The 122,011-nt window shown below is 40.4% G+C and overlaps 9 protein-coding genes and 1 long non-coding RNA gene across 12 annotated transcripts; all 10 read right to left on the bottom strand.

The window, feature by feature from the left end:
• Positions 1-13,293: 13,293 nt before the first annotated feature.
• On the bottom strand, positions 13,294-21,892 carry LOC125314210. The gene is made up of 4 exons (XR_007197773.1): positions 21,767-21,892; positions 15,230-15,503; positions 14,110-14,225; positions 13,294-13,423 (listed from the first exon to the last, which is right to left on the bottom strand). It is a non-coding gene; the product is annotated as an uncharacterized LOC125314210 (long non-coding RNA).
• Positions 21,893-21,915: 23 nt separating this feature from the next.
• Positions 21,916-49,528, bottom strand: LOC115733176 (disease resistance protein RPV1-like). Its single transcript, XM_048275609.1, has 7 exons — positions 49,374-49,528; positions 25,741-26,241; positions 23,463-24,579; positions 23,061-23,348; positions 22,839-22,978; positions 22,023-22,769; positions 21,916-21,934 (listed from the first exon to the last, which is right to left on the bottom strand). Exons 2-7 carry the CDS (start codon positions 26,235-26,237, stop codon positions 21,916-21,918), a joined length of 2,808 nt encoding a protein of 935 aa, XP_048131566.1. The 5' UTR covers positions 26,238-26,241; positions 49,374-49,528.
• On the bottom strand, positions 41,464-65,977 carry LOC125314209. Its single transcript, XM_048275831.1, has 5 exons — positions 65,828-65,977; positions 43,337-43,369; positions 43,168-43,249; positions 42,779-42,936; positions 41,464-41,563 (listed from the first exon to the last, which is right to left on the bottom strand). Exons 2-5 carry the CDS (start codon positions 43,343-43,345, stop codon positions 41,498-41,500), a joined length of 315 nt encoding a protein of 104 aa, XP_048131788.1. The 5' UTR covers positions 43,346-43,369; positions 65,828-65,977; the 3' UTR covers positions 41,464-41,497.
• Positions 43,915-94,852, bottom strand: LOC115732622 (disease resistance protein RPV1-like). The gene is made up of 11 exons (XM_048275823.1): positions 94,748-94,852; positions 73,856-73,858; positions 69,807-70,402; positions 67,930-69,046; positions 67,528-67,815; positions 67,309-67,451; positions 66,810-67,239; positions 44,918-45,486; positions 44,677-44,881; positions 44,351-44,446; positions 43,915-44,032 (listed from the first exon to the last, which is right to left on the bottom strand). Exons 3-10 carry the CDS (start codon positions 70,328-70,330, stop codon positions 44,351-44,353), a joined length of 3,372 nt encoding a protein of 1,123 aa, XP_048131780.1. The 5' UTR covers positions 70,331-70,402; positions 73,856-73,858; positions 94,748-94,852; the 3' UTR covers positions 43,915-44,032.
• Positions 47,245-94,854, bottom strand: LOC115731775 (disease resistance protein L6-like). The gene is made up of 3 exons (XM_048275827.1): positions 94,755-94,854; positions 48,842-49,399; positions 47,245-47,375 (listed from the first exon to the last, which is right to left on the bottom strand). The coding sequence occupies exons 2-3, from the start codon at positions 49,369-49,371 to the stop codon at positions 47,369-47,371; spliced, it is 537 nt and encodes a 178-aa protein (XP_048131784.1). The 5' UTR covers positions 49,372-49,399; positions 94,755-94,854; the 3' UTR covers positions 47,245-47,368.
• LOC125314208 (peroxisome biogenesis protein 1-like) lies at positions 57,515-64,199 on the bottom strand. 2 transcript variants are annotated; one of them, XM_048275830.1, is made up of 4 exons: positions 64,002-64,199; positions 63,846-63,907; positions 63,113-63,151; positions 57,515-57,634 (listed from the first exon to the last, which is right to left on the bottom strand). In XM_048275830.1, coding segments are annotated over exons 1-4 (300 nt in total). In that variant the 3' UTR covers positions 57,515-57,633. The 2 variants fall into 2 exon arrangements, with proteins under 2 accessions (XP_048131787.1, XP_048131786.1); XM_048275829.1 differs by lacking the exon at positions 63,846-63,907 and having other exon boundaries at positions 57,551-57,629; positions 63,109-63,221.
• LOC115728741 lies at positions 84,553-88,710 on the bottom strand. Its single transcript, XM_030659111.2, has 5 exons — positions 88,679-88,710; positions 88,510-88,591; positions 88,113-88,270; positions 86,592-86,767; positions 84,553-84,698 (listed from the first exon to the last, which is right to left on the bottom strand). Exons 1-5 carry the CDS (start codon positions 88,685-88,687, stop codon positions 84,644-84,646), a joined length of 480 nt encoding a protein of 159 aa, XP_030514971.2. The 5' UTR covers positions 88,688-88,710; the 3' UTR covers positions 84,553-84,643.
• On the bottom strand, positions 89,253-94,894 carry LOC115728742 (disease resistance protein RPV1-like). Of its 2 annotated transcripts, none has more exons than XR_007197769.1 (6): positions 94,781-94,894; positions 94,053-94,726; positions 91,848-92,964; positions 91,448-91,732; positions 89,743-91,372; positions 89,253-89,371 (listed from the first exon to the last, which is right to left on the bottom strand). XR_007197769.1 is itself a non-coding variant. In XM_048275822.1 (6 exons), exons 2-5 carry the CDS (start codon positions 94,574-94,576, stop codon positions 89,831-89,833), a joined length of 3,468 nt encoding a protein of 1,155 aa, XP_048131779.1. In that variant the 5' UTR covers positions 94,577-94,726; positions 94,781-94,894; the 3' UTR covers positions 89,259-89,373; positions 89,822-89,830. The 2 variants fall into 2 exon arrangements, 1 of the variants encoding a protein (XP_048131779.1); XM_048275822.1 differs by having other exon boundaries at positions 89,259-89,373; positions 89,822-91,372.
• Positions 94,895-102,684: 7,790 nt separating this feature from the next.
• LOC115732186 lies at positions 102,685-103,125 on the bottom strand. Its single transcript, XM_030662851.1, has one exon. It carries the CDS (start codon positions 103,123-103,125, stop codon positions 102,685-102,687), a length of 441 nt encoding a protein of 146 aa, XP_030518711.1.
• Positions 103,126-106,813: 3,688 nt separating this feature from the next.
• On the bottom strand, positions 106,814-112,210 carry LOC115728740 (probable prefoldin subunit 3). Its single transcript, XM_030659109.2, has 6 exons — positions 111,910-112,210; positions 111,506-111,563; positions 110,454-110,525; positions 107,815-107,934; positions 107,631-107,732; positions 106,814-107,302 (listed from the first exon to the last, which is right to left on the bottom strand). The coding sequence occupies exons 1-6, from the start codon at positions 112,047-112,049 to the stop codon at positions 107,222-107,224; spliced, it is 573 nt and encodes a 190-aa protein (XP_030514969.1). The 5' UTR covers positions 112,050-112,210; the 3' UTR covers positions 106,814-107,221.
• Positions 112,211-122,011: the final 9,801 nt, after the last annotated feature.

Raw genomic sequence — 122,011 nt, 5'->3', positions numbered from 1 at the left:
GCTCTAGATAGCTCTGGAGGGAATCACCCTAGAGGGATCTCACTGTTCTTGGGCTCTAAAGTGGTGGATTTTGAGCCTTATCGTTAAAATCCGGGGTGATTTCGTGGACCTTATTGCACAGATCAATGCTTCAAATGTATGCCTTCAATTATGAGAGATTCATGGGCAATTAGCTCAGCACGATGGTGATGTCATGTCACTGTCAGTATCGTCCGCGGGCGAGAAATAAGTGCATCATGCGCGGAAGGCCATGACCAACCCGAATAGCATGGTTTGGGGTTGATCACGAGCAACTTTTTTTTCCTTTTTCAAAGTGGTGTTTCTATAATCTGCTGAGAAGTCATTCCTCGAGAGGTTGAGAAGTGATCAGAGTATCGTACGCTCCAATCATTTCGGAAGCGCTTTAAACTTCTTGAGACTCTCGTGACTTTTTTGTAAGAAGTAAGAAAAAAAGGAAAATGGTACAATTGCTCGCTGAATCATGACCTAATGTGTAATGTGATTTTTGAACTTTCAGTTTGTTCAATGTGGTTTTTGAATTTTAGTCAAATATGTAATGTCGCCCCTGAAGTTTCAAATTATTCAACGTGATCTTTGGACTTTTAGTACGTATTTAATTTTAGTCTTTAAATTATATGAAAATGTTCAATAGGGATAGTTTTGAACATTTTTCATATAGCTCAAAGACTAAATTAAATATGCGTGAAAAGTTCGGATACCATATTACTTATTGAGGTAAAGTTCATGGATTTGATTGAACGGATCAAATATTGCACAGTGGGTTAGTGACCATCAATATCATTAACCCTAAAAAAAAAAAAATGTACGAGATTGAAACGGAGAAAAGATTGTCCTCTCGGGAGATCATAGAAGCTACCTTTCAAAGGTTCCTTTTCTCTTGTCAATGCACAATTGTCTAAGCAAAACCCATTGGAAGCGGAAGCAATGTGCCGTTATAAAATATTTTATGATCCAACGGTGCTCAACCAATTTCAGCAACAAACATTGGGGCACTCTCATACAGGTTGTCACATGATCTTAGAAAATTAAGGATAATGACACAAATGGTCCATGAAGTTTTGTTCAATATGCAATGTCGTACCTAAATTATTAACCTGTTCAATGTCGTCCCCGAGATTTGGCCCAAATGTATTCCCTTAACTTTTAAACATATTAGTATAGTAAATGAGCACACTGACCAAATTAAAAGTTTAGGTACGACAGTACATATTCGGTCAAAACCCGAGGATCATACTTGTCATATTAAAAGATCATGAACCACATTGTATGTTAGAATGAAGCTTATGGGCCATTTGTGCTATTATTAGGAAATCAATTATCAAAACCATGCCAAGGAACTTCTACCGACAATGTTTAATTATCACAAACATCATCTAGTTGATTTTAACTATGATGAAGTCAATTCTGCGATTCACTGATTGGATTCATCATATGTATTCATAAGAAATTTTTTTAATGACTATAATTCACCTCATCATGATATTGTGAAATATGACAGGTACTTATAAAGACATCGATAGTTTGTGGTGAGTTTACCATGATTAGGAGTTATAATATGAGTGTAACTATATTTATAACCAATTAGGATAATAAATACACGTTCGATGGAATCTTTTTTTTGTTTTTACCATTTTGGAGAACTAAGCAAATTGTCCTCTTCAATTTTTCATGCCGGGTGCTTGAACGAGTGCTCAAAGCAAAATTCTGAAATAAACCGAGATAGGAAAGTAGCAATTTATTGACCGTTACCTAATAAAAGTGCTATTAAATCGATGAAGGATAGGTACTGCTTTGACACCAGTTGATGAAAAAGGGAAGTGCTAACAAGATAAACTGAGAGAATCGTCGAAACGGGAGGAAAATCCGATAGCAAGAAAGGGGAAAGACCGCAGAGAAAGAGGAAAAAGAGACAAAAGGCCAAATTTTGGCCAGAGTGAAGAAACGTTAAGGCAATATTCGATAGTCAAATGATCGTCTAACCTTATGAAACAATTGTTTTGGGACTAGTTTTAGGCAACCGATCTGAAGTTAGAATGGAAAAGTAAATCTAACTAAGGGTGTGTTTGTTTTGCAAAATACTCCACGCTGAATGAAAACACTTTCTGAAAAATCACTTTTCAAGAAAATATTTAGTTTTCTTTGTTTGGTTTGGTGAAATGTGATCGAAAATGTTTTCCGGTGTTTGCATTTTATTTGAAAAATGATTTGAATTTAATGACTTCGCAAAAAAAAAAAGTTAAATTTTTAAATAATTCTATTCAGTTATTTAATTTTTATTTCCAATTATTTTTAATTATTTTTTTTTCTGTTTTCTTCTTCTTGGTCGGTGGACGGCCAAAGGCGAGGGATGAGCTCGCCCGAGGCCGATGAACTCAAATTTCGCCGAAGGTTAGTGAGTTGCGGCAAGCTCGACCTCGCCCGATCTCGCGAGGAACGAGCTCGCGGGAATCCGGCAAGGCTCTAGCTAGTTGGAAATGGCGAGCCGGAGCCTTGCCGGTCGGTGCCTGTGGCCGAGGAAATGAAAAAAATAAAAATAAAAATAAAAATAAAAACCAAATATTACAATATTGAAAAATTCAAATATTAAAAGAAAAAGGAAATAAAAAAAAAATCCATGTTCTATATTTATATTTCAAAGAACGAGGTTGATCTCCTTGCTTCTCTCATGATACAATCCCATGCTAGATTTACAGATTATACCCGAGTTATACACCCCAAAAAATATGTACTAGTAAATCGCCCTTATTATCGATTGGAAGGATAAAATCCTTTTAAGAATTATTAAAATATTGAAATCTTAAAATATTAAAAAAATAAAATATTAAAAATTGAAGAGGGATGATTTCGAAACGTTTTTTCACCTCTCGATTTGAGGAATTCATTTTCTTGAATTTATACATGATATATTTATTGACCGGAAAGTTTTTTTCATTGACTTGTCATTTTCGGCAAACAAATGGGCGAAAGTCCGGAAAACCAATTCCCGAAAGACACTTTTTCTAAAGCAAACACACCATAAGAGAAATACATTAAGCTAAATAGCATATACAAAATTACCAAAAAAAATCCCGAACTCGTTGCAATTGTGCGAATTTAGTCATATACGTTATTTTTTTGCCAATTCAGTCCTAAACCTTTTTCAATTGTATCAATGTAGTTCATTTAGCCAATTTTGGCTGCCGGCCGTCCAACAACATAATTTTTAATATTTTTTTTATGTTTTCATTTTCATTTTTCCTTTTTTTTCTCTCTTTCTCCCCGTAGCTAGTCACTGGGCCTTGGCGACTAGCCGGAGGTGACAATAAGCGAGATCGATCTTGCTAGTCTCGGGCGAGGTCAACTTCCCTAGCCCGGATCCGGTGAGGTTCTGACCTTGCCGGTGGCGGTGGGGGCGAGCTTTGCTCGAGCCTCTACCCGGTCGTCGAGGTCCAAAGACCGGTTGGAGAGAGAAGATGGAAGAAAAAAGAAAATATAAAAATGAAAAATAAAATAAAAGAATTCCAAAAAAATATCAAAATATTATGTCGTCGGACATCGGTCGATCAAAATTGGCTGGATGACATGAATTGGCATAATTGCAAAATATTTAGGACTGAATCGACAATAAAAAATTTATGATTAAATTGGCACAGTCACAATAATTGTAAGACTTATTTGGTAATTCTCTCCATCATTGATCATACCTAATGTCCGATATAAAATAGAAAAGTAATTCAACATTGCAGCATGCGCATCGATGACTAGGCCATGTACACTAAAGTGCATGATCATAACCAGCGTTCCCCCGACAAGTAACGACGCATGATTTTGACTCCAACCCATGACAAATGGTCAAAGAAGTGGGATGGAAGAGGCCCACCAATCAATCAGAATCCTATTTGATTTTTTTGACCACTGACTTGTATTCAGCTCAAATTGTGCAGTTCAATCATTGCGTGAATCACGCGATCCCAATCGAGACGCTTTCCCCAGTGCCTTTCCATTCAGACAAATGGAAATTAACATAACATAAGATGACTGGCATGATTCAAACAAAGAAGACTCTAATTGGCGAGCTAGCTGAATCTCCTTGCAAAGCCCAAGACTAGATTTTGTCTCCCACCCTTCGTGGAAATATATGCAGGCTTTCATGGTAAGAAATGCATAAATTGTGGAAAAATGGGGACAAACTTTCTAATTTCCATCCTATGTGCTCTTTGTAGATGCTTGCACTTCTCATCGAATGAAGCGTGAATAAAATATACACTCAAAGGTGGCATGGTTTTACATAGGAAATGACAGAAATTCGCAGTGCTCGCGTTAATTCTGGGGCGCGAATGTCATACATTTTAGAAGCAGTTAAATGAGTCTATATACGGTCATGGAGAAGTATTTGGATATTGTTTTTGAACTCCTTCACGACGTCACATACCAAATATGAGGTAGCTATTCCTTGAAATTGGTCAATTCCACCATCGGACTCACGTAATGGACTAGCCTAATCATCTCCAATTGGAACTTGGAAGACACGCAAATCGCATTGCATATCTTTGGTAAAAGGAAAAAGAAAAGAAAGAGAGAGTGAACATGCTGGACAGGCATCAAAAGACTATACCTACCTAAAGAATGTTCAATGCAACTCTATTTAGCATGTTAGCGGAGCAATGAACATGAACCATAATTTATCTCTACAAGAAATTTTATTATGAGAGAGAGAGAGAGAGAGAGAGAGAGAGAGAGAGAGAGAGAGAGAGAGAGAGAGAGAGAGAGAGAGAGAGAGAGAGAGAGAGAGAGAGAGTAGGCTTGGCTCCTCGTACGCCACCAACATAATGGCCAACCTAAGATGAAAGGTTGGAACATGTTTGTGGCATACAGGGAGCCAGGCATAGCCCGGCCACATCGAACTCTTACCAGCTTCATCTTCAGCTAGCGGCTTTTCAGCAGGAAATGACACCCAAGTTTCTCTTCTAGGGTTTCTCAGTCAACCAACTCTGCCAACTTCTACGCCCTAACATTAGAGAACGAGAATCACTTCCCTTTATATATAGAGAGGTTAGACAACATTACAGATTATTTTATATTGTGTTATTTACTCGTCAAACCTTCCAAAAATCATAAAACCGCATGACTCGCCTGAGTTTGATGTCGTGATTGAATGATTGATTGATGGCGATAAATTCAAAAGAGGACTCCAACTTGGATCTAGTTAGGCCCACACCTCAATTTGTATGCATCTTTTCCTCTTTAATCTGGTCTTTTTCACTAAGTGATATTATTCCAGTTTAATCTAAAAATGTCGCGCTCAATTTCACTTTCTGATATAACCGAGAATCTGTTATCCTCTTAGAATAAAGAGATATATGTCTCCGCAACGAAAATCTTATTTAGAGTTCCATCCTAAAATTACGTCAACAGATAAACGGTCCGATCTTTGGGCCATTTTATGGCGCAAAAACTTTAAAGTGAGCGTCCGGAAGTTTTGTTTTGCATGACGATTTCATTATTTTACTTTCAAAAGCATCATGAATTTCCACGTGTGGTTCTAGGTAAAGCATCCGATTCCTTTATGTTGTTTTAGAATATACACCAAAGTTTAGTGCCATGCAAAATAGAAGTTACCCAAAATTTGGCGTGACCACAAAGGAAGCATAATGGATCCCCCTTAGTCTTTATATTTGTTATTTCTGGTGAGAAATCTCTTCATTTATCTATAGGCTAGAAAAGACAGATTTTAATTGCTTTTGTTTTGCTCATTAAACTGAGAAGGATATTGCCTAGCTAAACAAAGCAGACCTTCTAATGCTTAATCCGAATTCGAACTAATTGGCACCATCAATGAATTCTTGCCTTTATTCTACTTACTACTCTCTTTCTTTTGTCATGACAAAATTGTGAATATGAAATTGGCACGAGGTCGCCTTCCGCACCAAAGAGTTGTAGATCAATCGTAACGCATGATGTACCGTTAAAAGCCAATTTCTACTGCAAACACATAATTTTTCCAAATCGCTTATGCATTTTATCATCTTGGTGTACTCATGATCGTAGAGACAATAGCATGTGTAATAAGTATGCCTTTTGTTTAGTATGTCTTGAATTCTTTAAGCATTTGGGCCAGCATTAGGGCTTGGAAGCAATAATATAAATATTGTGCTTTATCAAATTATTAGGTTAAGAAGCAGAGACGAAAAGAATCTTTAATTTTTTGAGCTGCCTTTTGTAATCCTTGAATTTTCGTAATGGATTTTGCTTCTCCTCTCCACGTGATTTTTATTTCCACGTAAATCTTTGTGTTTGTTTCTTCTCCTCAATTTTAATTTCATTAATCTCTTATGCATTGGTCATAACAATCTATTAACAGAGTCTTGGGGTTTTTCGATCTTCCGGTTATGGCTTGAAGTTCAACAACAAAATTTGATATTGAGAAATTTGATGGGAGCGGCGGTTTCAACCTATGGCAAGTTCATATGTTAGCTATTTTTATGTAGCAGGGTTTGAAAAAAAATCTATTTAGTAAATGGAAGAAACCAAAAACCACGTCGGATGAAACGTGAGAAGAATTGGATGAAAAAGCTTTGCCCACTATCCAGTTGTGCCTCACGAATGAAGTTTTACGAGAGATACTAGATCAGAAAATAGGTAAAGGTTCATGGATCAAATTGGAGAGTTTGTTTCTAACAAAATCTCTTACCAATTGATTGAGGCTCAAGTAACGACTCTACTCTCTTCATATGGCTAAAGGTGCTTCTCTTAAGTATTGAAACTTTTTTTTTTAATGCATAGGAAACGAAAAAAATGTAAATAATAATAATAATAATAATAATAATAATAATAATAATAATAATAATAAAGATTAGGAAACTAAACTCAAATAAAAAGGGAGGAAAATAGAGCACCTAATGATTTATTTTTATCTTTTACCTTTTCAATTTCTTGTATATGGTTACAATTTATGTCACAAGATTATATATATAGAAGAGAGAGATGAGTGGAGTAGTAATACACATAAAGGAGTTGAAGATCTCCCACGTGCAGGTTGAGGTCTTGACATGGATACGCAATGTGTTATCGCTCCTCGATTCATTAACGGTGGGGTAGGTGTCCAATTAGATCGGCTGCTGGTAAACTATCGTGTTGGCGAGGGCCATCATTTTTCGCCAGGCGCCTCCACCTTGAAGGAGGACAGCATAGTTGGGGGCGAAGCCCATGTGCAGGCGCTTGGCAAAAAAGATGGCCCCCACCAATACGAACATGTAGCGGCAGCCGATTCAGTCGGATATCCATCCTATGACATTTCGAATTTTCCCACATTAGAAATAATTAAAGGGTAAAATAAATTCTCTCGACATTTCTTTGAGAAATTTTTAGAAGGGTTTATTCCGTAACTTCTCAATAAATTTATTTTGAAATTTCTTAAGAAAGCTATTACTTAACTTATTTAGGAAGCTTTTCGGAAAAATTAGATTAGAAAATATAATATGAGGAAATAGTTCTTGAATTGATATCAAATAGAATAGGGAAGTCAATGCTAAGTCAATTAAGTCAATGCGAAGTTAAGATAGAATAAATATCATTTTCAATAAGACAATGCGAAGCCAAGATAAAATAAGTGTCATTTTCAATAAGTCAATATGAAGTCAAGAGGTAACTAACAAATAGAAATGACATTTTCAAGCATTTAATGTTATGATAAAATCAATGTCACTTTCTATGGAAAAATTAAGAAACTATAAATTCATTCACATGAGCAGAAAAACTTAACGAGCAAATCTATTTATGAAACTTGGGGAAGAAGTCGAAAAAAAGTCAAGAAGTAATAAATGCATTTCACATTAGAAACTTAAAAAAGAAGTTAGAAAAAGTCAAGAAGTAATAAATGCATTTCAGATTAGAAACTTAGAAAAAAACTTAGAAAAAGTCAAGATGTAATATTAGAAGCTTGGAAAAGAAGTTAGAATAAGTCAAGATGAAAAACATGCATTTCACATTAGAAACTTGGGGAAGAAGTTAGAAAACTACTATAAATTGGGATAAGGTTTCTTTAAATTCCCATAACCAACCATTCTCTCTTCCTTTTCTCTCCTCTCACGTGCTCTCCCTCTCCTTTTTCCTTTTCATGCCATCTCCCCCTCCCTCATGCCATTTCCCTCTCATGCTTGGCCCTCTCATTTCTCATGTGTTCTTGCACGTTCGGCTATGATCTCACTCGTCCCTCGTGTGTTCTCGGGTAATTCTACATCGATAAAGGTAGAGGGATTACTAGTTTTGATATAAGGATGTTAGTTTAATGCTTGTTGAAGTGGATGCATGGTTATTCTTTATGGATGAAGTGTGATGCATACTGAATCGTATGCATAAAACTTGCAAAAGATAGGTTGAGTCAAGCCATTCTCATGTTTATAAGTATGTATTGCATGCGATATAGGAATTTTCTTATAATGTGTGGATGATATGATAATCCTAACCAAAGATAATAAAGAGATCATGCGTGTGCAAGTATATGATTACCATTAAAAGACATCAACGCGCCACCGTTAGCAAAAAGCAACCGTGTAGGGGCTGGGGGGTAACGACGTAATCTTATAAACCTCTAATGACCGTTGTTAGCGACAATGGATGGATCTGCCGCCATTCGTCAAAGGTTCTATTCGAGATGACAGCGTAGACGTTGTTATTTAATGATGACGTGAATTCGATGTCTTGTCATACACGTACAGTGGTGACGTTGCCCGGTACAGGAAATTCAGATCAAAGGCTCGGGAGAGGATGCCCAAAAGTGAAAAGAAAAGAATGAATGTTGTATTTATGAAAAGAAAATAATGCATGTTGTATTTATTTTTTTTACGCTTGACATTGTGAAAAATGTCGTACAAAGATGTCATGAATGACGAAAGGTTCGGGAAATGAAAATCTAAAAGTGAAAGGAAAAGCTTATTACATTCATCAAGTGTATGATTGATATTATAACTAACCTCGTACTTGATGAATTTGAATAATGGATCACATGATAGCTTTGTGATTCACAACATCATGTGTTGTTCTATCTTGGAAGTAATGCTTCATCCTACTAGGCTGTGTGTTCATCCGTTTATTTTTCAGGAAACTAAGATGGATTAGGCTTGTGCGCCATTGTTTGGGTTGCCGACTCGCACGAAATATTCCCAATAAGAAGTTGTGAATGTAGAAACTAGTGTCGAAATATAGGTGGAAAAATGCACATTGGTCCTATGCGCAATTTCGATGGACCATCAAGTTTCTAAGGTGGGGTGACGTCTTAGTAGAGTACTCGAGTCAAAATGAGAAAAGAAGTTCTAAAAGTTTAGTAAGAGTATAGAAGGCTGAGTAGCCATAGTCGATGATAACTTTCGAAATTTCGATTGTACATAGTAAGGGAGGACGCGTATATTGAAAATACACTTGAGGCAAATGTGCAGAGCTAAGTATGTTTATAAATATTTTTGAAGTTGCTATGTTTGTTAAAATAAGTTTGCTACTAACGTTTCTGCAAATAGAGAATAAATGTTGGCAGAAAATAATAAACAAATTAAACAGAGGTAGAATAACGGGATATAGGTCCTGGGTCGCCACATGTCCCGCCATCAATGACCCGAGGAGTTGTAACACGTTGAGGATCCATGTCAGGACGTCAACCAACACGTGGGACATCTTTAGATCCTTTATGTGTGTTAGCGCTCCGCTCATCACTCCTTTATCTGCCAAAGTTCAAAAAAGAGAAAAAAAAAACCTTGTTTATCATCATACTATTCCCGCATAAATTTAACCATATATAAGAAATTGAAAAAAATAAAAAGCCCATTTTCTACTATAACAAACCCATTTTCTATTGTCTCTCTTTCTCTCTCTTTTTTTATTTTTTTATTTTTTGCATTTCAGTTTTTCTCCTTCTTTTGTTTTTTACAGGATCGAGCGAACTTACTCATGATTCATCTATTTGAAACAAATGCAAGCAAGATCAATGTTCAAGCCGCCAGCTACTTAGCCAGAAGCATCCGTACGTTGTCATCCACTACCTTTGGCCGTCACCGGACTAGTTCTGTCGACCACCATCTCAACTACCGATCATTCAACACTCACACGCCCAGCCGCAGCATAACCGAAACAAACCATTAACAAGGAACGCGATGAGCGAACCAGTGCAAATGAGTTCAGAGATTCCAAATCAAATAGATCGTGTCTGTGAGGATTCAATTTCTGAGTTGGCCTAAGGGTAGAGAATCGAAATCGGAACAGGCAGAAGATGACGTATAAAAAATAAATCAAATAAAAAAACAGATAGACCAATTTCGCATCCGTGGCCTGCACCCGGACCCTTTTCGGAATTAAAAAACGTTTAAAAATGGCTTAGAAATAGGCCATGATTCGGTTGTATGATATTAGCACTTGATTTAGCCTAATTTCATTCGGTCAGGATGCTTATTATTTTTAGGGCTTTTAGATATAGCTTAGGTTTAGGTAGATTGATCTTTTGGATAAGAAATAGGACTCAATTAGAACTTAGTTAATGGGGTTTGTTGTCCTGGGGCTTATTACCTAGGCCATGTGTATTTTATAGTTGGTGTTTGTCTACTTTTATCTTATTGATTGCTTTTTGCTAAGCCAAACAAAGCAGATCTTCTTGTTTCCAATCTAGATTCGGGCTAATCGACATAATCAATTGATTCTTGCCTTTGTTCCACTTACTATGCAATGAGGTACCGTTGACAAAGCCAAATGACATGATGCAAATCGAGCTCCGCAACGCCACGTTAACTGCCTTGGAACGTCGACTTCTAACTCAATCCAACTTTGTCCACCAAATCTCCACGAACTCTTCAAAGGAAAATGCATGCTGCCGAGTACCTTCAATAGCAAATGGAAAGTAAAAGGGGTCTTCAACGAGCAGACCAGACCAGTCATTTATAGAGGAACAGGCACTGTCTAATTGCACGTCTTGAGACAGCATGCCATTACGTTGCTACGATGTCGACAGCTCTAATTCAAGTTCTTAAAGACAGCATGCCATTACTTAATATGGAAATTGCGATTCCAACAAAGTTGAAACTTTTCAAACGTTTTGTTCTCGAAGGTGGGAATTTTATGATTCTTTTGATAATATCAACCTGAGTTTCCAGGAGCCGAAATTTCGAAACACGTTGTGCGTGTGAAGACACGAATGGACTAGACAAAACATGGTTCCGTGCTTTCTCTTTTGCCTTCACAAAAGGGTCAGACAATGACTTGGAGGATGGATTTGTGTATAATATAATAATATAAGAGACTAAGGCAAGTCCATCTTCGTTTCTCAAAGAAGTTCATTCTCTCTCCTAACTCAAACGGGGTCGTCTGGATTAGACTTGCCAATGGTCCACATTGACGGAAACGAATTCCACTTGTAAGACGAAGAACGTGCAGAAAAACATACAAAACGTGCCCAACGAATTACAAACTTGTATCACTGATCAGGATAGGCAATGAAACGTACCCGCCATTGACTGATTAAATATCTCCGAAATGCGGCCTTACGAGAAATCGTCTTCGATTCGAGTGCGAGAGAGTTTCAAGAGAGTTTTCTATTTGGAGAGTGCCTGGAAGAGAAGTATAAACAACGTAAGTTCTTCTTCTCTTTTATTCAAAAAGGGTAACCGCCGAAGGAAACCACGATGCGGTTATTAGCCCATTATGGACAGATTAATTAATTCCAAGACACATAATTTGCATCTATCAAAACCATCACTCATGTATATTTCATGTAGATCTCATAAGAATCAATGGATGTGATTGCATATTGTCCATTGACCATGATCCATGCAACTATTTCCCATCTATGACTACTCGATGGATCAATCTTTGTCATAGCACCTTGTAGGTATGCCCAAGTTATCATGTTTTATAATGCCAACTGCAGTAATATCCAAAAGTCGAAAAGTTTTGAAGTTCCGGTTGAGATCCATTATTTTGTGATTCGATATATAGTTACCGGCCCCCTCTACTAGAATGCCTTTTGGTGAGATGGTAGAAGCATCCGTGTAAGGAACAAAGAGTTCTCAATTTCTTCCTTAGTATATTTTCTAATTTTCGTTAGCACAATTTTCTTTCTTATTAATGCCAAGCCCAATCCTTGACTTAATTATGGTTAAATCGACTATTTTTCGCCAATATAAGGAATTTAATCCTAGCGATAACGGCTCTAATGGGTCGATGGGTTTGAGCCTTTGATGCCATTATACTATAACTGTAGTTGGTTGTCCAAAATATTCGACCAAATAAAATAAGATAGACTGTAGTGGAAAATGATAAGGAATTGAGATTCACTACATTTAGGGAGGTAAATATACATCTTAAATTTTCTGCCTCTAGAAGTTGACACATCCCTAGCTCCAGTGGGTCGGGTCTAAATATATTATACATTTGCCCTGGTAGTTCGCGAGCGTATGCAGAAATTCATGACGCTATCGCGTCCTGAATTTGTTATTATGTAATTTTCAAGGTGGACACCAAGTTTGGAATCCAACATTACTCCGATTAGACAAGCATGTGCATGTTTTTATGTAATTTATAAACTGTATTCTTGTGCCTCAACATACTCATGATTATTTGAGTTACTCCGATCAGACAAGCCTTATAGAAAGACTCTCGTAGGCTAAGAACATAAAGAGGAAAAAAAAATTAAAAAAAAAGACTCGAGAAAGACTCACTATCACAATACTGATGAGTTGCGATTCTGAGGACAGTTCTTGAACGGTTTCATCCAATGATAACAAATAATGTGAAAGATTTCGTGAGAATTTCATTAATGTGGAGTTTCTGGAAAATAGATGGTGAATCGTACTGTTGACTTGCTGGAGAGATTGTTCTACTAGGCTAGCATTACTCAGGCTTATAATTTGCCATGTACATTTGATGGGCTGGGGCAGAAGTTAATTATAATCAGAGATGAAAGGTTATAAATATGGGGTTCCACAGAGTTGGTCGATTTTTGCTCGGGGGTAAAATTGTCTCCCCGCTTCCAATGCAGTGCTCAAAGCCAAAGAAGCCGTGGAAAAAGCAATCTTTTCATCCACATTTCTTTATTTTCTAATGTAAAGGGATCGCCTCAGCAACTGTTCGAAATCCGTGACTGGAAACTGAAAAACCAAACTGAGCATGCCATCTTATTGATTTGCTCGCTGAGATGACCATCCTGTACACGTCATATAAACTATGAGGCCAGGTAGACTACTTAGAGGATCTACTGATGTACAAAGATGCATAACATTTAATAAACAACTATCAGAATCCCCAGTTGAATTTTCTCAGCATCTGAGATTGACGTGCTCGCCTTTGAAGCGACGAACTTGAGAAGAGAGTGTTATAACTGGCTCTTTCCCATGCTGATCACTCTCTCCGCTTGCAGCCGTGCATCTGGAAGCAGAGCTTGAACAACCTTTCATTGTGATTAGATAGATTAGGTCGTGAGCTATAGCGTCCAAGTCCCCATAACAGGCCAATGGAAGCTGCATAAGGGCATTGAAGCAGACACTCAGCAAACCGCCAGCGATGCCCAGTTGTTGCCATTTGAACAGCCTGATTATACTGAATTAGAACAGCTTGATAATTTAATGAATTCACCCAATATCTTCCTAATTAGTCCCAAGAAAAGAAAAGGAGAGGGCTGACAATCATGCTAAATGATACCCAAAGGAAAGTCTTAGTCCAGTTTCATGAAATCAGCTATAGGCTTGTTTCTTTTCCTTATAGGCAACATTAGTAGGTGTTAAACCTACCAGTCATTGACAATTGGACATCTAAATTTACCTGAGCCTCAACTGAGCAGGTTGTAGATCCAAACCACAATGCCTCAATATTAAATGTATTGTGTCAGATGCCGTAAGTTTTAAGTAGGATCTTTAGCTGCTCAGATTGACCCTGTTTGTAACTCTCTCTCTCTCTCTTAACAATTATGTTCATATGAAATCTTTTTATGCATCTTATCGAAAAGCAAGATGATGGATATATAGTTCATTAACGAGTAATCTCATATATTTCGATCTGTACAACCTGTTTCGGACCATGTTAGAAATGAAATGCTTAAAGCAAGCACTGGCAAATGGATGGAAGGTGAGTTTCTACCTTTCTTGTATCAACTTTAACGATATCCAGCCTCTCATGTTAGAAGAAACACGACACAACAGAAGTCTTCAAGCCTATCAGGTCTCGGAAGTGCTGCATCAAGTAAGTCCAGAATACTGCTTCACATCAAATGCAACTTCATTAGAACTAAAAGCAAATGACTAGACAAACATAAAATACGGAAAAAGGATCCCAAGAAAGAAAAGCGAGTTAGAGTTTTTTGGAGATAGATGAACCCATGCACCCTGAGCAAAACAAAAGACCACCTCATGCAGCAAAGGCGTCATGATATAAATGAGAAATCGCGCTATGCTTTATTTCGAAAGACTGAAACGATCAGCATCCATTGATGCTGTTGTAGAGGCTCAAGACCAGCTTAATACACTTCTTGTAAGCTACTTCAGCAACTAAAAAGTAATTCATACAAATCCCAAGTTTTGTTACCTCCTTTGATACACACGAAGTTTATCCAATACTGTGTATTCGAAGTCAAACAGTTCTAAATCAAGAAAAAGTCATATCCAGCATTTTATAGTCTACCTCAGAGGTTATTAAATAGTTTAAATAGTTTCCATACTAAATGCTTGGTAGAAAATGTTTGTCGAAGCATTCATAACAGCCATTCAATTTTCAATAGTAGTTTACAGTTAGCGTCCTATTGGAAGAGAGAGAACTTTCTGTTACCATGAAAGACAAAATTATCACCGTGCTTCCGCAAACACAAACACACCGGTTAAAAAACTGCACCAATGAATAACATACCAGTAGTAAGTCAAAGTTTAGTACAAGATTGCACAAATGAATTCAATCAACATCAGTGGAGTTGACAAGAAGCCTCTTACAGCTTGCTGCAGCACCGGCTGTCAATCTTAAGAAGAATTGATGCAGAGGCAAACTGATTGTTGAAAATAGCTCTTGTCAGCCCAAAATATTTTCTGGATCAAAGGGAAATGGTACATTCAGTCATTTTCTCTCCATGACAACCCTCAAGAAGTTTCGGTATTGACAATTGTAGGAACTGAACAAGACACAAGTCAGTGACTCACCTAAATCTCCTAATTAAGGAAGGTATTGGCAAACTCATATCATCGACTATCCTTGCCAATTAGATGATACATACCTTATCCATCTTTGTTGAACCTTGGGCAGCTCCCTAGGATGAGTTCACAAGATTCTGGCACAGCCAACACGCGCTCCAGTGATTCACAATAACAGAGTTCCAATCGTTTCATATTTCTTAAATTAGACAGATCTAAGCTTTTGATGGAATCGCAGGACTGGACACGCAACAGCTGCAATGATTCCAGTTCTCCCAAATCCTGAATCTCAGCAAGCTGAGGCAATTGTTGCAGGGTCAAACACCGGATCTCCTTCAGACAAGGCGGAATGGTCAGCTGAGCAATGGACGGTCGAGCATCCTCGATTCATTGAATTTCCGTTGCTTTAGTTATGCATAACTAATGTATTTACCCATACTTTGTATAGGTTTCGTCCATCGAAATTCACTGAGAAATTTGTGTTTACTAAAATTTCAACGGAAAAATGATGACGATAATTAGTAATTGTGAAATTTAGTAAATGAGACGATGAATGAAGAAAAAATAGAAACATAATGGGAAAAAAATGTAAGTTGCTATTGTAGTATCGTGATTTAATTGTCTTACGGATACTATAAATATGTCTCGGTCACCAAAGACATTTTGCATTGTGACATCACATTAAGTACAATTGATAATTGTACATACTCTCCCCATTACATAACGGGAAGGTTTGTGTCCCACTGACCCCCTCTATTAGAGGATAGAGTTATAAACACAGAACCGGTTTTTCCTATATCCATCATATCCCACGCCTGCCTCTTATAATGACAGACTTAGATAATCCAATTAAATTCAATAAATTAGCGTCGAAGAAAATCATGGATGCAATTTAACAGAACACCTTTCCATTGTGTTAATGACATAATGCCACGTGCAAAATAGAAATCTAACCAAAAAAATAAGAAAAAGTACAAATAATTTTCATCCTTTGATAATAATTTAATTAACCAGAAAATTTCACTAGATATAGTGTTGCGAATACGATTTTAGTAATATATATGGATGTCATCATGGCACGGACTTTGTAACCAGACTATACCCAGCATTGCTCTAATGTAATAGAAATCTCCAAGATCCATGAGCCTTTTAAGGGTTTAAGATAAAGGTAAGATCTGCCAACAAGAGACCCACCCAATTACAGCAATAAGTCACCTGATCCAAAAACACTTGCAGACATGTATTCCACAGTGGCGCTCAGGCAGGCCCATGTTTTTCCCCGTATTCAAATTCAAATTGGTCCTTATTAAACATACATAGTCAAGGTGAGCGAGGGAAAATAGATGGACCAAATATTAACTCAAAACTAGCGCACCACATAAAAAAAGTTTGGTTCTCAATCAAAATCGTCTACATGACGAGCTTTTTCTAATGCAGTATATCTCGCTAAATCTAACCAAAATCACTCTGTCGCCAGAGTCCAACCATTGCGGCGATAGAGCAACACATAATCCCTTCATCTAGCTGAAAAATGGGGAGATCAACGGCATACTTTCATCCAGGAGCAGGCATTTTGCTACCATTATTTGAGTTGAAAAGACATTTTAAGAGAGTCTTTGGCAGGAGCACCCACTTGATGGGTTTAAGTACACTACATGTGCCAAAACTTGTATACGATACTTATTTTAGTGTCAAAACTTTCAAAACGATCACTTAAGTGCCAAAATTTTTAAAGTACTATCACTTCGGTGTCAAAACTTTCAAAACGATCACTTAAATGCCAACTTTTTTTAAAAACGATCATTTAAGTGTCAATTTTTTTTTTAAAACAATCACCTTAGTGTCAATTCCACCGAGCCATGTCAGCTCAAATATTAATAGAAAAAAAAAACACATTTCGGATTTCCAGTAAGCCACATTAGCTGAAATTGGAGTTGGCACTGAAGTGATCGGTTTTTTAAAAAGTTGACATTTAAGTGATCATTTTGAAAGTTTTGGCTCTAAAGTGAGCGTCGTACATAAATTTTGGCACTTCTAGTGTTCTTTAGCCTAGCTTGACGGATTCTCTTTTGGTGAACATCGCAATTATACGCGTGAGCAATCATAACTTGCCAAAACATAATTCACCTCTCAAGGGCTGTGTCCTCCCCCCGAAAAAAGAAAATTTCCAGGGGCCACCAACATAATGGCCATCATATTAACTAAAGAGTATGGCCCTACAGCCGAATCTTTTCAAGTTCACAAGAGTACGACATCACCACACTCCAGGTCGTCACAAATTAGCATGTCTTTGCAATTCATAGCCTGACGCTAGTTACAAACATGGATCTCCAAGTTGAAAAAAAATTTCTGACTTCCCTGCGTGATTGTTGCTTGGTCCCTTAAGAATTGTAGATCAGCAACAAGGACTTCTGAACTTGCTCTAGCATTTTCTGAGTTCTTTTGTAGAAGATGCGTGGCCTGCAACATAAATTATGGAATAAATAAGATACTTGTCATCATTATTGGAGACAAAGGGACATTGCTTAGACTCGAGTACAACCTCGTCACACGAATACTCCAACAGGAAAATTGCTTAATCTCGCCCCATGTTGGTTTCGAATAGCAGAAAACGAGAAAAGACGATCGAATATTTCACATCATGTCAGCCGCACCAAAAGCAGTTCCTAGTGTGGCAAGAATTAAATTAGTGTATCCTCCACTTGCACTGTAAAGATAAAGAGAAGTGATATGATCAGCTAAGAGAGCATCGAGGAGCAAGAAGAATATTCTAAGATAACAAGATTACAGAAAATTTTTTGTTAACCTCACACATGAAAGATGACTGATAGACTGTCAAGGATTCCAGATGAAGAGCAGAAACTGCGAAGGAAAAAATTGGTGGATTCTAAGATAGTGCAAAGAACCCCAGCGGATATAATGAGAAAGAACTCCTGGTTGGAAACATGTGATTTGGTTGCGTCATCCCTCAACAATCAACAGCATGAGTCTGACAGACAAACATTGGTTAAGCATCAAATAAGCTAGTGAATAAACAACTCGGTATTTGTGGTCGAATAAAATGGTGAAGTAACTGTCGCACCAAGTTGCACCAATTTGAATTGTTTGATCAATTCAAATCCTGGATTGTCGTAATTGAGAGAGATATCACACCTTTGTTTATGTACCTTCAGAGGTTTAAAGGTTGTAGCCTCTTTGATGGAGAAAACTCCGGTGCAAATAAAGATGGAGGCAGCACATGAGAAGGAAACTTTGTCTATGGCAGAAATATCGGTAGAATTCACCACTTTTGCAGAGACTGGCAACCAGAAGAGAATGAGATTGCCAAATTTTCATTTCTCTTACACAAGATAGCTGGTAAACAAGATACAGGAACGGACTCTATCCAAAATAGGCTCGCTTTTGAAGCGACCAACTTCAGAAGAGAGTCTGTTATAACTGGCTTTTTCCCAAGCTTATAACTCTCTCTGCTCGAGCTGTGCATCGCAAAGCATATCCTGAAGAACCGTGGATTATGATTAGATTAGGAGCTACAGCGTCCAAGTCCACATCACTGACCAAAGCAAGCTGCATAAGGGCATTGAAACAGGCACTTAGCAAAGCTTCGATTGACTCTGTTTCTAACTATCCTTTTCTTTTTATTTAACAATTGTCCGCCCATATGAAATCTTTCTGATGCATCTTTCGATCTGTACAACCTGTTTCGGACTATGTCAGAGATGAAATGCTAAAAGCAAGCACCGGCAGATGGATGGAAGTCTTTGCACCTACCAAGTCTCAGAAGTGCAGCCAAAAAAGTCCAGACATAAATGAGAAATCGCATGCTTTATGTCACAGGACTGAAACAATCAGCATCCAGTGATGCTGTTGCAGAGGCTCAAGACCAGCTTAATACACTTATTGTAAGCTACTTCAGCAACTCGAAAGTAATTCATGAAATTCCAACGTCTTTGATGCATATGACGTTGATCCAATACTGGGTATCCAACGTTAAACAGTTCCAAATCAAGGAAAAGTCCTGTCTAGCATTTTATAGTCTGCCTTGAAGGTTAATACATAGTCTCCAATGTTTGTCGAAGCACTCATAATGACCATGCAATTTTCAATTGCAGTTCACAGGTAGTGTGATATTGGAAGAGAGTAATTTTTGTTACCATGCAATATGAAATAATTACCTAGTTTCCACAAACACAGACATACCAGTAAAAACTTCAACACCATCTGATTCAGTAAAAAAACTGCACCAATGAATAGCATAACACTAGTGAGTCGTACAATTAAATGTTTTTCACATGACTACCTTATAAGTGTTATTGGATGCGAGACTCGATTAACCACGCGGTCAGTAACCCCTGCATTATCATCCCACCTCTTTGGAGTAACGGAAGCAAATTCATCGAAAAAGTGAAGGCAAGGTGCTGCAGCTGCTGCCTTTGAGAACATATCCGGAATCTGTAATTTTCTAATTGCCGTTACTCTCAAACTCATCAATGGTTTTAACTCGGCCACTTCAGTGGTTATGGGAGGATCCCGGTTGCTGTTGTTGAAAATAATATATTTAGAACACCTTGGCTGCAGTTGGGAGCTCTATTAAATGCATACCAAAGCAACAAAAGAAAGCACAAAATTGTGAAATGTCTAGACATAACAAAGATTAATACAAGATTGCATAATGTAATTCAATCAACATCAGTGTGGTTGAAAAGAAGACTCTTACAGCTTGCTTAGAAGTTCCAATGTACTTATTCAACAGCTCAGCCCTTTCACTGATATGGATTGAAGAGAACAGTCTGCTGCTGCAGCACCAACAATGTGCATCTTGCCAAAGCCCGGACTTCCATGTAAAAGGAACATTTGACCATGGCTTGCGCAAAAACATTTCATCAGCAAAGGTAAGAATGATAGACACGCAGATCAATTAGGTTTATTTAACAAGTTAAAATTAACCACATATTTAGCACAGAGAGAGAGAGAGAGAGAGAGAGGTGAGGAAAGGTGTAATGAGTCACCAGAAAGAATAAACAAAAGCTACAGCTCAGATACAACCAATGCAGTAAAATAAGCTCTCTTGAACAAAATCCAGGCATAATCTCGGTCACTCACAAGAATGCATCAGGGAAACAATGGTAGAAACTATTACACCTGAAGACATTTCAGCATGAATAGTTGATAGCACTCCAGGACTCTGCATAAATAAATGAAGAAAGCTAATAATTATTGCTGGAGAAACATAACTTCAAGAATGGGAATAGCTGAAAACTGCAACTATAACCGTTAGCATCAAATGGTGGAGTAAAGCTGACGAACTACATTCCCCGAACACTGGCAAAACTACAACAGTGTTTCTTCACCGGGCGTTCAGAAACTCTTGGTCACATCAACAAATGAGAAGGCAGCACCTAGTACATTAAGCCTAGAAGACAACAACTGTACAATGCTAGAACATAATAAGGCACACATGAACTACATGCCCCGAACTCAGAGAGACAAAAAAAATCCACCAAGAAAACTCTTGCAGTATCTCTTCCACATCGCATAAAGGGGGGAAGCAGAAGGCCACGGGTATGCAGCGGCAGACACTTCCTCAGAGCTGCTTCTACAGGCTCTTGGGGCAGCATTTGAACTGCCACTGACTGATCGCCGGTCCTTGTGAGTACGCCTAGTGCCCTTCGATTCCTAAAGCTGCTCCAGGGATGTCACCATTTCGTCCATGGTGGGCCTTGCCCGGGCTTCTATGGCTATGCACTGAAACGCAAGCAACGCCGCCTTTTAGGCTTGATCCATGGAGTACTGACCCTCGAGACGGGAATCAATGACGAGGAATATTCTTTGCTTGTTTGTGAGGTATAGCTTCTCTGGAGCTGCAGGAAACAAAGATGATACAAAAGGGAGCAACACAGGTCGTTGCATTTGCCCTACAATAATTCACCGATGAGTCAAGAGTCATCAAATTCCCAGACCTGTATCTAAACAGCAATGGAAAAAGGAAAAGACATGTCAACAGCAGACCAAATAAGAAAAACAAGAATGTAAATGCCTATCATCGGGAAAATTTGCTACATCTACCCTAACTGTGTTCGGTAATTTAAGATGGGCGGGAAACGAATGAATAGCAAACAAACAGAGAAGAAAAGTGTAATTTGACTCTCCTTTGGAGATGAACATTAAAGAGAAATGATGCAGAGGAAAATTGAGTTATTTTGTATACCGTACCCGACATCATCTAATTGGCAAACTCATATCATCGATCGACTATCTTTGCCAATTAGATGATACATACCTTATCCATCTCACTTGAACCTCGGGCAGTTCTCTACTTCGAGTTTACAAGATTCTGGCACACCCAATACGCGCTCGAGTGATTCACAATACCGGAGTTTCAATCGTTTCAGATTTCGTAAATTAGACAGATCTAAGCTTTTGATGGAATCGCAGCGCCCGATAGTCCACTCCTGCAATGATTTCAGTTCTCCCAAATTCTGAATCTCAGCAAGGTGAGGGAATTCCCACAGGCTCAACCACTGGATCTCCTTCAGACAAGGCGGAACGGTCAGCGTCGTGAGCAATGGACGATCGAGCATCCTCGATTCATTGAATTTCCGTTGCTTTCCAAGCGACACCTCTGTGAGCGAATATCCACCAATACACAGCTCTGACAAATTCTCCAAGTTGGAAAAGGGTGACCAATCTATCGCTGACTGGACATCCACTAAAATCAAAGCTCGAAGGCTGGATGGAAGCCTGGTAGCAGGTCCAAAGCAAGCATGACTTATTGAGAGTTCTTGTAGCTGAGAGAGGGAACTGAAATCGGTTGGAGGCGAGGTGATATTTCCAACGTCCAGGGTCAACTCCCTCAGAGCGTGTAGTCTCACAAGCCAGTCTATGTTGTTGGGTTCTTGAACTGGTGTTCCCTCTATAGAGAGATCAACCAAATTGGTTAGGTTTGAGAAGTCGGGGAATGTGGTCAGCGAGTTTGATGAAATGCACAACTCCGTTAGACTCTGAGGAAGTTCCGGCAGCTGTTGAATTGAACAACACTCCACTAAAACAAGTTCGTCGAGATTTGTAAGTTGATTGATGGTTGCCGGCAATCCACTAAATCTGCTACCCTGTAAGTATAGAATTTCCAACGAGGATAGTGCCCCAATCTCACTTGGAATTTCCCTCTCCAGAGCAAAATCGGCGTACAACTCTACCAGATTTTCCAACTTTCCTATGGTTTTCGGAAGTTCCCTTATGCGGCTCCCACTCAGACGTAGTGTCTTCAACTTTTTCAGATTTCCAATACAATCAGGTAATATCCTGATTTTTGAATTCGCCATACCCAACTCGACCAATGATCGGAGCTCCCCAATCGAGTCTGGTAGCTTTTCTAAATTGTGACGTGGGAGCTTAAAAATTCTCAAACTTTCTAGGTTTCCGATGGAATTGGGTAATTCACTAATGCTCGTATCATTGACATCCAGCTTAAGTAGTGATTCCAATTGTCCAATAGAGTCGGGAAGCTTTCGAAGTTTTCGGCATTTCAAGATTAGATGCTTCAGCTTCACCAAATTACCAATCGAGTGAGGCAATATTGTGAGTCTCTGAGAATCTATTCTTAGCTCCGTCAAAGATTTTAGACCGCCGATGGACTTTGGTATTGACTTAATAGCTTCACACTCTATTTCCAGGTAATCAAGATGATGTAGATTGCCGATGGACTCATCAATCCTTCTTAGTTGACGGCATCTAAGAATCAATCTCTCCAGTCGCGAGATTGCAGATAACTCAGGTGTCTTTGTAAGGGATGGACAATACTCGAGTTGGAGGACTTTCAACTGTTCTGATACCTATAAAGCAATTGAGTTGAAACTCGGGAAAAAAAAGAAAGAAAGAGTAAAAGTAAAGCAAAAGTATGGCATGAGATCATACCATCATTTGACACCATCCTCCCCAGTCTTCAGTGATGTTACTCCTAGAAAGCCTGAGAATCACTAGGTTCTCCAACCCAAAGTTTGTAGCTTGAAATTCCAAAGGGCAATTGCTCCAAGAGAGCCATCTTAACTCTGAGAAAATATTTTTAAAGTCTCCTTCGAAGTTTCCGCCGTCCAATTGAAGGAACCTAAGGTTGACCATCCTCTCAAATTCCTCGGGTTTAAATATGTGCGCCGCATGAGATTCAGGTGTGCCAAGATTGAGCGCCACTGTGTTTTCATTCCCCTGGAAGATAAAGGCAGCAATCAGTGAGTGCACGTGTCATTTTGACTCGAAGATAGACTAAAAATTTGTTGACGCTAATGGATGGACTAGAAAACATTTAGAGGTAAAGGTCACCTCTTTTCTCTGCACTGCACGGAAGGCATCCTCGGGAGACCACAATCTACTACCCCTTTGTTGGAGTTCGCCCCTTTTGGAGTGGACGATATCCCTTCCGAGATCTCTAAGTAGGTCGTGCATCCATAGTTTATCATTTTCGATGACCTTTATCAAAGACATACGTATGAGGATCTTGATTTCGGTTTCGGTGGAATACCCAAAAAATGCATCCCAATATTTAATTGCAGTTATTTTCTCTTGATTGATGAAGAAACATGCAATATCAAGATAAATTTGTTGTTGAGGAGGGTCCAATGCCTCGTAACTTATGATCAACTTCTTCTTGACATCCTCGTTTAACACCTGCTTTAACTTCTGTAGAACATGATCCCATCTACTTCGGGTTTTCCCACGAAGTGTGGAACCTATGACATCGAGAGCCAATGGAAGCCTTCCAAGTGCATTGACTAGCTTTTCTGAGATATCCACGAAATCAGGTGGCGGCTTGGCATGACCAAAGGCACGCTCACAGAAAAGTTGAAGAGCATCATCATGATTCATCTCCACCATTTCGTAGAATGAGAAATTTCCATGATGTGACTCTAGTATGCTGTCATCGTCACATTCAGCTTTCAAGAAGTCAATATTCCTCGTCGTTACGACAATTCTACTTCCTCCACCAAACCAGTTGGGCTCGTCTGCAAGTTTCTTGATTTCGTTCGGCTTGTCAATGTCATCAAGAACAATCAAGACTTTCTTGCGACGAAATCTCGTCTTGATCATGTCATCCACTTGAGCATCGGAGAGATGTGTGCATCTAAGATCGAGAATGTCGGATAACAATTTCTTTTGTAAGTCTAATATATCATTCGTCCGAACATCTTTAAGAAAGCAGCAACCATCCTGAAATTTAGGGGAGATTTGCCTGAAGATAGCCTCGGCCAGTGTCGTCTTTCCGATGCCACCCATACCATGAATCACGATATACCGTACATCAACAGCTCCTAGATCTAACCACTTCATAATCTCATCCATCCGATCCTTGATTCCCACCAAATGATCAGGCACGTCCGGCAGTCTTGTCTGTAACAAACTAGAAACCTCTTCCACCATGAGCTCCGTAAGTTTATGCAGGCTGCCAAATACGTAAGATACAATCACCTAACATTGAAAAACCACATATATGGAAACCGCGCATGCATTACGTGGCACTAGAAGGTTATCAACATATTCAAAGTAATTTTCTTTGAAAGCAACCAACATAGAAAAAGCGATCATCAAGCTGTGAGCCGTTTGAAAACCCAAAAGGCAGAAAATCAGTTTTTTTTTTTTCAAAAGAGGAGGAGGAGGGACCTTATTTGCTGTCGAAAGCTATCAAGGTTCTTTGGTCCAGTGAATGATGGGAAAAGGTTATTTCTTGACTTAGGGCCTAATTGGCCTTCGACTAGCAGTCACTCCGGCATATTGTCACCTAACTAGGGCCACGCGCAGTTGGATTTGAACAGGTTGGGAGCCTCCCTTTCATTTCAGAAGAAAATTATTAATTCAATTTTTAAATCTATTACGTGGATGCCAATTCGATGCCGGGAAATAGCATAATAGCAAAAAAATGATGAACAAGAGTACTAGCAGCATTTTTATTAACATACCCGGGGAATAGCATACTAGCAAAAAATGAGGAACACTTTCTAGAATAAATATGAACCCTAATTTAAGTTACAAACAAACAATTCCCGCATAAGTTACAACTAATTCTAGGTTACGAATTTTTATTGGGATACAACTAGAAATTAGTTCATACGACACTCATGTTAGAGTTAGTAATTCGGTACAAAACTTGGTAATTTTGAAATGTGGAGTAAATAACATGGTAAGTATTACACAGGTGGTTGCCATGGACCTATTCATGGCCCCAGATCTAAATTAATGCCATGGACCTATTCATGGCCCCAGATCTAAATTAACTTAAAATTGACCTAAGGGACTTCTAGATCGTTGTAATTATGGTCAGAGAAATCTAGGAACCTCTAGAAAATGGATAAGTAAATTTAGCTATTCTATTTATATTTAGATATGCAGGTTTTTCTATAAACCCTGGTGGTTACTCTCTGTCTGCTTACATCCTTCTCCATTAAACCTTACTGTTTCTGTCCTTCTCACTGTATCCTTCAACGATCATTACAGAAAGGTTGGACAGAAGCAAACCGACTCTAGTTATTTAGGTAAGACATTCATAGGAACAAGGTCTCGAAAATGAAAAAAATAAAATAAAGTCCATGGAAAAAGCTGAGAATACCCGTGATCTTTGAGATTCTTTCCCATAATTCTGCCAACCTCTCTTAAAGCCTCCTCCCACTGCTTTACTAAATCCTCCCGGGAGTCGCTCTTGTGGTTTTGGAGGGCTTCCTGATATAAATCGGTCTTAAGCTTGACATCATCCGCATCCACGTCAAAGAAGATAGGGAGGATCGCTTTCCGCTCGCCGTCCACCGATCTTCTCGTGCAAGCCACCATTTGAGCGAGCTCACGGAGGCATGACTTACTCGAAGCGTAGCCTTTGGAGAAAATTGGGATGTAAATTTTGGAGTTGTCGATCCCACGTGAGAGGCCACCTCCGATCCTTTCACCGAATAGGAGCACCTGGTCATCTTTGAAGACACGGATCCCTGCGCGGTCCATGGCATTGTAGAGAGAATCCGCTATGGTTAAGCGGGAGTCAGGTCCTCTGAAGCTGAGGAACACGTCGTAGGCCCCGGATCTACCACCATGGCTACTGCTTGTCGAAGCTTCCATCGCCGTCTCTTCTCCCCCCCTCTTTCTCTTCATTTTGAGAGGACGATGGAGGGATCAATCTCTAAATTGAGTCCGCCCCGTGACCTGGGGAAATCTGAGTCTGATCCTTGTGGCAACTTGACAAAAAAGCAACAGAGTGAGATCACTCGCTTACTCCCGCTGTGTTCGGCTGGAAGTCACCTGCAGCCTTCCTTCATAAGTGAAAAAGACCATTCAGACTTGCACAAAATAGGAGGCTAAGTCGAGGAATTAATTGGACAACTTTCTATACTTTCCACTTACCATTACTATCTCACGGCTACTGCTTGTCGTCTCCATCTCTTTCCCCTCCCTCTTTCTCTTCGTTCTGTGAGGAGAATGGAGAGATTGATCTCTGGATTGAGTCCACCAAGTGACTGGAGAAGTCTTGAGGCTGATCCTTATAACAACTTGAGTAAGAAAGCGACAGAGTGAGATCGCTCGCTCACTTTCGCTGCGTTTGCCTGGAAGTCACCTACGTCCTTCCTTCACAAATCGCTTACTTTCGCTGCGTTTGCCTGGAAGTCACCTGCGGCCTTCCTTCACAAATAGGAGGCTAAGCTGAGGAAATAATTGATCAAAGTCTTGGAATGGGAGGAGGTCGTCTTGGAGACAATACTTTTTCCACATGCCATTACTTTGCCATCATGCTCCACTTGCTTGGAAGTTACCTGGGGCCTTCCTTTGTATTGGAAAAAGTACCATCCAGACTTAGCACCGAAGAGGCGGCTAAGTTTGAGGGAATAATTGGTCAAAGTCTTCGAAGACGAGAAGGTCGTCTCGGAAATATATCTTACAACTTCTTATATTTTCCACTCACCATTACTTTGTTATTATGTTCCATTTGCTGGCAAGTCACCTGCGGCCTTCCTTGATAACTTTTGGAAGAATTACACCGACAAATTCAATTAATATATTCGATGCACGACTGCAGGATTATCCGGGATTATCGTTGAATCATCAGCATGTCCTCAGCGAATCTACAAGCCACACTGGTCAGAATCTAATCACAAGCAAAAAATATTCATGTTCCACGATGTATTGCTTGTTTGTCTATTTTTGTAAGAGAGAGGGAGAGAGAGAGAAGGAAAACGTACATAAGTTTTGTATGTTTCTATTGTTATCTATTCTAAAGTACCCATTCAAATCTTATCTACAGGCTTTCAAACAACACCTCTTCGTGGAGATCTCTCAAACACACCCCATCAATGGACACAATATAACATCTCCCACTATGACATGATGGACTTGATAATCCTCTGTCAAGAATGGGGAAAGTTGTCAAAAAATTTCTAAACCTATTGCACTTTGCCAATTCTATCCTAAATTGTTAGGATACACATATGAATTGTATTAGAAAAGTCTCACATCGGATAATTGGGTGATGTTGAGTTATCAATCTATTCTATTTAGCCCATAACTCATTGGCTTAAACCTTTCGTTAAATGTGGGTCCAACTAAATATGTTAACAAGCTCGAACTTGGGCTCTCTCTTGGCAATCTCCTAGGATCAAGGTATAGGATTTCTGCTGTGCGCTCCGCACATAAATCTTTTAACTTTGTCAATTCAGTCCTAAATATTTTGCATTTGTGCCAATTCAATCCTAGACCTTTTTTTGTGCCAATTCGGTTCTAAACCACTTGCATTTATACCAATTCAGTCCATTCAGCCAACTTTGACTGGACGACGCTGATGTGGATAATTTTTATTATATTTTTTCAAATTAATTTTTATTTTTTCTTTTTTTTTCCCTTTTTTTCTCTCTTTTTTTTTAACAGTCGGTCACCACCACTAGGCCAACGTGGTCGACCTCGAATGTTATTATTGGTGGGGCCGAGCCTCGCCGATGCCAGGTGAGGCCAGCTATGGCAATGCACAACCTCGCGCAGATCTAACCTGGGGGAGATCGGCCCAGCCATGACTCGCCCTTGACAATTTTCCTTGTCGATTCAATCTCTTCACAGGTAATGTTGTCATGAACAGAGGCGAATAGGATGATCCAACTCCATTGTAAGAAGATTCCGGCTAGTAGCTTGTGACGTTAAATCTCGACTAAAAGATGAGAAACGGCTAGAGGAGAGAATGACTAGAGAGATTTGCTGGCAAAATCCCACGCATCCTCTCCAGAAATTTTTGGGAATACGACAATTATAAGGAAGACTTTGTGTTTATTTTATATTTACGAAGATGCTTGAGAATAGTAGGTGCGTTTCACTCCAACCTTCTAGAAAATCCTTAGAGCCCGACAAGGCATATGCTCTGTGCTTTCCTGGTAAATTTACCGTCTTTTCTCTTCTTTTGGTCCATAATGCATTCATTGAAGAAGACGACTTGCAAATGAAGAGAACTGCAGGGAGGTAGACCGAACAGGGGACCAGCGGCCCCAGTTCCAGGAATGGACACGGGAGGCTTCACGTTCACGGCAACAGGGCGTAGAGAAGAGCATATGCTCTTCTTTATGCCTCCCGTTCGAAGAAAACAGACGATTTGCAGCGTGTTTGTCAACGTTATTCAATGAAATATCAATTCATTAAATAACAAGTACAGTACATATTCATTATGTAATGATCCTCAATAATGTTACATATCATATTCTATGCACCTAGAGATGTCATGTGGGTCAAGAACACAACTCTAGAGACAGCCTTAGTGGATGGATAAAAGAATCGATATTCCATAGTGGCTTTCAAGTATCTCAGAATCCTCTTCACTGCTTTCTAGTGTACTTTACCAGTTTGACTAATAACGACTCACTAATCCCATGGCATGACAAATATCGGGCCCAGCACACATCATAGCATATAGCTAACTCCCGACTACACTAGAGTCAAGAACAGTTTTCATTTCTTTCTTTTCTTATAGAGTCTTAGGACACATTTCAAAGCTCAAGCATTCACCTTGCATGATCGGGGTATCAAAGGGATCACAATACTACACATAGAAATGTTCAAGAATCTTTTTAATGTAAGACCTTTGAGATAGAGTAAGAAGGTTCCCTGAAAGATTTCTTTCTATTTTAACTCCCAATATATAAGTAGTTTCTTCCGTGTCGTTCATTTCAAAATAAGAGGACAACTATTTTTTTTATAGTGATAATAAACCCTTATCATTCCCAGCTAATAGTGAAATCGAGCACGAGGCAGAATCTGTGAACTTGTGGCCGAGATGGAGCCCACCAGATATGGGATTGCCGAACAAAACATACTCCTTTTTGTCTGTCTTTAATCGAACCCTGGGTTATAATCCAATTCTATATCTCTAATCGCCCGAAGCCAGATCAATCCGCTTAGCGAAAAATACAAACTGTTTGGATATTTGAATTTCTCTTCAAAAAAAAAAAAAAAAAAATTGGCCGGAGCAACACGCAACTTCGAACAGCAATAGCGAATTTATTAGTCACCATGATTATAGAAGTAAAAACTCTATCATTATGTCCCGAAAGGGAACATAAATTCTTAGTTAGGCCAGGAGAAGTAAAACTCCCGCTGCCCAACGACCAACTGGAAAACCCCGTTGCTAGTGAACTTCCAATTGCAGTCCTCGAAGCACGAGTCCCTTCGCTGGGCGTACGCTGCGAAGTGGAGCACGTCGGCCCCCGGCATGCTCCCGTTGCACAGCAACTGAGTGTCATGGCTTGGGTTCTCGCTGAACTTCCACTCGTACGAGCCGCTGTCCGCGATGGCCTGTTCGCCCATGTCCGTCGATAGGTCGAGCACCTTGAGGGACTTGCCATCGTCCAATTGGTTGATGGTGTGAGGTTAACAAGAGGATGAGGTTGAGCTTCTTGACGACGGAGGTGTTCAAGATTTTGGGACTCGACTGTGATATTTGGTTTTGCGATAGAAATCATTGAGCGTGACTTTTGTTGAGGCAATTGCGGGGAAGAAGGTGATCGTGAACATGGAAAGAGAGTAAATAACTTGCCCTGAGAGAAGGAAACGAGTGGGATTTGTTTCCAAAGTCTCTTACATGTAGGAAGGAATCACCTTATAAAGAAAATAGAAAATTATCTAAAAAAAATTGAATTTATTGTACTTTAGCTACCTTAATCATAAACCTTTCAGTTGTGTCAATTCAGCTATAATATTTTCAAGTCTTGCCAATTGAATCCATCAAACTAACTTTGATCGAAAATTGCTAACGTGGACTAACACCGCTTGTCTTACACCATCCGTCCTACATGGCATGGCCAGCACTAATGTAAATATTTCTAATAATTCTCGAGTGCTTACTATTGACTTGCCTTGCCCACTGTTTTCTAAGAAACTCACGGTTACTAAATGCATCAATATAATATGCAAGTACGTAATCTTCTTAAATATCTCTAATATATACTAAATCGTAATTGATAATAGTTCATACATTGTTATTGTTTCTGTAGTTGCTTTCTGCAAATTCTATTTTATTTAATGTTAGCTCAATCATAAAAGAGATGCTATGAAAAAACAAAATCTTCTACTGATCTTTTATCTAGTAATTATAATTAAATTTGTTCTAAAAAAGTTGAATAATATATTTCCTATTTACGTACGGTGGAATAGTTCGATAACTTCACAAAGTCGATTGATTTTACTCGTAACAAATTTCGGAAAGCTGCCTTCCAAGCAAAGAAACAAGAAATTCTCATGACGCAGCTTATACTTGTGAAGTTGAGCACATTAGTATTACTCTCTTTTTAAAGTCGATTTTCTTCGGGGAGGAAGCACACCGCCCTCATTAAATATAGTCAGTCAACTCGTATTTTCAACCCTCTAAATGTCCATTTGCAAAGAAAGTGGGAAAGATCGCAAAAGACTTCCATTTTGTTTATAGAAGTCGACTGAACTTTGGAAATTTCATTTTTATTACCCGGGCGCACCAACGTGAAGACCTGTCTATCTGAAGACCCGAGAGTACTGTGCAAGCCCCATAAATAGGTCAAGTTCAAAACTTTTCCCCGTGTAAGTGGCCATAGCCAGAGCAACTTGTACGCAATTGATAGTATTCAAATGGGTGGCCTCTAGTCTCCAAGCTGAAATTCCTCGACACCGCAATTAACCGCGCCAACCTTGGCGGTTGGCTCGAAGTTTCAATATTGTAGTTTGCGTTTTACCAAATAACCTGTCAATAGACAATAGTGGTCAAAATAACCAATAAAACGAGAGACATTAGGTGAGAAATGTGGATGTAATTGATGACTAATAAATAACTGCCAGCGTCCACACCGGTGATTTCCAACTAAAATTGGCCGGATTGATTTAATTGGGATAATTAAAAGATTTAAGATTGTACTAGCACAAGTACAATAGAAATCTATAGAACAAACATTGGAGGGGATGTCTTTTGTGCATGCGGCGGCGGAAGCTTTTGGTCTATCTTAATTATGTGATTTCTTTGGGTAATTCACTTGCTAGCTTTAGTTCTGTATAACTAATGTATTTACCCATACTTTTTATAGGTTTCGTCCATCGAAATTCACTGAGAAATTTGTATTTACTAAAATTTTGATGGAGAAATTATGATGATAATTAGTAATTGTGAAATTTAGTAAATGAGATGATGAATGAAGAAAAAGTAGAAATATAATGGGAAAAACATGTAAGTTGCTATTGAAGTATCGTGATTTAATTGTCTTACAGATACTATAAATATGTCTCGGTCACCAAAGACATTTTGCATTGTGACATCACATTAAGTGTTAAAATATATGTCTCGAGTTTGAGTTCGAACGAAATCCGACGATGTATTGTGTGGATGCTCCAGCACGTGAAAGAAAGAAAAAAAGATTGGCACATATATTTGCCGGTGGATATGTGTTCACGTGAAAGGATGAGAAAAGGGAAAAGTGCAATCATTGACTTTGGCCAAATAATGAGGATATTTGGTTCAAAGTGGACTCCTTGAAGACAACGACAAAGAAGAAAAGATATGCTTTCTTGGTTGTTGAAAAAGTTGCATGCAGGAGTAAGAAAGTCCAAGTTTGAGACTTTGTTGTCCCTATCTTCACGGTGGAAATCTGCACACTCTTTGGTGGTGGGTTTAATATAAAATGCTCCTCAAGCTTCCTTTAGAGATGACTTGAAAGAGAGTCCTGAAGCGCCATTCTTTGAGTGCTTGGCAAGGGTTTCATTCGTGGGTTTTGTTCGTGGAATTACATCAAGAATTCAAGTGTCGAAGCCGATTAAATCTTGAGGTTAGATTTGTGTTAATTCCTTTGCGAGAATATCGCTAGGAATTGGGGGCTAAACACTGTGTGCGTTCTTGGATGTAATTGGGGTTTGGAAAACACTGAGAGTGTTTGAGTTACTCGAGTGTGGTTACGTAATCTCCGTGTATCGCTCGTTCTATAGTGGAATTCGTTGCTACTCTTCCCGTGGACGTAGGTCTCTACGACCGAACCACGTATATCCGGTGTCCGATTTATTTTCTTGTTCTGTCTATTTATTGTTCGATCGCTTGTTCCGCGCAACAATTGGTATCAGAGCCAGACTTATCGAGTTGAAGTGAATCGATGGCGACGGAAGAAGTAAAAGTGAAAATCGACGGATTTGAGGGGAAGGACTTTGGTTTCTGGAAGATGCAGATTGAAGACTATCTATATCGGATGAAGCTGCACTTGCCCCTATTTGGGGAGAAACCAGAGACGATGAAGCAAGCCGATTGGGAATTGCTGGATAGACGAGCGTTGGGTGTTATTCGGGCGACGTTGGCTCGTAACGTCGCGTTTAATATCGTCAAAGAGAAGACCACTGCGGGTTTGATGAAAGCCCCGTCGGATATGTACGAGAAGCCCTCTGCGATCAACAAGGTCTATTTGATGCGGCGTCTGTTTAATTTAAAGATGAGCGAAGGTGCGTCGATTACTAATCATATCAATGAATTCAATGTGATCGTTAGTCAATTGAGTTCGATTGATATTGACTTTGAAGATGAGGTATGTGCTTTGATTCTATTATCCTCATTGCCTGATAGCTGGAATACTACAGTTATCGATGTTAGTAATTCCTCCGGGTCAACAAGTTTGACGTTTGATGGTATTCGAGATTTGATTCTAAGTGAGGACATCCGTAGAAGAGAATCTGGCGAATATGTATCTACTGCTTTAGTAGGTGAAAATAGAGGAAGAACCGATACTCGTGGTAGTAGAAGTAGTATGAACTCGAATAGACGCAGTCGATCTAGGACCGGTGGTGCTGTCTGTTGGAATTGTGGCAAGAGAGGGCATCTTAGAAGGAATTGCTTAAAGCTGAAAAACGAAACGGGTAAGGGAATTAGAGTTGAATCTACAGATGATGTTGCAGGTGTAGCAGAAAATTCTGATGGTGTCGATAGTGTCTTGTCATCATTTGAGAATTCGTCATTTGACGGATGGATTATGGATTCTGGTTGTTCTTTTCATGCTACACCAAATAGAAACTGGTTTGCTACTTATCGGTGCACAGATAGTAGTAAAGTGCGGTTGGGGAACAACGCTGAATGCGATGTTGTGGGTGTTGGTGATGTTAAAATCAGAATGCATGATGGTATTGTGAGGACATTGACCGAAGTAAGATACGTTCCAGAATTGAAAAAGAACTTAATTTCCTTGGGTGCCCTAGATTCAGCTGGATGCAGGTATTCTTCACAAGGTGGAGTTATGAAGATTGTTCGAGGTGCCCTGGTGATAATGAAAGGAATCAAGCACGGTGGCCCGTATGAACTTCAAGGTGAGACATTGACGGGTTTCGCTCCGGAGACGTCGACATCCGTTCGAGAGTCTAACGACCGCTCGAGGAAGACACGGGTGAGTGTGTCGAAGCACAAGTTTGATGCTGTTGTCGGGAATACGCGGTCGAGAGCTTTGATCGAGGTGGAGACTGCTAAGTCGATCAAGCATGTGCGAACCGACAGTAGCATGGAGTTTTGCTCAAAGCTGGTAAATAAATTCTGCATGATGAAGGGCATAGTGAAACACCACACGAGTGCCGGTAGACCACAACGGTTTGCGGAATTGATGAGCAGAACATTACTAGAGATGACCCGAAAAATGATCTCTAGTGCTGGTATGGCTAGAAGAGTTCTAGCGGATGCGCTTAGTATGGTGAGCTACCTGGTGAACAGATCTCCATCGATTGCGATTGGATTTCGGACTCCCGAAGAAGTGTGGTCGGGTAACGTTGCTGATTATTCTAATTTTAGAATGTTTAATTGCCCGTGTTATTATCGAGTAAGTGATGGTAAGCTCGATGTGAGGGCAAGGTGCATATTCCATGGCTATGCACGAGGTGAGCGGGGCTATCGGTTGTGGTGCTCGAATATAAATTCATCCTTTTGCAACAGAAAAGTTACCTTTGACGAGTCTCCGGTGCTTCGGGGTAGGAGTGTTTGTGGCAGTATAAATACGGATCCGAACGGTGTTCGGCTTGAGGTGGAGTTGCAACCAGAAACTCCCGAGGTAGCGAGTACTAGCGTGATAAACGACACAGATGGTGCTTGTAGCGAGGTGGAGCCCGTAGAGCCAACGGTTGCTATAACTGGCGATATTGATAAGGTACGTGTTCGATCTCCCGACATATATGAATGCAACGGTGGTTTTGCTTTATCTGCGATTAAGGAGCTTGTGTCAGAATGTCCTTGTAGAGCAGTTAAAGGTGCATGTTCGGTTGGTATTCTGATGAGGTCCACGATTACGGCGAAGTTCAAGCGCGGCTTGGACTTGGATGATATCTCTGGCGGTTGAGCCCATTGGGGCTGTTAGGAGAGTAGCAGATGATGTTCGGATTATAGAGAAGCGATTGAGACTTGGCTCAAACGTCGAGCCAAGGTGGAGATTGTTAAAATATATGTCTCGAGTTTGAGTTCGAACGAAATCCGACGATGTATTGTGTGGATGCTCCAGCACGTGAAAGAAAGAAAAAAAGATTGGCACATATATTTGCCGGTGGATATGTGTTCACGTGAAAGGATGAGAAAAGGGAAAAGTGCAATCATTGACTTTGGCCAAATAATGAGGATATTTGGTTCAAAGTGGACTCCTTGAAGACAACGACAAAGAAGAAAAGATATGCTTTCTTGGTTGTTGAAAAAGTTGCATGCAGGAGTAAGAAAGTCCAAGTTTGAGACTTTGTTGTCCCTATCTTCACGGTGGAAATCTGCACACTCTTTGGTGGTGGGTTTAATATAAAATGCTCCTCAAGCTTCCTTTAGAGATGACTTGAAAGAGAGTCCTGAAGCGCCATTCTTTGAGTGCTTGGCAAGGGTTTCATTCGTGGGTTTTGTTCGTGGAATTACATCAAGAATTCAAGTGTCGAAGCCGATTAAATCTTGAGGTTAGATTTGTGTTAATTCCTTTGCGAGAATATCGCTAGGAATTGGGGGCTAAACACTGTGTGCGTTCTTGGATGTAATTGGGGTTTGGGAAACACCGAGAGTGTTTGAGTTACTCGAGTGTGGTTACGTAATCTCCGTGTATCGCTCGTTCTATAGTGGAATTCGTTGCTACTCTTCCCGTGGACGTAGGTCTCTACGACCGAACCACGTATATCCGGTGTCCGATTTATTTTCTTGTTCTGTCTATTTATTGTTCGATCGCTTGTTCCGCGCAACATTAAGTACTATTGATAATTGTACATACTCTCCCCACTACATAACAGGAAGGTTTGTGTCCCACTGACCCTCTCTATCGGAGAATAGAGTTATAAATACAGAACCGGTTTTTCCTATATGTGCTGGTTAACCGGGTCCATCATATCCCACGCGTGCCTCTTATAATGATAGACTTAGATTATCCAATTAAATTCAATAAATTAGCGTTGAAGAAAATCATGGATGCAATTTAACAGAACACCTTTCCATTGTGTTAATGACATAATGCCACGTACAAAGTAGAAATCTAACCAAAAAAATAAGAAAGTACAAATAATTTTCGTCCTTTGATAATAATTTAATTAACCAGAAAATTTCACTAGATATAGTGTTGCGAATTTGATTGTAGTAACATATATGGATGTCATCATGGCACGGACTTCGTAACCAGACTATACCCAGCATTGCTCTAATGTAATAGAAATCTCCCAAATCCATGAGCCTTTTGAGGGTCTAAAATAAAGGTAAGATCTGCCAACAAGAGACCCACCCAATTACGGCACTAAGTCACCTGATCCAAAAACACTTGCAGACATGTATTCCACAGTGGAGCTCAGGCAGGCCCATGTTTTTCCCCGAATTCAAATTCAAATTGGTCCTTATTAAACATACATAGTCAAGGTGAAACGAGGGAAAATAGATGGACCAAATATTAACTCAAAACTAGCGCACCACATAAAAAAAGTCTGGTTCTCAATCAAAATCGTCTGCATGACGAGCGTTTTGTAATGCAATATATCACATTAAATCTAACTAAAATCACTCTGTCGTCAGGGTCCAACCATTGCGGCGATAAAGCAAAACATAATCCATTCACCTAGCTGAAAAATGGGGAGATCAACGGCGTACTTCCATCCAAGAGCAGACATTTTGCTACCATGATTTGAGTTGAAAATACATTTTAAGAGAGTCTTTGGCCGGAGCACCAACCTGACGAGCTTAAGTACACTACAAGTGCCAAAACTTGTGTACGACGCTTATTTAAGAGTCAAAACTTTCAAAACAATCACTGAAGTATCAAAATTTTTAAAATACTATCACTTCAGTGCCAAAACTTTCAAAATGATCACTTAATTCACCTCTCAAGGGCTGTTTCCTTCTAGTGTTCTTTAGCCCAGCTTGATGGATTCTCTTTCGGTGAACATCGCAATTATACGCATGAGCAATCATAACCTGCCAAAACATAATTCACCTCTCAAGGGCTGTTTCCTCCCCTCAAAAAAAGAAAATTTCCAGGGGCCACCAATATAATGGCCATGATATTAACTAAAGAGTATGGCCCTACAGCCGAATCTTTTCAAAAGTTCACAAGAGTGCGATATCACCACACTCCAGGTCGTCACAAATTAGCATGTCTTTGCAATTTATAGCCCGATGCCAGTTACAAAAAATCACAGCAGCAGTAGTTCAACAACAACAATCCTACCCACAACTGACATAGTAAACAGCTTGAATCAAACATGGATCTCCAAGCTGAAAAAAAATTTCTGACTTCCCTGCGTGATTGTTACTTGGTCCCTTAAGAATTGTAGATCAGCAACAAGGACTTCTGAACTTGCTCTAGCATTTTCTGAGTTCTTTTGTAGAAGATGCGTGGCCTGCAACATAAATTACGCAATAAATAAGATACTTGACATCATTATTGGAGACAAAGGGACATTGCTTAGACTCAAGTACGACCTCGTCACACGAATACTCCAACAGGAAAATTGCTTAATCTCGCCCCATGTCGGTTTCTAATAGGAGGAAAGGAGAAAAGACAATCGAATATTTCACATCATGTCAGCCGCACCAAAAGCAGTTCCTAGTGTGGCAAGAATTAAATTAGTGTATCCTCCACTTCCACAGTAAAGATAAAGAGAAGTGATATGATCAGCTAAGAGAGCATCGAGGAGCAAGAAGAATATTCTAAGATAACAAGATTACAGAAAATTTTTTGTTAACCTCACCCATGAAAGATGACTGATAGACTGTCGAGGATTCCAGATGAAGAGCAGAAACTGCGAAGGAAAAAATTGGTGGATTCTAAGACAGCGCAAAGAACCCCAGGGGATATAATGAGAAAGAGCTCCTGGTTGGAAACATATGATTTGGTTACGTCATCCCTCAACAATCAACAGCATGTGTCACGCCCCGACTCTCGAGCCCGCGACATCCCTACCAAATCGCCACGAGGTCACGAAGGATAACGTCCCAGGCGCGTTATCGACCTTTCAACTATATACGCATGCGAAAACGGTTTACTCCCAGACAACATATAAACAAATAGGGATAGCATAGTAGGAGATACATACCAAGGCAGATAATCAAAAGGTAACATATACAATCACCAGACAGCATATGAGTCTTAACCCCTCTGAGCTACAGAAATATATACAACCCCATACTTCGGGGCAGCTCACTAAGACCTCAAAAGGTTATCGGGTCAGATAAGGTTAACTTCTCATCTACTCCAAAAGACTACTCTCATAACCTGGCCTTGGTATCCGCAAAGCTCCATCACTTGGGACCCGAAAGTGGTTTCCACAACGGGGTGAGATATAAATCTTAGTGAATCAAGCCTAAGCTCGGTTAGGACACCGATTCGCCTATAACATCCGAACCACGAGGATTATATAAACCACGATATAAATATATATCCAGCAATTATACCACAAGGCAATAATCATCCACATGCACACTTACCGGTCTTCAGCCACACATAATGCAATGCTTAACTCAACTCAACAATCACATCGGACGATCAACCGAACACGCATCACACTCACAAGTATGCACCGTACACTACACAAGTCCATTTATTAACGATGATCATGCCCTTGGCGCCACAATGATGAGGATCCACGCGATTGGCGTGATCGACTCTCACAATTAATGCGATCCCACACTCTTTCGGCGGGACCGGGCTACGTTCCTTTTCCCTCTCGGCAACGGCTACTACAAGCGGTGTATCTAGTGCACCCTGCACGGCACGGCAAGTAGGCATCCCTACACGGGGCTTTGGTCCATCACAAGCTGCGACCGGCATCCGATAATCCCTTAAAACCGTACGTACCATACGGGGCATGAATTATCGTGCTTCTAGCAAGTCATGTGGTTCCATAAAAATGGTACGGTGTGTACTATGTGTACAGTACGAACTTGCCAGGAAAACCCATCATCATTCCTTCATATGACCCATACAGCACACCCGACACATCAATCAATTTATTCTCTTTGATTTAAGCCGGATGCTCACACAAACGTGCTCAAAGACTCGGCCCCAAGGCCATTTTCATGCTAAAATATGTTTTTGATCTTGCACACGGTCATATGCATATGCAGACTACCGAATAGACACCGCAAAGATACACGAAACAATTAATTCCCAAGCGGACGCCAATTCACTCAACGAGCATCCAGGATACTCAAATCAACATTTCAACGTGGCAATCCGCCCAAATAAATTCATCAATTCAACACGAATAAACCAATTCGATTAGGCCACATAAGGGCTCAATTTCGTGCCGCAGTCATTAATTAGCCAGTTTGATTTAAAATCGCCAATCGATCGCTCGTCCTTAACCTATCGCTCGCTCGCGATCAAATCACAACATACAGTCAAGTTTGCCTAACATCAATTAGCCACAGACAATTCTAATTTAATTGATTGTGGCCATTTACCCTAAACCGGGTTTCTAACTAATCCGACCATAATCAAATCTATCTAAATTCCTTACCGACTAGCTAACTAATCCTAGGCGCAATTAGCGCCCTAACCAAGGATTAGGGTCAACTCACCAAAAACGGTGGTCGAGGTCGGGTCGGGCACGATTTTTGAGACCGGGGCCGAAAATCACTATTCACGCGGAAAACACTGTTCACGCCGGAAATAGTGTTCACCGCGCAGCACTGTTCCGGAGACACTGTTCACGGCCGAAAATAGTGACAAGTTCGGCTGTGAAATCGCTGCAAACGGTAGCAGCTCAGCGATTGGAGGTCCGGCGAGCGACGGAAGCTGAAAAATAGAACCGACAGAGGTAAAAACAGGGGAAACCGGGCTGAATTTGGGGGAAAAACGATCTCGCGGGCTGAGGCGAGGCTAGGGAAGGCTGGGGGACTCACCTACAGGTCGAGGACGACCTTCGGGACCAGCTGGGGGCGGCGGATGGCGGCCGGAAGCGGCCGAACAGCAGCGGTGCAGAAACCGGTGCAGAAACAGAGGAAAACAAGCAGAACATGGGAGGCTGTCCGGGGCTCAAATCGAGCTCTATGAGCGGCGATCGGCTTCCGAAAACTTCGTGAGACAACTAGAGGTGGAGGATGATGGTTTGGGGTGGTCGGCGGCCAGTGGGTACGACGGAATCGCGGCGGAGGACGGCGAACAGCAAATCGACGCAAAACAGGGCAAGAGGACTGAGCAGGCTGTTCCGGGGCTGTTCGCGACTTCCGGGGCGGCGCGTGGCGGTGGGATGGTGTCTGGAGGTCGAGGGGAAGATGGTGTGGTGGTGGGTGGTGGTCGGAAGGGGCTCAGGACGGCCGGAGCAACTCGGGCACTCCTCGGACGCAAAACAGAGCAGTCCGGCGCCGGGGCTGTTCTGGGCTTTCCAGCGGGTCTGCGGCGGCCGGAGGTGGAGGCGGTGAGGTGACGGAGGAGGTTGGTGGTCGGAGGAAGTGGCTGGAGGTGGTGGTGGCGCAAAACAGCCAAGGGAGGAGGAGTTGCACACGGTGGGGGGCTGTTCTCGCGCAAAACAGAGGAGGGAGAGAGAGCAACGGGAGAGAGAGAGAAGAGGGAGGAGAGAGAGAGGTCACGTGGGCTGCTGAAGATTTGACCAAATTTGACTGAAAGTGGGGCCCACACATCTCATCCAATTAATGATTTTTGTCTCACATGAATAATATCCAAGGACGGTTTCGTAATTTGATAAATCGGGACTGATTGGATTTTTGGCTCAACCGATTGGGAATAAAATGTGGATTTTCACGGGCTAGGTTCGGTCCGGGAAAAGCTTAGGCGCGAGGATTAAAGATTCTAAGTCGCGGTGACCACGATTTCGAGACCCAATCGAAATCGAACGATATTTCGGGAATTGTTCAAAATTCGTCACGTACGCCCTTTCGATCCGAAATTTTATACTGACAAAAGTTCAATAATAATCCTTTTTATTGAACTCGGTCTCTGTACCGAGGGCCTAATTTCCAGGGCGTCACAGCATGAGTCCGACAGACAAACATTGGTTAAGCATCAAATAAGCTAGTGAATAAACAAGTGGGTATTTGTGGTCGAATAAAATGGTGAAGTAACTGTCGCACCAAGTTGCACCAATTTGAATTGTTTGATCAATTCAAATCTTGGATTTTCATATTGAGAGGGATATCACACCTTTGTTTATGTACCTTCAGAGGGTTAAAGGTTGTAGCCTCTTTGATGGAGAAAACTCCAGTGCAAAGAACGATGGAGGCAGCACATGAGGAAACTTTGTCTATGGCAGAAATATCGGTAGAATTCACCGCTTTTGCAGAGACTGGCAACCAAAAGAGAATGAGATTGCCAAATTTTCACTTCTCTTACACGAGATAGCTGGTAAACAAGAGACAGGGACGGACTCTATCCAAAGTAGGCTTGCTTTTGAAGCGACCAACTTCAGAAGAGAGTCTGTTATAACTGGCTTTTTCCCAAGCTTATAACTCTCTCTGCTCGCAGCTGTGCATCGGAAAGCATATCCTGAAGAACCGTGGATTATGATTAGATTAGGAGCTATAGCGTCCAAGTCCACATCCCTGACCAAAGCAAGCTGCATAAGGGCATTGAAACAGGCACTTAGCAAAGCTTCGATTGACTCTGTTTCTAACTACCCTTTTCTTTTTATTTAACAATTGTCTGCCCATATGAAATCTTTCTGATGCATCTTTCAATCTGTACAACCTGTTTCGGACTATGTCAGAGATAAAATGCTAAAAGCAAGCACTGGCAGATGGATGGAAGTCTTTACACCTACCAAGTCTCAGAAGTGCAGCAAAAAAAGTCCTGATATAAATGAGAAATCGCATGCTTTATGTCACAGGACTGAAACAATCAGCATTCGGTGATGCTGTTGTAGAGGCTCAAGACCAGCTTAATATACTATTGTAAGCTACTTCAGCAACTCGAAAGTAATTCATGAAATTCCAACATCTTTGATGCATATGTAGTTGATCCAATACTAGGTATCCAACGTTAAACAGTTCCAAATCAAGGAAAAGTCCTGTCTAGCATTTTATAGTCTGCCTTGAAGGTTAATATAGTCTCCAATGTTTGTCGAAGCACTCATAATGACCATGCAATTTTCAATTGCAGTTCACAGGTAGTGTGATATTGGAAGAGAGTAATTTTTGTTACCATGCAATATGAAATAATTACCTTGTTTCCACAAACACAAACATACCAGTTAAAACTTCAACACCATCTGATACAGTAAAAAACTGCACCAATGAATAGCATAACACTAGTGAGTCGTACAATTAAATGTTTTTCACATGACCACCTTATAAGTGTTATTGGATGCGAGACTTGATTAACGACGCGGTCGGTAACCCCTGCATTATCATGCCACCTCTTTGGAGTAACGGAAGCAAATTCGTCGAAAAAGTGAAGGCAAGGTGCTGCAGCTGCTGCCTTTGAGAACATATCCGTAAAATGTAATTTTCTAATTGCCGTTACTCTCAAAACTCATCAACGGTTTTAGCCCGGCCACTTCAGTGGTTATGGGAGGATCCCAGTTGCTGTTGTTGAAAATAATATATTTAGAACACCTTGGCTGCAGTGGGAACTCTATTAATGCATACCGAAGCAACAATAGAAAGCACAAAATTGTGAAATGTCTAGACATAACAAAGATTAATAGAAGATTGCACAATGTAATTCAATCAACATCAGTGTGGTTGAAAAGAAGACTCTTACAGCTTGCTTAGAAGTTCCAATGTACTTATTCAACAGCTCAGCCCTTTCACTGATATGGATTGAAGAGAACAATCTGCTGTTGCAGCACCAACAATGTGCATCTTGCCAAAGCCCAGACTTCCATGTAAAAGGAACATTTGACCATGGCCTTAGACGAGCTTGCGCAAAAACATTTCATCAGCAAAGGTAAGAATGATAGACACGCAGATCAATTAGGTTTATTTAACAAGTTAACATTAACCACATATTTAGCACAGAGAGAGAGAGAGAGGTGAGGAAAGGTGTAACGAGTCACCAGAAAGAATAAATAAAAGCTACAGCTCAGATACAACCAATGCAGTAAAATAAGCTCTCTTGAACAAAATCCAGGCATAATCTCGGTCACTCACAAGAATGCATCAGGGAAACAATGGTAGAAACTATTACACCTGAAGACATTTCAGCATGAATAGTTGATAGCATTCCAGGACTCTGCATAAATAAATGAAGAAAGCTAATAACTATTGCTGGAGAAACATAACTTCAAGAATGGGAATAGTTGAAAACCGCAACTATAACCGTTAGCATCAAATGGTGGAGTAATGCTGACGAACTACATTCCCCGAACACTGGCAAAACTACAACAGTGTTTCTTCACCGGGCGTTCAGAAACTCTTGGTCAAATCAACAAATGAAAAGGCAGCACCTAGTACATCAAGCCTAGAAGACAACAACTGTACAATGCTCGAACATAATAAGGCACACACGAACTACATGCCCCGAACTCAGAGAGACAAAAAAAATCCACCAAGAAAACTCTTGCAGTATCTCTTCCACATCGCATAAAGGGGGAAGCAGAAGGCCGCGGGTATGCAGCGGCAGACACTTCCTCAGAGCTGCTTCTACAGGCTCTTGGGGCAGCATTTGAACTGCAACCGACTGATCGCCGGTCCTTGTAAGTACACCCAGTGCCCTTCGATTCCTGAAGCTGCTCCAGGGACGTCACCATTTCGTCCATGGTGGGCCTTGCCCGGGCTTCTATGGCTATGCACTGAAATGTGAGGAACGCCGCCTTTTGGGCTTGATCCATGGAGCACTGACCCTCGAGACGGGAATCAATGACGAGGAATATTCTTCGCTTGTTTGTGAGGTATGGCTTCTCTGGAGCTGCAGGAAACAAAGATGATACAAAAGGGAGCAACACAGGTCGCTGCATTTGCCCTACAATAATTCACCGATGAGTCAAGACTCAAGAGTCATCAAATTCCCAGACCTGTATCAAAACAGCAAAGGAAAAAGGAAAAGACATGTCAACAGCAGACCAAATAAGAATAACAAGAATGTAAATGCCTATCATCTGGAAAATTGCAACATCTACCCTAACTGTGTTTGGTAATTTATAATGGGCGGGAAACGAATGAATAGCAAACAAACAGAGAAGAAAAGTGTAATTTGACTCTCCTTTGGAGATGAACATTAAAGAGAAATGATGCAGATGAAAATTGACTTATTTTGTAAACCGTACCTGACATCATCTAATTGGCAAACTCATATCATCGATCGACTATCTTTGCCAATTAGATGATACATACCTTATCCATCTTTGTTGAACCACGGGCAGTTCTCTACGTCGAGTTTACAAGATTCTGGTACACCCAACACGTGCTCTAGTGATTCACACCTCCAAAATTCCATTAAGAAGTTTCCTATTGACAATTGCAGGACCAAGACACATGTCAGTGACTCACCTAAATCTCCTAATTAAGGAAGGTATTGGCAAACTCATATCATCGACTATCCTTGCCAATTAGATGATACATACCTTATCCATCTCTCTTGAACCTCAGACAGCCAATTACTTCGAGTTTACAAGATTCTGGCACAGCCAAGACGCGCTCCAGTGATTCACAACTCCGGAGGTCCAATCGTTTCAGATTTCGTAAATTAGACAGATCTAAGCTTTTGATGGAATTGCAGTCCCTGATACGCAACTCCTGCAATGATTTCAGTTCTCCCAAATCCTGAATCTCAGCAAGCTGAGGCAATCGTTCCAGGATCAAACACCGGATCTCCTTCAGACAAGGCGGAGCGGTCAGCGTCTTGAGCAATGGACGGTCGAGCATCCTCGATTCATTGAATTTCCGTTGCTTTCCAGGCAACACCTCTGTGAGCGAATATCCCCCAATAGACAGCGATGACAAATTCTCCAAGTTGGAAAAGAGTGACCAATCTATCGCTGACTGGACATCCTCTAACATCAAAGTTCGAAGGCTGGATGGAAGCCTGGTAAGAGATCGGGAGTCAGCATAACTTATTTGGAGTTCTTGTAGCTGAGAGAGGGAACTGAAATCGGCTGGAGGCCAGGTTCCTTTTCCAACGCGCAGGGTCAAAGACCTCAGGGCACTTAGTCTCAGAAGCCCCTCTATGTTGGGTTCTTCCACTGAACTTCCGACTATAAGTAGACTAACTAAATTGGTTAGGTTTGAGAAGTCGGGGATTGTGGTCATTGACTTCGATGACATTTTTAACGACGTAAGACTCTTAGGAAGCTCCGGCAGCCGATGAATTGAATGACAGCCCTCTAAATCAAGTTCTTGGAGATTTGTAAGCTGATTGATGGTTGCCGGCAACCCACCAAATTCGCCACCCGATAAGTCTAGAATTTTCAACGAGGATAGTGCCCCAATCTCACTTGGAATTTCCCTCTTCAGAGCACGCTGGGCCCGCAACTCTACTAGATTTTCCAACATTCCTATGGTTTTCGGAAGTTTACTTATGTCGCTACGACACAGACGTAGTAACTTCAACTTTTTCAGATTTCCAATACAATCAGGTAATATCCAGATACTTGACTCCGTCATGTCCAACTCGACCAATGATTGGAGCCTCCCAATCGAGTCTGGTAGCTCTTGTAAAATGTAATATGGGAGCATAAAAATTCTCAACCTTTCTAGGTTTCCAATGGAATTGGGTAATTCTCTAATTCTCGTATAATTGACATCCAGTTTAAGTAGTGACTCCAATTGTCCAATAGAGTCGGGAAGCTCTTGAAGTTCTCGGCATTTCAAGATTAGATGCTTCAGCTTCACTAAATTACCAATCGAGTAAGGCAACACCGAGAGTCTCCAAGAATCTATTCTTAGCTCCGTCAATAATTTTAGACCACCGATGGACTCTGGTATTGACTCAATAGCTTCACACTTTATTTCTAGGTAATCAAGATGCTGTAGATTGCCAATGGACTCATCAATCTCTGTTGGCCGAGAGCATCTAAGAATCAATCTCTCCGGTCTCGAGATTGCGGAGAACTCGAGTGTCTTTGTAAGGGATGGACAATCTATGAGTTCTAGGACTTTCAATTGTTTTGATACCTATAAAGCAATTGAGTTGAAACTTAGAAAAAAGGAAGAGTAAAAGTAAAGCAAAAGTATGTCGTGAGATCATACCATGATTTGACGCCATCCTCCCCAGTCTTCGATAATGTTACTCCCTCAAAGCTTGAGAACCGCTAGGTTCTCCAACCCAAAGTTTGTAGCTTGAAATTCGAAAGGGCAATTGCTCCAAGAGAGCCATCTTAACTCCGAGAAAATATTTTTGAAGTCTCCTTCGAAGTTTCCATGGTCCAATTGAACGAACGTAAGGTTGACCATCCTCGTAAATTCCTCGTGTTTAAATATGTGCGCCACATAAGGTTCGGGTGTGCCAAGATTGAGTGCTACTACGTTTTCATTTCCCTGGAAGATAAAAGCAACAACCAATGAGTGCACGTGTCAATTTGACTTGAAATTAGATTTAAAAGGTAGTGACACTAATGGATGGACTGGAAAACATTTAGAGAAAAAGATTACCGTTTTTCTTTGCACTACACGGAAGGCATCCCTGGGACACCACAATCTGCTATCCATTAGATGGATTTTGCGGCTTTCAAGGTGGACGATATCCCTTCCAAGGTCTCTAAGTTGGTCATGCATGCATAATTTATTGTGGTCGATCTTTATCAGAGACTTATATGTGAGGATCTTGACATCGATTTCGGAAGCATACCCATAAACCGCGTCCCAATATTTAATTGCTGTTGTTTTCTCTTGATTAATGAAGAGACATGCTATATCAAGATAAATTTGTTGTTGATAATACTCCAATGCTTCGTAACTTATCATCAACTTGTTCTTGACTTCTAGATTCATCACCTTCTTTAACTTGTGTAAGACTTTTTCCCATGTACTTGGGTCTTCTCCACGGAGTGTGGAACCTACCACATCAAGAGCCAACGGAAGTCCTCCAAGTGCATCGATTAGCTTATCGGTAATGTCCAAGTAATCAGGTGGAGGCTTGGCACGACCCAAGGCACGTTCACAAAAAAGTTGAAGAGCACCAACCCGATTCATCTCCGGCATAGGGTAGAATGAAAAATGTCCATTATCTGAGGCTGGGTCATTGTCATCTTCGCCTTTCTTTACCAAGAATTCAACATTCCTTGTTGTCACGATGATTCTACTACCCCCACCAAACCAGTTGGGCTCGCCAGCAAGTCTCATGATTTGGTCCCGGTTGTCGATGTCATCAAGAACAATCAAGACTTTCTTCCTATGTAACTCTGTCTTGATCAGGTCATCCACTCTAGCATCGGAGAGATGTGTGAGTCTAAGATCGAGAATGTCTGATAACAATTTCTTTTGTAAGTCCAATATATCATGAGTCCGAACATCTTTAAGAAAGCAGCAACGATCCTGAAATTCAGAGGAGATTTGCCTGAAGATGACATCAGCTAGTGTTGTCTTTCCGATGCCACCCATACCATGAATCACGATATACCGTACATCAACAGCTCCTAGATCTAACCACTTCATAATGTCATCCATCCGATCCTTGATTCCCACCAAATGATCAGGCACGTCCGGCAGTCTGGTCCGTAACAAACTAAAAACCTCTTCCACCATGAGCTTCGTAAGTTTATGCAGGCTGCCAAATACATAAGATACAATCACCTAACATTGAAAAACCACATATATGGAAACCGCGCACGCATTACGTGGCACTGGAAGGTTATCAACATATTCAAAGTAATTTGCTTTGAAAGCAACCAACATAGAAAAAGCGATCATCAAGCTGTGAGCCGTTTGAAAACCCAAAAAGCAGAAAATCAGTTTTTTTTTTTTTTCAAAAGACGAGGAGGAGGGACCTTATTTGCTGTTGAAAGCTATCAAGGTTCCTTGGTCCAGTGAATGATGGGAAAAGGTTATTTCTTGACTTCGGGTCTAATTGGCCTTCGACTAGAAGTCAATGCGGCATATTGTCACCTAACTAGGCCCGCGCGCAGTTGGATTTGAACAGGTTGGGCGCCTCCCTTTCATTTCAGAAGAAACTTATTAATTCAATTTTAAATCTATTACGTGGATGCCCATTCAATACCGGGAAATAGCATACTAGCAAAAAAATGATAAACAAGACTGCTAGCAGCATTTTTCTTAAAATACCCGGGGAATAGCATACTAGCAAAAAATGAGGAACACTTTCTAGAATATATATGAACCCTAATTTAAGTAACCGGCAAACAATTCCCGCACAAGTTACAACTAATTCTAGGTTACGAATTTTTATTGGGATACAACTAGAAATTAGTTCATACAACACTCATATTAGAGTTAGTAATTCGGTACAAAACTTGGTAATTTTGAAATGTGGAGTAAATAACATGGTAAGTATTACACAAGTGGTTGCCATGGACCTATTCATGGTCCCAGATCTAAATTAACTTAAAATTGACCTAAGGGACTTCTAGGTAGTTGTAATTATGGTTAGAAATCTAGGAACCTCTAGAAAATGGATAAGTAAATTTAGCGATTCTATTTATATTTAGATATGTGGCTTTTCTATAAACCCTGGTCGTTACTCTCTGCTTGCTTACATCCTTCTTCATTAAACCTTACTGTTTCTGTCCTTCTCACTGTATCCTTCAACGATCATTACAGAAAGGTTGGACAGAAGCAAACTGACTCTAGGTATTTAGGTAAAACATTCACAGGAACAAGGTCTCGAAAATGACAAAAAGAAAATAAAGTCAATGGAAAAAGCTGAGAATACCCGTGATCTTTGAGATTCTTTCCCATAATTCTGCCAACCTCTCTTAAAGCCTCCTCCCACTGCTTCACTAAATCCTCCCCGGAGTCGTTCTTGTGGTTTTGGAGGGCTTCCTGATACAGGTCGGTCTTAAGCTTGACATCATCTGCATCCACGTCACAGAAAATAGGGAGGATCACTTTTTGCTCGCCGTCCGCCGATCTTCTCGTGCAGTCCACCATTTGTGCGAGCTCACGGAGGCATGACTTACTCGAAGCGTAGCCTTTGGAGAAAATCGGGATGTAAATTTTGGATTCGTTGATTGCTTGTGAGAGGCCACCTCCGATCCTTTCGCCGACATGGAGCTCTTCGTTGTCTTTAAAAGCACGGATCCCTGCGCAGATCATGGCATTGTATAGAGAATCCGCTATGGTTAAGCGGGAATCAGGCCCTCTGAAGCTAAGGAACACATCAAAGTCCCGGGATCTACCACCATGGCTAGTGCTTGTCGAAGCTTCCATCGCCGTCTTTAGTCCCCCTCTCTTTCTCTTCATTTTGAGAGGACGATGGAGAGATTGATCTCTGAATTGAGTCCGCCCAATGACTTGGGGAAATCTGAGTCTGATCCTTGTGACAACTTGGCAAAAAAGCAACAGAGTGAGATCGCTCGCTTACTCCCGCTGTGTTCGGCTGGAAGTCACCTGCAGCCTTCCTTCATAGAATCGAAAAGTATGAAAATAGGAGGCTAAGTTGAGGAAATAATTGATCGGAGTCTTCGAAGTGGTGGAGGTCGTCTTGGAAATATATTATATGATAGAATGTTAGTTAGATGGTGTACGTTCTCATCATGTTGCACTTGCCTGGAAGTTACCTGGGGCCTTCCTTCGTCAGTTGGGGAAAAAAAAAAAATACCATTCAGACTCAGCACCAAAGAGGAGGGGCTAAGTTTGAGCAAACAATTTATCAAAGTCTTCGAAGACTAGAAGGTCGTCTCGGCAATATATTACATGATTGAACGTTAGTTAGGTGTTGGATGTATCGTACAACTTAATACATTTTCCACTCCCCATTACTTTGTTATTGTCTTCCACTTGCTTGGAAGTCACATGCGGCCTTCCTTCATAACTGTTGGAAGAATTACATCGACAAATTCGACCAATCTTTTCGATGCACGACTGCAGAATTACGTAGGAATCACCAGCACGTCCTCAGCGAATCTATGTTGAGGAAACCTTTCTTCAAATATTTTGATTTTGACAAAACCTTTCATTTTTAGAAAGAATTCGGTTAATACTTTGAAACATGTTATTGCCGGTATAACAAGTGAATAAAAAGCTTATATTGTTCCAAACTTGATGTTTAAACTCAAAAAGAAGTCGCCACCTATTTGCTTCTGAATGAGTTGAATCTTATTATTCAGAGATGGAGAGAGATATCGCCTCCGAAGACTCAATCTGGAGAAAACTTACGTGACACATTAGCAAGGACTTTACTGAAGCTCAAAGTCATTATTCTAGTCGGATCAGATTCAAAGAGTTTCTTCTACTTATGAAGACTGCTTCTGAATCATGTTTAGATTCTGCAACACCTATCCAAATTTTGAAGACCGACGTTTGGCGGGTTTCCAATTTGGCCGTGTTATTTATGGAAGTTTATAATCTTTGATTGACATATTATTTTCCAAACTGATTGGGAAAATTTTTTTGATCGTATATTACCTTCCATAGGACAAGAAAACTTACATATTTGAATAAACTCTACTTATGGAAACTGAAGATTTAGTTGTATGGGTGAATGAATCTAGGGGGTTCAGAGTCTAGCTACCAAATCTTCCTACGTATACTCTCTTTCAATCAATATTGATGACGTCCAATCGGTGATTGAAGACCGATCTTTTGAAGGTCTATCCAACGGCTAGTTTGGAAGTTGAGGAAATAATTGATCAAATTCTTCGAAGAGGAGAAGGTCGTCTTGGAAATAAATTACGTGATTGTGTGTTAGATAGTTGTTGGAAGTATTGGACAACTTAGTATTGTTACTTTGTTTTTCGGTTCCGTTTGCTTGGAGGTCACCTGGGGCCGACCTTCATAAGTTAAAAAATCAATTCAGATTTGCACCATATATGCGGCTTAAGGAAAATGGTCCGACGAACCGGATGAGTAAAGTCCTTGAACGTCATCAATCCGCGAACCAAGGCTCCATGTGTTCAATAATATTCGAATAATTATTCTCAAAACACTTGACTTCCATTTTTTTCATTTGAAACGTACGTAACTTCCGTATGCTTCTATCGTTATCTATTCTAATGTAACCCTTCAGATCTTATCTCCAGTCTTTCAAAAGGCACCTCTTCGTGGGGACCTCTCATACACATCCCATCAACGGACATAATATAACATCTCCCATGTGGACACGATGGACTTGATAATACTCTGTCAAGAAAGTAAGGCAATTATCATCATCTACTTCGAAAATAATTCATACTGGCAAATACGTCGTGCGACCAATGAGTATGCTTGTACTTGGGAGCTTAGATTATGCACCTATTAGGGATACATAATGACTACAACCCCAAAAAGAAAGACAATGTCTCACAGTACCCCAGCTATATTTTGTTACATCGGTCTAAGTGCACTTGCCTATTCTTAACTTACCATATATTTGCAATTATATTCGTACCCACAATAGGCGAAATTAGTTGACCAGTATATGCATGTGGTACATGTAAAACAAGAGCAGTCTTCCTTCGTACTCATGTCTCCCTCCATTTTAGAACAACTGCTTTCCTATACACATGGCATAAAGCCATATTAGTTTCATGATCGCCGGTATAATGCTAAAGCAGCGGTATTGATTCGTCACTTTGAAAACATGGTCAGAAGTAACATAAGGTATAAAATGAGGTAATCAATTCAAGAATTACCTCAAGGATTTACAAGACAAGTAAATGGGGTAAATTAAACTCATCTTCCGTAACGGTCGAATAAAGCACATGTAGTATGAATTACATGCTACAACGGATTTCTCTTTCTATTAGAGCGTATGTCATTTATCAATCACATCCATTATACGGATCTTAGCCTAAATATATTTACATGCTTCTCACATACATATGTTTAGCCCAAGTGCTATATCAGCTCGCTCTTTACAACAGCCAATTAAGCACTCGCATCCGGCTATCATCAGTCATTCATGATTGTGGGACTATTGTGTTCGGTCTTATCGCATATAAATCATAAGCCACGTCTTGATTCCAATCAAGGCGATACAAAATTTACTATATACCAAATTTGCTCTTTCACTATCCTTCATACACACTGTCTCATCTCAACTCGCTTACTACAGTCATAAAGAAAATAGAAAATTACCAAAAAAATTGGCAAATACGGGGAAGAAGGTGATCACGAACATGGAAAGAGGGTAAATAACTTGCCGTGAGAGAAGGGAATGAGTGGGATTTGTTTCCAAAGTTTCTTACGTTTTGGAATGAATCACCTTATAAAGAAAATAGAAAATTACCAAAAAAAATTAAATTTACTGTACTTTAGCCACCTTAGTCGTAAACTTTTCAATTATGCCAATTTAGTCATAATATTTTCAAGTTTTGCTAATTGAATCTATCGGGTCAACTTTGGTCGGAAATCGCTAATGTGGACTAACACCATTTGTTCTACGGAATCCATCTTATGTTGCACAACTAGCACCGATGTAGACATTTTTAATAATTCCCGAGTGTATACTTTTGACTTGCCTTGATCACTATTTTGTAGGAAATTCGGAGTTACTAAAAGCGCCAGCGTAATATGCAAATATGTAATTTTTTGAAATGCCTCTAATATATACTAAATCATAATTGATAATATAGTCCGTATATTGTTATTGTTTATGTAGTTGCTTTCTGCAAATTCTTTTTTATTTCATGTTAGCTCAATCAGAAAAGTAATGCTATGAAAAACAAAATCTTCCGCCGATCCTTTTATCTAGTAATTATAATTAAATTTGTTGTAAAGAAGTTGAAAAATGTCTTTCCTATTTAAATACGATAGAATAGTTCGAAATGTAATATCAAAATATGTTCTATTTAAGTTCAGTCTTGTTTTACTTTTGAATGCTGAGGACATAACTAACATGCATTGAATTAATCTAATCTATCACATAGTTTCCGAAATTAATGATAGCTATAAATAGTTTTTTTTTTTAATCGAAAAGAGACCATTTCATTTCTTTAAAGGAATGCCCGATTATAAGGCAAAGAGATACAGAACATAATAGAAATCCAGTTGTATGGAAGGGCTCTGTATTTGTCGGCTTTGACAACCCAATCTGCTAAATGATTGGACACTCTTCAATGCGGGAAAAGTACACTAGAAGTGCCATAACTTGTGTACGGCGTTCACTTGAGTGTCATAACTTTTAAAACGTTCACTTAAGTGCCATAACTTTAAAAAATCGTTCACTTGAGTGCTATGTCGGAGTAAAATTGTTTACTTAAGTGCTACAAGAACTTTTCCAGCGTGCTACGTCAACTTTTCGGCATGTTACAGTAACTTTTTGGCATGCCACGTCGGCTTTCCGACGTGCTACGTTAACTTTCCCGGCATGCCACGTCAGCTTTTCCGGCGTCCACGTCAACATGGCACTCAAGTGAACGATTTTTGAAAATTATAGCACTTAAGTGAACGTTTTAAAAGCTACGGCACTCAAGTGAACGCCGTACAAAAGTTATGGCACTTCTAGTGTATTTTTCCCTTCCAATGCAATGGGATAACTAAAGATCTAAAAGCTGTGTCAGTAGCTCCCGGCATTAGTTGATAACGCACGTCCGAAGCAGAGTAATCCGATCCTGTGAGATAGCTTATCAAGGTGAAATTATCTTAACCCAAAGCCAAATTTGCTTCAAATCCAGACTTGGAGTACCCCGAGGGTTTCTAAGCAAGCAAGGGTTTCAGCATGCGCCACAGAGTCCACCCTTGTGAATTGTGCAAATCCATAGACAGTTTTCCTAGAGACGTCATGATAGACACACAATGACATGGTGATATTGATGATGTACTAACATAATTTGCATACAAATCTGTATATCAAAAGATTTTCAATAAATTCACTAAGTCGATTGATTTTACTCGTAACAAATTTCGGAAAGCTGCCTTCCAAGGAAAGTAACAAAAAATTCTTACGACACATCTTATACTTGCCATCATCCAGAAGTTAAACCACATTGGCATTACATTCTTTTTAAAGTCGCTTTTCTTCGGGAGGGAGCGCACCACGCCAACTCGTATTTTCAATCCACAAAAAGTCCACTTGCATAGCAAGTGGGAAGATTGCAAAAGACTTCCATTTATTTATGGAAGTCAGCTGGACTTTTGAGATTTCTTTTTTATGACCCAGGTGCACGAACATGAAGACCCATCTGTCTGTGATCTGAAGACCCAAGAATCCTGTGCAAGCCCCATAAATAGGTCAAGTTCGAAATTTTTGCTCGTGTGAGTGATCATGACCGGAGCAATTTGCACACACTTGATAACATTCGAACGGGTGACTCCTAGTCTCTAAGCTAAATAGGTCAAGTTCGAAATTTTTGCTCGTGTGAGTGATCATGACCGGAGCAATTTGCACACACTTGATAACATTCGAATGGGTGACTCCTAGTCTCTAAGCTGAAAATTCTCCACGCTGCAACTAACCGTGCCAACCTTGGGGATTGACCCGAAGTTTCAATATTGTAGTTTGTCTTTCACCAAATAGCCTATTAACAACCAATAGGGATCAAAATGCCTAATGAATAGAGAGACACAAGGTGATAAATGCGGTTCTAATTGATGTGGGGACAGGGACACGTATACTAGCCGGGCCAACTTCGGTGAGGGTGTCGTCGCCTTTAGGCGAGGGCCCCAACGCCCTTGTCCAAAATACCGGCGAGCAATGCAGGCGATGGTGGCCCAGCGGTTCCCGTAGCGGGAGTGGGCGGCGAGGATGGCCTTGTCCTCGGCGGCAGAGAAGGGGCAGTGCTCGATGGCAGGGCTGAGCTGGTTGCACGAGTCGGAGCGAGTTGAAAAGACATCTTTAAGAATCTTTGGTAGCACCAGCTTGACGGACTCTTTTTTGGTGAACATCCTAGTTATACACACGAGCGATCGTAACCTGCCGAAACCTAATTCGCCTCTCAAGGGTTGTTTTCTCCTCCCAGAAAAGGAAAATTTCCAGGGGCCACCAACATAATTGCCACGATATAAACTTAAAGAGTATGGCCCACAAGTTTCGAATTTTTCAAGTTCACCTAAGTGCGACATCACCACACTCCAAGTAGTCACAAATTAGCAAATTTAGCATGTCTTTGCAATTTATAGCCTCACGCCAGCTACAAAAATCACAGCAGCGGTAGTTCAACAACAACAATCCTACCACAACTGACATAGTAAACAACTTGAAACAAACATGGACCTCCAAGTTGAAAAAAAAAAAAAATTTCACTTACCTGTGTGATTTTTACTTGGTCCCTTAAGAATTTTAAATCAGCAACAAGAACTTCTAAACTTTCTTTAGCATTTTCTAAGTTCTTTTGTAGAAGAGTTGTGGCCTGCAACATAAATTTACGCAATAAATAAGATGCTTGTCATCATTATTGGAGACAAAGGGACATTGCTTGAACTCGAGTACAACCTCCTCACATGAATACTCCAACAAGAAAATTGCTTAGCCACGCTCCATGTCGGTATCTAATTGGACCTTTGGACATCAAAGCAACTAGCCAAATATTACCGGCGATATTCAGGTGTCCAAATCTAAGCCACCTCGCTAATTGAGATCAGCATGGGCTCTTCCAGAAGTGCATTTGCAAAGGGGAAAAGGCAATCGGATATTTCACATCATGTCAACCGCATCAAAAGCAGTTCCTAGTATGGCAAGAATTAAATTAGTGTTTCCTCCACTTGCATTGTAAATATAAAGAGAAGCAATATGATCAGCTAAGAGAGCATCGAGGAGCAAGAAGAATTTTCTACGATAATAAGATTACAGAAATTTTTTTTTTTTTATCGTCACGCATGAAAGATGGCTGATACAAAGAACTCCAGGGGATATAATGAGAAAGAACTCCTGGTTGGCAACATGTGATTTGGTTACGTGATCCCTCAACAATCAACAGCATGATTCTGACAGATAAACATTAGGTATCCTTAGTTAAAATACATGCACGGAAAAGCGTTCAGCTTGAATTTCAATCATAAATTGCCGTTCTGAGGCCATGGTTCAATCTTACTGTAGGAGAAATGCGTGCTCATTGTGCAAGCACATAATGGCATGCTTAAACACAGGTCACTTTGCTACAGCAAATCAGCCAGTTTGCTTCAGTGATTTATTCAGGCTGCTAGTTAAGTATCAAATAAGCTGGAGAATAAACAAGTGGGTATTGTTGTGGTCGAATAAAATGGCGTGAGTAACTGTCGCACCAAGGCGCACCAATTTGAATTGTTTCATCAATTCAAATCCTGGATTTTCATATTGAGAGAGATATCACACCTTTGTTTACGTACCTTCAGAGGGTTAAAGGTTATATAGCCTCTTTGATGGAGAACACTTCAGTACAAAGAAAGATGGAGGCAGCATAGCGCCGAATAAATTTCGAAGATTCTTGTCCACTGCAGAGATATGGAAATTACAGCACATGAGCAGGAAACTTTGTCGATGGCAGAAATATCGGTAGAATTCACCACTTTTGCATTGACTGGTAACCAGAAGAGAATGAGATTGCCAAATTTTTACTTCTCTTACACAAGATGGTTGGTAAACAAGAGACAGGGACGGACTCTATCCAAAGAAGGCCGACGGGGTATTAGCTGCTTAGGAGATGAAAACCAATTTGGGACCATTCGGCAACACAGGATTTCCATGTGAATGATTTCCTTGGGAGTGTTAGAAAATGGCCAGTCTACAAAAAGAAACCAAAAACAAGAAGGATGCATATAAACAGATACGAGCGATAGCAAAGTGAAAGAGAATCCTCAGATCACCCACTTATTTTTTGCCCTCGGACCAAATCTCCTTGGCACATGGATCTGTCACTCCAAGCATCTCCTCCCCTTGCATAACCGAGGTCTAAGGGTGAAACATACTTTTAATACAACAAAGCTCACAACTTTTATTTGAGTAGTCATGTGAATTCCGAAAGATCCCCTCATTTATTGATGGGTTCATGATCTCAGGGTCGAGATCGGGGATCTTCACCAGGCAACGAAGGCTTGAATTCTTCGAAACATACACCGAAGGTGAATTTCTAATGCAAAGCCCTGGTAATTTTGAGTTACGAAGATGCATGCAGTGTCGTTCGTGTCGAGAAACTTCCCTGATGCATTGATGCCAAGGAGAGGTATGAGAAAAGAACCACAAAATGCTCGGCAGCGGCACGGGCACGTTCGTTCGGGGTGCGAAGTCGTTGCTTACCGTCGCTGTTGCATGTGCTTATCGCCACGTGGCCATGAACAAATGAATTGCTTATTTTGTTTTCAACACAAGAATAACAACCATAAGAAACATTTTTGAAAAAACGAAAAGAGAAAAAGAAGCGAATTCCTGAATTGCTGGATCATAAAATTGATAGTCGTATATTCAGAGGAGGTATGCTAATCAATGAACTTTTGATGTACAAAGATGCCTGATAAGCAACAATCAGAATCGCCAGTTTCGGGGAGAGATGATTAGAATTCAAGGAGTGAAAACAGAGTCGCCTCTCCTTGTCATCTGAGATTGACAAGCTCGCCTTTGAAGCGACCAACTTCAGAAGAGGTTCTGTTATAACTGGCTTTTTCCCATGCTAATTGTTAAATATGTCTCAAGTTTAAAATTGTTATTGGCACCACAAGACAAAATATGGGGACCACGTTTGATCATTACTCAAGATTTTGGTCTGATAGGAAAGAAAGAAGTGCACGACTTCTTTCTTGAGTAATGGTAGATCAAGAGTATGACAAAAGAGAGGGGCTTAAATAATATATTTTATTGTGGAGCCCATGGAGTAAAAGAAAGAGGGTTTTCTTTCTTTTATCTATCTCTAGCAGAAGCCTTCGTAAGATGAGGAGGAAGAGAAAGAAGAAAAAGAAAAAGGGGGGAGGACAAAGAGAGAGTCTTGTTCTTCCGCCGAGATGCTCTTCCTATCTCGCGAAGAAGTCCGAAGAGAGAAGATTTGTGCTTCGTGAGTTTTATTTTGTTATATCCAATTAAGTTGTTTATTTGTAAACACTTTGGGTTTGGGTATAATCTAGGTGCGGGAAACACGAGCGTATTGAGCGATTGTAATTCCGATTCTCCGATTATAGTGAATTGTTCTTGTTGGCTCTCCCGTGGATGTAGGTACCGATATTCGGACCGAACCACGTAATCTCCGGTGTCCTTTATCGTTCCTTGTTATTTCTCGTGGCTTTTCGCATTGACTTATTTGCAAGATCCGGGTTAGTTTCCGCACGTTATATTACAACAATTGGTATCAGAGCCTTGGTTCGGATATTCTAGATTGTGATTTGGGGCTTTTGCTTGTCCGATTATTATATGGATATCCTGTGATTGCAATTATGTCCGGAGTGAAAGCTGAAATTGAGAAGTTTAACGGGAGGAACAACTTTGGGTTATGGAGTCTCAAGATGGAGGCGATATTGACAATTCAAGGCGATATTGACAATTCAAGGTTTAGCAGAAGCATTGGAGGGCAAGGCTGAATTGCCCGAAACGATGACAGATCTTGAAAAGGATGTGGTGATGAGGAAAGCTAGAAGTTTAATCCTGTTGAATTTATCGGATGAAGTGTTAATAGAGGTTGGTGATGAGAAGGATACCGCAGCAATGTGGACAAAACTTCGGGCGCTCTATGTAACGAAGGGTTTGAACAATCGCTTATATATGTTGAAGAGGATGTTCCGGTTCGGATATATCGAAGGTACGTCTATCAGAACCCATCTAGATGAATTTAATAAACTCATGATGGATTTGAAGAACGTCGGTAAGACACTTGATGATGAAGAGCGGGGCATGATGTTGTTAGCTTCCCTACTAGAGTCATGGGAGCACTTTGCTGATTCACATTTGCAGGGGCGTACTACGATTACCTCGGAAGAGGTAAAGTCCGCCTTATTTTCTAAAGAGTGGCAGAGAAAGTTGCGAGATGACGATCTAGCGCAGGATGTAGCGCGAGGACTAGTGATTCGGGGTAGAGAGCAACAACGAGGGTCCAGTAGCAGCAGAGGTAAAAGCAGATCTAAGTCACGCCATAGAAAGTCCAAGGGACGCGTGAAGTGCTTTGAGTGTCACGAGGAAGGGCACATCGGGAGAGATTATCATAAGTTGAGAAACAGAGGTGATAAGCAGAAAGCCACAACCAATGTGGCGAATGTTGTTGAAGAGAGCACTAGTGATGCAGAGGCTGTTTTGTGTGTGATCGGAGGTTCATCGGGAGATGAATGGGTGCTAGATTCGGGGTGTTCTTATCATATGACGCCTCATAAGAACCGGTTTACTACTTACCGGACTGCGTTGGTGGTAGAGTTACGTTGGGGAATAACGCAGCCTGCAAGGTTGTGGGCATAGGGACAGTTCGGATTCGGATGCACGATGGCGTAGTGCGCACATTGACGGACGTGAGGCATGTACCGGAGCTCGGGAAGAACCTTATTTCTCTGGGGACACTCGATGATATCGGGTGTAAGTACACCGCTGAAGGTGGAGTGCTGAAGATCTCTCGAGGTGCTATGACGGTAATGAAAGGGAAGAAAGTGAGTTCTCTCTATCATCTACTGGGAGAGACCGTGACAGGAGCTGCTGCGGTTTCATCGGGTGAGTCAGATTCCGATCTAACTCGTTTATGGCATATGCGTCTAGGGCACATGAGTAAGGCGGGTATGACGATGCTGAGTGATAGAGGGTTGTTAAAGGGTCAGAAGACAAGTAAGTTAGACTTATGTGAGCACTGCATCTTTGGGAAGCGGCGCGGGATTAAGTTTGCTACGGGTATTCATTCGACCAAGCAACCGGTAGAATATATTCATTCGGATGTCCGGGGCCCGTCTCCGGTTCCTTCGAAAGGAGGTGCTCGTTATATGCTGACATTTATCGACGACTATTCCAGGAAAGTATGGGTATATTTTTTGAAGCACAAATCTGATGTGTTTGATTGGTTCAAGAAATTTAAGGCATTGATTGAGAAGCGATCGGATAAACGGATCAAGTGCCCGAGAACCGATAACGGCATGGAGTTACGTGGTAAAGATTTTACCGAGTTCTGCGAGAGAGAAGGAATTGTGAGACACCGCACAATACCCGGGACACCACAGCAAAATAGCGTGGCAGAACGGAAGAACAGAACTTTACTTGAGCGGGCTCGGAGCATGCTTTCGCATGCTGGAATAGGCAAGGAATTTTGGGCCGAAGCGGTGAACATGGCATGTTACCCGATTAATCGATCTCCATCATCTGCTATCGAGTGGAAGACTCCGGAGGAAGTATGGTCGGGGAAACCCGTTGATTACTCCGGATTACGAATATTCGGATGTCCTGTGTATGCTCATGCGAGTGATGGTAAGCTTGAGCCGAGGTCGAAGAAGTGCATATTTCTGGGTTATGCACATGGGGTGAAAGGCTAACGGCTGTGGTGCACCGATCCCAGATCACCCGGTTTTCTAATCAGCAAAGATGTGATTTTCGACGAGATTGCAATGCTTCGACAGAGGAGTTCCGAGACACAACCAGCAGAGCAGACGGATCATGGTGTGAGTAGTGAGGTGGAGCTTCAGGTGGAGACTCCGGAGACCTCGGAGGTAACAGATGTTCGGAGGCTGCGAGTAGCCGCGGTTCTCGAAGTCGGTGATAGTGAACAACCAGTGCGGCCGCAGCATAGTATAGCCGCAGACAGACAGAGAAGGCAAATTAAACCACCGGTACGTTATGCTTATACAGATTTTGCTTATGCTTTAACCGTAGGTGACGAGGTGGAGACAGATGAACCTTCGTCTTACTCTGAGGCGATGGCTAGTTCCGAGTCGTCGCAGTGGCTAGGGGCTATGAGTGAAGAGATGGAATCACTCCATCGAAATCAGACATGGGAGCTAGTTAAAGTACCCAAGAGCCAGAAGATTGTCGGAAGTAAATGGGTCTACAAACGGAAAGAGGGCATTCCTAGCGTCGAGGCAACGAGATATAAGGCGAGACTTGTTGCGAAGGGGTATACCCAATGAGAAGGCATTGACTACAGTGAGGTGTTTTCTCCCGTGGTAAGGCATACTTCTATTCGTGTTTTACTTGCCTTAGTTGCTGCACAGGATCTCGAGTTGGAGCGACTTGATGTGAAAACGGCGTTTCTTCACGGTGAGTTGGAGGAGCAGATTTACATGAGGCAACGGAGGGATTTGCTATTCGGGTAAGGAAGATCATGTTTTCTTATTAAAGAAATCTTTATATGGGCTGAAACAATCTCCTAGACAGTGGTATAAGCGGTTTGACGCTTTCATGGCTAGTCGGGACTATTCAAAGAGTCAGATGGATAGCTGTGTTTATTTCGGGAGATTGAAGGACGGGTCTTTGATATATCTGCTATTATATGTTGATGATATGTTGATAGCAGCGAAAAATATGTTTGATATTGATGTCTTGAAGAGGCGATTGAGTGCTGAGTTTGAGATGAAAGATTTAGGTGCTGCGAAGAAAATATTGGGTATGGAGATTTTGCGTGACGGATCTGCGGGATTATTATGTCTGTCTCAAAAGAAATATATTGAGAAGATTGTAGCACGTTTTAATATGCGATCGGCGAAGTCTGTGAGTACGCCATTAGTAAAGCACTTTAAACTTTCGGTTAAGTTATCGCCGCAACCTGAGGAGGAAGAGGAACATATGTCTCGTGTTCCTTATTCTAGTGCCGTGGGTAGTATTATGTATGCTATGGTATGCACTAGGCCTGATATTTCACAAGCTGTCGATGTAGTTAGTCATTATATGAAGCGTCCGGGTAAAACTCATTGGGAAGCTGTGAAATGGATCCTCAGATATTTGAAGGGGACATCAGACGTTGGTATAGTATACCGAATGGACAGTAATGGTAGTGAGACCGCTGGTTTTGTGGATTCTGATCATGCGGGTGACTTGGATGAGTGCGGGTCTTTAGCCGGGTACGCGTTTACGCTTGCGGGTGGTGCGGTTAGTTGGAAGGCGTCCTTACGGGACCACGTAGCCTTGTCGTCGGCTGAGGCGGAGTACATGGCACTGACCTTTGTAGCGAAAGAGGCGATATGGTTGCAAGGTTTGCTCATGGACTTTGGGTTAGAACAGAAAAGTGTTGATATACACTGTGATAACCAAGGTGCGATTTATCTAGCATATAATCCGGTTTATCACGAGCGAACGAAGCATATCAATATCAGGTACCACTTCATCCGAGATGTCTTAGCGAAGGGTAAGATTGTTGTGAAAAAGATTGCTACGACAGAGAACCCCGCGGACATGATGACTAAGCCTGTTCCTTTGGCGAAGCTCAAGCTCTACTTGAGCACTATTGGCGTCTGTAGAGAGTGAACGCCCGTGGGGGCGTTGGGAGAGCAGCATGGATGATGAGCATTATTAACTTGGCTTCAAACTTCGAGCCAAGGTGGAGAATTGTTAAATATGTCTCGAGTTTAAAATTGTTATTGGCACCACAAGACAAAATATGGGGACCACGTTTGATCATTACTCAAGATTTTGGTCTGATAGGAAAGAAAGAAGTGCACGACTTCTTTCTTGAGTAATGGTAGATCAAGAGTATGACAAAAGAGAGGGGCTTAAATAATATATTTTATTGTGGAGCCCATAGAGTAAAAGAAAGAGGGTTTTCTTTCTTTTATCTATCTCTAGCAGAAGCCTTCGTAAGATGAGGAGGAAGAGAAAGAAGAAAAAGAAAAAGGGGGGAGGACAAAGAGAGAGTCTTGTTCTTCCGCCGAGATGCTCTTCCTATCTCGCGAAGAAGTCCGAAGAGAGAAGATTTGTGCTTCGTGAGTTTTATTTTGTTATATCCAATTAAGTTGTTTATTTGTAAACACTTTGGGTTTGGGTATAATCTAGGTGCGGGAAACACGAGCGTATTGAGCGATTGTAATTCCGATTCTCCGATTATAGTGGATTGTTCTTGCTGGCTCTCCCGTGGATGTAGGTACCGATATTCGGACCGAACAACGTAATCTCTGGTGTCCTTTATCGTTCCTTGTTATTTCTCGTGGCTTTTCCCATTGACTTATTTGCAAGATCTGGGTTAGTTTCCGCACGTTATATTACAACACTAATCACTCTCTCTGCTCGCAGCTGTGCATCTGAAAGCATATCTTGAAGAACCGCGGATTATGATTAGATTATGAGCTACGGCAACCAAGTCCACATCACTGGCCAAAGCAAGCTGCGTAAGGGCATTGGCGCAGACACTTAGCAAAGCTTCAATTGACTCTGTTTCTATCTTTTTCCTTTTATTTAACAATTGTCTGTTCATGTGAAATCTTTCTGATGCATCTTTCGATCTATACAACTTGTTTCAGACCACGTCAGAGATGAAATGCTAAAAGCAAGCACCGGCAGATGGATGGAAGTCTTTACGCCTACCAGGTCTCAGAAGTACACCAAAAAAAGTCATGATATAAACGAGAAATCACATGCTCGCTGTCACAGGACTGAAACGATCAGCATCCGGTGATGCTGTTGTAGAGGCTCAAGACCAGCTTAATACACTTCTTGTAAGCCACTTCAGCAACTCGAAAGTAATTCATGCAATCCCAACGTCTTTGATACATATGTAGTTGATCCAATATGGGGTATCCAAAGTTAAACAGTTCCAAATCAAGGTAAACTCCTGCCTAGCATTTTATAGTCTGCCGTGAAGGTTATCACATAGTCTCCATACTAAATGCTTGGTAGAAAATGTTTGTCGAAGCACTCATAATGGCCATGCAATTTTCAATTGCAGTTCACGGGTAGTGTGCTATTGGAAGAGAGTAATTTTTGTTCTCATGTAGTACGAAATAATTACCTCGTTTCCACAAACACAAACACACCGGTTAAAACTTCAATGCCATCTGATTCAGTAAAAAACTGCACCAATGAATAACATAACACTAGTGAGTCGTACTATTAAATCTTTTTCGCATGACTACTTTGTAAGTGCTATTGGATGCAAGAAACTGACCTGATTGATGACGGGTTCGGTGACCCCTGCATTATCATGCCACCTCTTTGGAGCAACGGAATCAAATTCGTCGAAAAAGAGAAGGCAAGGTGCTGCAGCTGCTGCCTTCGAGAACACATCCGGAACCTGTAATTTTCTAAATGCCGTTACTATCAAATATTCAAAATTTCTCCAGTTTGCTGACAAAATCAATGCCATCAATGTGCGGAATAGAAAATCCAGTTGACATTTGATAACCCATTTCAAATTTCTAGTAGAGAAAAGCTTCAAATGTTTTGACTCAGCCACTTCAGTTGACTGAAGTGGGAACTCCATTAAATGCATACCGAAGCAACAAAAGAAACCACAAAATTGTGAAATGTAGTTCAATCAACATCAGTGTGGTTGAAAAGAAGACTCTTACAGCTTGCTTAGAAGTTCCAATGTACTTATTCAACAGCCCAGCCCTTTCACTGATATGGATTGAAGAGAACAAGCTGCTGCTGCAGCACCAACAATGTGCATCTTGTCAAAGCCCGGACTTCCATGTAAAAGGAACATTTGACCATGGCCTTAGACGAGCTTGCGCAAAAACATTTTCATCAGCAAATGTAAGAATGATAGACATGAAGACTAATTAAGCTCATTTAGCAAGTTAACATTAACCACATATTTAGCACAAAGAGAGAGATGAGGACAAGGTGTAACGAGTCACCAGAAAGAATAAACAAAAGCTACAGCTCAAATACAACCAATGCAGTTAAATAAGCTCTCTTGAACAAAATCCATGCATAAATCTCGGTCACTCACAAGAATGCATCAGGGAACAACGGTAGAAACCATTACACCTCAAGACATTCCAGCATGAATAGTTTGCAGCATTCCAGGACTCTGCATAAATAGATCAAGAAAGCTAATAATTATTGCTGGAGAAACATAACTTCAACTTTAAGAATGGGAATTCTTGAAAAGTGCGACCACAACAATTGGCAAGTAAAGTTGACGAACTACATGCCCCGAACTCAAGCAAAATTACTACACTGTTTCTTCATCGGGCGTTCAGAAACTCTTGGTCACATCAACGAATGAAAAGGCAACACCTAGTACATTAAGCCTAGAAGAAAACAACTGTACAATGCTCGAACATCAGAAGGCACACACGAACTACATGCCCTGAACCCGGAGAGACAAAAAAATCCACCAAGAAAACTCTTGCAGTATCTCTTCTACATTGCATAAAGCAGGGAAGCATAAGGCCTCGGGTATGCAGCAGCAGACACTTCCTCAGAGCTGCTTCTACAGGCTCTAGGGGCGGCATTTGAACTTCTGCGACCGACTGACCGCCTGCCCGTGTGAGTACCCCTCATGCCCTTCCATTCCTGAAGCTGCTCCAGGGACGTCACGATTTTGTCCATAGTGGGCCTTGCCCGGGCTTCTGTGGCTGTGCACTGAAAAGCGAGGAACGCTGCCGTTTGGGCTTGATCCATGGAATACTGACCTTCGAGATGGGAATCAATGACACAGAATATTCTTCACTTGTTTGTGAGGTATGGCTTCGCCCACTCCACAAGGTTCTCTTGCCCGGTCGGTCTGTTCTTGTCTATTGCTCGTTGGCCAGATAGCATTTCCAGAAGAACGACACCAAAGCCATAGACATCAATTTTGGGAGTCAAATGGCCTTCAATTGGAAAGGGAGATTAAATCAGAAACCAGCCACACCTCTTCTAGTTTTTTCTTAAGAATCTTGTAAGGCAAAGCAGAAAGTAGTGGAGAAGTCGACCAAATGCACCAAAGTTTAATTTTTCTCGACAATTGACAGTAGGACTTCCTTCAACGTGAAAATAAAATAATCTTTGATTGCACAGAATCAGATACTCCCTGCTCAATCTGTGGAAACTGCTGGAAACAAAGATGATACAAAGGGAGAAACACAGGTCGTTGCATTTGCCCTAAAACAATTGACCGATGAGACAAGACTCAAGAGTCATCAAATAAGAATAACAAGAATGTAAATGCCTATCATCGGGAAAATTGCAACATCCACAATAACTGTGTTTGGTAATTTAAGATGGGCGTGAACGAACGAATAGCAAACAAACAGAGAAGAAAAGTGTAATCTGACTCTCCTTTGGAGATGAACATTAAAGACAAAATGATGCAGAGGAAAATTGAGTTAGTTAGACTGTTCAGAATACCTCTTGTCAAACCATATTTTGTACATAAATAAGGAAGGTATTGGCAAACTCATATCATCGATCGACTATCTTTGCCAATTAGATGATACATGCCTTAACCATCTCTCTTCAACCTCGGGCAGTCAAGTACGGTGAGTTCACAAGATTCTGGCACACCCAACACGCACTCCAGTGATCCACACCCATAGAGATACAATTCTTTCAGATATCGTAACTGAGACAGATCGGATTCATTTAAGCTTTTGATGAAATTGCATTCCCAGGTTCCTTTTCCAACGCGCAGGGTCAAATCCTTCAGAGCACTTAGCCTTAGAAGCCCGTCTATGTTGTTGGGTTCTTCCACTGAACTTCCGACTATAAATAGACTAACTAAATTGGTTAGATTTGAGAAGTCAGGGATTGTGGTCATCGACTTCGATGAAATTTTTAACGACGTAAGACTCTTAGGAAGCTCCGGCAGCCGTTGAATTGAATGACAGCCCTCTAAATCAAGTTCTTGGAGATTTGTAAGCTGATTGATGGTTGTCGGCAATCCACTAAAGCAGCCAAAGGCTAAATTTAGAATTTTCAAGGAGGATAGTGCCCCAATCTCACTTGGAATTTCCCTCTCTAGCGGCGCATAACGCGCATTTAACTCTTCGAGATTTTCCAACATTCCTATGGTTTTCGGAAGTTCGCTTATGCTGCTACAATGCAGATTTAGTACCTTCAACTTTTTCAGATTTCCAACACAATCAGGTAATATCTTGATTGTTGAATCCTTCATATCCAACTCGACCAATGATTGGAGCCTCCCAATCGAGTTTGGCAGCTTTTCTAAACTGAGACGTGGGAGCATAAAAATTTTCAACCTTTCTAGTTTTCCAATGGAATAAGGTAATTCTTTGATTCTCGTATCATTGATATCCAGCTCGATTAGTAGCTCCAATTGTCCAATAGAGTCGGGAAGCTCTCGAAGTTCCCCGCATGTCAAGATTAGATGCTTCAGCTTCACTAAATTACCAATCGAGTAAGGCAATACTGAGAGTCGTTGAGATCGTATTCTTAGCTCTGTCAATGATTTTAAACCGCCGATGGACTCCGGTATTGACTCAATGGCTTCACACCGTATTTCTAGGTAATCAAGATGCTGCAGACTGCCGATGGACTCATCAATCTCTCTTAGCTGAGGGCATCTAAGAATCAATCTCTCCAATCGCAAGGTTGGGGAGAATTTGAGCATCTTTCTAAGGGATGGACAATACTCGAGTTGTAGAACTTTCAACTGTTGTGATACCTATAAAGCAGTTGAGTTGAAACTCAAAAATTGAGGAAGAGTAAATTTAACGCAAAAGTATGTCATAAGATCATACCATGATTTGACACCATCCTCCCCAGTCTTCAGTAATGTTTCTCCCAGAAAGATTGAGAACCACTAGGTTCTTCAACCCAAAGTTTGTGGCTTGAAATTTCGAAGGGCAATTGCTCCAAGAGAGCCATCTTAACTCTAAGAAAATATCTTTAAAGTCTCCTTCGAAGTTTCCACGGTCCAATTGAACGAACCTAAGGTTGACCATCCTCGCAAATTCCTTGCGTTTAAAAATGTATGTCACATCAGATTCGGGCATACCAAGATTGAGCGCCACTATGTTTTCATTTCCCTGGAAGATAAAGGGAGAAATCAGTGAGTACACGTGTCATTTTGACTTGAAGATAGATTAAAAATGTGATGACGCTAATGGATGAACTGGAAAACATTTAGAGGTGAAGATTACCATTTTACTCTGCACTACACGAAAGGCATCCTTAGGAGACCACAATCTGCTGCCCCTTAGATGGATTTCGTGACTTTCTGGGCAGACGATATGCCTTCCGAGGTCTCGAAGTTGGTCGTGCATCCATAGTTTGTCACCTTTGATTATCTTTATCAAAGACATACGTCTGAGGATCTTGATTTCGATTTCAGTGGAATACCCAAAAACCGCATCCCAATATTTAATTGCAGTTATTTTCTCTTGATTGATGAAGAAACATGCAATATCAAGATAAATTTGTTGTTGACAAGAGTCCAATGCCTCGTAACTTATGATCAACTTCTTCTTGACATCCTCATTTAACACCTGCTTCAACTTCTGTAGAACATGATCCCATCTACTTCGGGATTTCCCACGAAGTGTGGAACCTATGACATCGAGAGCCAACGGAAGTCCTCCAAGAGCATTGACTAAATCACCAGAAATATTCATGTAATCAAAAGGCGGCTTGGCAAGACCCAAGGCACGCTCACAGAAAAGTTGAAGAGCATCATCACGATTCATCTCCACCATTTCGTAGAATGAGAAATTTCCATGATGTGACTCTAGTATGCTGTCATCATCACATTCAGCTTCCAAGAATTCAATATTCCTCGTCGTTACGATAATTCTACTTCCTCCACCAAACCAGTTGGGCTCGTCTGCAAGTTTCTTGATTTGGTCCTGATTGTTGATGTCATCAAGAACAATCAAGACTTTCTTGCCACGAAATCTTGTCTTGATCATGTCATCCACTTTAGCAGCGGAGAGGTCTGTGCATCTAAGATGGAGAATGTCGGATAACAATTTCTTTTGTAAGTCTAATATATCATGAGTCCGAACATCTTTAAGAAAGCAGCAACGATCTTGAAATTCAGGGGAGATTTGCCTGAAGATGACATCAGCTAGTGTCGTCTTTCCGATGCCACCCATACCATGAATCACGATATACCGTACATCAACAGCTCCTAGATCTAACAGCTTCATAACGTGATCCCTTCTATCCTCAATTCCCACCAAATGATTAGGCACGTCCGGTAGTCTTGTCCATAACAGACTAGAAACCTCTTCCACCATGAGGTTTGTAAGTTTATGAAGGCTGCCAAATACATAAGATGCAATCATCTCAGATTGAAAAACCACATAAACGGAAACCGTGCACGCATTACGTGGCACTAGAAGGTTATCATCATATTCGAAGTAATTTTCTTTGAAAGCAACCAACAAAGAAGAACTGATCATCAAGCTGTGAGCCGTTTGGAAGTCGCTCTGGCATATTGTCACCTAACTAGGGCTGCGCACAGTTGGGTTTGAACAGGTTGGGTGCCGCCCATCCATTTCAGGGGAACATTATTATTATTTTTCTTCAAGAGGAGGAGGAGGGACCTTATTCACGTAAAGAAGCTCCTTACTGGGCTCTCTTGTTTTGGGCCTTATTAGTATAACAAGAGGAAGAAAGATCTAACATCAAACTCAATCTAATTTTTCAGGAAACATATTATAGGCTATAGGATCGAGAAAATTGTGCCAAAAGTCCTTAACTTTATGCATAGAACGCAATTGAAGTTAAGAAACTTAAATTTGTTTATTTTTCACAAATATAAGGTCTTTCTATTTTATCACATCTTAGGTTTTAACAGTAATTGTTATCAAAACTTGGTCTTAAAAGTGAAAAGTCAATTGGTGCAAGAAACCTCGCCCTATGAGCAAAATTTCTGCCTCGCTCATCGCGTCAAACCCAACCATACATTACAAAAGGTTGGACAGCACCGAACTGAATCAAATTTTCATTCTTCTAAAGGGACAAGCAATCGAAAATGTTAATAAGAAAATAAAGTCAATAGAGAAGCAAACTGTACCCGTGATCTTTTAGATTCCTTCCTCTAATTCTGGCAACCTCTCTCAAAGCCTTCTTCCACTTCTCTGCAAAATCCTTCCCGTACTCGGTCTTGTGCTTCCGAAGGGCTTTTCGATATAAGTTAGTCTTAAGCTTGACGTCATCCGCGTCCACATCGAAGAAGATAGGGAGGATCACTTTCTCATGGTCATCTCTCGATAACTCCAATATGCGTGCCAGCTCACGGAGGCACCACTTGCTTGAAGCGTAGTCTTTGGAGAAAATTGGGATGTAAATCCTGGACTCGTTGATCGCTTGCAAGAGGCCCTCTTCGATCTCTTCGCCAAATCGGAGCTCTTCGTTGTCTTTGAAAGCACGGATCCCCGCGCGGATCATGTCATTGTAAAGACAATCGGCGATGGTTAAGTGGGTATCGGGACCTCTGAAATTCAGGAACACCTCGTAGCCCCTTCCCGATCCGTCATCGCAGCTACTGCTTGTCGGAACTGCCATCTCCGACTCTTTTCCCTCCCACTTTCTCTTCATCCTGGTAGGACAACGGAGGGTTGGATCTCCGAATTGAGTGTGCCCGGTGACTTGGGAAATCTGAGTCTGATCCTCGTAGAGACTTGATAAAGCAACGGAGGGAGACCGCCACCTTCCTCCGCGTTTGCCTGGAAGTCAGCTGCGGCCTTCCTTCATAAGTGAAAAAACCGTTCACACTGACAAAATGATGGATCAAAGTCTTCTAAGAGGAACACGCGGAGAGAGAAAGAGAGAGAAACACGTTTTACGCGGAGTGGGGACAATCCCTTCCATTTAAAAGCACCTATTCATTTTTAATATTGGACTAATTTACTTTTCAAATGTTGGATTCCTTTTTTTTTGGGCGAAATTTTGTGGGGTTCCACCATAAGTATTGATAGCACAAATTCAATTTTGTTGGTATATATAGAGGTCGAGTTGTTCCTCAAATTAATACAAAATATATATCGTTCCGGGCTCATTAATATTTTTTTTATGCGTATATCATGTTGAAAAGATTCAATAGTTGCTTACGCACGTACGTACCAAACATAATTTATGCATTTTAAAAAGTGAGTTAATTAGGGGTGCAAATCAAGCTGCTAATTTGAGCTCGGCTCAATCTTTGCTGTTTCAAGTAGCTTGTGTGGCAAAATAAGGAGATCTGATTCAAAAGCTGTAGAGACGCAATATTACCAAGCATGATTGAATGCTTTCCTAGTACGACACTTGATTTTATCCAACAAGTCATTAACATAAAAACTTCATTACAGTTTCTGATCGCAACGGGGCACTTTTTCTGGCCAAAAAGTTCCGTTTTTGGTATTTCTTGAAGAATTTCAGGTTTCATAGCGTTTCAGGTATACCAAGATATCAATTTAGCCAAAAATCCAAGGAAGTCTTTAGAGTTGACTTTTTGGTCGGACGAATGAAGTCAACTCTTAATCAACTTTCTCCAGAAAAATAAAAACTCAAAATCAACTCATTTTTATGTTAATTTCGCTTTGACATTGTCAATTCTATAAAATTCGATCAAAAATCGACTTTTCTCCAAATTTGAAATATTTTCGATTTATGGGCGACCAAAATGCCAAACGGGTCCCTCTCATAGAGCTAAAGAGTCCTCACAGAGACCTCAGCTGATTCTTTATGGAAGTTGCGGAACGTATGTAGTTCCTCCTTCACAATGATTCCGACAAAGTTGAGATCTTTGTAAACATTTGATTCTCGAATGCGTTGTCTTTCCTGGTATTTTCCAAGAACCGAAATTGCGAAACCCCGTTGCGCGTAGACAAAACAACCTTCAGTGCTTTCTTCTTTGCCTTCACGAGAGGGTCGGACAAAGACTTGAGGATGGACTTGTATATGTTTTAAGCAAAGAGAAAAATGAGCCCCACATTGTTTCTCAAGGCAGTTCATTCTCTCTCCTAACTCAAACAGGGTCGATTGGGTTAGACTTTCCAATACTTGGGTCCACATAACACTTGAATCTCGCAAAAAATCAATGGATGTGATTGCATATGGATATAATCGTATACCATGAACAATACAGATATTTCCCTTTTATAATTATTTGACAGATCAATCAATATCACCATACGTTGCAAGAATGCGCAAAGTATCATATTTTCCAATGCCAACTGGAGTTACATGCAAAAATTAAAAAGTTTTGAAGTCCTCGTGGAGATCCATTATTTTGTGTTTCGACGATTCTTGGCCCTCTTCAAAATGCTTTCTCAAAAGATTGTAGAAGGATCGATATAAGGACCAAAGACTTCTCAATTTCTCCCTTAATATTTTTTTCTTCATTTCGTTAGCAAATATCTTATTCATTGATGCCAAGCCCAATCCTTAACTAATTACGGTTGAATTACGGTTGAATCGACTATTTTTGTTACCATTGTACTGTAGCTTCCATTGGTTGTCCAAAATATTTGATAGAATAAAATGAAAAATCTTAAGAGATTGAGATTCACTACAATTAGGGAGGTAAATTTACATCCTGAATTTTCTGCCTCTAGAAATTGACACATCTCTAGCTCCATTGGGTTGGGTCTAAATATATTTCTCATTTGTCTACATTGTTCGCTTACGCGCGCGCATCCATAAATTTATGATGTTATCATGTCGTGGACATGTTATTACGTAATTTTTCAAGGTGGGCACCAAATTTGAAATCGAACAGTTGGCAATGGTCTTACATTTTGGTAGGGGAAAAAGTTAATTACAATTAGAGATGAAAGGTTTTAAAGATGGGTTCCAACTTTCCACAACTTTGGTCGATTTTTGCTCAGGGGTAAAATTGCCCCAGCACAGCAACCTGAGCCATTTTATTGATTTGCGCACTAAGATGAACATCATATACATATCGCATGCCCCTTACTAAAATGTTACTACAAGGATTAAGCTGTCTGACATTATTGGATCACAAAAAATAACAGTGGAATAAACTATGAGGCAGGGTAGACTATTTGGAGGAGGTATGCTAATCAATGATCTACTGATATACAAAGATGAATAATAAGCAACTACCAGGATCCCCAACTGAATTTTCTGATAGGAGATGCACAATTGTAGTTTTGGGAAGAGATGATAGAATGAATAGAATTTGCATGGAGTCTTAATCTCCTCAGCATCTGAGACTGACTGGGATTGCCTCTGATGCGACGAACTTCAAAAGAGAGATGTTATACCTACCCTTTTCCCATGCCGATAATTCTCTCCGCTTGCAGCTGTGGATACGAAAGCAGAGCTTGAAGAACCACTGATTATGATTAGATAGATCAGATCATGAGTTATGGCGTCCATGTCCACAACACTAGCAAAAGGAAGCTGCATCAGGGCACTGAAGCAGACACTTAGCCAAACTTCAGCGATGCCCAATTGTTGCCATTTTAACTGTCTTATTAAACTGAATTACATGAATTTGCCCAATATCTTCCTGACAATGTTTTAGAAATGTTATACTACATGATTATTCCTGAGGTACAGAAGCCCTTTTACAATGTTTTCTCCTAAATGTACTATGTCAAATGCCACAATTTTTAAACAAGATCTTCAGCTGCTCAGATTGACTCGGTTTCTAACTCTTTTTTGCTTTCAAAAATTCTGTGTTCATATGAAATCTTTCTGATGCATCTTCTCGAAAAATAAGATTATGGATATATAGCTCTTTAATGAGTAATCTCATAAATTTTGATCTGTACAACCTGTTTCGGACCATGTCAGAGATGAAATGCTGAAGGCAAGGACAGGCAGATGGATGAAAGCTAATTTTCTACCTTGATAAAACTTCAAGGATATCCGGCCTCTCCTGTGTTGATAAAAATTACAGAATGGAAGTCTTCAAGCATCAGATAAGCCTGGGCTACTGCTTCACATCAAATGTAACTCGATTAGAACTAAAAGCACATAACTGGACATATATGAACCCATGACGTCGGAGGAAAATAAAAGACCACCTCATGCAGCAAAGATGTCATGATACAAATGAGAAATCGCACTATGCTCGATGACACCGGACTGAAACCATCAGTATCCATCGACGCTGTTGTAGAGCTAAAGATCAGCTTAATACACTTCTTCTAAGCTAATTCAGCAACCAAAAAGCAATTCATGCAATCCCAAGTTTTGTTACCTTCTTTGATACATATGTAGTTTGTCCAATAATGTGCATGCAAAGTTCTAAATCAAGGAAAAGTCATGTCTAGCAATTTATGGTCTGCCTTAAAGGCTATTCTCCATACTAAATGCTTGGTAGAAAATTTTTGTCGAAGCATTTAGAATGGCCGTGCACTTTTCAACAGCAGTTGACAGTTAGTGTGCCATTGGAAGAGAGTACTTTTTGTTACCATGTAAAATGAAATTATTACCCTGTTTCTGCAAGCATAAATGCACCGGTTAAAACTTTTCGACACCATTTTATTCAGTAAAAGACTGCACCAATGAACAACATACCATTTGTGAGACATACCATTTGATATATTTCACATGACCACCTTATAAGTGCTACGGATGCAAGAAACTAACTTGATTGATGACATAAGTCACACCTTGTGTAGAATTAGCAACCCAGTTTTGTGGAAGGGCCCTATATCTATTGGTATTGACGACCCAATCTGCTAAATGGTTAGACTCTCTTGTAGGGTGGGCCAACTGAAGATCTGAAAGTTGGGTCAGTGGCTCCCATCATTCGTTGACAAGCACAAGCGCGTCCGAAGTAAAGTAATATGATCCCGCGAGATAGCTTATCAAGGTGAAATCATCTTCAGCCAGAACCTACTTTGCTTCAGATCGAGACCTGAAGTACTTGAGGATCTCGAAGCAAGCAAGAGTTTCAGCATGAGCCGTGGAGTTCACCCTTAGAATTGCACAAATCGGCGGTTTTCTTAGAGAAGTCGAGACAGATAAACAATGACATGATGATGTCGATGATTAGATGATGATAACCTGTATAGCAGATGATTATTAATGAACTCACTTAGTCGATTGATTTTACTCGTAACAGATGTCGAAAAGCTCCCTCCCAAGCAAAGAGATAAAAAAAGTTCTCAAGGCACATCCTGTGCTTGCCATCATTGGAAAATTGCAACATCTACCCTAACTGTGTTTGGTAATTTAAGATGGGCGGGAAACGAATGAATAGCAAACAAACAGAGAAGAAAAGTGTAATTTGACTCTCCTTTGGAGATGAACATTAAAGAGAAACGATGCAGAGGAAAATTGAGTTATTTTGTATAGATGGGTTTTTCTTAATGTTGTTTCTTCATTTCGTTAGCAAATGCTGGAACGTTACGCCTATTTGTGGGCAAAATTGATGGCAATATTAATTATTATTTTTATTCCAATATTTATTCTGATAATAAAGGGTATATTGAATTTCCTAATTAATTCTATGAGGAAGTTTTGGTAACTCTTCATACACCCTTCAGAATGTAGGACAATATGTCCCTTTGACGAACTCTAAAAAAAGTCTCCAAAAAGCTCTCTCTTGTTCAAGACTCTCTGTGGGTATCGACAACGAACGATCGGCAGATTCGCGTCGATTTCTCGTATGCAATTGGGCTTTTAATCTGTGGCTATCAAAGTATGTTCTTCTTACGTAATATACCTTTGATCAGTAATTCAAGTCGATCTAGGGCTTGTATTCAGATGTAATCCGCTGCGTATTTATACGCATTTCATCGGGATCCGTTTCCCTCGTTGGTATCAGAGCCTGTTATTTCTTGTTTCCTGATCTACATTAGATGATTGTGCCCTTTACGCCATGTTTCTAGTACTGCTCTCAGAAGTTTTTTTTTTTTTGTATGAACAGTGCTTTGCAGTACGTTTTGTGGTGTTTTATGAAATTTTCGTTCATTAAAAGTGAAATCTGAATACATGGTTAGAAGCTAGTCATCAATACAAGTCGTTTGAGCAGTCGGCCATCACGAGGCGATGCCAGACGACGCCGGACGCGCCATACGCACTGGGATCGGGTCCCTGAAGCAGTGAAGATATGTTGATTTTTCGTGCGTTTTTTCCGAGTAAAAATGGAACATGAATATATCATTAGTCTCGTAGCGTCGAGACGAGTTTTTTGAGGGGTTGATCGCCGCCAGAGGCTGCCGAAAAAGCCCGCACGTGCCGCATGGGCCAGAGGGGTCCAATGCGCGTGGGCCTCACGCACCCACGTGCGCGGCGCGTGCTTTTGTACTGATCCGGGTTTTAACCTATTCTTGAACTGGTTTTAACCTATTCTAGAACCGGTTTAAGCTATTCCAAAACCCGGTTCGGCATTTTAAAAAGTGAGTTAATTAGGGGGTGCAAATCAAGCTGCTAACTTGAGCTCGGCTCAATCTTTGCTGTTTCGAGTAGCTTGTGTGGTAAAATAAGGAGATCTAATTCAAAAGCTAGTACAGAGACGCAATACTACCGAAGGTCGATGCAATATTACCAAACATGATTGAATGCTTTCCTCGTTTGGCACTTGATATTATCCGACAAGTCATTAACATAAAAACTTCATTAGAGTTTCTGATCGCAACAGGGCACTTTTCCTGGCCAAAATGTTCCCTTTTTTTAGTATTTCTTGAAGAATTTCAAGTCTCGTAGCGTTTCAGGTATACCAAGATATCAATTTAGCCAAAAATCCAAGGAAGTCTTTAGAGTTGACTTTTTGGTTAGACGAATGAAGTCAACTCCTAATCAACCTTCTCCAGAGAAATAAAAACTCAAAATCAACTCATTTTTATGTTTAATTTCACTTTGACATTATCAATTTTATAAAATTCCATCGAAAATCGACTTTTCTCCAAATTGGAAAATTTTTCGCGGCGACACAAATGCCAAACGGGTCCCTCTCATAGAGCTAAGGAGTCCTCACAGAGAACTCAGCTGATTCTTTACGGAAGTTGCGGAGAACATGTAGTTCCTCCTTTGCAAAACCCCGTTGCGGTTATACAAAACATACTTCGGTGCTTTCTCCTTTGCCTTCGGGGTCGGACAAGGACCTGAGGATGGACTTGTCTATGTTATAAGCAGAGAGAAAAAGGATGTCCATCGTTGTTTCTAAAGGCAGTTCATTCTCTCTCCTCCTAACTCAAATTGACTCGATTGGGTTAGACTTGCCAACACTCCGGTTCACAAAACACGCGGATATCGCAAAAAAATCAATGGATGTGATTGCATATGCATATAATCGTATACTGTGATCAATACGGCTATTTATCCTTTATGATTATTTGACAGGCCAATTCCTATCGCAATACTTTGTAAGTATGCGCAAAGTATCATATTTTATAATGCCAACTGTAGTTATATGTAAAAGTTGAAAACTTTTGAAGTCCCGGTTAAGATCTATTATTTTGTGATTCGACAGGTTCTGGCCCTCTTTAAAATGCTTATTTAAAAGATTGTAGAAAGATCTGTATAAGGACCAAAGACTTCTCAATTTCTCTCCCTCAATGTTTTTTCTTCATTTCGTTAGCAAATATACTTATTCATTGATGCCAAGCCCAAACCTTAACTAATTAGGGTGGAATCGACTATTTTTGCCAATGTAAGGAATTTAATCCACAATGCCTCTAATGGATCGATGGGTTTGAGCATTTGGTACCATAGTACTATAGCTTCGATTGGTTGTCCAAAGTATTTGATGGAATATAATGGTAGATCTTAAGAGATTGAGATTCACTACAATTAGGGAGGTAAATTTACATATTGAATTTTCGGCCTCTAGAAGTTGACACATCTCTAGCTCCATTGGGTTGGGTCTACATATATTTCTCATTTGTTTAGATTGTTCGCGTGCGCGCGCACATCCACAAATTTATGATATTGTCATGTCTTGAACAAGTTATTGCGTAATTTTTCAAGGTGGGCATCAAATTTGAAATCGAACAGTTGGCAGTGGTCTCACACTTTGGTAGGGGGAAAAGTTAATTATAATAAGAGATGAAAGGCTTTAAAGATGGGTTCCAAACTTTCCACAACTTTGGTCGATCTTTTCTCAGGGGTGAAATTGCCCCAGCACAGCAACCTGAGCATGCCATTCTATTGACTTGCACGCTAAGATGAACATGACATACATATCGCATGGCCCTTACTAAAATGTCACTACAAGGATTAAGCTGTCTGAGACTATTAGATCACAAAAAATAATAGTCGAATCAACTATTGAGGCAGGGTAGACTATTTCGAGGAGGCATGCTAATCAACGATCTATTGATATACAAAGATGCATAATAAGCAACTACCAGAATCCCCAGCTGAATTTTTTGATTGGAGATGCCCAATTGTAGTTTTGGGAAGAGATGACAGAATGAATAGAATTTGCACGGAGTCTTAAATCTTCTCAGCATCTGCGACTGACTGGGATCGCCTCTGATGCGGCGAACTTCAGAAGAGAGTCTGTTATACCTGGCTTTTTCCCATGCCGATCACTCTTTCTGCTTGCAGCTGTGCATCTGAAAGCAGAGCTTGAAGAACCACTGATTATGATTAGATAGATCAGATCATGAGTTGTGGCGTCCAAAGTCCACATCATTAGCAAACGGAAGCCGCATCATGGCATTGAGGCCTACACATAGCAAAACTTCAGTGACGGCCAATTGTTGCCATTTTAACTATCTTATTATACTGAATCACATGAATTCGCCCAATATCTTCCTGACAATGTTTTAGAAAGGTCATACTAAATGATTATTCCTGAGGTATAGAGGCCCTTTTACGATGTTCTCTTGTAAATGTACCGTGTCAGATGCCGTAATTTTTAAACAGGATCTCCAGCCGCTCAGATCGACTCCGTTTCTAACTCTTTTTTGCTTTAAAAAATTCTGTGTTCATATGAAATCGTTCTGATACATCTTCTCAAAAAATAAGATTATCGGTAAATAGCTCTTTAATGAGTAATCTCATGAATATCGATCAGTACAGCCTGTTTCGGACCATGTCAGAGATGAAATGCTGAAAGCAAGAATAGGCAGATGGATGGAAGCTAACTTTCTACCTTGATAAAACTTCAAGGATAACCAGCCTCTCCTGTATTGATAAAAATTGCAGAATCGAAGTCTTCAAGCCTGCTAGTTCTACGTAGTGGAACATCAAGTAAGTCTGGGCTACTGCTTCACATCAAATGCGACTCGATTAGAACTAAAAGCACATAATTGGACATATATGAACCCATGACCCCGGAGGAAAACAAAAGACCACCTCATGCAGCAAAGATGTCATGATATAAATGAGAAATCCCACTATGCTCGATGACACAGGAATGAAACCATCAGTATCCATTGATGTCACGCCCCGATCCTCGAGCGCGCGACATCCCCGTCATCTCGTCCCTCGGGTTAAAAGGATAGCGCCCCAGGCACGCTATCAACCCATGAGATTAACTACGCATGCGGAAACGTATAATATTCTCGAACAAAAATATAAAATAGGGATAGGCAAGTAGGAAAACGCATTAATTCAAAAAAATCATTTTATTGACAAACTTGTCTTATCCAATCAAGATAAGACACCATTTAGCTCCATACTTCGAAGTGGGTAGGGTCAACTCACATCTACTCCGGGTAGAGGACTATGTCAACATAGCCCTCAGCATCAATTCCAACAAAACCCTAAATTCCATCATTTCGGACCTGAAAAAGGTTAACTACAATAGGGTGAGAAATAAATCCCGGTGAGTCAACGCCTAAGCTCGGCTAAGGCGTTGATTCGTTCAGAGAGTCCTAACAATCAATCACATATAACATATATTTATTCCAATCACATGCAGCTCACCTGCTGGAAATCACGCATTATGCAATATTAGACATAATATACCACACATATCAATCATGATTGTCACGTCAATCACACACGTAGACACCACACGTGGTCCGATTATTAACGGCCATCTGGCCCAATTGCACACGACCGGTGTGACTTTACACTACGACCGGCAGTGTCTTCTGGCGGGACCAGGCTTCGTCCCTTACTTCCGGCGACGGCATCCGATAGCCCGTGTGACTCGTACGACCGGCACGACACGGCACTATCGGGAATCCCTGTAGGGGCTTCGGTCCGTCACAAGCCGCGACCGGCATCCGTCAATCCGTATGATCCGTACGACCGGCACGGCACGAATTGACGTGCATCCGACAAGTCGTATGGTTCCGTACGACTGGCACAAGATGAACTTGACAGGAATAATCCATCGTGTGACCACTCAAGCATCCTCAAGAAATAGCCGGTTTATAATCCGCATTTAGTCAAATGCTCATGCGATATGCTCATACAGCAAAAATCTTGAGTAATCACACAAATGCATATGTTGTCCATGCGACCTCGCATCCATAAATCAAGTGATCGAACTCCAACCAATCAATCGGTTTAACTAGCCATCCGTTAAGGCATTTCATCAATTAGTCCATATAAATTATAATCGAACGTAGATCAATAATTTAATGACAGCATTCAATCCAATTGCACGTAATTAAATCCAAATTATCAATCAGTCATATGCTCATTCTTGACCTATTATTCGCTCACGATCAAGTAATGTCAATCAATTAATCACTTATTCTGTCCAGACTAGCCTCAATCAAATTAATCCAATTAATTAGGGCTATTTAACTAAACCGAGTCTCTAGCCTAAACCGGCCCTAATTAATCTACCAAAACATCCCAATAATCTAATTAAACTAATCCAAACGTAATTAACGACTTAGCCAAGGATTAGAGGTCGACTCACCGTTAATTAGACGCGGCAATCCTTGAAAATCCCTTCGCACGAGCTTTGGACTTGGCTCGGAAATGTTGCCCACGGATTAGGCCACTCGGGCTCCAATTCTCGGACACTTGGCCTGTGGTCTCGGTACACGGGCCTGGACACTCGGCCAACTAGGCCTAGGCTCTCGGCCAACTTGGCCGGACACGAGCCAGACGCGGCCCAGGTCAAAACAGGCCATGGCCCAGCTCGGTGGCCCATAAAACAGGGCAGGCGCGGCAGAGCTGTTCCGAGGCTTCCTCAGATTCTTCGAGTGTCCGATGGTTGAGGCGGCAACAAACGAGACTGGTGGGGGTCCCAAGGAGTGTCGAGGAACGTTGCTGGTGGTTCATGATGGCCGGATTGGGGCGGAACAGCAGCAAATAGAAGCTGCAGCTAGAGGAACAGAGCAGGGGAGGTCGCAGAACAGGGGAATCGGGACTGTGCAAGGCTATTGGTGGCTGTTCCGGTGTGCTATGGCTGCGGCTTGACTTGGTGGTCGCTAGATAACATCAAGGAAAGTCTGAGGATGGTCGGAGGTGGTTCGTGGTGGCCGGAGGGAGCTCGGGCAGCAGTGAACAGAAGTTGCAGCAGGCCAAAACAGGGGACTTAGTGCAGGGCAAGCTGATCGGGGCTGTTCTGGGGCTCCAGCAGTGATGCAGCTTCGTGGGACTGATAGAGGAGGTCTGTGGGGGTGTGGGGGAGCATGTGGTGGCCGCTGGTAGTGGAGGGAGATGGCGGAAGGCGCTGCTCCACTGCAAAACAGAACCGGCATCAAAATAGGGGAAATAGGGCGGTTTGGGGTTTACCGGCTGTTCAGGGTTCTTCGGCGGTTTTGCGGCAGCTGCAAGAGGAGGATCAGCGTCGGAGGAGGTCATAGGAGAGGTGTGGTGGTGGTTGAAGCGGTGCTGGTGGTTGGAAGCCGTTGCAGCAGCAGAAACCTAGGCAGGGCAGCAGCGAAAGATGCAGAACAGGGGAGGAAGCAGAGTCAGCTTCAGGGCTGCAGTTCGCGCTTGCTTGCGGCATCAATAGCGTACGGTTGTGGCTGGAGGTGGTCTACGGTGGTGGTGGTGTTCTGGTAGTGTTGCTTTGCCAAAGAAACGAAAGAAAAGGAAGAAGAAAAAAGAAGAGAGAAGCGGTAGAAATAAGGGGGGAAAGAATGGCGGTGGAAGGAGAGAGAGAAAGAGAGGAAGGGGCTGCCATCTGTGACCAAGGAAAAGAGAGGATGATGATGTGGGGTCCAATCCATAAATTCCTTGTCTTGAGCTCATAAATCCTAGGGCGTTACAATTGACGCGGTTGTAGAAGCCAAAGACCAGCTTAGTACACTTCTTCTAAGCTACTTCAGCAACTAAAAAGTAATTCATGTAATCCCAAGCTTTGTTACGTTCTTTAATCTATACGTAGTTTCTCCAATACTGTGCATCCGAAGTTCTAAATCAAGGAAATGTCATGTGTAGCAATTTATGGTCTGCCTTAAAGGTTATCCTCCATACTAAATGCTTGGTAGAAAATTTTTGTCGAAGCATTAATAATGGCTATGCACTTTTCAACAGCAGTTTAAAGTTAGTGTGCTATTAGAAAATTTATGGTCTGCCTTAAAAGAAAAATTTTTCATTGCAACTTGATTTAGCAACGAATTTTGTGGAAGTTTTCGTGGCAAATGCCGTTGCTAAAATCTTGTTTTTTTTTTTTTTTTTGTAGTGTTATTGATTGTAATTGCCTGCTTTTTCTTGATTACGAACATTTGTTTCCATTCTATATTCGGGCTAATCGGTTTGATCAATTGATTCTTGCCTTTGTTGCTCTTGCTATGCAATGAGCTACCGTTGAAAAAGCCAAATGACATAATGCAAATCGAGCTCCGCAACGCCACATTAACTACCTTAGAACATCAGACTTTTAACTTAATCCAGCTTTGTCCATCAAATCTCCACGAGCTCTTTAAAGGAAAATGCATGCTGCCCATTACCTTCAATAGCAAATGGAAAGTAAAAGGGGTTGTTCACCGAGCAGACCAGACCAGTCATGCATAGAGGAACAGGCACTATGTTATGATGTCGACAACACTAATTCAAGTTCTTAAAGATAGCATGCCATTACTTAATATGGAAACTGCGATTCCAACAAAGTTGAGACTTTTCAAACGTTTTGTTCTCGAAGGTGGGAATTTTATGATTCTTTTGATAATATCAACCTGAGTTTCCAGGAGCCGAAATTTCAAAACACGTTGTGTGTGTGAAGACACGAATGGACTAGACAAAACATGGTTCCCTGCTTTCTCTTTTGCCTTCACAAAAGGGTCAGACAAGGACTTGGAGGATGGACTTGTGTATAATATAATAATATAAGAGACTAAGGCAATCCCATCTTCGTTTCTCAAAGAAGTTCATTCTCTCTCCAAACTCAAACGGGGTGGTCTGGATTAGACTTGCCAATAACCGGGTCCACATTGACGGATACGTGCAGAAAAGCATACAAAACATGCCCAACGAATTACAAATTTGAATCACTGATCGGGATACTATCACGCAATGGAATGTACCCACCATTGACTGATTAAATATCTCCGAAATGCGGCCTTGCGAGAAATCGTCTTCGATTCGAGTGCGAGAGAGTTTCGAGAGAGTTTTCTATTTGGAGAGTGCTTGGAAGAGAAGTATAAACAACGTAAGTTCTTCTTCTCTTTTATTCAAAAATGGTAACCGCCGAAGGAAACCGCCATGCGGTTATTAGCTCATTATGGGTGGATTAATTAATTCCAGACACATAATTTATGTCTATCAAAACCTTTAATCATGTATATTTCACGTAGATCTCATAAAAATCAATAAATATGATTGCATAGTCCGTAGACCATGATCCATGCAGCTATTTCCCATCTATGATTCCTCAATAGGTCAATCTTTGTCATAGCAGCTGACAAGTATGCCCAAGTTATCATGTTTTATAACGCCATTGCAGTTAAATCCAAAAGTCGAAAAGTTTTGAAGTTGCGGTTGATGCCCATTATTTAGTGATTCGATGGTTACCGGCCCCTTACTAGAATGCCTTTTGGTGAGATGGTAGAAGCATCCGTGTAAGGAACAAAGAGTTCTCAATTTCTTCCTTAGTATATTTGCTAATTTTCGTTAGCATAATTTTCTTTCTTATTAATGCCAAGCCCAATCCTTGACTTAATTATGGTTAAATCAACTATTTTTCGCCAATATAAGGAATTTAATCCTAGCGATAATGGCTCTAATGGATCAATGGGTTTGAGCCTTTGATACCATTATAATATAACTGTGGTTGGTTGTCCAAAATATTCGACCAAATAAAATAAGATAGACTATAATGAAAAATGATAAGGAATTGAGATTCACCACATTTAGGGAGGTAAATATACATCTTAAATTTTCTGCCTCTAGAAGTTGACACATTCCTAGCTCCATTGGGTCGGGTCTAAATGTCTTATACATTTGCCCAAATAGTTCGCGTGTGCGCATGCAGAAATTCATGGTTATTATGTCCTGAATTTGTTATTAAGTAATTTTCAAGGTGGACACCAAGTTTGGAATCCAATATTACTCCGATTAGACAAGCATGTGCATGTTTTTATGTAATTTATAAACTGTATTCTTGTGCCTCAACATACTCATGATTATTTGAGTTACTCCGATCAGACAAGCCTTATAGAAAGACTCTCGCAGGATAAGAACATAAAGAGGAAAAAAAAAGGACTCGAGAAAGACTCACTATCACAATAACTGATGAGTTGCGCTTTTGAGGACAGTTCATTGAACGATTTCATCAATGATAACAAATAATGTGAACGATTTCGTGAGAATTTCATTAATATGGAATTTCTGGACAATAGATGGTGAATCATACTGTTGACTTGCCGGAGAGATTGTTCTACTAGGCTAGCATTACTCAGGCTCATAATTTTCCATGTACATTTGGTGACTGGAAATTGAAAGACCAAACTGAGCATGCCATCTTGTTGATTTGCTCGCCGAGATGAACATCCTATACACGTCATATAAACTGTGAGGCCAGGTAGACTATTTAGAGGAGGTATGCTAATCAATGATCTACTGATGTACAAAGATGCATAACATTTAGTAAACAGCTATCAGAATCCCCAGTTGAATTTTCTCGGCATCTGAGATTGACGTGCTCGCCTTTGAAGCGATGAACTTGAGAAGAGAGTGTTATAACTGGCTCTTTCCCATGCTGAACACTCTCTCCGCTTGCAGCCGTACTTCTGAAAGCAGAGCTTGAAAAACCTGTGATTGTGATTAGATAGATTAGATCGTGAGCTATAGCGTCCAAGTCCTCATCACTGGCCAAAGGAAGCTGCATAAGGGCATTGAAGCAGACACTCAGCAAAGCGCCAACAATTCCCAGTGGTTGCCATTTGAACAGTCTGATTATACTGAATTAGAATAGCCTGATTTTCTTCCAAAATCACTCTGTCGTTAGAGTCCAATCATTGCGGCGATAGAGCAAAACATAATCCATTCACCTAGCTGAAAAATGGGGAGATCACCGACGTACTTCCATCCAGGAGCAGGCATTTTGCTACCATGATTTGAGTTGAAAAGACATTTTAAGAGTCTTTGGCAGGAGCACCAGCTTGACGGATTCTCTTTTGATGAACATCCCAATTATACACATAAGCGAGTAGCCTGCCAAAACATAATTCACCTCTCGAGGGCTGTTTTCTTCTCTTCCCCCGCAACCCAAAAAAAGAAAATTTCCTGGGGCCACCAACATAATTGCCATGATATTAACTAAAGAGTATGGCCCTACAACAAGTTCACAAGAGTGCGATAATTTCGATGCGAACTTCAAGAACTTCTGAACTTGCTCTAGCATTTTCTGAGTTCTTTTGTAGAAGAGTTGTGGCCTGCAACATAAATTCACGCAATAAATAAGATACTTGACATCATTATTGGAGACAAATGGACATTGCTCAGACTCGAGTACGACCGCGTCACATGAATACTCCAACGAGAAAATTGCTTAATCTCGCCCCATGTCGGTTTCTAATAGGAGAAAAGGAGAAAAGACGATCGGATATTTCACATCATGTCAACCGCACCAAAAGCAGTTCCTAGTATGGCAAGAATTAAATTAGTGTATCCTCCACTTGCATTGTAAAGATAAAGAGAAGGGATATGATTAGCTAAGAGAGCATCGAGAAGCGAGAAGAATTTTCTAAGATAATAAGATTACAGAAATGTTTTTGTTAACCTCACACATGAAAGATGACTGATAGACTGTCGAGGGTTCCAGATGAAAAGCAGAAACTGCGAAGGGAAAATATTGGTGGATTCTACGACAATGCAAAGAACTCCAGGGGATATAATGAGAAAGAACTGGTTGGAAACATATGATTTGGTTACGTGATCCCTCAACAATCAACAGCATGATTCTGACAGACAAACATTAGGTATCCTTAGTTAAAATACATGCACCGAAAAGCGTTCAGGTTGAATTTCAATCATAAATTGCAGTTCTGAGGCCATGGTTCAATCTTACTGTAAGAGAAACGCGTGCTCATTGTGCAAGCACATAATGGCATACTTAAACACAGGTCACTTTGCTATAGCAAATCAGCCAGTTTGCTTCAGTGATTATTCAGGCTGCTAGTTAAGTATCAAATAAGCTAAAGAATGAACAAGTGGATATTGTTGTGGTCGAATAAAATGGCGAAGTAACTGTCACACCGAGGTGCACCAATTCGTATTGAGAGAGATATCACACCTTTGTTTATATACCTTCAGAGGGTTAAAGGTTGTAGCCTCTTTGATGAAGAAAACTCTAGTGCAAAGAAAGATGGAGGCAGCACAGCGCTGAATAAATCTCACAGATTCTTGTCTCCAGCAGAGATATGGATATTACAGCACATGAGAAGGAAAATTTGTCTATGGCAGAAATATCGGTAGAATTCACCACTTTTGCAGAGACTGGTAACCAGAAGAGAATGAGATTGCCAAATTTTTACTTCTCTTAAACTAGATAGCTGGTAAACAAGAGACAGGGACGGACTCTATCCAAAATAGGCTCGCTTTTGAAGCGACCAACTTCAGAAGAGAGTCTGTTATAACTGGCTTTTTCCCAAGCTTATTACTCTCTCTGCTCGCAGCTGTGCATCGGAAAGCATATCCTGAAGAACCGTGGATTATGATTAGATTTGGAGCTATAGCGTCCAAGTCCACATCACTGACCAAAGCAAGCTGCATAAGGGCATTGAAACAGGCACTTAGCAAAGCTTCGATTGACTCTGTTTCTAACTATCCTTTTCTTTTTATTTAACAATTGTCTGCCCATATGAAATCTTTCTGATGCATCTTTCGATCTGTACACCTGTTTCGGATTTTGTCAGAGATGAAATGCTAAAGGCAAGCACTGGCAAATGGATGGAAGTCTTTACACCTACCAAGTCTCAGAAGTGCAGCAAAAAAAGTCCTGATATAAATGAGAAATCGCATGCTTTATGTCACAGGACTGAAACAATCAGGATTCGGTGATGCTGTTGTAGAGGCTCAAGACCAGCTTAATACACTTATTGTAAGCTGCTTCAGCAACTCGAAAGTAATTCATGAAATTGCAACGTCTTTGATGCATATGTAGTTGATCCAATACTGGGTATCCAACGTTAAACAGTACCAAATCAAGGAAAAGTCCTGTCTAGCATTTTATAGTCTGCCTTGAAGGTTAGTACATAGTCTCCAATGTTTGTCGAAGCACTCATAATGGCCATGCAATTTTCAATTGCAGTTCACAGGTAGTGTGATATTGGAAGAGAGTAATTTTTGTTACCATGCAATAAGAAATAATACTGGGTATCCAAAGTTAAACAGTTCCAAATCAAGGAAAAGTCCTGTCTAGCATTTTGTAGTCTGCCTTGAAGGGTAATACATAGTCTCCAATGTTTGTCGAAGCACTCATAATGACCATGCAATTTTCAATTGCAGTTCACAGGTAGTGTGATATTGGAAGAGAGTAATTTTTGTTACCATGCAATAAGAAATAATTACCTAGTTTCCACAAACGCAAACATACCAGTAAAAACTTCAACACCATCTGATTCAGTAAAAAACTGCACCAATGAATAGCATAACACTAGTGAGTCATACAATTAAATGTTTTTCACATGACCACCTTATAAGTGTTATTGGATGCGAGACTTGGTTAACGACGCGGTTGGTAACCCCTGCATTATCATGCCACCTCTTTGGAGTAACGGAAGCAAATTCATCGAAAAAGTGAAGGCAAGGTGCTGCAGCTGCTGCCTTTGAGAACATATCCGAAATCTGTAATTTTCTAATTGTCGTTACTCTCAAACTCATCAACGGTTTTAACTCGGCCACTTCAGTGGTTATGGGAGGATCCCGGTTGCTGTTGTTGAAAGTAATATATTTAGAACACCTTGGCTGCAGTTGGGAGCTCTATTAAATGCATACCGAAGCAACAAAAGAAAGCACAAAATTGTGAAATGTCTAGACATAACAAAGATTAATACAAGATTGCATAATGTGATTCAATCAACATCAGTGTGGTTGAAAAGAAGACTCTTACAGCTTGCTTAGAAGTTCCAATGTACTTATTCAACAGCTCAGCCCTTTCACTGATATGGATTGAAGAGAACAATCTGCTGCTGCAGCACCAACAATGTGCATCTTGCCAAAGCCCGGACTTCCATGTAAAAGGAACATTTGACCATGGCCTTAGACGAGCTTGCGCAAAAACATTTCATCAGCAAAGGTAAGAATGATAGACACGCAGATCAATTAGGTTTATTTAACAAGTTAACATTAACCACATATTTAGCACAGAGAGAGAGAGAGAGAGAGAGAGGTGAGGAAAGGTGTAACGAGTCACCAGAAAGAATAAATAAAAGCTACAGCTCAGATACAACCAATGCAATAAAATAAGCTCTCTTGAACAAAATCCAGGCATAATCTCGGTCACTCACAAGAATGCATCAGGGAAACAATGGTAGAAACTATTACACCTGAAGACATTTCAGCATGAATAGTTGATAGCATTCCAGGACTCTGCATAAATAGATGAAGAAAGCTAATAATTATTGCTGGAGAAACATAACTTCAAGAATGGGAATAGTTGAAAACTGCAACTATAACCGTTAGCATCTAATGGTGGAGTAAAGCTGACGAACTACATTCCCCGAACACTGGCAAAACTACAACAGGGTTTCTTCACCGGGCATTCAGAAACTCTTGGTCACATCAACAAATGAAAAGGCAGCACCTAGTACATTAAGCCTAGAAGACAACAACTGTACAATGCTCGAACATAATAAGGCACACACAAACTACATGCCCCGAACTCAGAGACAAAAAAAATCCACCAAGAAAACTCTTTCAGTATCTCTTCCACATCGCATAAAGGGGGGAAGCAGAAGGCCGCGGGTATGCAGCGGCAGACACTTCCTCAGAGCTGCTTCTACAGGCTCTTGGGGCAGCATTTGAACTGCGACCGACTGATCGCCGGTCCTTGTGAGTACACCTAGTGCCCTTCGATTCCTGAAGCTGCTCAAGGAACGTCACCATTTCGTCCATGGTGGGCCTTGCCCAGGCTTCTATGGCTATGCACTGAAACATGAGGAACGCCGCCTTTTGGGCTTGATCCATGGAGTACTGACCCTTGAGACGGGAATCAATGACATGGAATATTCTTCGCTTGTTTGTGAGGTATGGCTTCTCTGGAGCTGCAGGAAACAAATATGATACAAAAGGGAGCAACACAGGTCGTTGCATTTGCCCTACAATAATTCACCGATGAGTCAAGACTCAAGAGTCATCAAATTCCCAGACCTGTATCAAAACAGCAAAGCAAAAAGGAAAAGATATGTCAACAGCAGACCAAATAAGAATAACAAGAATGTAAATGCCTATCATCGGGAAAATTGCAACATCTACCGTAACTGTGTTTGGTAATTTAAGATGGGCCAGAAACGAATGAATAGCAAACAAACAGAGAAGAAAAGTTTAATTTGACTCTCCTTTGGAGATGAACATTAAAGAGAAATGATGCAGAGGAAAATTGAGTTATTTTGTATACCGTACCCGACGTTACTTAAAATTTCTTTACGGATCAAAGGGAATTCATTCCTTTTTCTCTCCTAATTAAGAAGTTTCCTATTGACAATTGCAGGAACTGAACAAGACACATGTCAGTGACTCACCTAAATCTCCTAATTAAGGAAGGTATTGGCAAACTCATATCATCAATCGACTACCCTTGCCAATTAGATGATACATACCTTATCCATCTCACTTGAACCTCGGGCAGTTCTCTACTTCGAGTTTACAAGATTCTGGCACACCCAACACGCGCTTCAGTGATTCACAACTCTTGAGTTCCAATCGTTTCAGATTTCGTAAATTAGACAGATCTAAGCTTTTGATGGAATTGCAGTTCCCAATCCACAATGTCTGCAATGATTTCAATTCTCCCAAATCCTGAATCTCAGCAAGGTGAGGCAATTCCCACAGGCTCAAATGCTGGATCTCCTTCAGACAAGGCGGAACGGTCAGCGTCGTGAGCAATGGACGATCGAGCATCCTCGATTCATTGAATTTCCGTTCCTTTCCAAGCGACACCTCTGTGAGTGAATATCCCTTAATATACAGCGATGACAAATTCTCCAAGTTGGAAAAGGGTGACCAATCTATCGCTGACTGGACATCCTCTAAAACCAAAGATCGAAGGCTGGATGGAAGCCTGGTAGCAGGTCGAAAGCAAGCATGACTTATTTTGAGTTCTTGTAGCTGAGAGAGGGAACTGAAATCGGTTGGAGGGAAGGTGATATTTCCAACGTTCAGGGTCAACTGCCTCAGAGCGTGTAGTCTCACAAGCCAGTCTACGTTGTTGGGTTCTTGAACTGGTGTTCCCTCTATAGAGAGATCAACCAAATTGGTTAGGTTTGAGAAGTCGGGGAATGTGGTCAGCGAGTTTGATGAAATGCACAACTCCGTTAGACTCTGAGGAAGTTCCGGCAGCTGTTGAATTGAACGACAGTTATATAAAACAAGTCTCTGGAGATTTGTAAGTTGATTGATGGTTGCCGGCAATCCACTAAATCTGCTACCCCGTACGTCTAGAATTTTCAACGAGGATAGTGCCCCAATCTCACTTGGAATTTCCCTCTCCAGAGCAAACGAGGCCGACAACTCTACCAGATTTTCCAACATTCCTATGGTTTTCGGAAGTTCACTTATGCAGCTCTCGCTCAGATCTAGTAACTTCAACTTTTTCAGATTTCCAATACAATCAGGTAATATGCTGATTTTTGAATTCGCCATATCCAACTCGACCAATGATCGGAGCCCCCCAATCGAGTCTGGTAGCTTTGCTAAACTGCGACGTGGGAGCTTAAAAATTCTCAACCTTTCTAGGTTTCCGATGGAATTGGGTAATTCTCTAATTCTCGTATCATTGACATCCAGCTTAAGTAGTGACTCTAATTGTCCAATGGAGTCAGGAAGCTCTCGAAGTTCTAGGCATTTCAAGATTAGATGCTTCAGCTTCACCAAATTACCAATCGAGTAGGGCAACACCGAGAGTCTCTGAGAATCGATTCTTAGCTCCGTCAAAGATTTTAGACCACCGATGGACTCTGGTATTGACTTCATAGCTTCACACTCTATTTCCAGGTAATCAAGATGCTGTAGATTGCCGATGGACTCATCAATCCTTCTTAGCTGAGGGCATCCGAGAATCAATCTCTCCAGTCGCGAGATTGCAGAAAACTCGGGCATCTTTCTAAGGGATGGACAATCGTGGAGTTCTAGGACTTTCAACTGTTTTGATGCCTACAAAGCAATTGAGTTGAAACTTAGAAAAGAGGAAGAGTAAATGTAACGCAAAAGTACGTCGTGAGATCATACCATGATTTGACGCCATCCTCCCCAGTCTTCAGTAATGTTACTCCCTGAAAGCTTGAGAACCGCTAGGTTCTCCAACCCAAAGCTTGTAGCTTGAAATTCGAAAGGGCAATTGCTCCAAGAGAGCCATCTTAACTCTGAGAAAATATTTTTAAAGTCTCCTTCAAAGTTTCTGCCGTCCAATTGAAGGAACCTAAGGTTGACCATCCTCGCAAATTCCTTGCATTTAAATTTGCATGTGGCATCAGGTTGTCCGCCAAGATTGAGCGCTATTATGTTCTTTGTTCCCTGGATGATAAAAGTGGCAACCAATGAGTACATGTGTCAATTGGACTTAACGTTAGACATAAAAAGGAAATGATGCTAATGGACGAACACAAAAGCAATTCAACGTAAAAATTACCTTTTTTGTCCGCACTACATTGCAGGCGTCCCTGGGTGACCACAATCTGCTGCCTCTTAGATGTATGTTGCAGCTTTCCAGGTGAACGATATCCCTTCCAAGGTCTCTAAGTTCGTCGTGCATCCATAATGTATCATCGTTGATGATCTTTATTAGAGACATACGCATGAGGGTCTTGACTTCGATTTCGGTGGGGTACCCAAAATGAGCATCCCAATATTTAATTGCTGTTGTTTTCTCTTGATTAATGAAGAGACATGCTATATCAAGATAAATTTGTTGTTGATTAAACTCCAATGCTTCGTAACTTATCATCAACTTGTTCTTGACTTCTGGATTCATCACCTTCTTTAACTTGTGTAAGACTTCTTCCCATGTACTTGGGTTTTCTCCACGGAGTGTGGAACCTACCACATCAAGAGCCAACGGAAGTCCTCCAAGTGCATCGATTAGCTTATAGGTAATGTCCAAGTAATCAGGTGGAGGCTTGGCACATCCCAAGGCACGTTCACAAAAAAGTTGAAGAGCATCAGCCCAATTCATCTCCGGCATAGGGTAGAATAAAAAATGTTCACCATATGAGGCTGGGTCATTGTCATTTTCGCCTTTCTTTACCAAGAATTCAATATTCCTCATCGTTACGATTATTCTACTTCCTCCACCAAACCAATTAGGCTTGCCTGCAAGTTTCTTGATTTGATCCCGATTGTCAATGTCATCAAGAACAATTAAGACTTTCTTGCCACGAAATCTCGTCTTTATCATGTCATTCACTGTAGCATCGGAGAGGTCTGTGCATCTATGATGGAGAATGTCGGATGACAATTTCTTTCGTAAGTCTAATATATCATGCGTCCGAACATCTTTAAGAAAGCAGCAACCATCCTGAAATTCAGGGGAGATTTGCCTGAAGATGACATCAGCTAGCGTCGTCTTTCCGATGCCACCCATACCATGAATCACAATATACCGCACATCAACAGCTCCTAGATCTAGCAGCTTCATAATGTCATCCCGTTGATCCTCAATTCCCACCAAATGATCAGGCACGTCCGATGGTCTTGTCCATAACAAGCTAGAAACCTCTTCCACCATGAGCTTCGTAAGTTTATGCAGGCTGCCAAATACATAAGATACAATCACCTAACATTGAAAAACCACATATATGGAAACCGCGCACTCATTACGTGGCACTAGAAGGTTATCAACATATTCAAAGTAATTTGCTTTGAAAGCAACCAACATAGAAAAAGCGATCATCAAGCTGTGAGCCGTTTGAAAACCCAAAAAGCAGAAAATCAGTTTTTTTTTTTTTTTTGTCAAAAGAGGAGGAGGAGGGACCTTATTTGCTGTTGAAAGCTATCAAGGTTCTTTGGTCCAGTGAATGATGGGAAAAGGTTATTTCTTGACTTAGGGTCTAATTGGCCTTCGACTAGAAGTCACTGCGGCATATTGTCACTTAACTAGGGCCGCGCGCAGTTGGATTTGAACAGGTTGGGCGCCTCCCTTTCATTTCAGAAGAAAATTATTAATTCAATTTTAAATCTATTTCGTGGATGCCAATTCAATGCCGAGAAATATCATAATAGCAAAAAAATGATGAACAAGAGTACTAGCAGCATTTTTATTAACATACCTGGGGAATAGCATACTAGCAAAAAATGAGGAACACTTTCTAGAATAAATATGAACCACAAACAAACAATTCCCGCATAAGTTACAACTAATTCTAGGTTACGAATTTTTATTGGGATACAACTAGAAATTAGTTCATAAAACACTCATATTAGAGTTAGTAATTCGGTACAGAACTTGGTAATTTTGAAATGTGGAGTAAATAACATGGCAAGTTGTTCACAAGTGGTTGAAATTAACTTAAAATTCACCTAAGGGACTTCTAGGTAGTGGTAATTATGGTCAGAGAAATTTAGGAACCTCTAGAAAATGGATAAGTAAATTAAGCTATTCTATTTATATTTAGATATGCAGGTTTTCTATAAACCCTGGTCGTTACTCTGTGTCTGCTTCAATCCTTCTTCATTAAACCTTACTGTTTCTGTCCTTCTCACTGTATCCTTCAACGATCATTACAGAAAGGTTGGACAGAAGCAAACCGACTCTAGTTATTTAGGTAAGACATTTATAGGAACAAGGTCTCGAAAATGAACAAAAGAAAATAAAGTCCATGGAAAAAGCTGAGAATACCCGTGATCTTTTAGATTCCTTCCTCTAATTCTGGCAACCTCTCTTAAAGCCTCCTCCCACTGCTTTACTAAATCCTCCCCGGAGTCGCTCTTGTGGTTTTGGAGGGCCTCCTGATATAAATCGGTCTTAAGCTTGACATCATCCGCGTCCACGTCGTAGAAGATAGGGAGGATCACTTTCTGGTCGTTATCTCTCGACAACTCTACTATGTGTGCCAGCTCACGGAGGCACCACTTGCTTGAAGCGTAGTCTTTAGAGAAAATCGGGATGTAAATCCTGGACTCATTGATCGCTTGCAAGAGGCCACCTCCGATCTCTTCGCCAAATCGGAGCTCCTCGTTGTCTTTGAAAACGCGGATTCCCGCGCGGATCATGTCATTGTAGAGACAATCGGCGATGGTTAAGCGGGTATCAGGCCCTCTGAAGCTCAGGAACACCTCGTAGCCCCTCCCCGATCCATCATCATGGCTACTGCTCGTCGAGGCTGCCGTCTCCGCCTCTCTTCCCTCCCTCTTTCTCTTCATTCTGGAAGGACAACGGAGGGGATGAGATCTCTGGATTGAATCCACCAAGTGACTGGAGAAGTCTTGAGTCTGATCCTTATAACAACTTGACTAAGAAAGCGACAGAGTGAGATCGCTCGCTTACTTTCGCTGCGTTTTCCTGGAAGTCACCTGCGGCCTTCCTTCACAAATCGCTTACTTTCGCTGCGTTTGCCTGGAAGTCACCTGCGGCCTTCCTTCACAAATAGGAGGCTAAGCTGAGGAAATAATTGATCAAAGTCTTGGAATGGGAGGAGGTCGTCTTGGAGACAATACTTTTTGCACATGCTATTACTTTGTCATCATGTTCCACTTGCCTGGAAGTTACCTGGGCCCTTCCTTCATAAGTGAAAAACTACCATTCAGACTTAGCACCAAAAGGTCAAAGTCTTCGAAGACGAGAAGGTCATCTTGGAAATATGTCATGTGATTGAATGTTAGTTAGATGTTGGACGTATCTTACAACTTCATATATTTTCCACACCCCATTACTTTGTTATTATGTTCCATTTGCTTGGAAGTCACCTGCGGCCTTCCTTGATCACTATTGGAAGAATTACACCGACAAATTCAATTAATCTATTCGATGCACAACTGCAGGATTACCCGGAATTGTCATTGAATCACCAGTGTGTCCTCAGCAAATTTATAAATCACACTGCTCCGAATATAATCACAAGCAAAAAATATTCACGTTCCACAATGTAAATGTTTACCGTTTGTTGACACCTAAATTTTGACTTTTCCTTTTAATCATTTATTTTGTATAAAAATCAGGAAGTCAGCTTTAGTTCCTACCAAAAATAATTAACTTAGTTTTCATATTTATTTTAGCATACATTGCATTCACATTTTCATTGGTCTAGTGATAGATAGACTTAATTCACGGTTTTGAACTTAATTGAATTATTTGAATTGAGCTTGCGCCGACATTTTTAAGGAATATGGGCTGATTTGAACTTGATTAGGTGTAATTAAGTCCTTCAGGGTTTAATTAAAAAAGGTCTTGCAATTCGGGGTCTATTTCATAAAGTGTCATAAGTTAGAGCCCCTAACATGACCTAATTTTTCCTATATAAGCATGCTTAAGCTTCACAAACAAGGGGGCCATATTCATTGTAGACATACGGCACATTGAGAAAGGAGGAGGCCAACACAATTGAAGAACACGGCAGAGGAGAGGGCGATTGGTCATAATACTCGGCCACAAAAAATCCTGGCGCAATAATTGAGAGGTGTCTCTTTCTCTGGTCTTTCATCCACGCTCTGAAGGAATGGTCCAGCGAAGAAAAGTCGAGAAAGGAAAGAGAAGAGGCCTTCAGGGACTGGGCAGTATACAAGAGAAAGCGACAAAAGGGAGAAGACCTTTCTTTCTCTGATTTTTAATATTAATCATCCATGGAGGGTCTTCTTTAATTAATTCTTGCAGGATTCTATTCTCCATGGTCAACCACGACGAGGAAGTTTTCACAACAAAGCTACTCTAGTGTATTAAACACACACAGATCCGTAGAGTCAAAAATCACGTCTCTCATGAGACAATATCGTTAACGTCCAGGCAATAGAGAAGCTATCGCCCGAGAAGCTGAGCCGATGTCCTCGTTGTGCTTCCACATGCTGATTCGTGACCCACTTTCCATTGATGAGGCACATTTGGAGGGCGACACTAGGAGAATTTCTATTTTTGCATATCATCCTCAAAGGACTCGTTTAAAATTAAGAGTCCACAGAAGCCAATCCGCCACTGTTCAAGCTCGTTTGGTGCTTCTGATTCGTGCTGTCTCGAGCTGCTGTTCAAGAGCAATTCTTTTGCTGTTTGGCGTCTGATCATGCACGGTTTGGTGTTACTTTTGCTACTTTTCAGTCCAGATCTTAGTAGTTGTTTAGCCCGCTGTTCAGTGCTGATTTTTACTGCTGTTTTGCATCCGTTCGGCCCTTATTCCAGCTGGAATTTGGTATTGGAATCCCCTGTCGATTAGTGCTGGAATTTGCTGCTGTTCTAGTCTCATTTTGTCGCCGTTCTTAGTCCAAAAAGTGCTATTTTTTGGACGATTTCATTAGCTCTTCAGTGCAGATTTTTGCTAGCCGTTTGGATCAAGTACCACAATTCTGAGCGCAATCTCTCCACTGATTAGGTGCTGTTCGAGGTGCGAAATAGCTGTTGTGATTTTGCCTCACTAGTCCTAATCGCGTAATCGCGTATATGAAACCTCCCTAGCTGATTGGTTCGAGAATTCACCCGGTGCTCAAGATTTTCTGCTAAAGCTTTGGAACTAGGTAATGATTCTTATCTCGAGATATGCTGGAAGTTGTTGCCACGATTTGAAATATTTGATTACCTATTTGAGCTATTTCGTGATCTAACGAAATCTTTTTGAGTCGCAGGTAATCAATTAGGAAAATCTTTCCTAATTCGCAACCGCACATATGGATTTGATTCTATCTATAAGGCTTTAGATGGAACCATTGACATAGCGAGCATTTCAAATTTTTAGGGTCGATCTATCAAGCTTTAGATCGAAACTTGATTTGAAAGAAATTGCGAAATATTCAAGATGATTTATTTGCTTCCATATTTGAATTAAACTGATTGGATTGTTATCTTTTCGCAATATTTGAATGCATGTTGAAAATCTCTAAAATATATTACATATAGATAATTGTTGCATATAGATTAGATTTACATATCATTTTAGTTAGAATCGTATGTTTAAGATAGATTGCATCCTTAGGATAGGATCGCTTAGATATTTTGCATGTTTAATAGATTCCTAGAATAAATTAGATTAGATGTCATTCTAGGTTAGAATATGCATGTTTAGATAGATAATTATGCCTAAAATAGATTATCTTTAATGGGTTAGGGTTTAGGTCAATTTAAATCCCAAAATATGTAGGATAACTATTTTTAGGCATAGTTTATTTTAGGGTCCTACTTAAATCCGAAAATAAAAAAATCATCTTTGCCATGTCATCATACATTACATGTCACATTTGCCATGATATTTAGAGTTGCATGTTTAGGTTAATTAATTAATTCATTATGTAGATTGCATGCTAGGATTTATTTAATTGCATGTCACATAGAATTACATGTAGTTCAATTAGAGTCATATGCATTTTTAGGATAGTTTGCATTTATTCATGTCATTGCATTTAGATTAGAATTCACGCATTGCATATAGATTAGGTTTCATTTAAAAATGAAAATTCAAAAAGAGAGAAGATTACTTGGTGCATGCTCCCTGCATATTTATCTTGAGTTCCGGATGTTTACTTAATTGATTCCGCACTTGTATGATAACCTATGTTAGTGGCTTAGGTTAAAATCAATTAAAGTTGCTTGATCAAATTTTTTCATGAAATAAAATGGTACCAAAAGGGCGTTAGAGTAATCAAACGTAATCAAGTCCCTGTACTCAAAATCTCCGGTTTGTAGAATTAAAATAGTCCTCCCGCTATTTTATTTAGGTTCATAATCAATTTACCATAAATGATTAGTGGCGATTTCAATTAAAATCTTGGCATGTTAATTATTTGAACCTTAAGTTGCGAATTGGTAGAGTTTGGGAGGACTCGAGCTAGGTTAGTTACTTTAATTAACTTAGTAATCCATTAACCTGAAAATTAATTTTTTTTTAGGTCGCGACATTGTTTCTCAAAAAGTAATGATGTATTGCATGTTTGTCTGTTTTTGTAAGAGAGAGAGAGAGAGAGAGAGAGAGAGAGAGAGAAGGAAAATGTATGTAACTTTTGTATGTTTCTATCGTTATCTATTCTAAAGTACCCATTCAAATATTATCTATAGCCTTTCAAAAGGCACCTCTTCGTGGAGACCTCTTAAACACACCTCATCAATGGACACAATATAACATCTCCCACAATGACATGGTGGACTTGATAATCCTCCATCAAGAGTGGGGAAAATTATCAAAAAATTCCTAAAATTCCTAAACCTGTTGTACTTTGCCAATTCTATCTTAAATTATTAGAATACACATATGAGTTGTATTAAAGAAGTCACACATCGGATAATTGGTGTGGTGTTGAGCGATCAATATATTCTATTTAGCCCATGACTCGTTGGCTTAAACCTTTAAGTGAATGTGAGTGCAATTAGATATGTTGACGGACTCGAACTTGGGTTCTCTCTTGGCAATCTCCTACGGCTAAGGTATAGGACTTCTGCTGCATGCTCCGAACATAAACCTTTTAACATTGTCAATTCAGCCCTAAACATTTTTCATTTGTGCCAAGTCAATCCTAAAGCTTTTTTTGTGCCAATTCAGTCTTAAATCACTTGCATTTGTGTCAATTCAGTCCATTCGGCCAACTTTGGTTAGCCGGCGCTGATGTGGATAATTTTTATTATATTTTTTCAAATTAATTTTTATTTTTCCTTTTTTCCCCTTTTCTTCTCTTTTTTTTTTAATAGTCGGTCACCACGGCTAGGCCAATGAGGTCGACCTCGAAAGTTAATGGTGGGGTCGAGCCTCGCCGACGCCAAGTGGGGCCGAGCCTCGCCAATGCCGGGTAAGGTCGGCCATGGCGATGCACAAACTCGCGCAGATCTAGCCCGGGCGAGCTCGGCCCAACCATGGCTTGCCCTTGGCAATTTTCCTTGTCAATTCAATCTCTTCACAGGCAATGTTGCCATGAATAGAGGCGAATAGGATCATTCAACTCCATCGTGAGAAGATTCCGGCTAGTAGCTTGTGACGTTAAATCTCGACTAAAAGAGGAGAAACGGTTGGAGGAGAGAACAACTAGAGAGATTTGCTGGCAAAAACACTAAGAGGTCGTGCCTCGCCGTCCATGGCGAGGCCGTCATGGCTCGCCTAGCTTCACCAGGCCAAATCTAGGCAAGGTCGCGCCTCACCATGGCCCGTCTTGCTTGGCATCGGCTAGGCTTGGCTCTATCATTGGCTAGCGAGGTCGACATCGCCGACCTAGCCTTTGGCCGATCGCTACGGATGAACCGTTGTTTGAAGAAGAAAAAAGTAAAAAAAAAAAAAGAGAAGAAAAGGGGAAAAAAAGGAAAATAAAGAAAATAAAAAATAATTTGATTAAATATTAATAAAAATTATTCACGTCGGTGCCAGCGCCCACGTCAACACCATCCGGCATCCACTTCAACTCCAACTTGCCCAAGTTGGTCGAATTGACCGAATTAGTACAAATACAAAAAAATTAGGATTGAATTGATAAAATTAAAAGATTTAAGACTATTTTCACAATTTTCCCATCAAGAATGTAAGGCAATTAACATCGATTTTCTTTAGAAGCAATTCATATTGGCAAATATGTCTTGCGACCAATGAGTATACTTCACGTGCGAGCTCAAATTATGCATATGTTAGGGATACATAATGGCTACAACCCCAAAAGGAAAGACAATGTGTCACAGTACCCTAAACATATTTTGTTACATCAGTCCAAGTATATTTATCCCTTAAAAGCTATACTTAACTGTTCTTAACTCACCATGTATTTGCAATTATATCCATACCCACAATAGGCAATATAATTGGTCAACCAATAATTGCATGTGGTAGATGTAAAACAACAATAGTCTTCCTTCGCACTCATATCTTTCTCCATTTCAGAACAACTGCTTTCCTAAACACATCTCATAAAGCCATATTAGTTTTATGATTGCTAGTAACATGCTAAAGCAGCAATATTAATCCGTCACTTTGAGATCATAATCAGAAGTAACATAAGGTACAAAATGAGATAATCAATTTAGGAATTACCTCAAGAACTTACATGACAAGTAAACAAGGATAATTAAATTCATCTCTCTTATTGGCCGAATAAAGCACATGTAGTACGAATTACATGCTATAAAGAATTTCTCTTTCTATTAGAGTGTATATCATTTAACAATCATATCCACTATACAAATCTTCGTCTAAATATAGTCACATGTTTCTCACGTACATATGTTTAGCCGGAGTGCTATATTAGCTTGCTCTCTACAACGCCCAATTAAGCACCTGCATCCGAGTTATCATCAAGCATACATGATTAGGGGAATGTCATGTTCGGTCTTATCATATATAAATCATAAACCTTATCTTGATTCCAATCAAGGCGGTATAAAATATATTAGGTATCGAATTTGTTCTTCCAACATCCTTCGTATATACCATCTCATCTCAACTCGCTTCCTATGGCACTTAAGGAGATTGCTTAGGTGAATGAGCCAATCATGCCTGGTAACATATCTTTCAACAATATATGTGTGTGTTTGTACTAGTCTCATAACAAATTGGAATGGATAATGAAATATCAATTCACTAAATAACAAATACAGTACATATTCATTATGTAATGATCCTCAATAATGTTACATATCATATTCTATGCACCTAGAGATGTTATGTGGGTCAAAAACACATCTCTAAAGACAGCCTTAATGAATGGATCAACAACCATCCTGTTCCGAGAAATATATTGTAGGACCACTTCCATTTGTGTTATTACATCTCTAGTGAAATTATTCTTTATGTCAATATACTTCGGCCTATCTTGATACTTTGGATCTTTCACATAGGCAACCGGTATTTGAACATCAATGACAATAGCTAAATTTTTCAAGAAACATTTTAGCCATATTGCTTGTTACACTACAACAAAGCATGCAATAAATTCAGCATCCACCGTAGATAACTCTAAGCATGTCTATTTCTTGCTACTTCAATTAATTGCACATTCATTAAGCAAGAACGCATATCTAGATGTCAATTTGTGCTCATCTAAATCTCTTCCCCAATTAGCATGAGTAACCAACTAAGCGTAAGTTGTTCCCTTGATAAAAGAATCGATATTCCATAGTGACTTTCAAGTATCTCGGGATCCTCTTCACTACTTTCTAGTGTACTTTACCAGTTTGACTAATAACGACTCACTAACCCCATGGCATGATAAATATCGGGTCCAGCGCACATCATAGCATACAGCTAACTCTCGACTACACTAGAGTCAAGAACAATTTTCATTTCTTTCTTTTCTTATAGAGTCTTAGGACACATTTCAAAGCTCAAGCATTCACCTTGCATGATCGAGGTATCAAAGGGATCACAACACTACATATAGAAATGTTCAAGAATCTTTTTAATGTAAGACCTTTGAGATAGAACAAGAAGGTTCCCCGAACGATTTCTTTCTATTTTAACTCTCAATATATAAGTATCTTCTTCCATGTCCTTCGTTTCAAAATTAGAAGACAACTATTTTTTTTTTTAGTGATAACAAACCCTTATCATTCCCAACTAATAGTGAAATTGAGAGATGGGGGCTCTATTTTATATAGAAATTGTGAGCTTATTTTGTTGGTCCAAGCGAGGCCGAATGCTGGGCCAAAACACTCACTAACCTCATGTGGCCCAAAAGCCCACTTGATCCAATTAAAGGAAGAATTGGGCCTAGGCCTACCCAATCCGCTTGGTCCCAATGCATTGCACGAGCCCAACTAATGATATAGGCATTGGAGTGCAACTATCGATGCATGTTAGGCAGATGGGATTTACAGGTCAACCTTTCAAAAAATGGAGGGATAAATATACCGTGAGTGTCATAACTTGTGTACGGCGTTTACTTGAGTGTCATAATTTTCAAAACGTTCACTTGAGTGTCATAACTTTTAAAAATCTTTCACTTGAGTGCTACGTCAACTTTTCGATCGTCCACGTAAGCTTTTCCGGCTTGTCACATCATTTTTCCGAAGTGCCACGTCGGTTTTTCAATGTGCCACATCAGCTTTCCGACGTCCACGTTAGCTTTTCGGCGTCCACGTCAACGATGACGCTCAAGTGAACGATTTTTAAAAATTATGGCACTTAAATAAACGTTTTGAAAGTTATGGTACTCAAATGAACGCCGTGTAAAAGTTATGGCACCGATAGTGTACTTATCCCAAAAATAGATATCGAGGAAAAATATGGCGATCTCGCCCTTATTTTTCTGGCCACAAGAGCGACATTCTGTTTCGGTTATCTTGAAAGTTGGATTTGGGTTTGTCACAATTAAAGTCACCAGCAATAACGCGAAAGGGAATAAAAGCAACATAGAGCACGAGGCAGAATCTATGAACTTATGGCCGAGATGGAGAAGTAAAACTCCCACTGCCCAACGACCAACCGGAAAACCCCGTTGCTAGTAAACTTCCAATCGCAGTCCTCGAAGCATGAGTCCCTTCGCTGGACGTACGCCGCGAAGTGGAGCACGTCAGCCCCCGGCATGTTCCCGTCGCACAGCAACTGAGTGTCATGGCTCGGGTCCTCGCTGAACTTCCACTCGTACGAGCCGCCGTCTGCGATGGTCTGTTCACCCATGTCCGTCGATAGGTCGAGCACCTTGAGGGAGTTGCCGTCGTCCAATTGGTTGATGGTGTGGACTAAATAGCCGAACACTGCGAATGCCGATGTCGCGATGGTTAACAAGAGGATGAGGTTGAGCTTCTTGACGACGGAGGTGTTAAAGTTTTGGGATTCGACTGTGATCTTTGGTTTTGCGCTAGAAATCATTGAGCGTGGCTTTTGTTGAGGCAAAATACGGGGAAGAAGGTGATCGTGAACATGGAAAGAGAGTAAATAACTTGCCCTGAGAGAAGGAAATGAGTGGGATTTGTTTCCAAAGTTTCTTACATGTTGGAAGGAATCACCATATAAAGAAAATAAAAAATTATCAAAAAAAAATTAAATTTCTCGTAACAAATTTCGGAAAGCTGCCTTCCAAGCAAAGAAACAAGAAATTCTCAGGACGCATCTTATACATGCCATCATCCAGAAGTTAAGCACATTAGTATTACACTCTTTTTAGAGTCGCTTTTCTTCGCGAGGAAAGTGGGAAAGATCGCAAAAGATTTCCATTTTATTTATAGAAGTCAGCTGAACTTTGGAAATTTCATTTTTATTACCCGGGCACACGAACGTGAAGATCCGTCTATCTGAAGACCCAAGAATACTGTGCAAGCCCTATAAATAGGTCAAGTTCGAAACTTTTCCCAATGTAAGTGGCCATGGCCAAAGCAATATGTACGCAGTTGATGATATTCGAATGGGTGACCTCAAGTCTCTAAGCCGAAATTCCTCGGCACCGCAACTAACCGCGCCAACCTTGGCGGTTGGCTTGAAGTTCCAATAGTGTAGTTTGTCTTTTACCAAGTAACCGGTCAATAGACAATAGGGATCAAAATACCCAATAAAAGGCGAGACATTAGGGAAGAAATGTGGATGTAATTGATGTGGGGACACGTATAAAAGCCAGGCCAGCCTCTTAAGAAAAAAACATGACAATAACAATGACTTTCCTTCGTCTAAAGCAGTATAACCAAGAGGCTCCTGGCTTCATTAGGTACTAGGACGTCATTATTTACGACAAGTCCATAACCTAATATGTCACTTGATCCATCCACAATACACTCGCTGGGTTTCGGATTTGTCTCCAGTCCACTTCGCCTAGGTATAAGCCGTCATACTGGTAAATAAGTCTTGCGACAACTTTAAACTACCATGGCGAATTACAAAGTCGCGCGGGTTCAAATAAGTCACAACCAGAGCGGACAGTATCGTGCTTTCACCCCGATGGAGCGACCTAGAGTGGTAATTTTCCATGTTCATGCTATCCATGAGTTCGATGAAGTTCATTATAATTCGTGGCGCCCTTACTTGGACAAATCTGATGAGGCTGTCGTGGCTCTTGCCTAGAGTTGGCGAGGGCGTCCCGGCCCTCGTCTGTGACTGGCAACCCTTGCAAGCCCTAAGTCCAAGGAAAAAAACAAAGAAAGAAAAAACGAAAAAACCATATAGAAAATAAAAAAAAATCTTAAAATATTATTAAAAAATGTTGACACTAGCGTTGGTCATTCCATGAGGATTGTCGGCGTCCACGCCAACGATTTCCAGTCAAAATTAATCAGATGGACTTAATTGGCGTAATTAAAAAATTTAAAATTAAATTGGCACAAATGCAATAAATTTAAGACTTTTTTTTGTAATTCTCCAAAGAAATCTACAGAATAGACATTGGAGGGGATGTCTATTGTGCATGCAGCGGCGGAGGCTTTGGTTTATCTTTTTCTTTTTCTTTTTTGGTGGAAAACTTTTTGTCTATCTTTTTTTTTTTTTTTTAGGTGCAAAGCTTTTGGTCTATCGTAATTATGTGACTTCTTTGGGTAATTCACTTGCTAGTTTTTGATCTGTATAACTAATGCATTTACCCATACTTCGTATAGGTTTTGTCTATCAAACTTCACTGAGAAATTTGGGAAAAAGTATCAAAAAAGTCTTAAACTTATTGTACTTTCTTCAATTCAGTTCTAAACATTTTACATTTGTGCCAATTTAATCCTAAACCTTTTTTTGATGCCGATTTAGTCTTAAACCTTTTGTATTTGTGCCAATTCAGTCCATTCCGCCAATTTTGATGAGCTAGCGTTGACGTGGACTCCGCCAGTGCTAATGTAACAATTTTTTAATAATTTTTTAATTTTTTTCAAATTTTTTAATGTGTATTTTTAAAATCTTTTTCTTATTTACTATTATTCTTCTTCTACGTTGCAACGCCTCTTCCCTAGGTGCCCACGTTTGACTTCACGCTAGCACGTTTGACTTCATGCCACCACCATCCTTGGCCGTCGTCGGCCATCGCCGACCTCCATACTTGGCCGCCATTGCCGACACCAAACGACCGTCACCAATCTATCCATTGATCAATTACGGCCATCACCGCACTTCCGGTGGTGGCCAAATCACTCAAGACTGTCAACCAAAACTTATCCTCCAACACTTAAACCTCGGCAAAAACCAGAACTAGATCTTCAACGCCGGGCAATGGTCGAAAATTAGGCAAGTAATGGTGCCCAGCAGGGCAATGGCAAGGCTCGCCCATCGCTAGGAGAGGCCGAGCTCGCCCCGTGACGCAACGCAACGCCATGGTTGGGCGAGGCCAACCTTGCCCAACCATGGGGTGGCTCGGCCTCTCCAGATCCGGGCGAGACGAAGCTCGCTCGGTGATGATGGCGTCGGCCTCACCCAATGGCGGTGGCACTAGTGGTCGATGAGACCTTGGTGGAGGAAGAAAATCCAAAGGAAGAAGATGAACCAAAGGGAGAAGGTTTGAAGGTTGAAGACGAACCAGAAAAAGAAAGAAAAGGCAAAAATGAAAAAAATAAAAAAAAATCTAAAAAAATTATTAAAAATTACCCCATCAACGCCGACCTGTCAAAAATGGTCAGATGAATTGAATTGGCACAAAAAAAAAATACAGGATTGGCAATAATGCAAAAGATTTAGGACTTGGCAACATTAAAAGGTTTAAGACCGAATTGACAAAAGTGCAATAGGTTTAGGGCTTTTTTGACAATTTTCCTGAGAAATTTGTGTTCACTAAAATTTTGATAGAGAGATCATAATGATAATTAATTATTGCGAAATTTAGTAAATGATACGACGAATAAAGAAAAAATAGAAATACAATGGGAAAAACATGTGAATCGCTATTGAAGTATCATGATTTAATTGTCTTATGAATATGTCTCAGTCACCAAAGACATTTTGCATAGCGGCATCAATAGTGATAATTGTACATACTCTTCCCATTACATGACATTGGAAAACATCATTGACAAGCTCAATCTCTAAAATTGTCAGTTTCATCTTCTTTGTGAGAGCAAAGGGTAGCACCGAGGTAAAGGGACCACTTACGTTAAGGTTTTGTGTCCCGCTGCCCCTCTCTATCAGAGGACAGAGTTATACGTGGAGAACCGCTTTTTTTTCTGTATGTGCTGGTTAACGGGTCCATCATATTCCCCATCTGCCCCTTATATTAACAGACTTAGATAATCCAATTAAATTCAATGAATTAACGTTGAAAAAAAATCATGAATTCATTTTAACAGAACACCTTACAATTTTGTTAATGACGTAATGCCACGTACAAAGGAGATATCTAACCCACAAATTAAGAAAGTACAAATAATCTTTATCCTTTGATAATAATTTAATTAACCAGAAAATTTGACTAGATATTGTATTGCGAAGTTGATTTTAGTACAATATATAGATGTCATCATGGCAAGGACATTGTCACCAGACCATACCCAGTATTGCTCTAACGTAAATAGAACTCTCCAACATCCATGAGCCTTTTAAGGTTTTAAGATATGGTAAGGTCTGACAACAAGAGACCCACCAAATTACAGCACTAAGTCACTTGATCCAAAAACATTCTTGCTGACATGTATTTCACAGTAGACCTCAGGCAGGCCCATGTTTTTCCACCAATTCAAATTTAAAGTGGTTCTTACTAAACATACATAGTCAAGGTGAAACGAGGCAACATAGATGGACCCAATATTAACTCAAAACTAGCGCACCGCATACAGAAAGTGAAAACTCAAAGCCCAAGAGGTTCTCAATCAAAATCGTTTACATGACAAGCTTTGTGTAATGCAGTAAATCTAACTAAACCTAACCAAAATCACTCGTTGTCAGAGTCTAACCATTGCGATCACAGAGCGATACATAATCCATTCACCCAGTCGAAAATGGGGAGATCAAAGACGTACTCTCATCCAGGAGTACAGACTCTGCTACCATGATTCGAGTTGAAAAGATTCCTTTAAGAGTCTTTGGCAGGAGCACCAGCTTGACGGATTCTCTTTTGGTGAACATCCCAATTATACACACGAGCAATCGTAACCTGCCAAAACATAATTCACCCCTCAAGGGTTGTTTTCTCCCCCAAAAACAGAAAATTTTAAGGGACCACTGACATTTGCCATGATGTAAACTAAAGAGTATGGCCCTACAACAAGTTTCGAATTTTTTTAAGTTCACATAAGGCAATATCACCATACTCCAGGTTCTCACAAATTAGCATGTCTTCACAATTTAAAGCCTCACGCCAGTTACAAATTTCACGGCAGCAGTAGTTCAACAACAACAATCCTACCCACAACTGACATGGTAAACAGCTTGAAACAAACATGGACCTCCAAGTTTAAATAAATGAAAAAAATCCTACTTACCTGCATGATTGTTACTTGGTCCCTTAAGAATTGCAGATCAGCAACAAGAACTTCTAAACTTGCTTTAGCATTTTCTAAGTTCTTTTGTAGAAGAGTTGTGGCCTGCAACATGACTTTATGCAATAAATAAAATAGTTGACATCATTATTGGAGAGAAGGGACATTGCTTAAAATTGACTACAACCTCATCACATGAATACTCCAACATAACATTTGCTCCCAGCCATAGGCATACTGAATCAGTATCTTCAATTCGAGCTCGTGAATATATGCCTTCAGAGACTTCAAAATCAGCAAAGAGTGCCTGTATACAGAATAAAGAGCCATAAAAACCAATCAGCTTGGTGGCTATTATCTTTTGCGCCGTAGAAGTTTTGATAGTCTTAGGTTCTAAAGCCCAATACAATAATCTCACCACATGTCGGTTTCTAATAGGACCTTCAGGCATCAAAGCAACTAGCTAAATATACTGGCAATATTCAGGTGTCCAAATCTAAAACCACCTCACTTATTGAGATCAGCACGGGCTCTTCAAAGCACTAACCTAGATTATTAGGTATATTGCTTCCAGAAGTGCATTTGCAAAGGAGAAAAGACGATTGGATATTTCACATCATGTGAACAGCAGCAAAAGTAGTTCCTAGTATGGCAACAATTAAATTAGTGTATCCTTCACTTGATTTGTAAAGATAAAAAGAAGAGATGTGATCATCTAAGAGAGCATCAACGAGCAAGAAGATTTTTTTAATTTAATATTTTCTAGCATAATAAGACCACAGAAAATTTTTAGTTAACATCACACATGAAAGATGACTGATAGACTGTCAAGGATTTCAGATGAAAAACAGAAACTGTGAAGGAAACAATTGCTCAATTCTAAGACATACAAAGAACTAAAAGGGATGTACTGAGAAAGAACTCTGGATTGGAAAAATATGATCTGGTTCCGTGATACCTCAACAGTCAATAGCATGAGTCTGACAGATACCCCTTAAGTTTTTTCAGTTAAAATACACGCACCGAAAACCATTCAACTTGAATTTCAATCTTAAATTCCAGTTCTGAGGCCATGGTTCAATCTTACTGTAATAGAAACACAAGTTCATTGTGCACGGCATAATGGTATGCTCAATCACAGGTATCAGGCAGAGAGGAAAAAAGAGGACAACGTTGTGGTGGAATGGAGTGGTGAAGTAACTGTTGCATCAAGGTGTGCCCCAACTTGAAATGATTGATCAATTCAAATCCTGGACTTTCGTATTGAGAGAGATATCACAAATTTGTTTATGTACCGTCAGAGGGTTAAAGGTTGTAGCTTATTTAATGGAGTAAACCTCAGCATAAAGAAAGATGGAGGCAACACATAGTAGTACTTTTGTGTGTGTGTGTGTGTGTGTTGTGAGAGAGAGAGAGAGAGAGAGAGAGAGAGAGAGAGAGATGAATCTTGGCAGCGGGGCTGGATGCCTGGCGACCTCGTAGTTGATGTTTTGGAATGACTAATTGTGCAGGATTAATCTCGCAGATTCTTGTCCGCTGCAGAGATGTGGATATTACAGCACATGAGCAGGAAACTTTGCTGATGGCAGAAAATAGTGGTAGGATTCACCATTTATGCAGAGACTGGTAACCAGAAGTGAATGAGATGGCCAAATTTTTAGTCCTCTTACACAAGATAGCTGGTAAGATGGGGTAGATAAGATGTGGTGACCATGGAATTGAATCATACCCAATCCAATCTTGACCATTTTTTGCTATAGAGATAGAAATAAGAGAGCCTCAAAATCTTGCATCAAGGAAAAAGATAGCTTTAGATTTCATATATGGTTAAAAATTTCAAAGACTAACTTCTTACCTCAAGTTTGTTAGATTCACTCTCATGTAAACAACTCTGTTAAAAGACGCTCAACAAAACTATTGCTTTCTGGAGACTATTCAATCAGCAAGAAAGCATTCTCCTATTTAAATGAAGGGACACATGAAACAAAGGAATTGTCTGTCGTTCAGGAGATACTAATACCAGCTCTGAACTCCTCCAAGGGGTCAGCGAAAAAAGAACAACAACCGATGTGAAACAGTTATAAAAAAAAAAAAGAACTCCTGAATTAGACACATATTCACATTTCTTTGTCACCTTTTCGCAATACAAGGCTCCAAACTAGAATAACAAGCAAAACAATATCTCTTCATATAGTTTTGCACATTCTCAAAGGACGAGAAAGATCCGCAAAAGTGATTCTCTTTTCAAATAGAATCTAAATGCAGTTAATTCCTACTCATTTTGAGAAAAGCAATTGAAAGCCTCTATTGCACGACCACCAAACATGGAGATAATACCAAAGTATTTCAATGACAAAACCATTTGATGTGATAAAGTATAAACAAAGATTAATAAGGTCCAACATGCAAGATGCAACACCTAGTCATCATGTTACTCGTACCCTTAAATGAGAAAATTTCCTGACACGGGTAGCATAACTAAGGCTTACTATTTAGTGACGTGCATTTCTCATTTCCTTAAATGGGCCAAGCAAGCATTTTAGAAGGAAAGTCTCTTTCTCATTCTAATTATATGTGAACATCATGATCTAATTTGCTCAGAGGTAAATAACTGCAATCATGTCATGTCAAGATTCAAAGCCTCACAATTGCAAAACAAGGTTGTCAATCAATTGGGTACCCCTCAACCAAATTACCGAAATCCACAGCTTGTCATTAAAAAGCTGGTAAGCACCACTTCGCTATCAACTTGTGGGAAATAAAAAGGAAATTCCCCCAAAATCGAGTTCACATCGACAGAAGTATGAGTTGCGTGAGACAACGAACCCCACCAGAACCCTTCTTGGCCTGTAGAGTAGCGACTATGTCCAAACACTTCTCAATATCAGGAATTTTTGCCTGGCATTTAAAATAGACATTGAATTAACAACCGAGTAACAAGCAAAAGAAAAAGTATCATGCTGACAAAGTAAACATTAACATACTAACAAAGTGCTCAAGTTGCCAGTTCACTAATGGTTATAGTCGGAAAAAAGAACCAAGTGCACTCAGATCTATCAAGTCAATGTAAAGAGAAATTCATTGTGACACATCAAAGAGGTGCTAACCTGGATTTTTTAAACTTTTTTTTTAATCCTCTTTACGGGAAAAGTGAAAACTCGCTCGAATTTGAGAAGAGGTTAAAGTTGAACTTAAAAAAAAAAAAAAAATTGAGGATATGCCCTTTGCATTAATGAAAACAGTATTCAATAAGCAATGCATTACGAAAGGCAGAACTCAGAACTGACAAGCTTCTTGTTTTGTTACTTGTCTGTCTTACCCTAGTACATTTCCTTTTTCTGATAAATAATCATCTTAATCATGTCTTTATAGCTCTTAAAAATCAAGAAAAAATTAGCACACTTATATGCTTCAAAGTTCTGAAAAAAGGTCTACCCACCAATGCATGTACACCCACCTCCATGGTAACCATTGCAGAACATTTCAACACTGTGTTGGTTACATTATACTAAAAACACCAAAAGGAAAAAGAGGAGAAAGAAACGAGGTCCAGTGGTAGCACAAGGGCAGACAGGAGGGATAGTGTCTATGGTATGCAACAGTACACTTGCATCTGGGTCATTGTTTGTGATCACATGAAGAAAATGAACAACGAAATGTAACTCAACAGCGAATTCAATAGCAGGTATAACGACACAAAAGAATCAGTAGATGAGAAATTATACACACAGATCTAAAGGGCAGTTGATTATAACAAATCCCAAACTAGCAACGATGGAGTCAGGAAACCTTTGCCAACAAGAATAAGCATCAGAGAGCCAGCAATTAAGAACCACAACATCCAAATTAAACTAACAGAGCAAACTACAACATCACACCTGAAGATCCCTCTGTTGAGCTAGGAGTTTCATCTCAACAAGCTTGTATTGCTGAAGCCTGCAAGTATCATCCCACCAATCACCACAAGTTCTCTAAGGATGAAAAAAAAAATCCAAAATTTCCAAAAAAAAAAAAAAGAAGAAATCTCTTTTCCCAGCATCTTCAGCTGCTTATACAAGACAATTTCCAGAGCGCATTGAAAAATCTATCCACGTATGCTACTTGACCTCCGAACTACAGCCGAAAACGAAACTAAACGACCAGACACGCCTATAAGCAGCAAATCCCTAGACCTCCCCGACTAGGTCAAGCGCGTACTCCCGAAGATCAGATCAGCTAGATATTCACATTGGCAAACATTGAACACAAAAACACAGCCAATAAGCATGCGATTCATGAGTACCGCTCTTGGAGGAAGGCTAGAGCAGAGTTGACGTCGAGGCCGGCTTGAGCGAGGTAAGTCTGGACATCTTCCACGAATTGAGCGCCCGGTATTCCTCTTCTCTCCGTCGCGACCTCGCCCGAGCCCGATGATGACGCCATTGTTTATCTCCCACCCTCTCTCTCTATCCGAGCAAAAAGGTCGGTCTGTGGTTCTAGAGAGAGAAAGCTCGTGCAGAGAAGGGGAAGAGAGAGAGACTGTGTACTCGAGCGACTGTCTCCCTCTCGGCCTTTCCTCTGCGAGTGCGAGGGCGACGAGGGAGGGGAAACGACGTCGCTATGGTTCTCGAGTCGTTTTGACTCGATTCCACAGGACGTGGAGGTATCTTCTCGGATTGGGCCGGGCTTGCACAGGAGGATTAGTCGGTTTAATAAACTGGTCCGGTGGGCCGGGGGGCGGGCCGCCTGGCCCGACTCTTTTTGTACTCAAGATCTTTGGGCCTCCAAAAGACTTTACGCCGAAGTTGGGTATTTGGCAACACAATTTCAAAAGCCTTTAAACCCAAAATTAAAATTGTCAAAACCCTTAGCCCAATGCAAGTCCTACTCTATATTGGCTTGGAGCATTCTTAAAGGCTTGGGTCATGTGGTCTCCGACGAGCTCTAATGCAGCTCTAATGCCAACAAACCAAATTTGGCACCGACGGCCCTCATCTTGAGTCATGTGGTCTCCGACGAGACCAGATGCATCACGACCTTGGGTGCATCACTTGAGGCCACGCGACCTCAAGGTGGCTCGCTAGAGGTCGCATTACCGCCCTCTTGGGCCCCTCGCCCGCGGTCATGATGGTCCGGCACCTCATGCGGGTCATGCGATCGCTCTTTCTCTAGAGGTTAGGATGATTATGGATAAAATAAAATCTTTTTAAATATGAATATGTATATATACGCACTCAAAAATATATACCTTCCAACATAAAAATATTGTTGGAATGAATATGAAATTATTTTGAAGATTAAAAAGAGCATGATTTACTATTCTAAAGTAGAAAAACTTACTTTTCATAACAAGAAAAATGATTTTGATAAGGGAAATTTGGGCTCCAGAAGGTTATTCTATTTAAGAACCAACATTTTCTCATTGCCTACAGTTATGTTAAATAAAAGCTACTAGCATCTTTGAATTTGTTTTTTGGGGGATTAAATTACAAATTAGGCTCCATCATTTTCACGAAAAATGACTTATTTGAAAAATATTTTTCTAAAAATAATTGTTTGTACTGTTGGCAAAAATGAAATGAACGAAAATATTTTTTATCGTCTATTAAAATATTTGACATAAATTATTGTCGATAATGATAACATTTTTCATTGACTAATTATTTTAAACAACACAAGCAATCATTTTTAGGAAAATATTTTTCAAATCAATCTTTTTCCACTAAATAAACGAAGCCTTAGTGGCAACCTCATGTAATGTCATTCATGGTCTTCCCCTAAAATCTATTACCACTTTTGGAAATTTTTGTTATGCCTCTTAAATAATTATAGTTTTCTTACGTCTAGCAAATACTGATGGCATTATTTTGAATTAAGACATGGGGTACTTTTTAATGTTATCAATAAACAGATTTGTTAGTTCTAACTGGTATATTATTGCACGAACTATATAACATGTGAGCGCAAGGTGTTATGGAGCAATAAAATAAACAAAAAGTATAATCGGCATTTACGACATGTGCTTTTTAGTGAAACTATGTTAAATAAACATTTATTATTTTTCTACAAAAATAACTTAATTGTTGTGAAGTAATTTCCGGAGGAAGACGGGATTGTTTGTCCAATCAATCACAAAACATTAAGTGCCATCAAATATTCTTTTCTCTAGAAAATTCAGAGCACAATATTTTTTTTTTGGTAAATAATGGGGTAAAATTATTAAAATTCCATAATATCTCTAGGGTTTTAGTGCTAGAGTAGACATGTCTCAAGATAAGTAATCACGGGTCATTTTAAATTGGGTCGCCCGAACTAGAAGCTCCATGATCATCACTCTCTAATTGGCGCATTTCCTCTGCATTTTGAAACTTAGCATAATTACATGGAAAGCTAGATGAATTTCGACTTAAAACTTGACAAAGTTGGCCTCACAATTGGAACTTAAATCTTCATGGCACTTCATCTACCAAGCATGGACTCTAAAGAGTTGCGGGAGAAATGGTGCAAATTATACTCAAGTTTCGTACCCAACCAAAAGCATGAAGATGAGTGGGCGGAATCCACGTGGCAAACGTAGGGTCGCTAACTTTTTTCGTGCATAAACGAGAGTGGTCGGCCACCGGGAGAATCCACGACTTGATCTTTAGATGCGTAGGGATTCATCTTCTACTATTCAAACCCGAGAAACCATCCCGTCATAGGTTTAAGCGGTTCCCCTTCCGATCCGATCTCACCTTAAAATCAGAAACAGAATCGGAAATAACGATTTCCAATTTACAAGGATCGAGAATCAGTCCGATCTCCGGACGGATCCAATTATTAGACCAGTCACAAAATTTTTTTTTTTGTGATTTGTATTAAATTTTTCTCGTTAGGATATATTAAGCATCTTAAGTTAAGATTTAGGTTTACATCTAGGAATTTTTTTTTAAAAATATATTATTCGGTCACGTCCCGATTTCTCTTGGAATCGGGAACCGAACCCAACCGGCTAATTCAGTCCGATCTGTGTAGTTTTCGGTTTGGTCGATCCATCACGCTCAGCCCTATCAATTCATGTGTGCATTGCATAAATCCCTCGGTCGTTTGTCACCATACGAACCGAATCGAAACCCGAACCAGCCTAATCGATCTTGAGTGGATCAATCCGAACATTGGTCCGAATATGAGTGTTGCATGAGTCGATTCTTTGTTTTTCGTTTTCTGAGTCCGCTAGTTTCACCACATGCGCACACACACCCCCGAACGACAAGTAGACAAGATCCTAATGTTCCAAAAAGATTTCAAGAAAATTGACGCATGAATCAAATCAATCAAGCTGGAACACTTCAATTTCCTCGGCCAATTCAAATCTACAGATCAGTTTCATTCCCAAACTTTGCAGTTTCTACATGGTTTCCTTTCTTTCACATTACAACTCCACAAACACGCGCCCCCATTTCACATGCTCATCACTTACTCGTCATACACCATCTCAATCACAACCGGCCCATATACATATATACCCAACAAAGAATTTATCAAAATAATTCCGAAATTCAGGGAAAAGGTAAGAAAAAAAGGCACACCCACATCGAAGGGAAATCTACATGATGGGCTCTTTTTTCAAAGACGGAGCCGAGAGCGTTCAGACGTGTTCGTCGGACGGGGGTGTCTTGGTGGGCGGGGGCGGCGGCGAAGGGTAAGTGCCGGGAGGCGGGGTCGGGACCCCGTACACTTGGGGGTTGGTGTGCACATCTTTCCTGCCTCGGGCTCTTCCGAAGAAGTAGCATCCGAATCCGAGCAATAGGCAGAACAGTATCAGCGGCAGCGATATCACCACCACCAAACCCATCTTCTTCTTCTTCTTCTTCTTCTTCTTCCAAATCAATCTGAGAGAATGTCTGTAAGAGAGAGAGAGAGAGATATGTGGTTCAGTTGTGAAAACAGAGGAGGGCATGTATATATATGGAGGGAGGACTTCTCCGGATAGATTCTGTCCAGAAGGGAGTGGGGCTTTCCTTAATAAATAAACAAGAGCGGGGAATAACCTGTAACGTTCGGGAAAGACGCAAAGGCTCATCAACGTTCCATCAATCTTCCAACGGCTACTTTTTGAATGTCCAATGACCGCCAGGCAAGTCATCTGCTTCTTTCATCATCTGTCCTTTCTTTTGGAAAAAAATTCCAAATAAAAACATGATGTGATTTTATTTTCTCATAAGGACTCAAAATACATTTTATTTCAAAAAAGGGTACGAGCAAGGATATTTTTGTCATTTACTTTTTTATTTCTTTTTCATTTTTTTCCGTTCTTTTTTTGCTTTTACTGTTCATCGTCTTCTGCTTTCTTGCATCTTCTTCTGCGTCATGTTGCAGGTCTTCATAATCACCAAATTGGGCAGAAACTTCCCTACACCAAAACTCAGAAACCACCGACTTTTGTACTTTTATTGCTTTTTCCTTTTTTTCGTTTCTTCTTTCCTCTTTTTTTTTGTTTACTGTTCATCCTCTTCTGCCTTCTTCCATCTTCGTTTGTGTCGAAGCTCACGACCTTCCAGTAGTTGAGGTTCCCAAAGAAGGAGCGTTCCATCTTCTCGTGCACGAGCTGGAGGTATATGGCCTTCGCGAACCTCGCGAACGACGAGCTCGGGTTTCACGCGACGAAGCTCGTGGGGCTCACGGACTTGAGCTTCTCGAACTGATCGAAGAACATTTGGGGACTTCGCTCGACGACCCGTTGGCGAGCACGAAGCTGGGGAAGTTGAAGCCCTCGAAGATCGATTTGGCCACGAACGATTCGATTGCAAAGTGCTCGCAGCTCGGTGAATCGGATTGCCTCGTCAAGGTTCCAATTCCCTGTCTCCATCTAGCGAACCATGGATTTTGCCAAGTGCTTCACAGATTGCAAAGCGGGGTGAAGGACTTGGACGAAGTGGGTCGGGCTCAAAAACGAAAGCTTGAAGCTGTCGAGCAAAGGCGAGGCCGCCCTCAATGGCCGCGAGGGCGGGCTCGCCCAGCCCTCGCCAGGTCGGACGAAGGTTCGCCTCCACCACGCGTCGGTAAAGAATGGCAACTAAACGGTGGTTTCTGTTTTTTTGTGGTGAGAACTGAGAATCTGCCCAGTTTGGCGAACATGAAGACCTGCAACACGGTGGAAGAAGGTAGAAGACGATGAACAGTAAACAAAAAAAAAAGCAAAGAAGAAAATAAAAAAGGAAAAAGAAATCAAAAAATCAAATGACAAAAATATCCTTGTTCAAACCCTTTTTTGAAACAAAAAGCGCACCTCAGATTCTTATTTGAAACAAAATCCGCTTTGAGCTCTTATTTAAAAAAATCAAAGTATTTCAAGTCCTTATTTGAAAATTTCACTTTCTTTTGCTAGAAAATGAATTTGGGCTAGCCCAATATTTTTAAGCGCAAAAACCATAAAAAAATCTTAAATTATATTCGGTGTACGCATTTACTATGAACTTTTTTTTGTAACACCAAAAATCCCAAATTTATATACATGCGATATATTTACTTCAGAGACTTGTACCAAGATAACACATTATCCCAAATTTTTTCTCGGGACACCAAAAGCTTTAAACTTGTACCCGTGAGATACATTTACCTCAACACGTGTCTACAAGCCTAAGGGTTTTTTTTATCGAAAAAACATAATTTGAGATGAATATATCACAATGGATATAATTTGGGATTTTTAATGTAATAATAAAAAAATTTGAAGTAAATGCGTCATATAATTTGGGATTTTTGATAACTTTTTATATCATATTTTTAAATTGCAAATGTGTTCGTTAAAGAGTCTTGAGGACAAGTATTGAGCAACCGATAAAGGAAAGTATACAGCTAGAAATGCACTATCTTTATTAGTTATATGTAATTATGTATTTGCAAATTCCAACAATTTCATGTATATATTTGTCTCGTGGGTCGTAAGGTGGGGTCCTCTATTTCCCGGTAAGCGATTGGCTCGGTCTTATGGGATAGCCGGCAATATCTTCACGTGCGAGCATCGGAATCCTATGATCTGTCTCGGGTCTGCCCGCCCCCCCTCGGAAAATGAAAGGATTATTCGATTCCTACGAAGGTTGTCAAAAAGCTCACTTGATCACATATGACGGTGCTACATGCTTCTGCTAGGCTCAACTTTAGAATTTTCTATGAGTTATGTAAATCATTATATATAGAGTTAATACCACGAACGGCTCCAAACTTATATATGTGTGTATGATAAATTTACTCTAAATTAATTTTTTGACCGTTAAAAATACCAAATTAGTACACATCCGACAAGTTTACCCTTCGTCAATTCTCATTAAACTTTCTCACCAAATTGTTAAGTTGAGTGTCGCGCGATAGTTGATGAATATACCAGTTTGAGATCTTTAAATTTATTTGTCACAAGTGTATAATTTGAAGCTTTTTGTGGTATTAATTCAGTTTAACAAAAATTAACATAGGGTAAATTTGTCACAAATAATCCATTTTTGAGTTTTTAATGATCAAAAAATTAATTTGAAAAAATTTATCACAAGTACACTAGTTCGGAATTTTTTAATTGTCGAAAACCTGGTTTTAGGTAAGGTAAAAAATTTACTCGTTTGAGTTTTTCGTCGGAATGACCCTTACATATGTTCACTTCTCCTAGAATTTGTGTTTCTATTGCTATAGTTACCATTGCAATCTATTCGCTCAAATTGCTTTTCCTCGGTGTCAAAGAATTTATGAACTTAATTAGTGTCAAAGAATTTATGAACTTGGTATTTTCATTGGTAATTTGTAAAGACTGTTGTAAATTTTTTTTTACCTAATTCATTATCCAACTCCTCATACAATCTTTTTTTCGTTGCAATTTTCACATAATTGCAAGGGAGAATATGTTTAGATTTATCACATTTGATTGAATTTACAAGTGTCACTTTTGTTCTAGCAAAGTACTTGACTTTTCTAATTTTAAAAAATAACAATTGAAGGTAAGACGAATGCAAAATATTATTATATGTGGAGTTAATTTAGATGGTCATGAAAGTAAGATAGATCTTTGTTGACGCCTAAATTTTGACTAATCTATTTTTTGTATAAAAATTAGAACTAATTTTAGTTTCAAATAAAAATCATCTCACATATTTATTTTTAGCGTACATTGCATTGGCATATAATTGGGCAAGCAGAACACTTAATTTAGCATGCGTCTAGACTAGGCACGGGATGGAAAAATACACCGAGAAGATTTGAAACTTTAGGAACCGTATTGCAAATACTTGAAACTTCGGGGACCGTATTGCAAATACTTGAAACTTCAGGGGATGCATTGCAAATACCAAAAGAAGATGGAGAAAGGAAGATGGTGAAGAGAAGATAATGAAAGGAAGATGGTGAAGAGAAGATGAAGAAGAGAAAATGAAAATGGAAGGTGAAGAAGAGAAGATGAATATGAAGAAGGGAAGATGAAAATAGAAGGTGAAGAAATGAAGATGAAGAAGAGAAGATGAAAATGGAAGGTGAAGAAGTGAAGATGAAGAATGAAGGATGGAGAACTTTGCCTATAAAAGAGGAAGAGAATGGAGAGAGTTTTGGGGAGAGTGGAAGAGAATTGAGAGAGTTTTGAGAGAGTTTTTGAGAGGAATTTTTAGAGAGGAAAAAGAGAGTTATTGAGAAAAATCAGAAGAGAAAATTCGATAGTGAAGAAAAGAGTTTTAATCGAGCATCATCTTCGACGAGTCCCGACACATATTTCACCCCTCGCAACCCAACAACGCTATTGCTTGCCATTTTCGACGACAGCCGCGTTCTTCCAGCTCCGAGATCTTGAAGGGAACTATAACGTGTATGTGAGTAAGATTTTGTGTAATAGAAGGTAATCCTTTCCATCTCGATCTACAAAAATGTAATCGTTTGGTTTGAACATTTGTTTGTTTATTTTAGACATGCCACGTGTTCCAAAATTTAGCATTATTACATGTTAATTTATTTCTGTAAATACTCGTGCTTGGCTGCATTTTCTTTCTTTCTAAATCATCCATGGTGTATATCGCACAAAGTTCAATGTTTTACATTCTCATAAAAAAGAAGAAAAAACCAAAAAAATTGCATCTTTGAATTTCAAGTAAAATCCATCAAAATTGCCAAATCAAATATTTTTCATGAAAATGGTACCGAAAGGGCGTTAGAGTAATCTAGCGTAACCAAATCCCCGAATTCAAAATCTACGGTTCGCAAAAATAAGATAGCTTTCTCCCGCTATTTTATTTAGGTTTCTAATCAATCTACCGAAAATAATTAGTGGCGACTCCAAATTCAAAATACATTACATGTTAATTATTTGAACCTTAAGTTGCGATTTGGTATGGACTTGGGAGAGTCCGAGTTAGGTTAGTTAATTAATTAACCCGATAATCTATTAGCCCGAAAATTAACTTGTTTATTTTTTTGAAGGTCGCGACAGCTTGGCGACTGTGCTGGGGACTCAAAGAGGACTTAGGCCGGATAATTTCATGAAAAAGAAATCACTTGATTTGGTAAACTTTGGTTAAATTCTCATTCTTAGGTGTTAAATGTTTTTGCAGATTGGGAGTTATAAGAGGAGGAGTGATCGGCTAACCCTTTGTTTTGCGGGCTTGGTGAATTGGAATTGTGATTTAACTTTTGAATTATTGAAGCGGTGTTTGCCTTTAATTGTTGTGCATGATTTATCGTATTTGCACTACACTGCACACAACCCGTGACCGGGCCTGGGTCACACTAATAATTTTAAGATGGTATTTAGATGGTTCTTTAACCTTGGCGGTAAGGTTTCGCTAAAGGTTATCCCATCTGGACCCCGAAAATTTTTCCAAAAAATGGTTCAAGGGTCGTTCTCATACACGTGAGGCTACGATGCATCAGAATTGCCCTTGTCGACCGAACCAAGCCGAAGTGATTGGACCCGACTAGTCATGACTATTGTACGCGAGGTTGCGACTAGTCATGATGATTGCGCGCGAGGCTGCGACATGTCATTTCGTTCGTCATTTCACTTTGCAAAAGCCTTTTGGATAGATAGAATAAGATTTAAACTCACAATTCATGCGCATGTCTTTGTGATTGGCATTTTCTTCGTATGAGAGGTAATTTATCACGGATCCTCCACATATTACTCGATCGATCGCAAAGAGGATGGCCGACATTAACGCCGCCGTTAGTGCTGCCCTAGACGAGAAACTTGGCTCCTTGACCGAGCGCTTTGAAGGGATGATGTCCCGAAAGATGGAAGAAATAATGGCCACCTTCACCGCCAAACTTCAATCATCCACCGCCACCCGCCGCTTCCTCGCTCTAGTTCCTCCCGCGGATAACTCCAGTAAAGCCCCGGAAGCTGCTCCCTATCAGATAATGCCGCTAGAAGATGTGATCATCACAAGCATGAACTCGAGCACGCCACCCGTAGTCTCGATCCCCTCAAGCCAGCCCCGTGACCCCCGGATTGAATGGTGATGCGGCCAAGCTGTTGGCCCAAATGGAACAGGGGATCCGAGAGGTTGAGGGGACTCACAACATACCCCAGATTGACCTATCTAAAAGGTCACAGTGCCGGAGAAGTTCAAGATGCCCGACTTCGAGAAGTATGATGGGACTTCCAACCCGGTTCAACATGTCCGGAGTTGTCACAAATGTCAGATTCATGGTGACAAGATTAATGTCCCTCCGAACGAGTTGCATCGGTTATCCGAACCATGGCCGTTTTCTATGTGGGGCATTGATGTTATCGGCCCTATCAATCCTAAAGTATCCAATGGGCATCGATTCATCTTGGTAGCAATTGACTATTTCTCCAAATGGATCGAAGCCGCATCTTATTTAGCGGTCAAAGCACGAAATATCGTGAAATTTATCCGCCGGGATATCATTGCTCGACACGGTTCACCCGAAGCCATAATCACCGACAATGGCTCGAACTTAAACAACAAGCTAATGGACGAATTGTTTAAGGAATTCAAGATCAAGCATCCGAACATTTCCCCATATCGTCCTCAGATGAATGGAGCAGTAGAAGCCGCCAATAAGAACATCAAGAAAATCTTAGCGAAGACGGCTGAAAATTATCGCGATTGGCATGAGAGGTTGCCATTTGCACTTATGGCGTATCGGACCTCGATCCGGACATCTACCGGGGCAACCCCGTATTCTCTTGTATATGGAATAGAGGCTGTTCTACCGGTTGAAGTGGAAATTCCTTCCTTACGTATACTGTCTCAAGCTATGATGACGGAAGCTGAATGGATCCAGTAGAGGGCGAGCCAATTGAATCTGATTGATTAAAAGAGGCTTAAGGCTATATGTCATGGCCGGTGTCATCAGCAGAGGGTTGCTAATTCATTCGACAAAAAAGTTCGGACTCGATATTTTCAGATCAATGACCTGGTCTTGAGAAAATT

Source organism: Rhodamnia argentea, chromosome 3, assembly GCF_020921035.1.
Source record: "Rhodamnia argentea isolate NSW1041297 chromosome 3, ASM2092103v1, whole genome shotgun sequence".
NCBI lineage: Eukaryota > Viridiplantae > Streptophyta > Magnoliopsida > Myrtales > Myrtaceae > Rhodamnia > Rhodamnia argentea.
Note: the sequence above shows the minus strand (reverse complement) of the source record. Positions and strands in the feature narration are given on the sequence as shown.

Excerpts from the sequence above, each read along its gene's own strand:
- LOC115733176 (XM_048275609.1), bottom strand. The coding sequence starts at position 26,237 with ATGGAAGCTTCGACAAGCAGTAGCCATGGTGGTAGATCCGGGGCCTAC. Across the intron at positions 24,580-25,740 it reads AAGAATCTCAAAGATCACGG|CCTGCATAAACTTACGGAGC; the intron begins GTATTCTCAGCT and ends CGTATTTGGCAG. Across the intron at positions 22,979-23,060 it reads GAGGATGGTGTCAAATGATG|GTATCAGAACAGTTGAAAGT; the intron begins GTATGATCTCAT and ends ATTGCTTTATAG.
- LOC125314209 (XM_048275831.1), bottom strand. Across the intron at positions 42,937-43,167 it reads TGTTTCCCTGATGCATTCTT|CTCGTCTAAGGCCATGGTCA; the intron begins GTGAGTGACCGA and ends TTTTTGCGCAAG. Across the intron at positions 41,564-42,778 it reads TTGGAACTTCTAAGCAAGCT|GATATGCTTTCCGATGCACA; the intron begins GTAAGAGTCTTC and ends ACGGTTCTTCAG.
- LOC115731775 (XM_048275827.1), bottom strand. The coding sequence starts at position 49,371 with ATGAAGAGAAAGAGAGGGGGACTAAAGACGGCGATGGAAGCTTCGACA.
- LOC125314208 (XM_048275829.1), bottom strand. The coding sequence starts at position 64,199 with ATGGCATTGATTTTGTCAGCAAACTGGAGAAATTTTGAATATTTGATA. Across the intron at positions 63,222-64,001 it reads CCGAACCCGTCATCAATCAG|CTTGCTTTGGCCAGTGATGT; the intron begins GTCAGTTTCTTG and ends GCCCTTACGCAG. Across the intron at positions 57,630-63,108 it reads GCGAGCAGAGAGAGTGATTA|CATGGGAAAAAGCCAGTTAT; the intron begins GTGTTGTAATAT and ends TTTAACAATTAG.
- LOC115732622 (XM_048275823.1), bottom strand. The coding sequence starts at position 70,330 with ATGAAGAGAAAGTGGGAGGGAAAAGAGTCGGAGATGGCAGTTCCGACA. Across the intron at positions 45,487-66,809 it reads TGTTGGAAAATCTCGAAGAG|TTGCGGGCCCAGCGTGCTCT; the intron begins TTAAATGCGCGT and ends AATCTAGTAGAG. Across the intron at positions 44,447-44,676 it reads GAAATCTGAAACGATTGGAC|TTTTGGAGGTGTGAATCACT; the intron begins CTCCGGAGTTGT and ends TTCTTAATGGAA.
- LOC115728741 (XM_030659111.2), bottom strand. Across the intron at positions 88,271-88,509 it reads TGTTTCCCTGATGCATTCTT|CTCGTCTAAGGCCATGGTCA; the intron begins GTGAGTGACCGA and ends TTTTTGCGCAAG. Across the intron at positions 84,699-86,591 it reads GTCGCTTCAAAAGCGAGCCT|GTCAATCTCAGATGCCGAGA; the intron begins ATTTTGGATAGA and ends AAAGGCGAGCAC.
- LOC115728742 (XM_048275822.1), bottom strand. The coding sequence starts at position 94,576 with ATGAAGAGAAAGAGGGAGGGAAGAGAGGCGGAGACGGCAGCCTCGACG. Across the intron at positions 92,965-94,052 it reads AGGAATCTAAAAGATCACGG|CCTGCATAAACTTACGAAGC; the intron begins GTATTCTCAGCT and ends TGTATTTGGCAG. Across the intron at positions 91,373-91,447 it reads GAGGATGGCGTCAAATCATG|GCATCAAAACAGTTGAAAGT; the intron begins GTATGATCTCAC and ends ATTGCTTTGTAG.
- LOC115732186 (XM_030662851.1), bottom strand. The coding sequence starts at position 103,125 with ATGATTTCTAGCGCAAAACCAAAGATCACAGTCGAATCCCAAAACTTT.
- LOC115728740 (XM_030659109.2), bottom strand. The coding sequence starts at position 112,049 with ATGGCGTCATCATCGGGCTCGGGCGAGGTCGCGACGGAGAGAAGAGGA. Across the intron at positions 111,564-111,909 it reads CTAGCCTTCCTCCAAGAGCG|GCTTCAGCAATACAAGCTTG; the intron begins GTACTCATGAAT and ends TGATACTTGCAG. Across the intron at positions 107,733-107,814 it reads TGGAGTATTCATGTGATGAG|GCCACAACTCTTCTACAAAA; the intron begins GTTGTAGTCAAT and ends GTCATGTTGCAG.